We start from the raw sequence: 144179 nt of genomic DNA, 5'->3' as shown, positions 1-144179 counted from the left end.
GAGTGCTCAGCCTTCTCTTTGGTGTTTTTGATCATGGATGCTGTGCATTCAAGCTATCACAGTGATCATGCTACTGCTACCGCTGCTAAGTCACTTCAGTCGTGTCCGACTCTGTGCGACCCCATCCCTGGGATTCTCCAGGCAAGAACACTGGAGTGGGTTGCCATTTCCTTATCCAACGCATGAAAGTGAAAAGTGAAAGTGAAGTTGCTCAGTCATGTCTGACTCTTCGCGACCCCATGGACTGCAGCCCACCAGGCTCCTCCATCCATGGGATTTTCCAGGCAAGAGCACTGGAGTGGGGTGCCATTGCCTTCTCCACAGTGATCATGAGAGAGGAGCAAAAGATACGCACCTATGAGTTCTGTATTCCCACAGGAGACTGTAATAAATGGTAATGACATCACAGTTCTCACTCACCTTAGCTGGTGTTTTGGAAAATGCTGATGCTCTGCCCAGAGAGCTTGGATGTGTATTAGGGGGGTGAGGGTGGGGGCAGGAAGTAGTCACATTTTGTGTTTTTGTTTCCAAAACTCAGCCTGTGCAATTTTTTTTCGGAAGACTGCCCTCAGGTTACCAGAGCTTTCTTTGCCTGCCTTGTACAGGGATCAGGAAGCACCTGGGAATTTATATCTCCCTCACCTCAAGTCAAAACAACAACACCAAGGCATAACAACATTTCCGAAAACCCTTGCAAGATCAGAATGAAGCCATTTTTTTAATTTCTCAGAAATTTACCTGAGAGGGTACCTTGCTTAGATTTTCCATGTCATAACCCTCCCCAGCCCTGCTTTCCCTACTCTCTTCCAATTTCTCATGAATCATTTTCTTAATGAATCTCTCACCTGTCAATCTCAGTCCGCTTCTGGCAATCTCAACCCACGTCCTAGCCTGGCACCATGGGATTAAGCCGCCCTCATAAAAAGAGCAAAGCCATTTTGGTGAAGCTTAGAGGAGTAGAAGGGTCTTCCCTGGTAGCTCAGCTGATAAAGAATCTGCCTGCAATGTAGGAGACCTTGATTTGATTCCTGGGGTCAGGAATATTCCCTGGAGGAGGTCGTGGCAACCCACTCCAGTATTCCTGCCTGGGGAATCCCCATGGACAGAGAAACTTGGTGGGGCTACAGTCCATGGGGTCACAAAGCGTTGGACACAACTGAGCGACTAAGCACAGTACAGCGCAGAGGAGTAGATGGGGCTTCAGTTGTTAAAGAAAAACAAGGGTCCTGGGAGCCTTTAGTACCATGTATCTTATTCTTCACCACCCTTTCTCTTGCACGTTTTTTGTTCCTCTTCAATTGTGCTGTGACTTTAAACACTCCTTAGAATTTCCTTGTGGGAAAACCACCATTAATTTCACTCCTTGCTCTCCTTCCATTGAAACATATTTGCTCATACTTCTTAGGTCTCAGGATTTTGAACACTGCCTTCTAATTTAATACAGTAAGTTCAGCAAAATTTAGTCATAATTGTTATATGTTACTTACTTCTTATGGTAACCCACTCCAGTCCTCTTGCCTGGAGAATTCCATAGACAGAGAAGCCTGAGGGGCTACAGTCCACGGGGTCGCAAAGAGTCAGACATGACTGAGTGAATGCTTACTTCTTATATTTATATACAAAATTACCTCTAGCATATATATATTCAAAGCAGAGCATTAAGATAAAAACACAAAAACAACTCAGTTCTTATCCTAAAGAAAGGTAAAATCTTCTTAGTGTAAGTCCACAGTTAAACTAGAGCTTTTCAAGTGTCATAAGAGATATATGTACAAAGTGCTATAAGTGTTCAAAGAGGAAAGGAAAGAATCTCTGGCAGGCATTGTTTTGCATGTCATTTCATTCAGAATATTAAGTTAAATAATATGAAGTACAGGCTTGTACTTTCTACAGACAAGTCAGTGAGCTCAAATAAGTTAAGATATTATGAAAAAAACATGAACAAACTCTTTGGCCAACCTAATACTTGACTGAGGCACATCACAGGTGAATGCAAAAGCCAGGATTGAAAGTACTCTTTTTTTTTTTTGCATCCAAAACCTGTTCTCTTTCATCTACATTACTTCAAATAAGGGCAGCAAAGAATGCTTAAAATTTAAAACGTATTTAGGAATCTAGATAAGATACCATTTTTATCAAAGATTGAGGTATTTGCCTTACCTATATTATTCATTCTTGCACTAATCCTACAGAGTAGATATCATGTCAACCACTGACAAATTAAAAAAAAAAAAAAATCGGTCCTTGGCTAAGAGGAGACTCTGCCTTGGGCCCGCCGGCGTAATAAACTGCACTCCACTATCTGCATTGTCCTTCTGAGTGAGTCTGTTTCCCAGAAAGCGTGGCTATAACATTTGGTGCATTGGCCGGGAAACTCCTCACTTTGAGGAGACAGGTCTCATTTGAGGCCACCCCGAGGCTTTGTGGCTTGAATCTCCTAGAGGGGGGAAGGCGCCTCGCCCCTCTGGAAGGATTCTGCTTCTCAACGCCCGGACCTTTCACGTCAGCAGGTAGTGGACGGCAGCAGGGGAACTGAGTGCTCAGGTGAGGAGGAGCCCACCCAGCAGGGTGGAAGAGGGGGCCTGATCACCCCCCTGGGAGGGACTAGAAGGAGCGGGGACCCACAGGAGCCTGGAATAGGCAGGCGGCGATTGCTTGGTACACAGGTCGACGAGCGTGCTAGGGTTTAGGAAGGAAATTTGTGAAGGACATTTAGGAGGTGTGTCCACGCCGTCTTGGGGAAAATTATTACCAAGCGATTGCCAGGGGATTTTTAGGATAGGAAACTGGTCCTTGTATGCTCGTATTCGGCCCTCCCCCAGGAGGTGTCCCATCTGCTGTGAAATTCTTGACCCCTCCCTAATTGTTAGGCTAGAAAGAGGGGGAAACAGAAGTGAGTATGAATTGGCTTTTCCGGAGATGGCCTGGGACATGAGATATTTAACCCATCTGTGTTTTCATCCGCACCTGATCAAGCCCACCAAGGCAGAATGGACTTTAAGGGAGAAACAGTCTCGGACCATGTGATGTTATGGTTCAGCTGCGCTGACCAGCAGGTGAAGACACGCTGATCCCCCTTCTCCCTCTGGGATATGGCAGGTAAGGCTCTTCTCACCCCAATTAGGAAGGAGGCAGAATGGCAATTTAAGTGTCACTGAGTGGAAATATCAGAAGTACATAGGGTACTGAGAACTTCGTAGACAGAACGAAAAGAAAAAGTAGAAGAAGGTCTGAGAAGGTAAGCAAGATGGGGGAAAGTGAATCTAAGGCAATTGTATCGGAGTGCATGATTAAAAATTTAAAGAAGGGATTAGGAGGAGACTATGGCGTGAAGATGAAGCCTAACTGACTCCACATACTCTGTGAGGTCGAATGGCCCCCTACGGGAGCAGGATGGCCACCAGAGAACACCGTGAACTTAAAAATAGTGGAAGCTATCTATACAGTAGTCACAGGAGAGCCAGGACACCTGGATCAATATCCATCTATTGACTCATGGCTAGGGTTAGCTTGAGACCCTCCTACTTGGACAAGGTTCTGTATCCAGAAGGGAAAGGGAAAAATATCAAGGGCACAAAAATTGACTGATGATAAAAAAGGAAATTCTACAGGATTTGGACGGGGATGACCTGACCCCTCCCCCATGCTGGATAATGACACGCCTGCCTCCCAGTGCTTCACCAGGACCGGAGGCCGCCTTAATGCCCGATCCAGGGCCAGGTGAAGTTTCTGCAACAGCCGCTACTCCTCCGCCAGCTTTCCCGGAGTTCATAGAGCCGCAGTTTGGGCAGGCTCCGATCCTGGTGACAGAAGCCTCTGGCCAACACTTCCAGGATCCCGCTCCAACCGAACCGCCCAAGCTATACCCGCCTCTCCCGGTGAGTACTGACAAGAGGGGGAGGGAGATGTTGGAATTAAGCAGAGACCGCGCTCTGCCAGAGAGCTGGAGGGAATGAAAGAGAACAGACAAGAGACTTACAGTGCAAGCTGCTGCTCTGGGAAAGTCTAACTCGGGCCCTCCGGAAAACCTCATCTGCCCCAGGGACAGGACAGTCCTTCAGCCGGTTCCAAGGGAGGCCCTGGGCCTGTTACAGCCAAACCAGTGTGCCCGGTGCCGAGCTTTTGGCCACTGGAAGAATGAATGCCCTAAGGCAAGGAAGGAAGAGGAAGCTCCCGCAGTTGTGGGGCTTGCTGACTTGGAAATTAACTAGGGCTGCTGGGGCTCAGAGATATCAGGTCCCTGAGAGCCCACGGTGACCTTAAAAGTGGGGGACCAAAACATTGACTTCATGATGGATACAGGAGCAGAACTGTCGGTAGTAACAAAACCTGTGGCTCCTCTGTCCACAAGACTACCGCTGTAACTGGGGTATCAGGAGAAGAGATGATTAAATCGTTTTGCCAGCCCAGAAAATGTCAGATGGGGGGGGTGGGCACCAAGTGACATTCCTGAGTGCCCAGTACCCCTGTTGGGAGGAGACTTGCTCTCCAAACTAGGAGCACAGGTGACTTTCTCCCCTGAGAGGAGGCCCACCTTCTGGACGGACTCTATGACTTATTTGCCCTCTCTCTCAATACCACCCCAAGATGAGTGGAGGTTGCATGAGCCTCTGAAGGCAGAACCGGGTGGGCCAGAAGAGCATGAGGGAGCTAACTCAATTATTCCCTGAGGTCTGGGTGGAAGACAACCCCCCCTGCCCCCCAGGCTGGCTGAACATCACGCCCCAGTGATAATGGAACTCAAACCAGGCACCATCCTGGTTAGAGGGTGCCAGTACCCGCTATGGATGGAGGCCTGAACCGGCATATTGCCCCACATCAATAGATTGAAACAAGCAGGCATTCTAGTAGAGTGCCAGTCGGCTTGGAATACGCCAATCCTGCCAGTCAACAGGGAAGGAGGACAGGACTGTAGGCCTGTACAAGATCTCAGGCTAGTCAACCAGGCTACTGTGACTTTACACCCTACTGTTCCAAACCCCTATACCTTACTTAGCCTCCTCCCACAGAGGACTAAAGTTTACACTTGCCTAGATCTCAAGGATGTCTTCTTCTGCATACGCCTCGCCCCAGCGTCACAGCCCATCTTTGCCTTTGAATGGGAAGATCCAGTGGGGAGCACCAAACAACAGCTCATCTGGACTCCCCCACAAGGGTTAAAAAACTTCCCAGCCATCTTTGGGGAAGCCTTGGCTTCTGATCTGGACTCATTCCATCCGGAAGAGTATGGATGTCAGCTCCTACAATAGGGGGATGACCTGCTGCTGGCTGCCTGAGACCAAGGAAAAATGCTGGAAAGGGACAAATGCACTGCTCCAGCTGTTAATGGAAGCAGGTTACCGGGTGTCGAAGAAGAAGGCACAGATCTACAAAGAGGAGGCCCAGAGTTCTGAGATGGTGGAATGAACCAACCGGACACTTAAAGAGACTCTCCAAGTGGATCAGAGAGACTGACTGCTCCTGAGTGGACTTGCTCCCAATGGCTCTGCTCAGACTCAGGATGACCCCACAGTCCCAAGGCTATTCTCCACACGAAATTGTGTATGGGAGGCCTTCTCCCATAAGAAAACAGGTGTCAACAAATTTGCCTCAGGTAAGGGGGGATAGGATTTCACAGCAGACGGAACTGGGTAAGGTAATAAATCGGGTAACTAAGTTTGTACAAGAAAGGGTGCCGTTCCCCCTTGGGGAACAGATTCATGAGTTTACACTTGGTGACCAAGTATGGGTCAAAGATTGGGAACATGATTTGCTAGCCCTTTGGTGAAAGGGCCCTTATGTTATTCTAACTACCCCTACTGCAGTTAAAGTTGCAGGTATTGTCCCTTGATCCATCACACCAGAGCAAAGAAGACATACTACGCTGACCCGGAGGACGCCGAGTGGACCACCCAGAGGGACCCCACCGACCCACGGGAAACCAAGATCATTCTGAGGAGGAAGAAGAAAACTAGGTCCCAGACGAGCCCTCTACAGGATGGAGCTGGGTAAACGACTCCTGCTGCTCGGCCTCACCAATGCAATTCTGAACTTGGGTATGTGGGGCTATGCCCCTGTCAGTAATAGATAGACTCCCCTGGTGGGTATCGTCACTCCGTTATGGGGACTTTAACAACAGAAAGGAACTTTCCTCTCTCTCACCAACCATAACCTTTCTTTGCCCTCTGGTGTTAGAAGAAGCCATCAATGGGCCAGGGACATAGGGTTACATTTAACATGAACACCAGCCTTACGGAGATAACAAAGGCTTATACCTCATATATGAGAATTAAAGAGGAAAAGGGCTCCCTTACAAAAGGGGGACAGACCTCCCAGTGCCTTGAGCAATACTACCAGGTCTGGGATGAATATTTCTGGATGACTCCTGAGAAAGGACAGTTGATTGCCCCTGCTACTATTTTCTGGGAACAAAAAGAACAGAAAGTTGGATTTGGAGACCATCCCCTAGACCCAAAAGAATTGTTATTTGTCCCCTGAACAAAGTAAACAAATCTTGGAAGTTACCTATCACCCCAATCAGTCTCCTCAGTGGCCCGGTTCCGACTGGAAATATAATCCTGGAATCCGCTGGGTAGCCCCCAATGGGACCCAGTGGCTCTGTGGGCTTAACTTATGGCCATGGTTACCAGTTGGCTGGGTGCGGCGTTGCACATTAGGATTTGCTTTTGCCCATGGCAGAATTAAGCCTAGCCTACAGCAGCCTCCAGTAAACCTGCCTTATCTGCATGCAAGATGGACACGATCTGTGTTCCAATGGTATGACTATCTTGCTGCCTTGTTTATACCCTCTGTAGGGACAACGGATATCATGGTTAAGGTAGAGGCCTTAACTAATTTCATCAAACAGTCCCTCTTAGACAGTACTAAAGCCATTCAAGCTTTGAACGAAGAACAGATTCAGATGAGGAAGGCAGTAATTCAAAATAGGATGGCATTAGACATACTCACAGCAGCCCAAGGAGGGACTTTGGCGAATGGTGTGTACATCCCTGACCTGTCTGAAGATGTATCTGCTGCCTTGGAGGATATGCAAAATCAAGTGAAAGCCATGTCTAATGAACTGTTGTTATAGTAATCTTGATCATACTGCTTTGTGGACCCTGCTTCCTACAATGCCTTGTGAATTTTGTAACCCAGAGGTTGATAGCATTCTCTCATGTGGGTGGCAGGAGGGCTAAGGTACAATATATCTCAATAAATGATGCTCATTATGGAAACTAAGAGCATCAAGAGGGGGTAATGAAGAAGGAATTCATAGGGCCTGGACTCCATCTCAGGCCTGTCCGTGCTGATCGTGCTCGGCCACCTCTCCAGTGGACTCTGAACTCTGTGCTTAGCGCCTGTGGGAATGACAATGGAAGGATAAGACCCCCCTCTGGGCAGGGGAATCTTGAAGAAGAGAAAACAGACACTAATCACCCCTGCCTCCGGACACTATCTATCAGAATGTAAGCACAGGCTTATCAGTTATTAACTATTTGGAATGTAACTGCGGGCTTATTGATTATTGACTGTTTGAACACATAACACGTGAATGATGGGGTTATTGTAGTTGTATTTACCCTTCCTTTGTTTATGTAAGTCTCAAGGAAATTGGGGTAGTGGGTTTGGACACATGGGGTATAAAAGATTTTCACAAATGCTGGTCGGGGTCCTTGGCTAAGAGGAGACTCTGCCTTGGGCCCGCCAGTGTAATAAACTGCACTCCACTAAAAAAAAAAAAAAATCAAATGAGGTAAAACTTGCTCAAGTTCACACAATGACAAGTGGGTTTGATCCCAGGTCTTTTACTCCAAAAGCCTGATGTTTTACACAATCTTCTTCTGGCTAGAAATTGAGAGGAAAATTCACCACACCATGTGGAGAGTAGGGAGAAAAATAGAGCATGGGAACCCCGAGTGTGTATGGGGAAAAGGAGTGGACAGCTTGGATGGGGCATCATCTGATGGATGAAGAGCAGGAGGATGATTGTAGACTGGCTGATGCTCTGCTTGGGTCTATGGCGGTTTGATATCAACTCATGGGCAATGGAGTGTTGCTGAAGGTTTTCAACTAAGACCATAACATGGTCAGAGCTGAGTTTTAATATGTCAATTTCTTATATTTTTGTGGTAACATATTACATGTAAATATACATACACACACACACATACATTATATATTAACCACAAAATAAGTAATATTTACTCTTTTAGACAATGTATTTTATATGAGATAGATTTGGGGTCTGGTTAATTTCCTTTTGCATCATTTAATTAACATTATATAAGATATTGCTTATTTTATCTTCACCTAGGACATACTTTTCATAACCTTCAGATACAGTATTTACTAATGTCATCACTGTTTATAAATAACAAAATGCCAACCGTGTCAACAGCTGTCCATTCCCAGAGGGCCTAAGCCTGACCACAAGGATGAATTGCCCATCAACCAAATACAAAACAAGGTGTGAAAATTTAATCTAATTCAAGAAGATAACCATGACCACAAAGCTTGAGGATAAGAATTCTTGGGTAGTGATAACATTTGACGGTAGGTAAAAGATTAGATCATGAACAAGGGCATTTATTTACCTTAAGGCAAAAATTGAGATAATCCTAGGTTCCCTGGTGGCTCAGATGGTAAAGCTCCTGTCTGTAATGCAGGAGACCTGGGTTCTATCCCTGGGTTGGGAAGATCCCTGGGAGAAGGAAATGGCATCCGACTCCAGTAGTCTTGCCTGGAAAATCCCATGGATGGAGGAGCCTGGTGGGCTACAGTCCACGGGGTTGCAAAGAGTCAGACACAACTGAGCGACTCCACTTCACTTTTCACTTTGGGAGACCAACACTTTCAGGAACCAGGCAATGGTGTCGGATGTCCCAAGATACTGGCTGGGATCAAGGGCAACTTCAGGCTCTGTCTACCTTGGATGTGCATGTGAGGTAGTTAGGAAGGGTGAGGGGAAGCTGCAGAGACATAAGAAAATATTGAGCAGTAGAAAATGACTAGGGAAGTCAGAAAGGAACACTCCCCCCATCACAAAAGGAGAAAGGATAAGACGTTTATTACGTAGTGCTCTAAAAAAACTTAGGATGTTGTTTATAAAACACTAAGAAATTGCTCCATGTCCATACAGGACATTTCTAGACCCAGGGATCACATGAGAGCATATTTACTCTTTTGCCAGGAAGGACTGACACTGCGAGTGACCATGATATGTGTAAGAGACACTGGGACAAAGCAAGGATCTAAATCAATTCATTTATTCATTCTATAAAGATGCATTGAACACCTACTAGATGCTGGAAATTGTTCTAGGTACTGGGGAAAAAGGAATGCAAAATTAACAAACCAATGATGAAAAACAAATGTTCCTCCCTCTTGAAGCTTACCTTTTGCTGAGGAAGACAGACAACAAATACACAGAACTAGTAAACACATAACATGTCAGCTGTAAGTGCTTTGAAATGCAATTACAAAATTCCAGTGACAGGTATAATCCTGAGCCCAAATGCACATGTAAGGAAGGAAGGACAGAAGAGAGTATATGATTCCTGACTCTTCGGCACCAAGGTTGAATGCAAAGAAAGGTCTTTAAAGGTTCCAGAATAACCCACATCGTCACCAAGTCACTTGCAGAGCAGGAAGTGAATTATTTACTTCTCAGCATGCCGCCTCTTTGTCATCTCTGAAGCAGTAAATGTACCGATGCAAGAATGTGAGAATGAATCCAACTCCCTCTCCTCAGGAGCAGCCCAGCACAGTTGCTTTGTCACTTTAAAGAAGAGCATTGTTTTGATTTTTGAGTGAAACCAGCATTTATGGTATTAAACATGTAGATGGTTAAAGTTTTTTAAATTATCAATTACAGAGCCCAGGATTCTGAATTTAATGGACTGTTACTCTAGGTTCATTAAAGTAGGACTAATTTTCACTCTGTTATAATCTGTGCCTCTAATTTCAAAATAATGGAAACTCCTGGAAATTGCTATCAAACTTTGAAAGCATTATCTGCTATTGAAATATGTACTTCCAAAGAAGACTCTCTGCCTGTTGAACCAGCCAGCTTCATGGTATTATCGTTAACCCTCACACGTTGATTAAATACTAATGTGACCCCAAGGCAATTTCAACTGAAGTGTTTTTTTTTTTTTTCTTTCTATAGGCCTCATGCCTCCAAAGCTATTAAGCTACTCTATTCTTCTGCTAATTATCTGAAATGTTATTAATCTGAAGCCTAAAACTCATAGAACTTCTTCAAAGCTACTCTACAATGACAATGGGGTTGAAGTTAAAAATATAATTAAGAGATTGAAGAAAGAGATTCCAGTGGTTAACTTCCAAACTTTTAGACCTTAACACATATGCTATTATCTTCTTTTGTCTGATTTTTTCCTTCCCCACCACAGATCGTTTTTAAATGGTAAATTTGCAGTCTTTTGAATTTTGCAAAAAGATTGGGAAATAGTCACTGTTGAAAAACAAATGAATTACTTTCAGATGCTAGCTGATATTTTTAATACTTTGATTTGAAAACCTATGTAATCTATAACCTATTTTATTACCTTCCCAGTGGAACCCTCACCCCCCACTCCTCTTGCACTCCTCAAGTTAACAGTGCCCTCTGGAGAGATGAAATTCTAGTAGCTCTGATATAGAATTGTTACTCTTCTATATAGGTCTTGAGCCCTAAGGAATGCAAAGATAAAACAAGCATGTATTGTGTCTACTTGTAAGGGGCTTCTCTGGTGGCACAGAAGGTTAGCCCAGAAAGAGACATAAAGAACTGTTAAACCAGATATTCCTGTAATTTGTGTGTGTGTGTGTGTGTATGTGTGTGTGTGTGTGTGTGTGTGTGTGTGTGTGTGCGCGCGCGCGCACCCGTGCGCATGCTTTGTCTCCTGGTCATGTCCCACTGTTTGTGACCCCATGGTCTCCTCTGTCCATGGGATTTTCCTGGCAAGAATACTGGAGTGGATTGCCATTTCCTCCTCTAGGGAACTTTTCCAATCCAGGGATCAAACCCACACCTCCTGCATCTCCTGCATTGCTGGCCTGTAAGCTGTAGGATAGGCATATCCTTTAAAGACTAATAGTGATTTTAATTGTCAACAACACACATTTTTATCATAACAAATGGTCTGTAATAAATGAAACCAAGTTTTATACATCTAGTGTGGTTTGCTTCTTGTGTGTATGAAACCTTTAAATATTTTGACAGCTATTTAAATCAGTATTTCCAGAAAATAAAATGAATTATGTTACATTTGAAGGATGTTTCACTTCTATCATCCTGACCTCATTATACATTGAGAAAGTGGCCATTAAGTTTTAGTCATTCCTTAATCAACTAGTCAGGACAGTGGTCTTGACCTAAATAAGAAAAAAAAAAAAGTCAAATCAGATTGAATCTGTTATGTCAAAGATATTTTTAAAACAGCAGGATTGGGTTTATTCTAGATTGAAATAGACCAAATCTTACTTTCAAATTGTTCATTAAACTTTTGCCTCTTTGTTTTTCATTTAAAAAGATGTTTGTTTCCTCAGAGATAGACGTGATTTCAGCACACTGACAGGGCATCCATTTGTCAACCATTCTTATATTCAGAGCTTTATTCAGCAAGTGTTAATTGATCAGTAAAGACAAAGAGAAAGTATTGTCATTATAAGGGTGAAACAGAAGAATGGGTTTAACCTTTACAAACTTATTTTTCTCATTCATAACATTGAGAAAATAAGAGTACTTATTCTTAGCAGTGCTATCAGTACTGAACAAAATAATGCTAACAAAATGTATTTAGTACAGTGCAACCTCTCAACAGTCCTCCTGTGCCTTCTGTTCTGATTATAGTTATTCTTTTCTTTTTTCTGAATGGGTCATTCCTTTTGTTTGTGATTTGTTTTGCTTTTCTATCTGCACTGCCTAGAAAGCTCTTCTTTCCTATGGTGAACTCTTTTTAACAATGAAGTTCTAAGTTGCCTGTAATTCTATTATGAAATCTTTATTGTCTCTGCCTCCTCTCCCCACCCTTTTGACAGATAGAACTTACCTTCCATACTTTTATACTTCTTGTGTACATCATGGAGCTTTCTGTCCTAGCAAACACATTTTTTTTTTTTCAAATTTATGATGGTGTGAAGAGTAATGCACATGTAGTAAAAACCATACCAAGAATTTTGAATTTTTATCTTTTTCTGGGCTGGTGATACTGCTTGTAATACTGCGAAGCAGGAGTGAGCCATCACTCCCAATCAGCCACTCTACAGTGACTGTAAATAACCGAAACATTTGCAACCATATGGTTTTCACTTTTAGAATCATATTGAGATACCTTGGAATGCACAGTATTTGGACGTGTTTAGGCCACCTCGTCAATGGTATTTTATTAGACATTCCAACAAACTAATTTATAAATATACATTAATATATATCTTAAATATATATGCACACATATATGTATAATATGTATTTTAACTTGTGTTAACTTACATACTTAATTTTATATAGTCAGATAGTTTCATAATGTTTGCAACTAAAATCAGTGGTCATCTGCCTCCCCCTGGATTCCTACTCCACAGAGGCTATCAATTTCACCTCTTTAAGCTGTTTCCTCTTACACTATCTTCTTATTCCTAAATAGCACGCTTATAATATGAATATGCTATGTTATTTTTGCATTTTAATGTTTAGATATTATTATTAAATCCCACCAGGGAAGATGGAGATTTGCTTTTTTTATGTCCCTCCCTCTCTCTTCTAGAATGTATAGTTCATGATTTTGGTTAAATAAATATGTAGCGTTATATTGGAAAAGACCCTGGTGCTGGGAGGGATTGGGGGCAGGAGGAGAAGGGGATGACAGAGGATAAGATGGCTGGATGGTATCACCAACTCAATGGACATGAGTTTGAGTAAACGCCGGGAGTTGGTGACAGACAGGGAAGCCTGGCGTGCTGCGGTTCATGGGGTCACAAAGAGTCTGGCACGACTGAGCGACTGAACTGAACTGAACTGAACTGAACATAATTATGACCACAGAAATGTTACTCTCAGCTCAGTTGCAGATAACTAGAATACCAAGTAGCAAGTCCTTTGATACTTCTATCCATGAGAATCAGCAAGGTTCTGTTCAGCTGAAAGGGACCCTTCCTGCCTTGCTTGAAGTCTGCAATGTATTCCGGTGAGACAGTTAGTTTACTATCAAACAAAATAATTTTTCTCCATTTGTCACTCCCTGTATATTATGGCTTCCAATCTATAATATTAGTCATGTTTTAATATGTTTCAGAAGATCAGTTACAAAGTTAAAGCTACAGGAACTACCCTGGGGGTCCAGTGGCTGTGACCATGCTCCCAATGCAGGGGCCTGGCTCTGACCCCCGGTCAAGGAACTAGATCCCATGTGCCCCAGCTGAGACCTACATGCCACAACTAAGACCCAAAGCAGCAAGTACATAAATTAAAAAGAGAGAGGGAAATGTTAAAATTACAGAAAGAAGATTACAAGTCAAATGTATTAAAAGATTTTGCTAGATTGTATGAACGTGAATCTGGAAAACAGTTGTGGGAATGTATTTTTATGATGTTAAAGCAGAAAAGGAAACAATTTCAAAAATATTGTTGTGAGTCAAGATAGCCCCAGGCTCACGACCTATCTTGATCCTATGATAAAGTCTATGGGAACATCTCTTCACCATGACTTTCAGAAATATTCTGATGCAAGTAGAAATAGAACCTTTGGTAAGTGTTGTAATGACTAATTCCCATAGTCCAAGGGGCAATGAAAGATATCATTAATGGAATGGATATTTATTTTCAGTATCAATGCTGGAAGCAATCAAGAAGTTCCTCTAATTTATAGGATGAAGATATATATATTCTATTCAGCACCAGAATGAGCTAAACTAGATAAACCATTGGTAGTTATTTATTGATCATGGAGTCCTTAACAATGCATTTAGTGGCTACTTAGAAAGATCCTACTTGAATCAGGGACTGGAAATATTTTATGTGCACTAACCAAAGTTATAATTTGAGCCATCACAATAACCATATCCTGGTACCCAATTCTCAAAGCTGTATCAAATCACAGAATTCAAGACCTCAAACTCTGATAATATCATAAAAATATACTTTAAACTTTCTTAACTTTTTCTTACAGCTATTTTTCAGGCTTATTGTGTGCTGAGTAAAGTAAAATATCCATACTGCTTGAGGGTGATTGAATATTGATTCTTTTTTAAAATTTTTTTAATGAGGTTGATATACAATGTTGTGTTTCTGCTTTGTAACAAAGTGAATCAGTTAAACGTGTGTGTGTGTGTGTGTGTGTGTGTGTGTGTGTGTGTGTGTGTGTGCTTAGTCACTCAATCATGTCTGACTCTTTGCGACCCCATGAAATATGGCCCACCAGGGTCTTCTGTCCATGGGTTTGCCAGGCAAGAATACTGGAGTGGATAGTCATTCCATTCTCCAGGGGATCTTCCCATCCCAGGGACTGAACCTGAGTCTCCTGCATTGCAGGTGGATTCTTTACATCTGAGCCACCAGGGAAGCCCAGTTATATATATATCTGCTCTTTTTTAGGTTCCTTTCCTATGTAGGTCATTACAGACCTGTTGAGTAGCATTCCCTGTGCTAATTAGTAGATCTTTATTAGCTCTCTGTTTTAAATATAGCAGTGTGTATCTGTCATATCACTTCCCCACCTCACTCACCTATTTGGTTTGTGCACAGACAGATGTGTCCTGGATAATGACAGCATTTATTGTGAATGTAAACAAAAGATGACCAAAGTAATGTCTGTTCTTCCTGTTGCCCCTTTGCTGTAGGAAATCAGCAAAGGGCTTTGTCTCTGTTACATTTGTTTCTGTTGCTGCTGCCACTGCTCCATCAATTCATTCTTGTCTGACTCTTTGTTACCCTTGGATTGTAGCCAACCAGGTTCCTCTGTCCATGGGATTTCCCAGGCATGAATACTAAAGTGGCTTAGCATTTCCTTCTCAGGGGATCTTCACAACCCAGGGATCACACGTGAGTCTCCTGCATCTCCTGCATTGGCAGGGGGATTCTTTACCACTTGAACCACTGGGGAAGCCCATCATTTCTACTTCTACAACGTAAAGAACAACAGAGGCAATTTGCATTCAGTCAACAAAGATATTGACATTATTTTATCTTTATTCTTATGCTTTAGAGTTGAATAATTATTGAAATCTGTGCCATAATTCAATATAACAGAGCCTTGATAATTTCAGAATTTCAAAGTAAATGAGATTGGGCTACTCAAGTGACAGTCAAACTATGGTCCATTAGCCAAATTCAGTCCACAATCTGTTTTTATAAGTCCTGTGGGCTAAATACGGTTATTACACTTATAAAAGTTTACAAATACACACATACACATGTACACCCTCTAATATATGACAGGAACTAAATATGGCCCACAAACCCTGAGATATTTATGTTCTGGTGCTTTGGAGAAAAAATTTGCTGCAGAAAACTTTTCTACTCTGAGACAAAACAAAAATCTTATCAACCCATGATCTACATCAATAAAATCCTATTAATAGAATCTAGTAAGCAGGAAGTGAGAATAGTGTGTGGTAACTTTTTTATTGAAGTGTAGTTGACTTACAATGTCAAGTTAATTCCTGCTGTACATCAAATTGATTCAGTTATACACACACATACATATATATACATTATTTTTAATATTCTTTTCCATTATGGTTTATATAGGATATTAAATGTTATTTCCTGTCCTCTGCAGTAGGACTTTATTGTTTGTCCACTCTATATATAATAGCTTACATCTGCTAATGCCAACTTCCCACTCCACTGCTCCCCCATCGCCCTCCCCATTAGCTAGCAAAAATCTCTTGTCTGTATCCATGTCTATTTCTGTTACGTAGATAGGTTCATTTGTGTCATATTTTAGATTCCACATAAAAGTGATATCATGGCTTTCTCTTTCTGACTTACTTAGTATGATAATCTCTAGTTGCATGCATGTTGCTGCAAATGACATTGTTTTGTTTTTTTATGACTGAGTAGTATTTCATTGTGTATATGTACCACATCTTCTTTATTCATTCATCTGTCAGTAGCCATTTAGATTGCTTCCAGGTCATGGACATTGTGAATAGTGCTTCTGTGAACATAGGGATGCAAGTATATTTTTGAATTAGAGTTTTGTCTGGATATATACCCAGGAGTGGGATTGCTAGATCATATGGTAGCTCTATTTTCAGTTTTCTGGGGAAGCTGCATACTCTTCCCATAGTGCTCCACCAACTTACATTCCCACCAATGGTGTAAGAGGGTTGACTTTTCTCCATGCCCTCTCCAATATTTGTTACTTTTAGATTTTTTAGTGATGGCATTCCAACTGATGAGAAGTAGTTATCTCATTCGCATTTCTTGAATAATTAGTGATGTTGAGCATCTTTTCATGTGCCTATGGCCATCTTTATGTCTTCTTTGGAGAAATCTCTATTTAGGTATTCCGCCCATTTTTCAGTTGGGTTATTTGATATTTTGTTGTTAAGTTGTATGAGCTAATTGTACATTTTGGAAATTAAGCCTTTGTTGGTCATTATATCATTTGTAAATATTTCCTTCCACTCTGTTGATTGTCTTGTAGTTTTGTTTTTGGTTTCCTTCAATTGTACAAAAGCCTGTGAGTTTGATTAGTTTCCCTTTGTTTAATTTTGTGTTTATTTCTATTGCCTTGAGAGACCGACCTAAGAAAACACTGGTACAATTTATGTCAGAGAATGTTTTGCCTATAATCTCTTTTAAGAGTTCTTTGGTGTCATGTCCTATGTTTAAGTCTTTAAGTCATTTAGAATTTATTTTTGTATATGGTAAGAATTGTCTAACTTCACTGATCTGAGTGTGGCTGACCAACTTTCCCAACACCACTTGCTGAAGAGACTGTCTTTTTCCCATTGTATATTGTTGCCTCCTTTGTTGAAGATTAATTGACCATAGGTGTGGGAGTTTATTTCTGGGCTCTCTATTCTCTTCCATTGATCCATATGTCTGCTTTCATGCCAATACCATGCTGTTTTGTGGATAGTTATAATACAAATGTATGCCATGAGGTATAAGATAAATCTCATGAACGACTGAGTCTGCCAAATCTGTGTCATTTCAGTGCTTCTGGTGTTTTCAGATACTTCGAAAATCCATTGTTAAGTACAATAGACTCACTAGAAATAAAGCACAGTGCTTTATGGAACATTCTTTGGGCTTGGGAATAAAAACGTTTAGGTCTAATCCATTTGTTAAATGAACTCACTGACTACCAGCTTTGACTAAGGCCCAAAGAAAGAGAAGTCTCTCCATTCTCCAAGCACAGTGCTACCTACCAGCTCTGTACTTGCTCCTATAAACCAAAGGTTACTCACGTTTTGGGGGAAGACTGAAATGCTCTATAGAACTAGTGACAGGCCCCAATAACAGCAGGGCTCAGTAAAATACAACCTGCAGGGCATCTGCCTGATTTTATTGTCTTATTGGAACACAGCCACGCACATTCACATCCTCATTGTTTTGGACTACCTTTATGTGTTCTACAGTGGCCAAATCAAGCTGTTGTGACTGACACCAAATGGGCCATATGCCCGAAGTCTCTACTAACAAACCCTTTAAGAAAAAAAAAAAAAAAAGCAGCTAACCCCCAAGTAAGTGGTTAATAGAGGCTTTCCTTAACATTTGGAGAAATTTACCTGTCAGGTGCTGCTCTCCTTTCAAGAAACAGCCTTTGGTTTACTCTTGGTCCCTCACAGAAACTAAGTGACTGAATCAAGCGACCACATGACCTAAACTGCCAATGATCCTGGGTGCATGTTAAATCATTTCTGCCATGTCTAACTCTTTGCAATCCTATGAACTGTGGCTGGACATGCTCCTCAGTTCATGGGATTCTCCAGGCCAGAATATTGGCGTGCTGCCAAGCCCTACCACAGGGTATCTTCCCAACCCAGGGACTGAACACGTGTCTCTTACATCTCCTGAACTGGCATGCAGATTCTTTACCACTGAGCCACCAGGGAAGCCATGCAAATGATCACTTGGATGTTATTGGAAATACTGGCCTTAATTCAAAAATGACCCACTATCGTCAAGTAGAAGTGATATGAAAAGGACCTGTTTTTAGCAGGAAACTATGTGTGTTTGTGCTCCATTATTCAGTCAGATCCAACTCCTTCTTCTCTGTACATGGGATTCTCCAGAAAAGAATATTGGAGTGGGTTGCCACGCCCTCCTCCAGGAGATCTTCCAGATCCAGAGATCAAACATGCATCTCTGGAGTCTCCTGCATTGGCAGGCAGATTCTTTACCACTAGCACCACCTGGGAAGCCTGTAGGGAACTCAGGCAAAGCAAGGTTCATGAGCATGTGGCTTACACGCAGCATACCTGCTCTTGTCACCCCAGTGCCAATCCCCACCTCTGTTCTCCTGGGAGTTTCCCTATGACGGATGGACTGAGGAGGAAACTAGCAAGACTGGATAACAGATGATATGCTGGGAGGAGACTACTGTAGCATTACAGTTCCACTCTTATGTGACCCTAAACTAAAAATGGAGGAAGAAAGCTTTCAAAGGGAGAGAATGTCAGAAAGTATGTTCTGTGGTTCATTTGTTCCTAGAAGAAGCATCTCTCTTCACAGAAAGGATATTTCTGGTGAAAATGCCTGGAAGGAGATACAATTTTATTCATGAGTAGTGACTAATCATTTGGTAGGTTTTCAGGGACTTGAACTATACAGGAGGACTGAAGTCAAAGAGTTCTGGGAAAGAGTCACTTGGACAGATCTTTCAAAATGGAACTAGAACATGATGTTTCCGTTTCATGAAAGAAATTAACACAAATCTAAGATGCAAAGGAGGCTTTCAATCAACAAATGAAAAAGGAAAGTAACTGTCATGTGGCTATCAGTTTTTTTTCCTAAGTCACACTATTACATGCTCAATTAGCTCATGAATGAAGTACCCATTTTTACAGGAATGGAGAAAGTGCATGGATTCCTCAGTAGATTTTCCTCACTAAGTCTTCACTGAATACATCACTACTATTCAATATGCCAAAGCAGGGATTAACTCTGAGCCCAATTCATGGCCATATTCTGGAGGACCTATCTATAACTGGGTACCATACATATGTTTACTATATATGCATCTTTAATATTATAAATATATATAATATGTAATTATATTTACATATGGCTTCCCTGGTGGCTCAGATGGTAAAGAATCTGCCTGCAATGTGGGAGACCTGGGCTTGATTCCTGGATTGGGAAGATTCCCTGGAGGAGGGCATGGCAACCCAACCCAATATTCTTGCCTGGAGAATCCCCAGGTACAGAACTGTTAGAAATGGTTAGATGTGTTAGAAATTTCCATCTGGAGTGGAAATGCTGGCAATTATATGAATGAACTTTAATTAGTTTAGATTAAACTTGTTCCTTCTGTATGTATAAATTTGATTCTGTTGTTTTACTCTTGGTGTAGCAGGAAAAGTTACTTGTGCCAAGAGTCCAGAATTGTGAATGCTCTAATATTTTGTCCTTACAAACTGACAAGTTGGCTGGTCAGTTTAGTGAGTGAGATGACTAGGTAAGAGAAAAGAACTTTATTATTCGCAGAATAGCAAGTGGAATGAGTTTAACTCTCCATTCAAACTGATGGATTTGCCCAACTAGATAGTTGCTGCATGTGTATGAGTTTGCATCACAGTTATTATAAACTGAATGCTTGTGTCCCCTAAATTCATGAGTTGAAGCCCTAACCCTCCATGTGGCTATATTTGGACATGGGGCCTCTAAGAAAGTAACTGAAGTTAAATGATGTCTTAGGAGTGGGGCCCTGGTCTAACAGGATTAGTGTCCTTAAAGGAAAGACACCAGAGAACACTCTCTTTCTCAGTGACAGAAAGGCTGTATGTATGCACAGCAAGGGTGACCACCTACACGCTGCGCGAAGAGGACTTAGAATGAAATCTGCTTTGCCAGTACCTTGATCTTGATATTCCCAGGCTCCAGAACTATAAGAAAATAAATTTCTGTTTCTTAAGCCACCCAGTCTGTGTTATTTTGTTAAGATAGTCTGAACAGGCTAGACAACAGCCAAGAAACCTGAATCTTAAAAACACACAATTTTTTTTTTTTTATTGGACTATAAGCAAATCTATCTGAAATCCGCCCCACCTAGAGATGCTATTGTTATTACACCAGGCAGCACATAAACCTGCCCTCTCTTGGGGTACTGCTGACATCGTCCAACCATTTTTGCCTCACAAAAATGCTGGAAGAAACAGTCCAGAACAAAATCTCCTAGTGCCTACCCTAGCAGATGTACAAAAACGTCTCCAAGCGAATTATCTCTTAAATCTAGTGAACATAAAAAAATCATATATTACATTGGAGAATATGGCTACATTCTGGTCTAGTCAGGCTTTTCATGCCTTACTAATACCTAAAGGTTAAGAATTGATTTTGATATTGTGTGCACGACTGATATATATATTACTAAGAAAAATGGAGCTGCCACCATTCCAGCTTGTGTTGAAATGGTAAAGAGGATGCTTGAAAACCAAGGAGAAGGATTCAGCAAAATTCATCCTAATTCTGCTGCACGTAGTGATAAAAAATAATATAATATCTATGGATAAGATCACTATGAACTCAATGATAAAAACATGAGTAAAGTAAGCAAACACAAAACAAAATTTACTCTCAGGTAAAAGTCCTGAGGAGTCGATACACTGGTTAGGGGTGAAGGGAAGAGGAACCTGGTCAGAAAAGGAGAACTTTATAAATACAAATTATAGATCTGTGACAAGTTGCATAGAGTTAAAGTATCCACTCATATTTTTGTTCCCTTTTGTGTAATATTTTCCTTTATTTTTAACCCACAATCCCTCTACTTAAGTAAAACATGTAAACAGTAGTTAAATTTAAAATGCAACTTTATATTTATTTTATAATTAACAAATAGGTTCTATACTTTACCTGAAGATCATCCAAAGACCTGCATTTAAACCTAGAGAAAGTAATTGATGTTTCTTATTTGGTTTCCCTTTCGCAAGAAGATATACTTACTTTTATTCAATGAGAATTGCATTATGTTAAAAGGAACACATTATTTGTGTTGTTTAGGGAAATGTATGCATATGAAGAGTATGTTTTGGTTTTAAGTAGAAAGTGTGGAATGAAAGTGAAAATCTGTCATGTTTGTAGTCTGTGTTTGCACTCAACATGTTTGGAAATCACTTCCTAAGTTGGGAGTACTTCATATTTAACTTCCACGTCCCCAAAACATATGGCACAGCTCATTACTTAGCCTTCCTTATGCTACCATGGAGACACATGACCTTGATTTCAACCGAAGCTCACATATACAGCTATATGAGACTGTTACTTAAGGAAGAAGACACAGGTATACATAGAGTCTGTCTTTTGGCCAGCATCATTGTGGAGGTATCCAGCTCTTTAGGAGTTCCAGTGTTGGAGCTGTGACATTTCTGTAGGATGTGATGTTAGTAGTACATAAAGCATCAGTGCGATTCTCGCTAAACTAATCTCCGTGTGTATATACTTCAGCTGTGTGTTTTCTGAGCTCAGTTTTCTTGCCCACCTAAAGGTTCTGAGAGCTAAATAATGGGCTGTAATACCTTCCCATTTATTGAGTCTAACCCAAGTGGATTTTGTTAGTAAGATTCTTGGCTGATATTCCTGAGTATGTTGCTAATCAGCACTCATACTGTTAATGGGTCTGGGTATAAAATTCTACTTTAGAAATTATTTGTCATGAAAATCTTGATTTTGATTAAAAGCATTTTATCACATGTAGGGTTGATTGAGTGGTAGACATATAACCACCTTCATCATTCTCTTCATCATCCAAGCTTTATCATTTCTCTCTGGATTATGGTAAAATTCTCCCCACTTTTATTCTTGACCTTAAATCTATTCTCAACAAAGAGCCATAAGTTTCTCTACTGGACTGAAAGTCAGAGTCATCACCTTTGCACAAGACCCTGCGTGGTCTGGGTCCTGGATCCAGTTTCTCCTATTAGCTGGATCTCTTCTATCCTGCTGCAGCTACATTGGTTCCTTGTGCATTCCAGGCTCATTCTGACTTCAGTTTTCATATGTCCCCTTTGTCTGCATAATTTTTATACCAAAGAGCTGCGTGGTTAGCTCCCTATTTTCTCCCAAACATTGTTCAGATGTCCTTCTTTCAGTGTCTTCCCTGACAACCCTAATTAAAATTATAACATTTTACTATTCCCCATAGCCCAGGACCCCACCAGGCACAGGATTCTCTGTCTCCTTGGTGTTCTGAGATTTAGTTTCCAATTGTGTGTATGGGTTCCATCTACTTGGAGATAGCATTTGACCCTATAAGTTGAGAGTTCATTCCTATAAGACATCACCCCATGCCCCCCACTTCAGGTGCCAATCACAAGCCCAGGTATAGCCTCTGCTTCTGACCAGATGGTTATAAACCAGAGGTTACCAAGACCTCTTCCTTAGTACAACTAATTTGCTAGAGTGGCTCACAGAACTCTGAGAAATATCCTAGGTATGAGATTACTGGTATATTATAACAGAAGGTGAGTTAGGAACAATCAGATGGTTGAAGTGCATGTGGGAAAGTGATGGGGAAAGATGTGGAGCTTCTGCCCTCTCTCCACCCTCCCACCCTTCCTCCCAGGGCCTCCATATGTTCATCAACTCAACAGCTCTTTGAACCTGTCCTTTAGGATTTTTATGGAGGCTTCATTAGTCTTCCCTTGTGGCAGCACCTGCAATGCAGGAGCCTGCAGGAGACATGGGTTTGATCCCTGTGTCGGGAAGATCCCCTGGAGGAAGGCATAGCAACCCACTCCAGCATTCTTGCCTGGAAAATCCTGTGGACAGAGAAGCCTGGTGGGCTACAGTCCCTAGGGTCGCAAAGAGTCGGACACGACTTGAAGCAATTTAGCACACATGTACGTAGGCTTCATGACATAGACATAATTGATTAAATCATTGGTCACTGGCAATTGATTCAACTTCCAGCCCCACTCTCCTCCCCAGAGGTCCGGGGCTGGGACTGATGGTTGCAATCCTCTAATGATAAGGTTAGTTCTCCTGTTAACCGGCCCCCAAATAAGTGCTTTCCAGAAGTCATCTTATTAACATAACTTATAAGTTTCCAAGGGCTTTGGGAAGCTATAAATTAGGAACCCTGGATGAAGGCCAAATATATATTTCTTATAAAGCTAACCCTTAAACAGCACAGGTGTGAACTGCAGGGGTCTGTTTACATGTAGATTTTTTTCAATACATATAGTACTATACGAATGAACTTTGGCTGAATTTGCAAATGTGGAATCAAGAATATAGAAGGTCAACTATGGGACGTGAGCATCTTTGGATCTTGAGCATCTTTGGTATATACAGAGGCGGAACCAATGTCACAATACTTTATCCCTAGCTTTCTCTTGGTAGCACTAGTTAGCATATAAATTATGGTAGTATAGCATAGTAAAAACAGCACAAACTCTGGCATCAGACTATCTGGATTCAAATGCCAGTCTACCACTTTAAAGTTGTGAAATCTTGGACAAATTAATTTTCTCTGTGCTTCAACTACTAGATCTGTAAATATGGATTATAATAGCCCCTACCTCATAAAATTGATATGAGGAATAAACAAGTTAGTGTATGTCTGTAAAGTGCTTAAAAGAGTGTGAATAGACATAGTAAATGCTACCTAAGTATCTGCTAATATTAGCCATTATTGTCAAACACTGCTTATTTTTTTCTCTCATTACTGGAATATGTTTTATGGCAGCAGGGATTTTTGAATATACATTATGCACACATATACATTATCCACCTATCTATTTATCTATCCACCTTCTTTCTCAGTATAGATATTTGTTGCTGCATTCCCAACAGTGCTGTGCATATAGAAGGAATTCAATAAATGAGTGTCAAATGGACTTTGCTGTATTTTATAGTGGTTGCCAGGCCATGTGGGATGGTTACCCAATATCCAATCTTTTCAGTCTTTTCCAATAGCCTTCAAAATCTGCAAAGAGGAATCCTCCAAACTGCTGGGTGTTATCAGCCTGAATGTTTTCAGGCTGCAAACTGTAGTTTCACCTTTCAATATGTGAATTTTAGTTATCTGTTTATGCTTCAGTGGCCAGCATTCCCAGGTTCAAAGAAACTTTAGTTGAACTTTTCAGACATTAAATCTCCAGCTACCAAGGAAAAGGAGGTATAGTTACCCAACTGAGGGGAGCTGAGAGAGGTTTTAGGTACCTAATAGCTTGCTAAATCAGATTCTTAACCAATGCACTTGCTTTCTGCCCCTTGCTCACCTCTAGACAATTGTAAAGGTTATCACTGTTTCCCAATCCTGGGCTATTCAGTGTCCAGAAGGAACAATAGGCATGCTCTGAGGCTCCTGTGCCCACCCTCCTTGAAAATCCCTGAGGGTCAACCTTGTGCATTCTTCTAAGTCAGCCATCACTCATCAATCTACATTCCAGCACTCAAAGTTTTATTGTCTTCTTTCCAGCATTCATTTCTCTCAATTTCTCTTTGTTCTTATGGATCTATGTCTATAAAAACATCTTGATGGTTCTTTCAGTGAGATTTTAGGAAAGAACAGATGCTAATATGTGAGTTCATATCACTGTTTAATAAGCCTCTGATCTTTCCATTACAGTAAGCGCTTGACTCTGTGTGCTAATGGAAGTGAGAGGAATGATAAGAAAAAAAATTTAATTTCATGAAAAATGATTATGAGCTAATTAGTATATCAGGGCTTTCTAGACAGAGAAAAACCAGTGTGCAGAATGTGAGCATTTCATAATTTGTTTAAGAAAAGCCATTGCATTTTGGAGCACATATCATTTGTTTGATTAAGATCGAGTTATCCTACATTGGCAAAGTTCTTGACAGAGTTTATATATCAGAATATATATAGATATTTTTAACGAGATTTTTTAAGAGATTATTTTGAGATTTTCAAGTCATGGAAACCAAAGTTCTACTTTAAAGTCTTATTTTAGAATATCAAGGGTCAGTCTAACATATATACTTTTAAAAGCATCACAAGCTTATCTAATGTACAAAATTACCAAGAACTGTTCAACTAAATTAGTGTTTAGTAACATCAGTTGAAAATCATCTTTATGATAGTCCCCTGGATGACAGGGCTTCCCTGGTGGCTCAGATGGTAAAAAATCCATCTGCAATGCAGGAGACCTGGTTTGATCCCTGGGTTGGGAAGATCCCCTGGAGAAAGGAATGGCTACCCACTCCAGTATTCTGGCCTGGAGAATTCCATGGACTACTCCATGGGGTCACAAAGAGTTAGAAACGACTGAACGACTTTCACTTTCCTAAAAGACAAAATGAGTCATTTACATATCACTTATTCATTTAATGGATATTTTAAAACAATCTTAGTATGTTCCCAGTTGTCGAGGAACTCATTCCCTAGTGAAGGATTATCCTTTGGTATAAAATGGTTGGGACCACACCGTCTGTGACAAAGTAAAAGGACACACATATTTCCTTGCAGGTCTGTGATGTGTTCTTTTATCCTGATGTCCAAAATAATAGTAAAACAACAACAAAGAATGAAGTAGAGCAAAGATCTCACTGCAGCCCTGACTTCTATAAGAGATCTTTCCCTTAAACTCAAGCAAGGCACACAATGTAGAGAACAAAATGATACCTTACCTTTTGGGGATAGTTAAATTTGCACAACACGCAGCAATGACCAATAGGCACGTTCTTCCAGTCTAAAATTGCCATCTTGGATCAAGGACAGGCAGAGCAGGAAGTTTTTTTTAAAAGGGAAGGGCAGTAGCTACAGAGGGAATCTTCCTTTCACCTCCATCTTTCCCTGAAGCAGGACATCTATTATAACTCCCAGTCACCATATCTCTATTCATGAATTTGCTTCTCACACTTCATGAGTTTGAATCAGCAGATAGACATCTGTGCCCTTAATTTAAAACCACAAGTACCAAAAAAATAGCAAAGCTTAATATAGTCCTATTAAGAGTTAGTTAATCTACTCCATAATATTACTGCTTCAGCATCTGTTTTGTGTGGCTAATGACTTGAACTGACAGTGGCCTCCCCTAGATATACCTGCCCTAAAAACAACCCACAGAGTCATAACTAAATGAAGATTCCTGGTATGATTCCCCCAACACCCCTTGTGATAGTCTCCCCTGCCTTCTAACTCCTTTCCCTGTGTGCCCCTTAGACGAATCCCTTGGAGATTACCAAAACTCCACTCTTTCTGGTTTGCACTGACCAGTCTGGTCTTAGACATGCCACATGTGGGCCTTAATAAAGGCATGCGCCTAAGTTCCTGTGGCTCACTCCCCTGTACCCTACCCTGACCTTCCCACATGACCCCTCAAGAAATGCTATGTACCTCCTCCAGAACATGTGACAAATTCACTGTTCTGTTTCAGTTCCCATGTGACCTTTTGTTGAACTTCATCATCTGCCACTTTGGGGGTTCCACCTAAAAAATGTTAATTTAACAAAGTCACAGCAAGTCCTCAAGGTAAAAGCGAATATAATTTAAATGGGTAATTTGGGTGATAACTTTTTTCCAGAGAAAGAAAACAACAGATCCTAATACTCTGGGAAAGATTGGTTCAGCATATCTCATTTGTGGCTTTTGTGAAAAGTGAGCATGCACAATCCCAGATGAGGCACAGCGTTAACCAGTGCCAGGTCCATCAATCAAATCAGAGGAACAAGTAGAAATATGCAGAGCTGGTTCCTTGCAGCCTGTCAGCATGTCACTGTGACTGGAGTGACCCAAAACAATAAGCCTTTCCAGTTTTAACCATATCTGGTCAGAGCTTGAATTCTTCAGCCAAAATCTGCAGCCAGACTTACTTGAAAAGAATTCTGCTGCTGTTGCATATAGGACCAGATAAAGACAGTTCAAGCATTTAAGTTGCCTTTCTGATGATGCAGTAAGGTTGTCTATATTAATTGAACGGTTGTGAAATCCACATTTTGACTTACTCTATGCATACTAAGATGGATCCAAGCCCTCAACTAGCTCTTGAAAATGTATTTACTTGAGTAAAACCCCCCGTATTTAATTAAGATAAATAGGAAAAAAAGCAGTGAGCCTTGTGTGCCTTAGCTCAATAGAACACAATGATCAGTAAAATTTAGATAGTGCTTGTTATGAGTCAGCCTTCTTCTCAAATAGATCAGTTTTGTGAATTGACTTTGGAAGTAAAGAATCTGAGTATTGATTTATCAATAACTGCCAATGTGTACTCTCTGGAAAGTCTCTGTTTTCCCAATTCGGGGAAAAAAAAGGATTTGCAAGACCCTTATTGATAATTCCCCGACTTCTCTTTCCAGCTTCATCCATACATATGCCATTAACCACTGACCTCCATCTAGATTTTAAATATTTTTATGTCCTTACACATTCTGCTTTCTCTGTCTCTTACTTTTTCTCTTTGTTGGAACACACTTTGTCCTTCTCTTCCAAGGGATAAGTTTAGCTCATTTCTAATTCCATTCATGAATTTCATTTCCTAAGGAAATCTTTAGCTCCTAAATGCATGGCATATCCATATGAAATATTTGTGCATACATGAATGACCTCTTCGGTTCAGTTCAGTTGCTCAGTTGTGTCCGGCTCTTTGAGACCCCATGGACTGCTGCACTCCAGGCCTCCCTGTCCATTGCCAACTCCCAGAGTTTGCTCAAACTCATGTCCATTGAGTCGGTGATGCCATCCAACCATCTCATCCTGTCATCCCCTTCTCCTCCTACCCCCAATCCCTCCCAGCATCAGGATCTCTTCCAGTGAGTCAGTTCTTCACATCAGGTGGCCAAACTATTGGAGTTTCAGCTTCAGCATCAGTCCTTCCAATGACCTGTAAATAATGAAAAATTGGCTCTCACTTACCAATATTTAAATTGATTTTGTTCTATCCTTTTACAGAGCCTAGAATAGTAAGAATACTGTTGGTTTGTTCTTGTTCCCAGTTGTATTTTGACTGTCTCTAGTGTTTATTTTCTGAGTATACTTGTCATTGCTTTTAACTAGATATGTTTCCAAAATCTTCCAGTGGACTCCATTGTTTATCACTATTACATTTCTTGATAAATATACAATATATGATGTTTCTTGTAGCTTAGTCTCACAGTCTTTGAAATACTCTAATCAAGTGATGCCTCCACAATATTTCAAACATTTATTACTATTTTCAGCATTCTACTCTGACCACAGATTTCCATATATCTCATGCAGTAATTTCATACATACCTTTTTGTTGTTGTTGTTCAGTCACTAAGTTGTATCCAACTATCTGTGATCCCTAGCATGCCAGACTCCTCAGTCCTCCACTATCTCCCAGAGTTTGCTCAAATTCATATCCATTTAAGAGACTTTATATTTTTGGGCTCCAAAATCACTGCAGATGGTGACTGCAGCCATGAAATTAAAAGATGCTTGCTCCTTGCAAGAAAAGCTATGACCAACCTAGACAGCATATTTAAAAGCAGAAACATTACCTTGCCAACAAAGGTCCGTCTAATCAAAGCTATGGTTTTTCCAGTAGTCATGTATGAATGTGACAGTTGATCTGTAAAGAAAGCTGAGCGCCAAAGAATTGATGCTTTTGAACTGTGGTGTTGGAGAAGACTCTTGAGGATCCCTTGGACTGCAAGGAGATGCAACCAGTCCATCCTAAAGGAAATCGCTCCTGAATATTCATTGGAAGGACCGATGCTGAAGCTGGAACTCCAATAATTTGGGCACCTGATATGAAGAACCAACTCATTGGAAAAGACCCTGATGCTGGGAAAGAATGCAGGCAGGAGGAGAAGGGGACAAGAGAGGATGAGATGGTTGAATGGCATCACCAACACGGTGGACATGAGTTTGAACATAGGTTCCAGGACTTGGTGATGGACAGGGAAGCCTGATGTGCTGCACACAAGAGTTGGACATGACTGAGCAACTGAACTGAGTCAGTGATGCTATCATACCATCTCATCCTCTGCCACCTCCTTCTCCTTTTGCCTTCAGTCTTTCCCAGTATCAGGGTCTTTTCCAGTAAGTTGACATTTCACATCAGATAGCCAAAGTATTGGAGCTTCAGCTTTGACATCAGTCCTTCTAATGAATATTCAGGACTGATTTTCTTTAGGATGGACTGATTGGATCTCCTTGCCATCCAAGGGACTCTCAAGAGTCTTCTCCAGCACCACAGTTTGAAAACATCAATTCTTTGGTGCCCAACCTTCTTTTATGGTCCAACTCTCACATGTGTACATGACTACTAGAAAAAACAGAACTTTTAATATATGGACCTTTGTCAGCAAAGTTATGTCTCTGCTTTTTAATATATTGTCTAGGTTTACCATAGCTTTCCTTCCAAGGAGTAAGTGTCTGTTAATTTCATGACTGCAGTCACTGTCTGCAGTGGTTTTGGAGCCTAAGAAAATAAAACCTGTCATTACTTCCACTTTTCACCCTTCTATTTGCCATCAAGTAATGGGACCAGATGCCATGATCTTAGTTTTTTAAATGTTGAGTTTCAAGCCAGCTTTTCACTCTCCTCTTTCACCTTCATCAAGAGGCTCTTTCATATATACTTGTGACAGCTAGTTTTACGTGTCAACTTGACTAGTCAAGGGGATGCTCAGATACCTGGTTGAACATTATTTCTGAATGTATCTGTGAAAACATTTCTGGAGGAGATTATAATTTGAAACGGTAGACTGAATAAGCAGTTGACTGCCCCCAATGTTATCAGGCATCATATAATCCATTGAAGATTTTGTGTGTATGTGTACATGTGTGTGTGTGCTCAGTCATGTCCAACTCTTTATGACCCCATGGACTGAAGCCTGTACCAGGTGCCTCTGTTCATGTGATTCTCCAGGTAAGAATGCTGGAGTGGATTTCCACTTCCTCCTCCAGGGGATCTTTCTGAGCCAGGGATTTAACCTGTGTCTCCTGCCTGTGCTTCCTGCATTGGCAGAAGGATTTTTATTCTTTACCACTTGAGCTGACTGGGAAGCCCTCGTTGAAGATTGGCATAGAACAAAATGGTGAAGAAAAGTTGAATTCACTCTCTGCCTGACTGTTGAACTGAAATACCCATTTTCTCCTGCCCTTAGTGCTCCTGGTCCTCAGGCCTTCCGACTCGGACTGGAATCTACACCACTCTCTCTGGTTCTCAGGCCTTCAAACTCATTGGCTTTCCTGGATCTCCAGCTTGCAGATAGGAGAGCATGAGACATTCAGCCTCCATCACCATGTGAGTTAATACTATATATATGTATACACACACACACACCTATGTATCCCCTATTGATTGTGTCTCTCTAGAAAACACTGATTATTACATATATGATGCCATGGCTACAAAAAGTAATTATAATAATGATGAAAATTTCTCTTTGTTGGTTCTGTGAATCATGCATGCTATTAAGTGCTTTACAGACAGTGTCTCCATCGGTACTAGCCCTGTAGGTTAAACAGAGGATCTATGGGAAAGTGGAGTATATCCATCTCATTCACTTTTATGTACCCAGTGAAGAGTATAGTACCTGGCTCATGTATTTTATTACTTTAGATATTTATTTAACAAATAATTAATAGTTATTAAGCCCATTTGCAGATGAAGAAACAGGCACACATATTTTATATAATTTGCTTAAAGGTGGTTACTAAGTGAGAAATCTGTGATTCAAAGCAAAGTATATCTGATTCCATATTGCATGCTTAAATATTACTTTAATTTACTTTTCCCTCATCTTTTCGTCTGTTTTCTAAGTCAGTAAGCCCACTTTAACCTATATCTCCTTCTCTGTTTAAACATGACGTTACTACTTTAATTATTCTCTCTGAAATCTTTAATTTCTCCTTGTCTAATTAATGTTTATAGGATAAATGAAGAAATGAACAAAGACCTATGTGTCATTCTAAGAATGCAGAGTAGTCTGATTCTATAAAACAAATAAGACATAAACCACTGCTAGTCAATAATTAATCAATTATTATGTTTAATGCTTTAAACACATCAAGGCAGAGCAGTATGCAAAGCATGGTGATGAAATTTGAAGATCAGAAGAGACAAAGTGAAAAGATACCACAGTGTGAACTACTTGCAGGCTTAAGAAGAGTGTGCAAATAATATTATAAATAATATTAAAGATTCTCATTATATAGCAAGAAAATTCAAGAGTTTTGACCATGCTTTTGCTGCAGAGGATGCAGTGTTTATTGGACACACTAATAAAATTTTAAATGGCCAACCTACTCACACATTTAGCATTTCATGCCAACATAAGGCATAAGGATTGTATTTATAGTGAGATTACCTTAAATATTTGACTTCATGACAGTGTCAAAGGCAGGAAATCACCCACATCATTAAACTTTGCACCTGATGGTTAGTTTTATGTTCCCATATCTAATCAAATACTGATGTAGAGATTTTGTAGATATGATTAAATTACCAGTTGACTTTAATGAAGGAAGAATATCCTAGATAAACTCCGTGGGCCTAATTCAATCAGTTGACAAACTGTGAGACTAAAACTAGGCTTTCCTTAAGATATTTTACCAGTGAGTAACAGCTTCCACTCCCTTGTGCTCAGGAGTTCCAACCTCCCCTTCTTGGAGGCCTTCCTTAAATTTCAGAATTGCTTTGCCAGCCCTGACAATCTCTTAAGTCTATTCCTTGCAATAAATCTCTTAATATAAACATCCTACTGCTTCTGTGTGCTTGGTAGAACTCTGATTGATACAATGCCGTATGCTTTTGTATTAAAAATGATGAAGCTGTGTGCGTGTGTGTGTTTGTGTATTCTTATTCATACATAATGCTCATCATCCAAAAAATCATTATCAAAGCTTTCCTGTTTTGTAAAGTTCAGGGCTAGGCTATGAACTGGAGTAAATATAAATTTAGTCTTCTTATCTTTATAATACAAGCAAGTTGAGAGTTTGTCAATATTCTAGTATAGTCTTTTGAACATTTATCAGTCAGAATTGGCAGTTTTGACAGGCCAACTACTAGCGGAATACCAAATGCAGAAGCAGTAAGCCATCATTTTTAGACAGGTTATTACTTTGAAATGATTACTATTTAAGATAACCTCCTCCATATATTTAATTCACACTTTCTACCATTTCAGCTGTGAAGTGCTTTGATGTAAGCTGTATCTGTATGCAGTATATGTAATATTAATGCTTTTAGTAAGTATGCCTTTGTAGTCAAGGGGTTTTTGATTATTCTTAATACAGTAAGGTATGAGATACTCTGCAGTCTGTTTATGTTTATGTTATATTAATACTTTAACACTGCCAATGGAAATTTTTACAGAATTTGATTACTTAGGCATAAAATTTGTTTCTTAAATTATTCCTTCAGAATCCATTTCAAGGGTCATTTTAAGTCAAAATTCAAACAATATCAAGCTTTTTCAATAATCATGGGGTATAGCTTTTCTGTCTAAGAGTAGAAAAAGCTTACAACAAACTTTATTGAAAAGACGGCTGTAGAAAAAATAGGCACAGGAACTGCAGACACATATATACACATACATAGAATGGAACTATTTCTACATCATTACATATGCATAGGCTTGATTCACCCTTGTTACAAGTTTGTATTCTTAAGCAAAAGATGAGAATAAACTCATCAGCTAGTGAAAAAGTACATTTGCATGATACGAAATCCTATAACTCATTATAGTTTTTCTAATCAACTCATCTGAATAAGATATGATGATGATGATGATGAAAATGAAGATATAAGAGAGCAATAACTATTTTTGCATAGTAAGGCTAGTCTATAAGGGTATAGTCCAATTAGCTGGAACAGAAACATTTACCCCATATGATTTATTTATCTCCACAGCTGCATGATGTCGATGAGAATCAGAAATGCCAATTTTATTGTTTGTTCACAATTTTAAGGATGCTTCTAATGATTGGAACTAGAATCTTATTTTCCTCCCAAGCAAGCTAAGATAGTACTCAAGAATAAAGTGAAAAATAATAGACAGTTTATCAGTATAATTCAGAACTATATTAATTTATGAATAACTAGTTACTAAATTATATTAGCTTTTATAAAGGAAGAAAGAAAAAGTTATAGCATGAAAACATATTCAAAACAGTAACAGATGTTCCTAATAAAAAGCAATATGAATTACTATACTAAGTAAAGAAAAAAATTAAATATGTAGTAGTATACAAAAATTTTTAAAAGATATCTTTATTTAAATTGATATCAATCACCATCCTTTAAAGCCAGAAATCCAAGCAAGATGCTAACTATTTGAAGTAGAAGATTATAATGATCATCTACATCACAATAATTATTCAGATTCTAAGTCTATACTATATCTTACTACATTTTAAACTAAATTTAATAAAAAAGGAAAAAACTAAGTTGAATGAACAGACGGAAGCAGTTAGGTTTTTCTTTTTCTTTTTTAAAAGCATCATTACATTTGGATAATTATCTCCTGCCCTTCAAACAAAAGGATGCGACTGAATTCAATGACCATGTGGGTAGATGAGTGAGGGGATGACAGGATGGGTGAGAGGGAAAAAAAGAACTCCTAAATGCAGAGATAGGGGATTAATACAGTGTTATATTCAGAAGAGCAATGAGGATATTACTCCACTAATAAATCTTTGCTCTATGTTAGTAATAATCATCAGAAAATTAATTCATGGGGGAAGAACTTAGAAGATGCTTCAGGGGAGCATCCTGGATCCACTTGAAGAGCACATAACCAAATTCTAGGCACGGGCAGGGTTGGGAACATTTCCTGAGATAGGGTGAAGAGCACAGATACCTCTATCAGTGGAATAGCACTTCACAATAGAAAATGTTAGGTGTACTGGGGAGTTTAGTTTCATCCCAAACATACAGTTTATTTGTAAAAGTGAGTGGTGCTTTATGAGAAAATATTATGTTAAATCAAAAGGGCTGGGGTATAATTCTTATTAAAACACATATTTGTTGTGTGCACTTAGGCAAGAAAAACCCCAAATCCACAGGCAGTCTTGTCCAGTAACAAGTAGTAAGCAGCAGCTACAAAATTCTAATCCCACAAATTCATCATCCAGTGACCCTGCTAAGAGCAGTATAAAGCTTACTAGCAGAAAAATAAAGACATTTTAAAAAGATGAAATTAGACTCCTCAGCCTGGGGCTTCCCCAGTAGCTCAGCGGTAAAAAAAAAATCTTCCTGCAATGCAGGAGATGCTGGTTTGATCCCTGGGAAGATCCCCTGGAGAAGGAAACTGCTACCCACTCCAGTGTTCTTGCCTAGAAAATTCCATGAACAGAGGAGCCTAGTGGGCTACAGTCCATAGGGTCACAAAGAGTCAAAGCAGAGACTTTAGTATTTCTGTTGAAGTTGATACAGATAATTCTAGCTATTTTGGTATGAAATTTTTATAGCATTGACATCTTTATAATATTGAGTTTTCCCCTATATATATTGTGACATATCTGTCTATTTTTTTCTACTTTAAAATTTTGATTTGTATTGTGTTTTGTGAAAATTTTGAACATATTTTAAGATTTATTATTTTTAGCTATTGTATATTTCTTTTAATTAAGTATTTATGTTGAGATGATTATTAACTCACCTGCAGTTGTATGGAATAATACAAGAACCTCACAATACCTTTATTGAATTATCCCTAGTGAGAACATGTAACAAACTATAGTATGATATCATAACAAAATCCATCTAGTCAAAGCTATGGTTTTTCCAGTAGTCATATGTGGATGTGTGAATTGGACTATGAAGAAAGCTGAGTGCTGAAGAAATGATGCTTTTGAACTGTGGTGTTGGAGAAGACTCTTGAGAGTCCCTTGGACTGCAAGGAGAATCAACCAGTCCATCCTAAAGGAGATCAGTCCTGGGTGTTCATGGGAAGGACTGATGCTGAAGCTGAAACTCCAATACTTTGGCCACCTGATGCAAAGAACTGACTCATTGGAAAAGACCCTGATGCTGGAAAAGATTAAAGGCAGGAGGAGAAGGGGATGACAGAGGATGAGATGGTTGGATGGCATCACTGACTCGATGGACAGGAGTTTGAGCAAGCTCCAGGAGTTGGTAATGGACAGGGAAGCCTGGTGTGCTGCAGTCCATGGGGTCGCAAAGAGTAGACACAAATGAGCAACTGAACTGATACTGATCATAACCAGGATTCTGACATTGAAAAAGTCAAGATAAGAATAATACATCACCCTAAGAATTCCTATGTCACTTTCATCGCCACATCCAACTCACATAACACACACTCTACTCTCTGTCAACTACTAATATATTCTGTATTCTTAATAATTTTGTCATTTCAAGAATATTGTATAAACAGAATCGTGGAATAGATACAACTTCATCATAGTATGTTATCTTTTTTATAACTTGCTGCATTTGCTAACACTCTGAGTAGGATATTATTTCCGTTCGAGAGAAGTACAGGTTATTTATCTTTTTTTATTAGTCCTTACTTGGTTTTGAAATTAAAGTTTTACTATTCTCAAAGAATACTTTTCAAGTGCTTTCTAATTTTCTCTACTCTAAATACATTTGCATACATTGAGCTTATGTTTATTAAATACTTAATAGAATTACTTTATAAAACCATTTTGGGAACACTAAATTTAGATGTACTTTCTTAATGGTTATGAATCTTTTGGGTTTTCTTTTCTTTTAGAGTCAATTCTGATATATTACATATTTCTACAGGTATAATTCTCCAAATAATTTTCAAAATTTATTGGCTCCAAAATATCCATAAATTTCTCTTATTAACAATAAAACTTTGTATTTTTATATAACAAACATACAGAAAGTATATAAAGCATGAATATAGTTTAATGATTTCTCAACAGGCAAACACTTGGATATTCAAAACCCACATGAAAATAAATACCATTTCTAGTGCCTGCGAACCCAGTATATATATTTAGCTTAACAATGATAAGCCCTCCTTCCTAATAGTACTCCAAGTTTTGTGATAATCATTTTCTCTTATGCTCTTAATTAACTAATTGAAAATTCTGATCCTTAACACTTTCAAGCATTATAGTTTACAGACGCCTATTTTTGAGCTTTATATAAATGAGTTCACACAGTATTGTTTGTCTCTGACTTCTTTTGTTCAAGATTACTTTTGAAAGATTCAATTATATTGCAAAAATTGATTGGTATTCAGTTATATATAAGATTTCATTTTATGAATTTGGAAAATTTATTTATCTGTTCAAATTTGATCACAGTTTGTTTTTTTTTTTTTCCTAAGTGAATGACTGTGTCAAGAAAGAATTGTTAACTCCTAATTTTGCCACATCAGTAAGTTCAGTTCAGTTGTTTAGTTGTGTCTGGCTCTTTACGACCCCATGGTCTACAGCATGCCATGCCTCTTTGTCCATCACCAACTCCTGGAGTTTACTCAAATTCATATCTGTCGGTGACGCCATCCAACAATTTCATCCTCTGTTGTCCCCTTCTCCTGCCTACAATCTTTCCCAGCATCAGGGTCTTTTCCAATGAGTCAGTTCTTCACATCAGGTGGCCAAACTATTGGAGTTTCAGCTTCAACATCAGTCCTTCCAATTAATATTCAGGACTGATTTCCTTTAGGATGGACTGGTTGGATATCCTTGCAGTCCAAGGGACTCTCAAGAGTCTTCTCCAACACCACAGTTCAAAAGCATCAATTCTTCAGCACTCAGCTTTTTTTATAGTCCAACTCCCACATCCATACATAACTACTGGAAAAACCATACCTTTGACTAGACAAACCTTTGTTGGCAAAGTAATGTCTCTGCTTTGTAATATGCTGTCTAGGTTGGTCATAAATTTTCTTCCAAGGAGCAAGCATCTTTTAATTTCATGGCTGAAGTCACCATCTGCAGTGATTTTGGAGCCTAAGAAAATAAAGTCTGTCACTCTTTCCATTGCTTCCCCATCTATTTGTCATGAAGTGATGGAACCAGATGCCATGATCTTAGTTTTAAGAATGTTGAGCTTTAAGCCAGCTTTTTCACTCTCCTCTTTCATTTTCATCAAGAGGCTCTTTAGTTCTTCTTTGCTTTCTGCCATAAGGGTGGTATCATCGGCATCTCTGAGCTTATTGATATTTCTCTCCTGGCAATCTTGGTTCCAGCTTGTGCTTCATCCATCTCAGTGTGTCTCATGATGTATTCTGCATATAAGTTAAATAAGCAGGGTGACAATATACAGCCTTGATGTACTCCTTTTCTGGTTTGGAACCAGTCTATTGTTCCATGTCCAGTTCTAACTGTTGCTTCCTGACCTGCATACAGATTTCTCAGGAGGAAGTTCAGGTGGTCTGGTATTCCCATCTCTTTCAGAATTTTCCAGTTTATTGTGATCCACACAGTCAAAGGCTTTGGCATAGTCAAGAAAGTAGAAATAGATATTTTCCTGGAACTCACTTGCTTTTTCAGTGATCCAACAGATGTTGGCAACTTGATCTCTGGTTCCTCTCTCTTTTCTAAATCCAGCTTGAACATCTAGAATCTCAGAGTTCGCATACTATTGAAGACTGGTTTAGAGGATTTTGAGCATTACTTTGCTAGCATGTGAGATGAGTGCAATTGTGTGGTAGTTTGAGCATTCTTTGGCATTGCCTTTCTTTTGGATTGGAATGAAAACCGACCTTTTCCAGTCCTGTGGCCACTGCTGAGTTTTCCAAGTTTGTTGGAATATTGAGTGCAACACTTTCATAGCATCATCTCTTTAGAATTTGAAATAGCTCAACTGGAATTCCATCACCTCCACTAGCGTTTCTCATAATGATGTTTCCTAAGGCCCACTTGTCTTCACATTCCAGGATGTCTGGCTCTAGGTGAATGATCACACCATGATGATTATCTGGGTTGTGAAGATCTTTTTTGTGTAGTACTTCTGTGCATTCTTGTCACCTCTTCTTAATATCTTCTTCTTCTGTTAGGCCCATACCATTTCTGTCCTTTATTGTGCCCATCTTTGCATGAAATATTCCCCTGGTATCTGTAATTTTCTTGAAGAGATCTCTAGTCTTTCCCATTCTGTTGTTTTCCTCTATTTCTTTACACTAATGGCTGAGGAAATCTTTCTTATCTTTCCTTGCTATTCTTTGGAACTCTGCATTCAAATGGGTATCTCTTTCCTTTTCTCCTTTGCCTTTCACTTCTCTTCTTTTCACAGCCTCCTCAGACAATCATTTTGCCTTTTTGCATTTCTTTTTCTTGGGGATGGTCTTGCTCCCTGTCTCCTGTACAGTGTCATGAACCTCTGTCCATAGTTCTTCAGGCACCCTGTCTTTCAGAGCTAATCCCTTGAATCTATTTCTCACTCCCACTGTATAGTCATAAAGAATTTAATTTAGGTCAGGCCTGAATAGTCTAATGGTTTTCCCTACTTTCTTCAATTTAGGTCTGAATTTGGCAATAAGGAGTTCATGATCAGAGCCACAGTCTGCTCCCAGTCTTATTTTTGCTCACTGTATAGAGCTTCTCCATCTGTGGCTGCAAAGAATGTAATCAATCTGATTTCAGTGTCGACCATCTGGTCATGTCCATGTGTAGAGTCTTCTCTTATGTTGTTGGAAGAGGGTGTTTGCTATGACCAGTGCGTTCTCTTGGCAAGACTCTATTAGCCTTTGTCCTGCTTCATTCTGTACTCCAAGGCCAAATTTGCCTGTTACTCCAGGTGTTTCTTGACTTCCTACTTTTGCATTCCAGTCCCCTATAATGAAAAGGACATCTTTTTGGGGTGTTAGTTCTAGAAGGTCTTGTAGGTCTTCATAGATTCGTTCAACTTCAGCTTCTTCAGCATTCTGGTTGGGGCATAGGCTTGGATTATCATGGTATTGAATGGTTTGCCTTGGAAATGAACAGAGATCATCCTGTCGTTTTTGAAATTGCATCCAAGTACTGCATTTCAGACTCTTTTGTTGACTTCAATGGCTACTCCATTTCTTCTAAGGGATTCCTGCCCACAGTAGTAGATATAATGATCATCTGAGTTAAATTCACCCATTCCAGTCCATTTTAGCTCACTGATTCCTGAAATGTCGATGTTCACTCTTGCCATCTCCTGTTTAAGCACTTTCAAATTGCCTCGATTCATGGACCAAACATTCCAGGTTCCTATGCAATATTGCTCTTTACAGCATCGGACTTTACTTCCATCACCAGTCGCATCCACAACTGGGTGTTTTTGTTGCTTTGGCTCCGTCTCTTCCTTCTTTCTCGAGTTATTTCTCCACTGATCTCCAGTAGCATACTGGGCACCTACCAACCTGGTGAGTTCATCTTCAGTGTCCTGTCTTTTTGCCTTTTCATACTGTTCATGAGGTTCTCAAGGCAAGAACACTGAAGTGGTTTGCCATTTCCTTCTCTTCTGGAGAATTTTTTCACTTACTAGTGGTTTAACTGCTCGCTTAAATTTTCTCTAAGTTGCTCCATAAAATATGGAAAGCAACACCTATTTCAAAGTTCATATTGATTAAATAAGGTACTCATAATGTAAAATAATCTTCCTTTTCATTATTATAATATACTGTCCTCCTTTATATACTCATTGATGAAGTATATAATCTTCCTAGAGTATTTTCTCCTCATAATTTAACTTTTAAAATGCATATGTTAATACAAGGTTTGATGCATAAAGCAATCTGTAATAAAATATAATCCCCACTTATTTCCATTGAAATATCATTTTTCAAATGACTGCAAAACTAACCACATTTTTACATTTTCAGTACTTTTCAATGTTGGTAGAATATGAAAATTAAGTGCTTTAAAATATTTTTCTCCTTTGGAGTCTCCAGATATACAAATTTTCAAATCTTTTCTGTCTTTGAAATCTATTTTTCTACAAATGATTTAACATATCCAACTCTGAACAGTTTTCCTGTCTTTGGGAATTCCTATCTGCCTCAAGTCTGCATCACTCCACATCTTCTCTGTCATACAAAACAAACATGTAACCAGTAAAAATTCTGTATACTCTATGTCAATGCAATTTCAAGACTAGTTTTCCAGATCTAGAGTGACCACATAGCTCATTTTGCTTTGGATAATCCCCATTTATATCTGTTGTCCAGGAGTTATTACTAATAGTCTATCTACTATAGAATCTCCCAGTTAGAATGATAAAATTATAAGGTTGCCGTCCCCATTTCTCCTTCCTACCAATTTGCTGGTGGCAAACTTACTGTTTCACTAAGGTGAAATTGCTCCTTTATTATATGTTCTTTACATAGATTTAAGTAGTTCCCTCTTGCTGTATGAAACAAGTCTGAAGTAATAGCTTTTAATTATATATTCCAGCACATTAAGAAATAGTTAAGTTCTTCAAATATTTTACAAGATAGGTCAGCAGGTTTTATTAGTTTCCATTATCCAGGTTAAAAAATGAGTGACAGATTAACTGAGTGACTGTTGCCCTAGTTCAAGACAGAAAATAGAAATACTAAAATCTCCATTTCTGATTTTTGACTCATTTGCTCTTTCTACTAAAGATCAAGCAGCAAATATAACATTTGTATATAATTGACTCAATGAGTAGGCATTATGCAGATTTACAGCAAAAGCTACTCTTAAAGAGCAAAGAAAAAAGAGTTCTCACCTAGTTGCATAAATCATATTTGGTAAAATGAGCAGAGATATCAGTACTTTTTTCATTTCTAGAGTTTTTTTATATGGTAACGTTAGAAGATTGACAAAGATTTAACCACATGAGCTACTCTAAAAGAGGATTGCATTTTCCCATGATAAGGGTAACAAACATACTTTATGATGCAATATAATATTTGACTAAACAAAGGTAGTTTTTCAACCAAATTAATTCATCAAAAATACCTATTTACTTACATGTTGCCTCCTGCACAGTAGTACCAGTCTCAGCTATGGCCAGGTTCTGCCTTCCTATATCCCAAGGCATATTTCTTTAATTTCCGTGCAACTTACTTTGTTACTATTATGATCTGTCTGAAAATGTTCACCTTCTCATCTCCTCATGTTTCCTTTCCTCTTATCTTTCATTCCTTACAATTGGTTTTTCACCAGACAAAGAAGGTAGAAGATTTCTCTTCCACACTTAGCTGGTGATAGGTAGGTTCTACTCTTATGAACTAATTGGATTATATGACTCTTGAAAGTTACTCCTGCACACTTTATTGGGGGTGGGCACCTATTATAAGAAAGATGAAAAATACAGAAGTAAAGGGAAGAATTGACAGATAAGATGTAGAATGCATAGTTAAACTTAGTTGTTGATAAATAACAAAATTTTTTCTAGTGTAAATTCTGAATATTGCATGGGACATACTTATGTAAAAAATAATTTTTTGTTTATCTTGACTTCAAATTTAATCTAGGGCTCTGGAATTTTTTCTTTTTTGTTAAATCTGGCAACCCCCAAAATGAGGAAGGTGATTAGAGGGCTCATGTCATTACCCTGATTTCTGGAAAAGAATACAAACATAAAAGTTAGAATAGTGGAGATAGCCAATTATCCTTTTTGTACCTTTTCTTCTTTCTGCTGTTTACTTGTTTCTCTTCCTCCTTTTCCTTCCGCTTTCCATCTCTTATAAGGAGCACTAATAGAGATGCTCCTTAATAGCATAATAATAGTGATACTAGTAGCGGTGGCAGTAATAGTACTGGCAGTACTAGCAATACTAATAATATTACTCTTTGTATAATGCTTTCACATGCATCATCTTACTTGATCTTTAGTGACTTAAGTATTTTTCCATGTAGATACTAAAAATGGGGAAGAAGGAAAAAAATCACAGAGATCCATTTAATATATTTCTCTGCTTAGACATATTCTTACTGTGAAAGTAGTACCTTTCTAAGTAGGGCAGGTAAAATGAAGTTGAGACATAATCCAGATTAATTCAAAGCCCAAAGCTTCTGACTAATGAGTAAAGTTGTACTGGGGCTTCACTTTTAGGTGAGTTGCTATATTGACTTTATTCATTGAATGAAAGGATTTTAATTAAATGTATTCACCTTGGCAAAATCTAGAGGAAATTAAGCAGACTATTCAGACAAGTCTGTATTAATGAACTGAAGGAGAAAAGTGAGACAAAAGTTATAATGTTACACTACTTTTTCACTTGTTGGTCTTTTAATTTTAGTGATACAGGTTATAGTATATGTTGACTAGATATAACCATGTAATCAACTCTATACTGTCCTTTAGTAAGAGTGGGGTGCTGTGTTCAGTCGTGTCTAACTCTCTGCGACCCCATTGACCAAAGTCCACCAGGCTCCTCTGTCCATGGGATTTTCCAGCAAGAATACTGGAGTGGGTTGCCATTTCCTTCTCTGGGGATCTTCCCAACCCAGGGATTGAATACGTATCTCCTGCATTGCAGGCAGATTCTTTACAGCTGAGCCATTGGGGAAGCCCACTAGAGTAGTAGTTTTAAACATTTGGTCTTAAGTAATATTTCTAGAACATAAAAGTGATTGAGAACCATCATGTGAAATATCTTGTTGGATATTGTGCCGTTGTGATTTTTAAAAATGTAATCTAGCATTTTGTTTTTGTAGTAATTTGTATTGTGTAGTAATCTATCATCCTATAGTTAATTTTTATGCAAAATTTATGTTTAGCATTGTAATAGATGTCTAACAAAAATTTCATTTTTATCTTCCAATATACCTAGAAGGAAGATGTCACCCTTAATTTATGAAGGAAGGTTGATCTTATAGTGTATTAGTAAGTGGCTGAAAGTCACTTAGCTGTATAGTTGCAAAGCTAGTATTTGGACATACTTGTTTTTTACCATTGAGTATAATGAACATACTATAAGTTCTCCACCTTTAAAGGGTACAATTAACTTTTGACAAATGTACATACCCATTGGAAAAAATCACTGCAATCAAGATAATGTACATAGTCATCACCCCTAAGCATTTCTTTTTGCCCCTTTTAATCTATCCCTCCATCCTTTCTAGTCACTCTTCTTGTCCCCAGGAAATTACTGATTTGTTTCATGTTACTAGAGATTAATTTGCATTTGCTAGAATTTCATAAAAATGGAATCATACAAAATATGCAATATCTTTTCTGGCTTCTTTCACTCAGAAGAATTATTTTAAGATATATCCATTATATTTTAAGACATAATTGTCCTTATCAATCATTTTTGCTTCATATTGCTAAGCTGTATTGCACCATATTGATATACCACAAATGTTTACCCAGAATCAGTTACTACGTACTTGTATTATTTCCAGTTTGATGGCTATTACAAATAAACTAAGAACATTTGAGTATGTCTTTTAATGATCACTGTTTTCAGTTTTCTTGGATGAGTACGTAAGAGTGAAATATCTAGACCATAGATTAGTGTTGTCACTCAATTGTGTCTGACTCTCCAGCCCCATGGACTGTAGCCCACCAGGCTCCTCTGTCCATGGGATTCTCCAAGCAAGAATACTGGAGTGAGTTGCCATGCCCTCCTCCAGGGGATCTTTCCAACCCAGTAATGGAACTCACATCTCTAACATCTGCGTTGGCAGGCAGATTCTTTACCACTAGCATCACCTGGGAATGAATTGTATAGTTACTATTTTATTTTATTTATTTCTTCATTCATGAGCTACAGCTCTTTTTAGAGCTATATTAGTGGTTTCTTTAGGATTTATGGTACACATTTTTAACATATCACAATATGTCTTCACCTTATACCATACTGTTTCATGTATAGTAAAAGAAACACAACAGTGTATTTCTTCTCAGACTTTGTGCTGTTATTTTTCTACATTTTATTTCTATCTGTACTATAAACTCCAAAGTATATTGCTATTACTTTTTGCTTTAAACAATTGACTCTCTTTTTAAATACTTTTAAAAACAAGAAAAATTCTTTATATTTGCCATTTCCGGTTCTGTTTTTCCCATTGTGTAAGCCCAGGTTTCCATCTGCAATCGTTTCCTTTTTACCTGAAGAATTTCTCTTAAAGTCCAGGTCTACTGATTGATATTCAATTATTTCATTTATGTGTATTTCAAAAAAGTCTTTATTTTTGATAGGTGTTTTTTGGGGGCAAAGATATCAAGATTGTAAATTCTTTTGCTTAAAATTTAAAAACCTTGTCATCTATATTCTAGCTTGTGTTGTTTTTGACAAAAAAAAAAATCTACTTTCACCTTTATCCTTGTTCATTTGTATGCAATATTTCTCATTTATCTTGGAGTTTAATATTTTCTCTTTATCTCTGGAGGTAAATAATTGTATTTTGATGTGCTCTGGTGTATTCTTTGTGCTAGGGTTCATTTTAACTTTTTGAATCTTTGAACTAATAGTTGTTATCAAGTTCAGGAAAAAATGTCAGTTATTACTTCTTGAAGTAATTTTTTTTATTTCTCCTTCAGGCACTTCAGTCTAATCTATATTTAACTCTTGAATTTGTCTCATAGTTCAGGAAAGTGCTGTTCTTTTTTATATCTCTGTTTTATTTTGAGTAAACTCTATTGCTGTAGCTCCAAGTTCACAACACATGTTTCTGCAGAGTTTAATTTACTACTTATTATATACAGGGCACTTTCATTTAAATATTATATTTGCATTTTTAGAAGTTAAATTTGACTCTTTTTTATACCTTCCATTTCTCTGATTTATGGGATTCCCAGGTGGTGCTAGTGGTAAAGAAAGTGAAGTGAAAGTTGGTCAGTCGTGTCTGACTCTATACAGTCCATGGAATTCTCCAGGTCAGATTACTAGAATGTGTAGCCTTTCTCTTCTCCAAGGGATCTTCCCAACCCAGGGATCGATCCCAGGTCTTCTGTATTGCAGGAGGATTCTTTACCAGCTAGGCCATAAGGGGAGCCCAAGAATACTTGGAGTAGGTATCCTATCTCTTCTCCAGCAGATCTTCCCAACCCGGGAATCAAACTGGGGTCTCCTGCAATGCAGGGGGATTCCTTACCAACTGAGCTATCAGGGAAGCCCCAGTGATAAAGAACCCACCTGCTAATGCAGGAGACGTAAGAGATGGGAATTTGAGCCCTGAGACGGGAAGATTCCCTGGAGAAGGAAATGGCAACCCACTCCAGTATTTTTGCCTGAAGAATCCCGTGGACAGAGGAGCCTGGCAGTCTACAGTCCATAGGGTCACAGAATTGGACACAACTGAAATGACTTGGCACAGCACACATTTCTCTACTTTATACGGTGAATTTTTTTCTCTACCTTCTCAAACACACAGAAGATAGACATATTCACTATTTTAATATATTTTTGTATTAATCATCTTAACCATTTCTGATTCAGCTTAGATGAATATTTCTCCTTATTATGGATAGCATTTTCCTATTTCTTTGCATGCTTGGTAATACTTGTTTGACTGAACAACCTTGTGAATGTTAGATATGAGAACTTTTTGTATTATTAAAAATATTGTTAAACAGTGTCCTAGGAAAGAGTTAAGTTACTTGAAATCTGCTCCTTTCAGATTTTGCCTATAAGCTTTGTTATGTAGAGTCAAAGCAATATTTAGACCTTTGTTGGTATACTAAATGATGCTTCATAAATTATGAAGCTTTCTATTCTGTTTGGAATAGGCAATATCTCCTGTACTTTTGATGTCCCATGTACTTTTCATTTAATTCTTTCTTTTCCTGAGTGTTTTCCTTATATGTATGATTGGTCTATACTCAACTGAATACCTCAGGTGGATCCTCTGAAGATCTCTGGGTTTCTCTTCCTCTATTACAGTTCTCTCTTTGCAGTTACTCTCTGCTGCAAATTCTATTCACTTTAATTTCCTCGGAAACTTAACATTGTCCTTTGATTGGGTATTCCAAGGACCACAGCCTGGAAAATTCCTCTGGTATAAGACATAGGTCTCATCGCATTTGTTTCTCATATTTTAGATTACTCTCCTTTGTTGTATGATGTAAATATTCTGAGAGCCTTTATATATATATACACATACACATAGAATTGCCTTGATTTTTAGTTTCTTCATGCAAAGATGTAAATGAGTCCCTATTACTCCATGTTGTATAGAAGTTAAATTCTTTGAGAGGCCAACTTTAGTCTTCATATTAGAGTAAATTGAGCAATTTATTTGAGAAGATGTAGCATCGTTGTGGGGCTTCCCAGGGCTAGTGGTAAAGAATCCACCTGCAATGCAGGAGACCAGTGTTCCATCCCGGGGTCCATAAGATCTGGAGAAGGGAATGGTTACCCACTCCAGCATTCTTGCCTGAAGAATCCCATGAAGAGAGGAGCCTGGTGGGCTACAGTCCATAGTGTCCCAAAGAGTCGCACAAATCTGAAGTTACTTAGCACACATAGCATTGTTGTGTGAAAAGGAAGCAATTTAAGATAAAGCATATACTTATTGTAGGCATATGTTTTGTGTTTTAACTTTAGTAAAATACCTTGTAATTTATTTTTATATTTAAGAGAGTTTTCTGGATTCTAACTTGTCTTCCTCAACAAAGAATAAATCGAGATAAATCTTTTCCTATGTTGACCCTGTATTTTATATTTATAGTGACTCTGTGCCATGGCAAATGATGACTTCCTTTATAATTTTCCAAATTTTTATCAGTGCTATTATAGCTCAAATAGCACCTTAGTGAAAGGAAAATGTGTTCACCATGTTTATGAAAATATTTTAGAAAGTGTAGTTTAGAAAGTTTTAGAAAGAATGTTTATAAAATATTATTTTTATACTAGCTATTATAATTTATGACATACTTTGAGTCTGAGACTTCAGTTTCAACAGTAAGCAGATACTTAATAAGTGATTAATTATACTAAAATCTCCTGTGTCTTTTAAATAGGTGAGAGGAAAAATTGAAACAATCATTTGCATAATTCAAGTTAAAAACAAGCAAAGACAATAAAACTATTATTTGAAATCCTTTCAAATACAACAAGGGTGCAAATTGTTAATGCAATGCCCCACACAAATTGATTCAGAAATAAACTGTGGTTTCAAATATCTTGGATATTGTCCACATCTACTTTACTTGCATCTCCACACATTCATAGGGGTTAAGAGAATTAAGACAATTATTCTTTTCTGGATAGTTCAGAAAAGAATTATAAGCCATGTTAACAATTCTTCATCAAGAGTTACACATGGAACTTATCAAGTAAAAAGCCCACTGCAGACTAAAGTGGGATTACAGAGTAATTACTGTAGTTTTCATAATTAGGAAAGTGATTTTTTTTTTTTATTACTTAAGCTTCTCTTTATAGGGAAACTAATGCACTTAGAGCTAACAGAGGGAAACTTCTTTATTGAGCTTGACTTAGGTATTGTATATAATCAAAATATCATTTTAGGTTATTTTGATTACTATATTTTCATGTGTGTTTTTTTTTTCTGAATAGTTGTTTTAATTAGCAATACCATGATTGTGATGGACACAGAGATACGCTGCCTAGAGCGGACCTCTGGGTCTAGTGGACTCGCCTGCAGAGTGTGTTCAGCAAAGAGTCTACAGCTATCAGTCCTTGCTGGGGTTGCCTCCTCTGTAGAAAACTGTCTGCCACAAGGTCAAGAAAATCTCCATCAATAACTGATCACTGCACAGGTATTCAGGGTGTGATATGGGACTCTTCTTATGGGTGATTTCAATCCAAGAGCTCTCTATGCGATTAGCTGAGGTCAACCTCTGGCCTGCATTCTGGATTTACATACTCCTTCCCACACTACAGCTATTAGCCTCAAAAGTACTCCTTAATTAGCACTTCCCACTCACTTCTATGTTGAAGTATAGTTGCTAATGAAAGTATTTTTGGTTGCAGTCCAAATGTGCCGCGTTTGCTCAGTCACTTCAGTTGTGTCTGCCTCTTTGTAGCCCACCGGGCTCCTCTGTCCATTAGATTCTCCAGGCAAGAATACTGGAGTAGGTTGCCAGGCCCTCCTTCAGGGGCTCTTCCTGACCCAGGGATCAAACCCACATCTCTTATGTCTTCTGCATTGGCAGGCGGGTTCTTTACTGCTAGGTAGTCAAACAGGAGGCCATTAAGATGGAGCCTTAATACTAACTGAAGCATGCCCTACACAGTTCTCAGTGAAAAAACCATCACTGGTAATTGTGAAATAATTTGATGGTAATTATGAAACAATTTAAAAAACTTTTACTGATGGTGAATTGGCATCAAATCCTGACGGTTAATTACACTGTGAGTGTGATATATCTGGTTTGAAAAGTATGAAGGAAATAGTAATTATAAAGATAATGGAATTTTATGGCTGGAGCTAAACTCCATTGATGTATGCTGGCTTAAGAAAAGTAAAACAAAGATAACAAAAAGCTAAGCATTTAGCAGGCAGCTGAAAGCTAGGTATGAAATCTCCAGGACCTTCTTGGTAGCCTAACCTCTGGGGGAGGAACAGAGTAAGCTACTACCAGTGCCAGATCCGGACTATGTTACAGTTCAGAATATACTATGACAGAGTTGGGAGAGAAAATGTTTAATATTGTCTGTTCTTTGTAAGTACAAATTTTCATATGTGTGCCACATCAGCAAAAATTTTATTGGTTAAGGTCTTGCCAGAATCCCACTTGAAGCAACATACAGTAGATTGAATCTTATACCTCACACCATGATGAAAGATATGCATCTTCGGGTTCCAGAGTTAATATATGCCACACCTGGAAATACTGCAGTCATCAGTAAGACGACCAGCTTTGAATAGGCCTTAGAGAAGAAACTGGTTAGAGAATGTGTTCAGCTGTTGCTTAGCAACCTCTTCAGGAACTCCTGGGTAAAATCTGATCAACTGAGACCTGGGCTGGAGGACCTCCCTTACTCTGGTTTATTGAACCCCCTCCTTTCCCTGCTTCCAAGATCTATAAATAATACACCTTGTGACTCTGCTTCCTTTGTGTGGATGTATTGAAACTGCACCTTCATTTAAAACAACCCCATGGGTTTATTTTCCTAAAGTGGGAGTTCAGATGCTGAGGGAGCTACCTGTGGACTCCATGGGAGTGCCTTCTGCCCCCTCATTCATTCCACAGCTCATTATCTGAAGATTCTTAATTCAATATACCAGTTCTAGCTTTTCAGAACAGTTAGCTTACTATTTGGATTCAAGCAAAAAAGTGGACACTAGCTGCCCTATGACTTCACACATGGGCGGCCTTAAAATTAAGTTGTGAAGAAAAATCCTCTCCAACAGTAGCAACCAATATCCATTTGGTAGGCAAGAGATAGGCAGTGAGGAATGCCTGATCAGAAGTTGGGTAGGAAACAAATTGGAAGAATAGAGACAAGAAGGTCTCAGGTAGAGAAACATAGAAGGACATATGGAAATGGGAGAAGAGTGTGGAAGTCTTTGTACCAAATCTTAATGCCAGCCTACCAGAAGTAATTTTTCATAGAAGAGCCACTAAAACAGATGAACAACTCAATCATTTGAAGTCACCCAGCCTCTGTCATTGGTCACCCTATTGCTGCATAAATGGACACATGAACAGAGGGGTCACAGTGCCAGAGATGGAGATTTTGCATGGACCTGTAGCCATGGAGTCTTACTTACCAAGGCTGATGTAGCTACCATGGACTGCAAAGGTCCACCAATAAAGACCAGTGAAGGGCCCTGTAAAGAAATGGAGCTGGGTAGCACAAGTCATGGATTAGAGTGGATGCAGAAATACTTCATCTGGTTTATCTTTCAAGAAAGGATTTGTCACCCTGAATGCATGGGGTCCTATTAATAGCTTCAGGAATTATTTCAGTTGCAGGAAACAACTTTCTTCATTATCCCACAACTATAGACAACAAATCCTCTTATCTCTTCACATGCTGAGGGACCAGATCTGATAGATGTGGTTATATTTCTACCTAATATGGGGCAATTCTAGTAGTCGATTTTAGCTCCAGAGTTCCCCAAGATCATGGACAAAATTACTGTTGGGTTTGCATTATAGGTTCTACATGTAGTCCTTCTTTCTTCCCATTCTTTTCACAAATGTTGACCCCAAAGGCACTCCTTAGTAAACCTTGCAAACTAAACTCCATCTAAGAATCTGCTTTCAGGATACCAATATGCTACCATGATATAATGGAAAGGTCAAATAATCTGAAGACCTACAGAGCTGCGTTTGCAATTTACCAGCTCCATATGGTGAACAAGTTATTTAACCCTTGTAGACCCTGGTTTCCCCATATAACCCTCTCTACCATACAATTTTTTCTTGAAACAAAACAGGAGCTTCATTCTCTGCACTGTGGGCTTCCCTGGTGGCCCAGCGCGTAAGAATCCTCCTGTAATTTGGGAGACTCAGGTTTGATCCCTGGATTGGGAAGATCCCCTGGAGAAGGGAATGACAACCCACTCTAGTATTCTTGCCTGGGAAATCCCATGAACAGAGGAGCCTGGCAGGGTTCTGTAGTATAGCAGGAATTATCTGGGTTATATCAAATTTTGGATTAAATCTCAAGTATTGCACTTATGTTCAAATATATATGTATATATATAGAATATATATATATAATATGCAAACATTTAAACAAGGTTGTATATATACAATCTTGTTTAAATACACTTTAGATATGTTTGTACATACACAATATGTGAGCATTTGACTGTTTATACTTCTCAGGAGATACACTGTTGTAATATTTTTAAAGCTTTCATCTAAACTGACTATGCCTTGAGCCTTCTTTCTTCATGACTGTGTGGTAAAAATCCAGTTCAGAGGAAATTTTTCTCTATTGTGTCAGTAAATTGATTTACACATAAGCTAAAATAGAAAAAAAAAACAACAATGACTAGATGTATTTACAATTCAAATACTGTCATCCAAATGCATATTAAAATAAATGACTTTGGGGCAGTGTTAATGAACCAAAAGTAATTCAGTTCCACAAGTTGAAAGGCTGGAATATTCATATCAGTTATTGATGAGCTCTACATTTTGCTAAGTTGTTTCATTACCAGTAACCAGACAAAGGCTAATATCATCTTTTAGCTAGACTGAATTGGCTTTCATTATCTTCAAAGTACCTAGATATGCAGATAACTTTCAGTTTCAGTTCAATTCAATTCAATCGCTCAGCCACATCTGACTGTTTGCGACCTTGTGGAATGTAGCTCGCCAGGCCTCGCTGTCCATCACCAACTCCTGGAGCTTACTCAAACTCATGTCCATTGAGTCAGTGATACCATCAACCGTCTCATCCTCTGTTGTCCCCTTCTCCTCCTGCCTTCAATCTTTCCCAGCATCAGGGTCTTTTCCAATGAGTGAGTTCTTCTCATCAGGTGGCCAAAGTACTGGAGTTTCAGTTTCAGCATCAGTCCTTCCAATGAATATTCAGGACTGATTATCTTATGATTGCCTGGTTGCATCTCCTTGCAGTCCAAGGGACTCTCCAGAGTCTTCTCTAACACTACAGTTCAAAAGCATCAATTCTTCAGTGCTCAGCTTTCTTTATAGTTCAGCTCTCACATCCACACATGACTATAGGAAAAACCATAGCTTTGACTAGATGGACCTTTCTTGGCAAAGCAATGTCTCTGCTTTTTTTTTTTTTTCATTTTATTTATTTTATTTTTTTCATTTATTTTTATTAGTTGGAGGCTAATTACTTTACAATATTGTAGTGGTTTTTGCCATACATTGACATGAATCAGCCATGGATTTACATGTATTCCCCATCCCGATCCCCCCGCCCACCTCCCTCCCCACCCCATCCTTCTGGGTCTTCCCAGTGCACCAGTCCCAAGCACTTGTCTCATGCATCCAACCTGGGCTGGTGGTCTGTTTCACCCTTGATAATATACGTTTCAATGCTGTTCTCTCAAAACATCCCACCCTCGCCTTCTCCCACAGAGCCCAAAAGTCTGTTCTGCACATCTGTGTCTCTTTTTCTGTTTTGAATATAGGGTTATCGTTACCATCTTTCTAAATTCCATATATATGCGTTAGTATACTGTATTGGTCTTTGTCCTTCTGGCTTACTTCACTCTGTATAATGGGCTTCAGTTTCATCCATCTCATTAGAACTGATTCAAATGAATTCTTTTTAATGGCTGAGTAATATTCCACAGTGTATATGTACCACAGTCTCTGCTTTTTAATAGGCTGTCTAAGTTGGTCATAACTTTCCTTCTAAGGAGCAAGCGTCTTTTGATTTCGTGGCTGCAGTCACCATCTTCAGTGATTTTGAAGCCCCCCAAAATAGAGTCTTTACTGTTTCCATTATTTCCCCATATATTTGCCATGAAGTGATGGGACCAGATGCCATGATCTTAGTTTTCTGAATGTTGAGCTTTAAGCCAACTTAAAGAAGAGGAGAGAAAAGTGAACTTTCAGTTTACTTTCCAGGTATTTAATTTCTATCTTCCAGACAAAGTTGCAAACTTATTGAAGACAAAGGCAGAATTTTATATTTTCTTGATTTTAATGCTGTACACTATAAAATTATATTTTTCAAAAATCTTTACTTGGATTTTACTTATAACTGGTCACAATTAGTTGAGATGTCAGTCTTCAACTTGTAAAACATGCCCCAATGTGGTTAATCAGATTTTAGTTTATAGAAGCAATAAATAAATTCCTGGGGGCTTCCCAGGTGGTACAGTTTGTAAAGAACCTGCCTGCTAATGCCAGTGCAGGAGACTTAAGAGACACGGGTTTGATCCCTGGGTCAGGAAGATCTACTGGAGGAGGAAATGGCAACCCACTCCAGTATTCTTGCCTGGGAAATCCCGTGGACAGAGGAGCATGGCAGGCTACAATCCATAGGATCGCAGAGTTGGACACAACTGAAATGACTTAGCACACATCAAGTTAAAAAATTCCCAGTTGAGAATAGTAAAATCAATTGACCCTCTCCAGAGTAAACCTGTAATTCAAAAAATAGGCTGGTGTGATTACTCAATTATAAAACTGAGATTCCAAATATACACTTAGAAATGAATATGAAAATTAGATTCTCAGGCAGTATAATGAACAAAATACAGTGTATCAACACCCTCCTGCAACAATAGGAGAGACATAAAATCTCCCAAATATTGAAAAAAAAAAAAAAGTGTGAAGTTCTGATTTAAAAACCCCAGATAGAGAGGATGTTTGCAAAATTTCTGGTTTATAGACCACTGAGCAAAAACTAAGTAATCCTCAAGAGCAAAAATAAATAGAATGTGTCCCAAAATAAATTATAGTAATACTTGAATGTATTTGTTTAAAAAAAAAGAATGTTAGCCTTTGAGTTACATTTTAGTTAAAAAATTCAATTCTGATTTTTCTTAGAAAATGTATTCAAGTGAAAATAGTAACCATTTATTAAATGAAACACAACAGTGCAAAAGAAAATTCATCTTTTAAAATAAAAGTGATTCTGAGTGCATTACTGACAAATATTATTTTAAAAGTTCTAGTTTCAAAACTGGGATTTTTAACCATTCCATTATTACTGTTAGCATTGTGTATCTTTTGGTTGATTAGAATCTATCTTCAGATATAGTCCATTCACATTTTGATTATTAAAGCACAAGTTTCTGTCTATATAAGTTCTCATTTTCATTTTGTCTCCTAAATGACCCATATTGAATACATTTGGCCGTTAAAACACTGCTGTAGTCCCATCACTGTACGTATCATATTCAGTATGTTACAAGGAATAAACAAATCAATGAAATGAAGGCAATATGGCCACTGCCTAGAAGGTAATGTTAGCATCTTGGCATAAAGAGTTTATCTCCACATTTTAAAAAATACATTTTCACCTATTATAGACAACAATGTCTGAAAGTGGAAAAATTTGAAAAGAACAATTTGAAAAGAATTTTTATTGCATTGGAAGATATATGTCATCTCAGGAACTATAAGAGGGCTGGTAGAGGAGAAAAGGAAGGTACATTCTTTTGTAAAATGAAGGCACAAATGCAATGATATAAGACACACACATCACAGTATTCAGCAGGTAAAGACACGGTGACTTTAAAAGGCTGGCTATATAACAAAGAGCAGTTAAGTTATTAATATGAGATTTTATCTTCACATTTAACACAAGTGTGATCTTATGAAATATTCACTGAAGATTAAATGGAAATAGTGTTGGATCATACAACCACTGTGAAAAGAAGAGAAGCAAAAAGCAAAGGAGAAAAGGAAAGATGTATCCATTTGAATGCAGAGTTCCAAAGAATAGCAAGGAGAAATAAGACATCTTTCCTCAGTGATCAGTGCAAAGAAATAGAGGAAAACAATAGAATGGGAAAGACTTAAGATCTCTTCAAGAAAATTAGAGATACCAAGGGAACATTTCATGCAAAGATGGGCTCAATAAAGGAGAGAAATGGTAGGGACCTAACAGAAGCAGAAGATATTAAGAAGAGGTGGCAAGAATACACAGAAAAACTGTACAAAAAAAGATCTTCATGACCCAGATAACCACAATGGTGTGATCACTCACCTAGAGCCAGACATCCTAAATGTGAAGTCAAGTGGGTCTTAGGAAGCATCACTACAAACAAAGCTAGTGGAGGTGATGGAATTCCAGTTGAGTTATTTCAAATCCTAAAAGATGATGCTGTGAAAGTGCTGCTTCAAATTGTCAGTCAATTTGGAAAACTCAGCCGTGGACACTGGGAAGAAAAAAGTCAGTTTTCATTCCAATCCCAAAGAAAAGCAATCCCCAAGAATGCTCAAACTAGCACACAATTGCACTCATCTCACACAATAGCAAAGTAATGCTCAAAATTCTCCAAGCCAGGCTTCAGCAATACATGAGCCGTGAACTTCCAGATGTTCAAGGTGGATTTAGAAAAAGCAGAGGAACCAGAGATCAAATTGCCAACACTTGCTGGATCATCGAAAAAGCAAGAGAGTTCCAGAAAAACATCTATTTCTGCTTTATTGACTATGCCAAATCCTTTGACTGTGTGGATCACAATAAACTGTGGAAAATTCTGAAAGAGATGGGAATACCAGACCACCTGACCTGCCTCTTGAGAAATCTGTATGCAGCTCAGGAAGCAACAGTTAGAACTGGACTTGGAACAACAGGCCGGTTCCAAATAGGAAAAGGAGTATGTCAAGGCTGTATATTGTCACCCTGCTTATTTAACTTACATGCAGAGTACATCATGAGAAACGCTGGCTGAATGAAGCACAAGCTGGAATCAAGATTGCCGGGAGAGATATCAGTAAGCTCAGATATGCCAATGATACCACCATTATGGCAGAAAGCAAAAAGGAACTAAAAAGCTTCTTGGTGAAAGTGATAGTGGAGAGTGAAAAAGTTTTGGCTTAAAGCTCAACATTCAGAAAACTAAGACCATGGCATCCGGTCCCATCATTTCATGGCAAATAGACGGGGAAACAGTGGAAACAGTGTCAGACTTTATTTTTTTGGGCTCCAAACTCACTGCAGATGGTGACTTCAGCCATGAAATTAAAAGACACTTACTCCTTGGAAGTAAAGTTATGGCCAATCTAGACAGCATATTGAAAAGCAGATACATTACTTTGCCAACAAAGGTCCATCTAGTCAAGGCTATGGTTTTTCCAGTAGTCATGTATGGATGTGAGAGTTGGACTATAAAGAAAGCTGAGCACTGAAGAATTGATGTTTTTGAACTGTGGTGTTGGAGAAGACTCTTGAGAGTCCCTGGACTGCAAGGAGATCCAACCAGTCCATCCTAAAGGAGATCAGTCCTGAATGTTCATTGGAAGGACTGAGTTGAAGCTGAAACTCTAAATCTTTGACCACCTGATGTGAAGAACTGACTCATTAAAAAAGACCTTGATGTTGGAGATTGTAGGCAGTAGGAGAAGGGGACGACAGAGGATGAAATGGCTGGATGGCATCATCTAATTGATTGACTTGAGTTTGAGTAAGCTCCAGGAGTTGGTGATGGACAGGGAGGCCTGGCGTGCTGTGGTCTATGGGATTGCGAAGAGTCGGACATGACTTAGCAACTGAACTGACTGATAAAACCACTAAGAAGAGAGATCCTTCTGGCTGATGGCACATACATCTCTTTGGGAAGTAGCTCCCTAAGTCAGCTTTTAAAATGAGATGGGATGCTCTAACTTAAGTGGTCTAAGGAAGTTAGATATTTTGACTTTTTAAAAAATTTACACTTAAGGAAACAGATGCAGTATGTTCATGTATATGTATGGAATCTAGACAGATGATATTGAGGAACTATTTGCAGGGAAGGAATGGAGATGCAGAGGTGGAGAATGGATTTGTGGACACAGTGAGGGAGGGAATGGGTGGGATGAATGGAGAAAGTAGCATCAACATATTACACTCTCGGGTGTAAGATTGATAGCTAGTGTAGCACAGGGAGCCCAGACTGGTGCTCTGATGACTTGGAGGGATGGGATGGGAGAAGGGGAGGGAAACTAGGGAGGGAGGAGATGTATAATTATAATGTGTGTATAATTTGGCTAATTTATATTGTTGTAGGGCAAAAATTAACACAACATTATAAAATTTTAAAACTTTTAAATATAAAAAATATTTTTAAAAATGAATAAGCACTAAATATATAGCTTCCAAACAATAAAGGAAAAACATTCACTAATTAAAAGGACTGGAATAAAAGAAAGTTAAAGGAAGCAGAGGAAAAAATCAGAATAAATAAAAAATAGAATATAAGATAGGGAAAGAATTCAAATAAATATATAAAGTCACCTAAGTTGCCAGTTAAAAGACAGATATTCTAATACTGACTCTTATATGGTATAATTTATACCAGCTTATAATTTTACAAAAATAAAAAAATGTAAAACCATAAAAATGTTGAAAATAAATATTATTGATAGGATAAATACATTAGGACAGATATGATCTAAAGTTCACTGATGGTGACATCTTATAAAATATACATTAGGGGGAAATAGTAATGGCACAGGAAAAGAATCCTTAAATTCACCAGGATTGTATAAAACTCTATAACCTGGTTGACCATAATAACCTATTCTCAAATATATAAGGGAAATAACTAAGTGTTACATTTATAGATGGACAAATCAAGCATAATAAAATTCCTCTAACATTCTTCTTCCACTAATTGCCAGTAAAGTTAACAAATAAGGACACAGAATCATAAGGTTTTGAAAGTTCTGATAAACTTGATTGACAGATTGGTTTAAAAGACTATGTCTATATAATAACTAATTCTAGCAATTATAGAGTTAATATCTTTCTCAAGCATACAAGGAAGTTTTATGATAAAGTAGAACAATGTCTAGTTCTTAAAGTAAGTCTAAAAAGCATTCCAAAAGTCAGTCATATATGCCAGGAGTTTTATTCCACTCAAGGAGACAGTGGAGGACAGAGAAGTCTGGCATGCTACAGTCCATGAGATCCCAAAGAGCTGGACGTGACTTAGCAACTGAGCAACAAGTATTTTTAAATGAAATAAGAAAGAGATAACTGAAATTGCAAATCTGTATAAAGATAGGGTTAACTTGTGGTTGGTCTCTGATATGGAATTATGTTACTCCTAGGAACTCCAGAAGTCTGCTACTGACTCTTGTCCAAAGCAGGGATAAAATGTACTAGCTCATGATTTTAAATTTGTTGTATAAAGTCAAAAACTCCCTTAAAGTCACTGTGTACTAATCTGTCTATGTTATTTACTGAAAATATATAAACGGATCACTCGAACCTGGTTTAAACAGCTTCCTAGTTTGGTTTTATGACCAATGGGGCACAAAAGACCTTCTACAAATTTGTACCTTGACTTCCTTGAGAAAAAGGTATCTTTTCATGTATCTTGTTGGTTAACCATTTTAAGATAAAGCATCCCGGGCAACAGAGAAATGACCCTGGGAGTTGTGTCTGGAATTTGTTGCACCTCTGTGTTTACCTGCTATACTGAGTGTGTTCAGTGAAGTCTCATGGGCTCATCAATGATCCATTCCATTCTTCTTACAGCGGTTGGTACTATGAGCACAATGATATAAAGCAGGCTTTGGGGACTCTACCAACTCAAGTCCCACGGATGAGATTAAATAAAGGGAAAAAGATCAGGATTATTCAGAGGAAAAAAAAAAAAAAAGGAAACAAAAATAAAAGGGAGAAAGAAAACCTTCAGGCAATTAAACTAGGTGGAAGTGTTCAGATGATTCATTAAAGCTTGCCAGAAAAAGAAGATGATAAATGGAGTATCTGTTAACATTTTGTGTGCTTAGTCACTCAGTCATGTCTGACTCTTTGTGACCCCATGGACTGCAGCCTGCCAGGCTCCTCTGTCCATGAGGATTCTCCAGGCAAGAATACTGGAGTGGGTTCCCATGCCCTCCTCCAGAGGATCTTCCCAAACTAGGGATCAAACCCAGGTCTCCTGCATTGTGGGCAGATTCTTTGCCATCTGAGCCACCAGGGAAAGCCAAGAATACTGGAGTGGGTAGCCTATCCTTTCTCCAGGGGATCTTCCCAACCCAGGAATCGAATTGAGGTCTCCTGCGTTGCAGGCAGATTCTTTACCAGCTGCCAGGATGCTCTGCCTTCCACTAATAAAAACCGGTTGTAGGGCACCATAGCATCTTTCTTAAGGCTGACACCATGTTGATTAAGAGGAGAAACTGGTTGATGTGTTGCTGCAGAATTGGCAGCTCCAGATCTGGAGTCCCCAAAGAAAGGATGGCCGCAGGTCCGCACCAATCGTCTGTGTTACCCACAGGCAAACACTGGGCCAGCAGGACTTCCTGCTGATCCAGTGGTTAAGTAGGGCTTCTACTACAGAGGGCCCAGGGTTTGATCCCTGGTGGGGGAACTAAGATCCCACATGCCACAAGGAGTGCGTGTGTGCTCAGTCATGTAGGACTCTCCGCGACCCTATGGACTGTATGTAGCCCACCTGGCTCCTCTGTCCATGGGATTCTTCAGGCAGGAATACTGGAGTGGGTTGCCATTGCATTTTTAATGGGTCACTATAAGTCAATAGGGCCTTCCCAAGTGGTCCTAGTGGTAGAGAACCCATCTGCCAGTGCAGGAGACATTAAGAAGCAAAGGTTCCATCCCTGAGTGGGGAAGATTCCCTGAAGGAGGGCACAGCAACCCACTCCAGTATTTATAATTTATTAAACTTTAAATGCAGACAAAAGCAGATCTTCTTAAGTCCCATTAGAATCTTGTTTACAGGAATGGGTTTATAGGAAAATACCAGTGTATTTGACCTTTATAGAAAAATATATCATATTTAAAATAAAATCATGAATAATTGTCTAGAAAATATATAGGGAGTAATCATTTGCAGGAAGTAAGCTAACTTAGGAATAAGAAAGTTTTTATTTCTACAATGAAATTTTAATTACTCATGAATTTTGTAACAGTATTTCAACAAACTTTTAGTTTATTTGGTTAGATTAATGTTAATTTACTTTATTTCCATTATTTCCATACTCAAACAGAAACTTAAACATCTTTTTAAGAATATGAAATGTAACTGTAGTCACAAGATAGTTTAGTGGGAACATAGTATCATACAGATTTTTTTTTAATCATTGATTTATATAAGTATCAACAGTTTGGGGTCAACTAAAAATGTAATATATTTAGAAAAACAAATCAATACAGCAGTATTGAAAATAAAAAGAAACTTGCACATTAGAGCAGTTAAATCATTAACAAAATAATGCTACTAAAATATAGCTAGGCTACACAATTTGCAGATTTACTAATTTTTAAAGAACAGAGACTGCCCATCTTGTAAAAATGTTTTTTTTTTAGGTATAAAAATATGAGGTAGGCCATGCAAATTATTTTTTATGGCTTTCATTGACTGCACAAAGAGGAAGCAAAAAGAAAAGAGACAAAGAGCAATGTTACATTTGAATGTATAGACTGAGATACTAAATAAAATTTTAAAACTGAATGCATCTTCATCAAGTTAATATATTACTAAGTTTACTGAAGGAGAACAACAATATTCTAGCATTAGAAAATACTATCAATATAAGTTCTCTTTTTTGTCAGATTGTTGATGAAAAATATTATCTCAAGAAGTACATCAGACTTTTGATAGAATTAATAGTTAATTCATCTTTTAAATTCTCATCAAACTACACATGCAAAGAAATTCCTTTAATTTGATGAATTTTATATACTAAAACTTCACTTTAAACATCCCAGAGATGAGTCACACTTTTAAAAAATTTAAATAAAAGACTAAACAGAAATAAAGATGACCTCTATATCCCAATTATTTCACAGTGAATTGAAAATTCTTGTGGCTAGCCAATTAAATAAGACAGAAAAACAGAAATAGAGGCAAAAATATTTTAAAGGAAAACAAACTCATACTTATTTGCTGACTCTGGTTGTCTATACGATAAACTAAGACAATCTGTAAATCATTAGAAGCAATAAGAACATGCAGCAAATTGTATTCAGATCACAATCTGCAATAACTAAAAATACATATCAATAATTAAAAATACCCCATTTACAATATCAGCATAAACTAATATATTAAGGTGGGAAATTGCTGCTATATATATATGTATATGTGTATATATATATATATATAAGTTATTTATGAAATAAAAGAGTATGAATTATTGAAAAGCATAAAAGAAGCTCTGAATAAGTAAAAGTGCATAATAAGTTCATGAGTGAAAAACTTTATATCTTAAGTTAATTCTGTCCCAAATATATCAATCAGTGCAACATAAATAAAATGAAAATCTCAAAAGAAATTTTTCTTCTAGATCTTAAACAAACTGATCCTATATTTAATGAGGATACAACAAAAATATATAAAATATTTCTAGGGCAAAATTAAAAATAATAACAGAAGCCTTCTTACCAAATGTCACAACTTATGATAACTGTGATTCATTTTTGTGTCATATCCTTTTGCCTTTTCATACTGTTCATGGAATTCTCAAAGCAAGAATGCTGAAGTGGTTTGCCATTCTCTTCTCCAGAGTTTTGTCAGAACTCTCCATCATAACCCGTCCATCTTGGGTGGCCCTACATGGCATGATTCATAGTGATTCAAGATCAGAAATGGACAATATTCAGGATGGAGAATTTAGGCCCAGAAAAACATGTTCTCTTGGTGGAGGGACATTACAAATCATCAGGCTAAAGTAGAACTATAAGTAAGTGATGTTACAATAATAGTCTTTGCATAAAGGAAAAAAAAAGATGGTTCTTATTTTACAACCAGTTAATCCTAAAGGAGATCAGCCCTGAAATTCATGGGAAGGATTGATGCTAAAGCTAAAGCTCCAATACTTCGGCCACCTGATGCGGAAAGCAGACTCATTAGAAAAGACTCTGATGCTGGAAAAGATTGAAGGCAGGAGGAGAAGGGGTAACAGAGGATGAGATGGTTGGATGGCATCACTGACTCAATGGACATGGGTTTAGGCAAGCTCTGGGAGATGGTAAAGGATAGGGAGGCCTGGCGTGCTGCAGTCCTTGGGGTCGCAAAGCGTCGGACACGGCTGAGAGACTGAACAACAAATCTTACATTATATGAAGTATTTCCAGATGGATGAAACAACTCAATAAGAACACTGAAATTTTAACATATCACAAGAAAGTTGTAGGAGAACGTGTCTGATATAGTGAATTAATTTTTAAATCGAATACATAAGCACATCTTATAAAATAAAGGTTGATGAATGTGACTCTATCAAAACTATGAACTACTACATGAATAACATTGCCAGAAACCAAGTTAAAAGATAAGCTAGAATTGACTAGAAAACAATATATGCTACTTTGTAACAGATAAATAATTATTATCCAATAGCATCTCTTAATTCACTAATAAAGAACACATCCTAGTAGGAAAAATTATAAGATGCAATAATAAGCAATTCACTGAAAAGGAACCTGAGTCCAATATAACAGACTTATACAAAACATTTTCAACAATAGGAGAAGTACAAGCTTAAAAAGAAAATAAAATTTCTTAGTCATATCGGCAAAAAATTTTTAAGTTTGATAACATCATATACTAAAAAGGGTCTTGGGGAAACTGTCATAGGTACATAAGGGCATATGTGTGTGAATGCTCAGATGCCTCAGTCTGTGTACAACTCTTTGTGACCTCATGGACTGTAGCCTGCCAGATTTCTCTGTCCATGGGATTTTCATGGCAAGAATACTGGAGTGGTTTGCCATGCCCTCCTCCAGGAGATCTTCCTGACCCAGGGATCGAATCTGCATCTCCTGCATTGCTGGTGGATTTCTCACCACTGAGCCACCAGGGAAGCCTATATGGGAGTATAAAATGTTACAATAATTTAAGAGAAAAATTGGTAAAAATTGATTAGGATGAATTCCTTTTAAACCAATCATTCTAGACTACCTATTTAAAAAAAAATTGGCGCACAGGTACACAAAAATATACATATGATAATTTCTATTTTAACTCCTTTTGTAACAAGAGATAATTGCAGACAATTTTGTATATCCATCAAAAGACTAACAGATAAATGAAAAGTGTTATTAAAAGTACAGTGAAATACTATATATAGAAGAAAAGGAATTAACTATATTAGCATATACTGATATGTTGTTGTCATTCAGTTGCTGTCATCTCTGACTCTTTGTGACTCCTTGGACTGCAGCATGCGGCACGCTAGGTTCCCTTGTCCTCCACTGTCTCCCAGAGTTTGCTCAAGTTCATGTCATTGAGTTGGTGATGCTATCTAACCATCTCATTTTCGTATTGATATAATAGAGAGCAAAACAACTATGAAAAAAAATTGCACTAGTATGATCAATAATTAAATAAAACTCTATATAAAGTACTATTACATGTTGCTCTCTCGCATACAATCAAAAGACTGGAAATGTAAGCAATGTGTATTAATCATTGCTTTAGTACAGGGAAGGGACAAAGGGGTAGAATTTGGGATGAGGGACAAAGGTGGCTTTAGCTTTATTTATGATTTTATTTCATTAAAATAGACCTAGAACAAATATGATAAAGTGTGGCAAATAGACAGAAGCACAAAGAAGAAATATAAATCATTCTACCACCAAGAGAGCATTAACCACCAAGAGAGCTGAAATTTAGTGAACATTACTTCAGAGTTTTATTGTTGCTGTTGTTTCTGCTTTCTTAATGAGGAAAAATGGTAAAAATCATCTTAAAACTCCTGAGATTATAGTTTGGAAGAGTTTATAAGGAAAGCACGGGTTTACACTGAAAAATATTTAAAGTATACTTTATTATTGTGGTTCTCAATTTCTTTTTCTATCAAAACCACCAGATCACTTACCTTTTCATATGCAACTTGTTTCCATGGGCCAACAAGGTTTTATAGACTAGAGTATAATGATGAATGGTATACTGAGTGATACCATTTCATTTTTTCTCTATCACTGATCCAAAATACTGGTGTTTTCACAACATAGCTGAGATGAGACTTTCATATTTTTAGAATTTATTTTTGTAAGAATTGTAAAGCAAAATCAATTTTTTTAGCTTCTTTGTTTTGAGTATTTGTTTAATTCAGTTTAAGTCTCAGTGTTTTAACGATGAATTGGTATCTTTCACCTTGGTTGAAAAGTCTAACACACCTAAGTATTGACTACTTCAACCATGTGGTAGTGAATGAGACCTAATTGCAACCTGCTGGCAGAAAGTAGATTGAATGATTGATTTTTTGATAAAAGAATAAACCATTTTAAACATTTGAATCTACAAATCCACAGTTATGAAAAAGCAGCAGGCATTATCTGGCACCAAGCAGAGATTATCAAAGATGAGTGAAGAAAGTTTGTTCTGTTTTCACACTCAGAAATGTGCTTCGCTATTACAGCTTATAAAAAGAAAGGGAAATCAATTGGCTTTGATAGAACATAAAATGTTTAACCTACAGCATTAAAAAAAAAAAAAAAGCTTTCAGGCTGAGGTCATGTGAGTGTATTATACCCTTTCCTTTGACTATTTTCTAGGTATAAGTTATAAACAATGAACCTGTTGATGAAGCAAATACTTTTATATATGATCCTAATGTTTCTTCGAAATTAGAGAATCATCTGAAAATGAAGGCACTTCTGCTTCCTGTGATCCTTTTGACATATATTTTATCATCTTGATTTTGGGGTTTTCTGAAACACACAGCCTATTCTTGCTTTTTGGAAGTCAACCAGAATGATTTTTGCCTCTACTCAGGCATTTTGATCTTCAGGGAGCTTTCATTAAGTAGTCCTAATTTCACAACTGGTAAAAGTTACTTCTTCAGTCATTTAAGATTAGATACCATTTTACTAGGCTTCCCTGGTAGCTCCGATGGTAAAGAATCCACCAGTAATGCAGGAGACGCCAGTTCGATTCCTGGGTTGGGAAGATCCCCTAGAGAAGGGATAGGTTACCCACTCCAGTATTCTTGGGCTTCCCTGGTGGCTCAGATGGTAAAGAATCTGCCTCCAATGTGAGTAGACCCAGGTTTGATCCCTGGGTTAGGAAGATTCCCTGGAGAAGGGTATGGTAACCCACTCCAGTTTTCTTTTTTTTCTTTTAATTAATTTATTTTAATTGGAGGCTAATTACTTTACAATATTGTAGTGGTTTTTCCATACACTGACATGAATCAGCCATAGGTGTACATGTGTTCCCCATCCTGAACCACCTCCCTCCCCATCCCATCCCTCTGGGTCATCCCAGTGCACCAACCCTGAGCACCCTGTCTCATGCATCAAACCTGGACTGATGATCTATTTCACATATGATGATATACATGTTTCAATGCTATTCTCTCAAATCATCTCACCCTCACCTTCTCCCACAGAGCCCAAAAGTCTGTTCTTTACATCTGTGTCTCTTTTGCTGTCTCGCATATAGGGTCATCATTACCATCTTTCTAAATCCCATATATATGCATTAATATACTGTATTGGTGTTTTTCTTTCTGACTTACTTTATTCTGTACAATAAGCTCTGGTTTCACCCACCTCATTAGAACTGATTCAAACGCATTCTTTTTAATAGCTGAGTAATATTTCATTGTGTATATATACCACAGCTTTCTTATCCATTCATCTGCCGATGGACATCTAGGTTGCTTCCATGTCCTGGCTATTGTAAACAGTGCTGCAATGAACATTGGGGTACATGTGTCTCTTTCAATTCTGGTTTCTTCAGTGTGTGTGTCCAGCAGTGTGATTGCTGGGTTGTATGGCAGTCCTATTTCTTGCCTAGAGAATCCACATGGACGGGGGAGCCTAGAGGGCTACAGTCCATGGAGTTGCAAAGAATCAGACAAGACTGAGTGACTAAGCACACAGCACAGTGCCATTTTATTAGATATCCCCATGTCTATGCAGCTGCAAGTAAAAATGTGAAGCAAAATATAAGTATCAACATAAGTAGGTGAAAATCAAGCACTTAACCATTTTACATCACTGCATTTAGGGTCTATATTATAGACTTAGGAAATAAAATCTGTAGAAAGTAATTGACAAAAGTTGCATTAGCATTTATCCAGGGAACTTATTAGGAGTATATTTATTTTTGAAAAATAAAAATTAATCATATGTAGAAACTGCATTAATTCATCATTTAGCAAATATTTGAGAACCTATGATATCATCACATTTGTTGTACTTTGCCAAATCAAAAAGTATAAAGGAAGGCTTCCTGGTGGCTCAGTGGTAGAGAATCTGCCTGCCAGTGCAGGGGATACAGGTTCAATCCCTGGTTCAGGAGCATCCCACGTGCCTCAGGGCAGCTAAGCCAGTGCACCACAGCTCCTAAGCCTGCATTCTAGAGCCCATGAGCTGCAACTACTGAAGCCCAAGTGCCAAGAGCCTGTACTCCACAACAAGAGAAACCACCGTAATGAGAAGGCCACGCACTGCAACTAGTGCCCGCGCACTGCAACTCTCGGCAGCTAGAAGAGAAAGGCTACAGGCAGCAACAAAGACCCTGTGAAGCCATAAATAAATAAATCTTTTTTAAAAGTATAAAAGATGTGTTTGTTGACCTTGAAGTCTAGGAAAGTGAAAGTGAAAGCGAAGTGGCTCAGTCATTTCCGACTCTTTGTGACCCCACAGACCTCTGCTCATGGGATTTTCCAGGCAAGAAAACTGGAGTGGGTTGCCATTTCCTTCTCCAGGGGACCTTCCCAACCCAGGGATCGAACCTGGGTCTCCTACCTTGTGGGCAGACTCTTGACTGTCTGAGTCACCAGGGAAGTCCTTTGAAGTCAAAGGTTTTTTGTTTGTTTGTTTTTAACTATTACCTGCTACAGAGACAATGAGAAGGAATAAAGTATAATGAAAAATAAAAAGTAAATGGTATGGCACAAGTAAGTACAATATGAATTTAGTTAGGGACAAATTATTGGAGAAGAATCATGGAGAATTGCATCTTAAACTTGATTTTGTAGTAAAAGTAAGATTTGTAGTAGCCAAGAGGAGGTGCTCAGAAAAACCTATATGTGGAAGTGTGTCTGTGTATGTGTGTGTGTGCCCGTGCATGCGCACGTGTGTATGTGCTGGGGATGTTAATGAAGAATCCTAAATGTTTGCTTTTGCGGTTAAGTTAGACTATGTGTAGAGATGGAGGGGTGATTGGGACACAGGAGGGAGAGAAGTAGAGAAAGTAATATTTAAGTACATAAAAAGTGTTATTGTAAAGCAATAAAGAGAAAGAATTTTTTAGCAACTGGCAAACTAAAGACTTTCAATTAAAGAAAAAAATTAATACTAACCAGTCCATCCTAAAGGAGATCAGACCTGGGTGTTCATTGGTAGGACTGATTTTGAAGCTGCAACTCCAATACTTTGGCCACCTGATGTGAAGAGCTGACTCATTTGAAAAGACCCTGATGCTGGGAAAGATTGAGGGAAGGAGGAGAAGGGGACAGACCACAGAGGATGAGATGGTTGGATGGCATCACCGACTCCATGGACATGGGTTTGGGTGGACTCTGAGAGTTGGTGATGGACATGGAGGCCTGGCATGCTGCGATTCAAGGGGTCACAAAGAGTCGGACACGACTGAGCGACTGAACTGAACTGAACTGACCAAGCTAAAAAAAAAAACATGAGTATAGAATTAGAAGGTCATCGGTTGCAACCTCTAATCTTGGTTCTTTAAGAAAGTTGAACAAATTTATTTCCCACTAATTGGGATTGGCCAGTTATAATGGCAATGTCTTAAACAGTGGATTCTAGGAAAAATAAATCTCATTTAAGGAATATCTTATGCTGTAATACAGATACAAGGAAATTTTATATATAACAGGACAACAGCCAAGTTCAAATAAACTCAGACATTCTAATTTCTTGTTTCATTCAGTTGATCAGCCTGACCTTCCTGAAAATATTCAAGAATAATCTTTGAAAATAATCTGTCAGGGCTGTAAACTAGTAACCAGTTAAGAACATTAAACTCAGTGTTTCCCTATTTTGCTAAATTTCTTTTACCTTCTTTTATGTGATTATTCAAAGTTTGTGTTATTTTGGGGTCATTCAGCCCTGCAGGCAACAATTCAGCTCAATTATTTTGCTTTCTGCTGTTGAAATTACCTCTTTCCAGCATTGATGCTTTTTTGAGATGTGAAACACCCAGATGCTGCAATGATGAACATCATTTAAATACCTGAATAAACAAATTTATCCGAGGGCTATCAATTTTTCTTTTTGAAGCTCTCTGAAACATTTCTTAATGTATCAACCTTTGTTAACAACTTCATCATGTTTCTAATTAACTGCTGTGTCCCCTTCTAGGCTAAAAAGTATGCTAACTAAATATTTCCATGGTTAGAGAAGGAAGTAGAGGGAATTCTTTTTCAATTTCCTTTTCTACAGACTAAGAGAAAAAGTCTGAAATAAGCTCACATGCTCCATTCTTCTCATGTTTGGCAGTGTACTCTTCATCAATCTGCAGAAATTACTCTTTGGTACCCAGCTCAATGCCTAGCATATAGCAGCCCTTCAACAACTTTGTTTCTTAGATCTATGAATCTTCTTATATAGTCCTCTCGAGAAACTAGCCACCCTCTTCTTCACGCCTTGGGTCCTCGTCTTAAGCATGTTTCTCCTTTCTGGTACGTTTCATACTGTAACATCCCCTCTATATTCAAGCTCCTTGTTCCAGACATGATAATGTGCCTGAGTCACCTTGCTGTGGCTTCTGCCTCCTTCATTACCCTCCCTCTCTGTGAGGAGTCCTCCAACTGGGAGCACACCATTCACATACAAACCAAACAATCCAGAGGTCACACCACCAAGCATTAACCCCATCAGATTCTCTTACACTCTGGATTATTATCTACCTGCCCCAATCACTCAGGGACAAATTTCAGACAAGAGACAGCCCCTATGTCCCAGAGCCCACTGAAATTATTCAAACTTAGCCAGTCCTAAGTCTTCTTATCTGCCCTTGTCTATTCCTTCTCACAAAACCACATCAAGGTTCTTGTTGACATTTCTCCCTCTCTTTATGTCTTGTGATGGGTCCATTTGATCTTCATCAAAGGAGTGTTTCCTCTACTTAGGAACCATGAGTAACAAACTATCTTTTCAGTGATAACCATCCCCTGATCTGTTGGCCTTTCTATACCTCAAAATTTCCATTAACACACTCTAGTTTAAAAAAGTCCCAGCATTTACTTTTTATTTATTTATTTATCTACTTTCTGCTCCATATCTGCTCAGTTTCACTGAAACCTTCGCATAGTAGGGTATGTTTCTGTCTGTGCCTTAGCTCTTGACCAAATCTCCAAATTTACCCTGGGTTCAGGGATTAGACATATCAGTGAGTTGGCCCACCCTATCTTGATCTTTTCACCATTAAATGTGATATCCTAGTGCCTTCTGAATATATCTTTTGGATGGTCTAGAGGCAACTCAAGGTCAGCATATACTTAGAGTTATTAAAAATCTCACTTGAACCTCTCCTCTGTCAGTAACTCATATCTCAGCTCTTAGACTAGGGTAGCAAGAACTATCTGAATATGTTCCTTCCACCAATCTGCCATTATCCTAGTTCTAGTCCTATCATATTTTGTTTGGACTATGGCTATGAACTTCTCATTTGTTGTTTTGCCCTTACCATCACGTTATTTTTCACATTGACTTCTATGTTTCTGAAATTTGAATGCAAACATGACCTTCAAGATAAAGCCCACAGTCTGTCACTTGACCTTTAATGTCCTTGATGGTCTAATTATTGCCTAATTCTCAGCTTCACCTGCCATATCTCCCTGTCTTCATTTTCTTCCACTAATAATGCTGAATTGCTTGTAATTTCCTACCAAGGTGATGGAGTTTTATGCTTCATGCCTCTGTGATTGTCTTCCATCTGCCAACCACCTTCTCCAAAGGGTTGCCTTAGCTGAATCCAGCTCGTTCTTTAAGACTTAATTCAAATATCATCTCTTCCAGAAAGAGCTCCCGTGAAACCCCCTGATCTAGTACTGTGCTTTAATAATAACTAGTGCCTTGAAATGCTGTGTGCAGTTTACACACAATCTTGAATATATTTCTTAAAGATTCTCAGCTGTATTGTACATATACTACTGAAGAATATATCTTAACTTTCTAACGCCTATCATAAGGCCTGGAATCATGTAATCAATATTGTTTCAAGTGAATAATTATCATCCAGCTGAATATGCCTAGTAGAGTACCAGTAGACTCTACCTCAATTCTCTGGTGTCTTGGTACAAAGATTAATCAACATGGGGAGATTTAGTAAAAATATCTCTAATAAAAGACTCATCCTGAATGGTCTATCAGATTCATATTAATAAAAGCAGAAGCTAGTTAAATGTGCAATGAGAATTAGGGTTCAAACAATTGGGAAGGCAATTTATTGATTAAAAAAATACTTGCAATAGAAAATAGTTTCCAAGTTCCCTTTTACATTTATGATCATCATATAAGTTTTACTTACTTCTGTGCCATTCTAAAAGTAAGTCCCTGTTCTTGATCCATCTTTTGCCTTTAGGGTAGCATTTGTTTGTCTTAATGACTGGCTTGTGGACTAATGAATGGTATTTGGCAGTTACTGCATTTAGAATGAAACTTAAGTCTCACATTTATCTCTTCCAGGCTGGCTCCTGCTCACTGATGGACCCCACATTTTACTCTGAGTCAGTAACCATCAGGTTCTGAGCCTTCCTCCAGATTCACAGGCATCAATATCAAGAAATAGCAGTTTATTTGTAAATTATCTTTTATCTATAAATTATCATTGATTATTTTATTATATTAGATTAGATATATTTAATATGTTACTTTTATAAAGTTGTGTATAAATTTACATATATATTTTATTATAACATTATGTATACCAGTAAATATTTAATGAGAAAATATATAAATTTTTTTTTCACTGCTTTTCTTTGTTCCATAAAATAAGAAGGAAGTACATCAACTGAGATTAGGCAGAGTAAGAGGTTATGAAGATTTAGAAAGTGCACTAGTAAGGAAAATAGACAGAGTTGTGAAGCATAGCTGAGGACCCAGTATATATTTATATATATGTGTGTGTGTGTGTGTGTGTCTGTGTGTGTGTGTGTGTGTTTAGAGAGAGAGAGAAATATATACACACACATGCACACGTCCATATATTTAGTATTATAAATCAATTTTCAAGCAAAGATAAATTTTATATAATTTAAAATTCATGGAGAGTAATTTTAAAGATGAGTGACTTTTGGAACCTCTTTTTTTAATAAAAAGAATAGACATTTTGAAAGTAGGTAATGACTGTTCTTTTTTAGATGTACTATTTTGTCTCTTACTAAAATAAATTTACAGACTATAGTTCCTGAAACACCCTCTAAAACAGTTAAATTTACAGATAGTGTTCTGGCACAGTGTTTCTTTGTAATGATTGGCTGCACATGGCCAATTGCTTCTCAGTGGCATCCTAGAGTTCCTTAAAACCCTCAGGTGGATACCATCTGGTCCTGGTGATTAATCTACATTTGCTTTATGAACTTTGTGAAAGCACCCTGACTGTGGACCTCTATTTGATCTTGTGTGTCCAATGTGCTCATTTCCTAGAACAAATCTGATTTGGCAATCTCCCTAATAGTAATATCTTCCTAACTAAAGTATACGGCAAAGATTTGCTTCTGTCTCATGAAAGTGTTAGCTGTTCAGTCGTGTCCAACTTTATGTGACCCCAAAGGCTGTAGTCTGCCAAGCTCCTCTCTCCATGGGATTCTCCAGGCAAGAATCCTGGAGTGGGTAGCCATCCCCTTCTCTAGGAGATCTTCCCTACAGGGATCGAACCTGGGTCTCCTGCATTGCAGGCAGATTCTTTACCATCTGAGCCACCAGGGAAGCCCTCTGTCTCTCATACCTCACATTTTTATCCTGTAGTATATTATTTGCCCCAGAATTGCCCAAAGATCCCAGTGATGATACACCAGCTGGATTTCTCCACTAGATAACAATGAAAAATTTTTTATTGGCTTTGAGTCTTTCATGAAATATCCTTTGCCGAGCCTTCTTATAGTTTACATCAATGAACTTCTCTTTTTTTCTCATTCTCTCTGTGCACTCCTAGCACATATTTGCCAAGCAGTCTATTTTTTTGCAAATACTTGGTATTTTTGATAACTGGCACACATTTTTGGTGTTCATAAAAATTTATATATCACTATTAACCACACACTTTGTACATATTGATTCTGAAAAAGACCTCCTACTTTCTTTTACATGTTACTTGTTACATGTTTCTTGTTACATGTGAACATCTTTTTTTCCTCTTTAATCAGGTGTTGAATTGAGTTTTTGTAAAAACTATTGCTTAAAAGATTAGAGACTATTATTATTAATAAGAAATCTTATTCTTTTCTGTAAGTACATGACATTCCTGATCTTATCAAGTGTTTGCTTCACTGTACACTCTGTTGAAACAATGAGATAGAAACAGTTTGGGCTTCCTTGTATAAGGAAGTACCCTGCTAAGTCACTTCAGTTGTGTCCACCTCTTTGTGACCCTATGGACTGTAGCCTGCCAGGCTCCTCTGTCCATAGGATTCTCCAGGCATGAATACTGGAGTAGATTGCTATGCCCTCCTCCAGGGGATCTTTTTGACCCAGGGATCAAACCCATGTCTCTGAAATCTCCTGCATTGTCAGGAGGGTTCTTTACCACTAGCGCCACCTAGGAAGCTCATAAATGAAAGTTGCTCAATCCTGTCTGAATCTTTGCTGCCCCATGGACTATACAGTCCAAGGAATTCTCCAGGCCAGAATACTGGAGTGGGTAGCCTTTCCCTTCCCCAGGGGATCTTCCCAACTCAGGGATAGAATTCAGGTTTCCTGCATTGCAGACAGATTCTTTACCAGCAGAGCTACAGGGGAAGCCCACAGGACTAACTAAAAAGAAGCTTCTATACAGAGAGAGTCCCATATCATTTTTTAAATTCCACTGATTACTGAATGTCTAGAAAGACTAAATTCAGATTAAATATTTCTATTAATTTAAAGCATATAGGACTAATTCAATAAATTATCTTTCTCTGAAGATCTCAAAACATTTAACAGCTTTATCAATTGAAATCTCATAGTCTGAGCTGTGAGCTGGGGAAGAGTAGTGAGAGAGGTGGGACTGATCAGTATCACTTACCCCATGATTGTTCATTTCTGCTGCTGTCCGTATTCTGTTTGCAGATAGGCATGCCAATATTTTCCACATGACACCACTAAGTATTTTAATATAGCAACAACCCACTAAAATTCTTCACCTGTGCAAAACCCAAAAGTCATTTTACTTAGAGCCATAGCCAGTCAGACATTTACAAATATCACAAAAAATAAAACTATGATAATTGAGCAATTTTAATTCAGTATTCATCAGTGTAGGAATTATTGCTTGCCGTGAATCAACAACCAAATCTAATAAGTAAATGAAATTGGGAGCCATTAATGAACACAAAGGAAGTGTTAGCTGTGGAGGGAATAGTGAAAACTATGATTTGCCATAGTATTCATGTCAGCCAGGTAAATAACTGCTTATAATATTCTCCCTAAGGGATCAATTAAAACTGAATCTCAGAAGATGAAATGTATTTTCAGCAATGGAGACGGACTCTTTTTGTCACTGCTCCTATTTGGTTTGCATATCAGTTCAGTTCAGTTGCTCAGTTGTGTCTGACTCTTTGTGATCCCATGGACTGCAGCACGCCAGGCATCCTTGTCCATCACCAACTCCTGGAACTCACTCAAACTCATGTCCATTGAGTCAGTGATGCCATCCAACCATCTCATCTTCTGTTGTCCTCTTCTCCTCCCGCCTTCAATCTTTCCTAGCATCAGGGTCTTTTCCAATGAGTCAGTTCTTTTCATCAGGTGGCCAAAGTATTGGAGTTTTAGCTTCAGCATCAGTCCTCCCAATGAATATTCAGGACTGATTTCCTTTAGCATGGACTGGTTGGATCTCCTAGCAGTCCAAGGGACTCTCAAAAGTCTTCTCCAAAACCACAGTTCAAAAGCATCAATTCTTCAGTGCTCAGCTTTCTTTATAGTCTAACTCTCATATCCATACACGACTTCTGGAAAAAACAGCCTTGACTAGACAAAACTTTGTTGGCAAAATAATGTGTCTGCTTTTAGTATGCTGTCTAGGTTGGTGTTAGCTTTTCTTCCAAGGAGCAAGTGCCTTTTAATTTCATGGCTGCAGTCACCATCTGCAGTAATTTTGGGGGCCCCCAAAATAAAGTCTGTCACTGTTTCCCCATCTATTTGCCATGAAGTGATGGGACCAGATGCCATGATCTTAGTTTTCTGAGCTTGAGTTTTAAGCCAACTTTTTCATTCTCCTCTTTCACTTTCATCAAGAGGCTCTTTAGTTCTTCTTCAATTTCTGCCATAAGGGTGGTGTCATCCGCATATCTGAGGTTATTGATATTTCTCCCAGCAATCTTGATTCCAGCTTATGCTTCATCCAGCCCAGCATTCCACATGATGTACTCTTCATATAAGTTAAATAAGCAAGTGACAATACACAGCCTTTTTGCCTATGTTCATCAATATATTTGCATATATTCTTTATTAATTAGCATAATCATATTTTTTCAATGTAGTGTAATTAAGTAAAACATATTATTCCAAATAAAGAAAAAAATACCAGTTACATGCATATACACACATGCATGTCTACACACAATACACATGTATATTTTACATGACTTTAATAGAACTACAGGTGAATTTTAACATTGGATTTGTTGCTCACAGCTTTACATAAATTATATCAATCCTTGAATTTTAGAACTTTTGGAAGGTAGTTAAGATAATTTACCTGAGACTGATGCTACTAATTCAGTTACTAAATTGCATTTGCTTGTTGAGGATTATGCTTGAAAGCAATAAAGATTGATTTGGTGTAATGACACTTGGCCATCTAGGAAAATAGTCATGGACCTCGTTTCTTTCTGCAGACTTGATAACCAACTCTGCATCAATTCTATTCCTCCTTGTCTTCTGCTTTTATGTTTTGAAGTTTACACTCTTGTTTCTGTTCAGTCACTATTTACTATGGCCTACTGCAACCCCAAATTCACCTCTTCTTCCTGATTAAAATTTTTACTCTCACCTTCCTCCTCTCATCTTTCTCATCCATGGAGAAGTTCTCACCTACACCTCTTTGGGGATTGTGGCTTCTCTGATCTGTTCCCAGTGTTGTTTTAACACCTCTTTTTGAAAATAGAAATTCTTTCTTAATGACTTCTGCATTCATATAGAAAATCTGTTATAACCCATATATATAATAGTTATACATAAATTGACTTTGTTGCCAGAAAGCACCATTTTTATGCCTAGTTCTTAGCAGTTATTGACTTTGTTATCTACCTTATTTTACACACCTAGAATATATTTTCTCAGATTGAGACTTTTGGCACTTGAGATTTTCCTCGCTACCTTTAGTGTTCTATAAATAGTTGCTTTAATAGTGCTACAAATAGCACATGAGACATTTCTTCCTGGACACTTCTTTAGACTCAGCTTCTGTCAAAGAGGATGTATTAGTCATCTGCATGTATGCCCAAACAACCAGCACTGTGCTTTGATCTTGATGCACACCCAGTAAACTTAAAAAATTCAACTGAATAAGGAGCTATTGAGAATTATAGAAGGATTTTCTGTTTCCAATAATAAATGCATATGTCTTTCACCCTTCCCTCCCCATGGCCGTTGAAGTGATAGGAATAATGTTTTGAACAATTAATGTATGACAGCCCTGGAAAATAGGAGAATCCCTTTAGCTGATTGGAAATGTGGGGGATTTCTATTTTCAAAGAGTGGTTTTAAAACAATACTGGGAACAGATAAAAGAAGCCACAATCCCAAAGCAGGTGTAGGTGAGAACTTCTCCATAGATAAATGTCCTTCCTCCTTAGTTAACCTGGAGAAACTCTAATCTCAGAGACATCTGATATGAAGAGTAGTAGTGGGTTATGGTACAATCAACAAGTGAAGAGCAAATATAGAGCAAGCATATATATATTATTGCTCTTTACTTTTTAAATTTTTTGATTGATATATGATTGCAGTTGTAATACATATATGTGTTTAATGTACAGAAGAAATTTTAAAAAAAACACGTTTTAAATATTAAAGAAATAATAATTAATTTAAATTAAATTTTTAAAAAAGAAAACAATAAATTTCCATTCTGGATTTGAATTGAAAGAAAAGAACAAGAACTTCCCTTCTTCAGTCAGGGCTTCCCTAGGAGCTCAGTTGGTAAAGAATCTTCCTGAAATGCAGGGGATCAGGGTTTGATCCTTGGGTCAGGAAGACGCCCTGGAGGAGGAAATGGCCACCCACTCCAGTACTCTTGCCTGGAGAATCCCATGGATAGAGGAGCCTCTTAGGCTACAATCCTTGGGATCAAAAAGAGTTGGATACAACTGTGCAACTAACTTTCAATCTTTAATGTGTAGATTTTATTTTCATTGCTATTTTTTTCATAGTGAATATGTATTCGACAGACACAGTTTCCTTTTCTGACTTCCCTGCTAATATGATCCAACGATCAACTGTGTTGGTCTCAATCAATAGAATCTCTATGAATCCCCAATTTTCAATCATCTCTGAAGCTAGCAGTCATGGTTTAGACCTGGCTAGCAGAGTACATTGGGAAGCTTGCTGGTAAAATCTGACAAATGGGACAGATGTTCCAGTACAGCCCTGCTTGCCCTTCATCCTGCCCTGAAAGTGGATATGATGGCTGGAGCTAAAGCAGCAATTTACATACAAGAGGAAATAAACATGAGTGAAAAAGAATACAACTGTCTGTGACATTATTGTGCAGCTGAATGGCTGACTGGGGCTTCTCGGATGGCTCAGACAGTAAAGAATCCACCTGCGATGCAGGAGACCTGGGTTCAATCCCTGGGTTGGGAAGACCCCTTAGAGGAAGGCATGGCAACCCAGTCCAGTATTCTTGCCTGGAGAATACCCATAGACAGAGGAGCCTGGTGGGCTACAGTCCATGGGGTCACAAAGAGTTGGACACAACTTAGCGACTAAGTATACATGGTTTGTTGTGCAACACTTACCTCAAGACTATTGGTTAGGTGACAAAACGCAATCCCCACTTGTTTAAATGAATGTTTTTCTAGTTATCTGCTAGCTGTATTTTAAATTAAAAACTTATGAAAAAGGTTAATGTTTCTAATTCCTCAGTTTTAAAAGTTTAATTGAATATAAATTATAAAAGTGCCTACAGAGATAAGCATTATAATATGAATATGAAATAACATAAAATAAACTAAACTTACAAACCAAGAGCATTGATAATTTTCATGTTAAATTCCTATGAGCTTTTTATTATTAAAAAATCTCAAAATTAACATTAATAACAAGATTGTGTCAGATTCCTATCAAGCCCATTCAAATGAAGTTATTTCACAGCCCTCCACTGAGTCACTAAAATATTCTCAAATTTAAAAGAATGTCAGATTTTTATGCAGTTAGCCCTAGAAGGAGAGTCTGTGATATGGATATCCTGGACTTGTGAAACTGACAGAAATGCCTAACTAACTTGGCACTGTTCTAATGAAAACATACCCTGTTTTGGTGACTCGGGGGTCTATCTGTTCCTGTTTCTGACAAATGCTGGCACTACCAAAAACTAAAGGCTGTCAGTCCTCTTAGAGGGGTAATTTTATAAGGGGCTAATTTTTCCACACTGCCTAATGAAATTTTGCTAGCAAATAAATGCCTGAAACATATGGAGAAAATGATCATTAGATCCAAAGGAACTGTTATCTTTAGAACTGTCAAAGTTGAAATTTTAAAGGGATAAAACTTAATATTTATATATGCATATATATTTAAATAAATTGCTTTTGTCTAGCCAGACACACGTGTTAAGGCTAAAGAGAGGATCTGTGATAATATCTACAACTGTTTGATAATTCATTAACTGACATCATGTTTATATTTTTCACTTGCTTTTTTTGTTTACATCTTGCTTGCTCCCTCCTGGTCACCCGCATTTATAATTGGTATCATTTAATAGTAGGACTGTATTATACAGACCTAAATGAAGATCTTTCTTTGTGTCTATAAAATAGTTCAGCCTCACAATTATTATCTTTAGAGTATAATTATTTTATGTACACACTCTATCTCTCCAAATTGATTGTAGGCACTCAAAAGAGAGACTGTATGTTGATTTTATTTTAAAATAAGAACATGGAATTGTTCTGCCAGAAAGAATTCAATATATTTATTATTAGTGCTGATAATTATGGTGTTTAACGATAGAGTAAAAATAGTATGCCTGCATTTTAAAGGTACCTATGAATTGCATACAGGATTCACTTTTTGGCTGAGGGTTTGCTTCAATCAATATATTCTGTGTTATCACAGAATGGGAAATATCAGGTAGAAACTGGCTCATGCCAGAGTGCCTAAGTAAGTAAATTAACACTTATATACTCTCACCGAAGCATGCCTAAGTAAAAAATAGCCTAAGTGGAAAGAGAATTGGTGGTGTTGTTTTTAACAATTATCACAAGAGAGTCTGTGATTGGCAGAAAGAATGTTGTTGTTGTATCACTAAATTGTGTCTAACTCTGTGGGGTCCACAGACTGTAGTTCACCAGGCTCCTCAGTCCATAGGATTTTCCAGGCAAAAATGCTGGAGTGGTTACCATTTCTTCTCCAGGGAATCTTCCCGACCCAGGGATCGAACCCAAGTCTCCTGCATTGGTAGGCACATTCTTTACTGAAGACAGACTGTAGAGCTAAATAAATAGACAAGTAGATAGATAAGTAGATAGATAAACTGGCCTTGAAGGCTACAGTTTGGTTTTTTTTTTTTCAAAGGCCAGAATGTATACAACATACAAACAGTTGCATGTTATATACATTCTTATCTATTGAACAAGACTTTCCAATCCCACCTGAGTTGTTTTTTTTTTTTTTCCATTTATTTTTATTAGTTGGAGGCTAATTATTTTACAATATTGTAGTGGTTTTTGCCATACATTGATATGAATCAGCCATGGATTTACATGTATTCCCCATTCTGATCCCCCCTCCCACCTCCCTCTCCACCCGATTCCTCTGGGTCTTCCCAGTGCACCAGCCCTGAGCACTTGTCTCATGCATCCCACCTGGGCTGGTGATCTGTTTCACCCTTGATAATATACATGTTTCGATGCTGTTCTCTTGAAACATCCCACCCTCGCCTTCTCCCACAGAGTCAAAAGTCTGTTCTGTACATCTGTGTCTTTTTCTGTTTTGCATATAGGGTTATCGTTACCATCTTTCTAAATTCCATATATATGTGTTAGTATACTGTATGGTCTTTATCTTTCTGGCTTACTTCACTCTGTATAATGGGCTCCAGTTTCATCCATCTCATTAGAACTGATTCAAATGAATTCCTTTTAATGGCTGAGTAATATTCCATGGTGTATATGTACCACAGCTTCCTTATCCATTCGTCTGCTGATGGGCATCTAGGTTGCTTCCATGTCCTGGCTATTATAAACAGTGCTGCGATGAACATTGGGGTGCACGTGTCTCTTTCAGATCTGGTTTCCTCGGTGTGTATGCCCAGAAGTGGGATTGCTGGATCATATGGCAGTTCTATTTCCAGTTTTTTAAGAACCACCTGAGTTTAATGTGAGAGAAATCCCAAGTGCCCATAGGTATAGACTTCAGCCCAGCCTTTCACACTTAGACTGGCACTTCCATCTGCTGGTTCCTTTCTTTATTTACTATTTCGTCTTGGACAGCTGATTTTATCCCTTGGATCAGTCTTCTTGTTTATAAAGGAGGGCTATAAAAGCAATGTAATTAAACGAGATCGTGTACACAGGAAGCAGCACAGTGCCTTACGTTTTGTCTCTCGAGATGCAGGAAGAGAGACTAATTATTTTCCCACATTTATTTAATGAAATGCTCAATGACATTTCCTGTTAGATTTTTAGATCAGATTTGGTCTTAGAATCAACATGATATCAAGAGTTAATGTCAGAGTGGGGAACAGTATTTATATGAATTAAAATTCAATGAAATTTCAGCAAAGGCTCAACAATATAGTCATAATTCTTTTCTTCTCTATCACACAGATCATAAGGCTACCCCTTGGTTAATGTTTTACCTTACCTATAATCTCTAGACTCAAGAATGCAAAGACATTTTGGTGACAAACCATTTATTTACAAGCAAATAATTATTTCCTTTTATTCATAGTGAACTCATCCTACTTTTGCTTACTCAGAGTAAGCAAAATCAAATTTTATACCATGTGAGCTTTCTTAAAATATTAAAAATAAGATCTTTTGAGACTTAAAATGAATTCTTCCAGTAGGACTATTCTGATTTAATCATAAATATAGTGGTTAAAAAAAAAAAAAAACTAAGATCATGGCATCCAGTCCCATCACTTCATGGCAGATAGATGGGGAAACAGTGGAAACAATGTCAGACTTTATTTTTCTGGGCTCCAAAATCACTGCAGATGGTGACTGCAGCCATGAAATTAAAAGACACTTACTCCTTGGAAGGAAAATTATGACCAACCGAGACAACATATTAAAAAGCAGAGACATTACTTTGTCAACAAAGGTCCGTCTAGTCAAGGCTATGGTTTTTTCCAGTGGTCATGTATGGATGTGAGAGTTGGACTATAAAGAAAGCTGAGTGCTGAAGAATTGATGCTTTTGAACTGTGGTATTGGAGAAGACTCTTGAGAGTCCCTTGGACTGCAAGGAGATTCAACCAGTCCATCCTAAAGGAGATCAGTCCTGGGTGTTCATTGGAAGGACTGATGTTGAAGCTGAAACTCCAATACTTTGGCCACCTGATGCGAAGAGCTGACTCATTGGAAAAGACCCTGATGCTGTGAAAAATTGAGGGCAGGAGGAGAAGGGGACAACAGAGGATGAGATGGCTGGATGGCATCACTGACTCAATGGTAATGAGTTTGAGTAAACTCCAGGAGTTGGTGATGGACAGGGAGGTCTGGTGTGCTGTGATTCATGGGGTCGCAAAGAGTTGGACACAACTGAGTGACTGAACCGAGAAAAAAAAAAAATATATATATATATATAGTCAAGATTTTAGAATTACCTACTATATTCTACTCAGAATATGGAAATTTGACTTTTCTTTTTTGAGACTAGGCAAGTATATTTAATTATGTGATTGTGCCTTGCCCCTGTAAATAATGAGTAGGAAAATTCACTTAACCTGGTAAAATGTGAAAACATTGATTGTTTTCTAACAAACCCTGTACCCAGTAATCATACTCAGTATCTGCTAAGCTACATTTCATTTTTTTTTCTTTAATGGGAGGTGAGAAATTCATTCCTAGTTCAAATTTCTGTAGCAGACAAACATGGATTTGGTTTACAGCCTCAAATTTTATCTCTTCTTCAAAACCATCCAAATAAATTTTCAGGGAAATAAAGCCAACATTGTTGGCATTGTTGGCCAAAGTGATGTCAAGAAAACCTGACAAGAATATTAGAAAAATAGAAGTCATAATAAAAACAGTGAATTAAAAAAAAAACCTCCTGAAAACATTATGTAGTGAAAGAAGGAGCACAGTAGCCAGAAGCAAGAACACGGGGGAGAAAATAACACTGTAATCCCTTTGCTAATTCTTGCAGATCTGAACTCTCTGTGGAAACTGAGATATGAAGCTCATTGGCCTTAGGCGTATATATAAAACATCAAAAGTGAAAAAGGTTACACCAAGTTTCAAGAAAGCTTGATCTTTATGTTAAAAAAAAAAAAGTGAGAAAACCTAATCTTTTGCTAGCTCAGTGTAAGATGAGAGTTTTTCCAGGCAAATCATGAATGTTAAGAAAATACTTTCCAGTTTGATGCATGAGACAAGTGCTCAGGGCTGGTACACTAAGATGACCCAGAGAGATAGAATGGGGAGGGGGGAGAGAGGGTGGTTCAGGATGGGGAACACATGTAAATCCATGGCTGATTCATATCAATGTATGGCAAAACCACTACAATATTGTAAAGTAATTAGCCTCCAACTAATATAAATAAATTTTAAAAAAAAAAGAAAAGAAAGAAAATACTTTCCAAAACACACATAGCATTCTTTAAAGTCTCAGTCAGTTCAGTTGCTCAGTCGTGTCTGACTCTTTGCGACCCCGTGGACTGCAGCACACCAGACCTCCCTGTCCATCACCAACTCCCGGAGCTTAGTCAAACTCATGTCCATTGAATCGGTGATGCAACCATCTCATCCTCTGTCGTCCCCTTCTCCCACCTTTAATCTTTCCCAGCATCAGGGTCCTTTCCAATGAGTCGGTTCTTCACGTCAGGTGGCTAAAGTATTGGAGTTTCAGCTTCAACATCAGTCCTTCAAATGAATATTCAGGACTGATTTCCTTTAGGGTTGACTGGTTGGATCTCCTTGCAGTCCAAGGGACTCCCAAGAGTCTTCTCCAGCACCACATTTCAAAGCCATCAATTCTTCGGTGCTCAGCTTTCTTTATAGTCCAACTCTCACATCCATACATGACTACTGGAAAAACCATAGCCTTGACTAGATGGATCTTTGATGGTAAAGTATATATAACAAAACAATATTATTTAGAATATCAAGGAACACATAAAGCTACACTACTAAAATGGCATAGTTTTAATGATGACATATAACAGTTTTTTATACAATAACATACAATGGCAACATAAAAACTTTTAAAGACTATAAAAGACTATTTTATATTTATAGACTATTAAAATCATAATAATAACCATCTTCCCATAGATCTTAATGATAATTTTATACACAATATTATACTTCTGGACTGGGATGGTCATTGGTAAGACACTAAATGATGAAATTTCTACTGAAATTAATTCATCATTGTCTTTCAAGTGAAGAAAAGCGAAGTCATTTAGAAGATAAAAAGATGCATCACAGAGAGAGAATCATCATGAGTATTTGTTTTTGTTTTGAATTTTTATTTATATCATGTTAAAAAACAAATAGCAGCAGTCTTTTTGTTGTTGTTCCATTATTGTGTCTGATTCTTTGCAGTCCCACAGACTGCAGCATGCCAAGCCTCCCTGTCCATCACCAACTCCCGGAGTTTACTCAAACTCATGTCCATTGGGTTGGTGATGCCATCCAACCATCTCTATCCTCTGTCGTCCCCTTCTCATCCTGCCTTCAATCCTTTCCAGCATCAGGGTCTTTTGAAGGACTGAAGTTTAATCACCTACTACTTTAAATGAAGTATCACCTTAGATTTTATGGCAATACTTCTCAAATTGAATGCATGTAAGGATCACCTGACTTACTAGATAAAAAGTTAAATTTTTAGGTAATGCCCCTGAGATATTGATCATACAGATCATCTAGAGACCTAGAATCTACAACTTTAACAAGTTCTCCAGGAGTTTGGGATACAGTTGCATATTGGCTATATGTTTAAGAAATAGTTTCCTAGAGACTCAAGTAAAAGCCCACTTCCCATATTTTTCCTCCCTGGTAGTAGAGAGAATTCTTACACCCTTTTGAAATATGGAGAAAAGACTACTACATTGTTGACTTAAAGAAAGTCATGGTGGGGGACTGTCCAGCCACTAAAATCTACTCTCTTCTTGGCCCATAGTAATGATAGATGTGACATGATTGCCCAGTGGGCCACGTTTCAGATAGGTGAGCATATGATGAAGCTCTCACCAGTAGAAAATGATTAAAAGTTGTATGTCACATTTCTATTCTGTGCATTTAAGAATAGTATCATGCTGGGACTTCCCTGTGTGGCCCAGTGTTTAAGAATCTGCCTTGCAAAGGACAGCATGGGTTTGACCCCTGGTGTGGGAACTAAGATCCCACATGCCATGGGGCAACTAAGCCTTCATGCTGCAACTACTGAGCCCATGTGCTCTAGAGCCCATACTCCACAATTAGAGAAGCCTGTGCATTGCAACCGGAGAAGGAAATGGCAACCTACTCCAGTATTCTTGCCTAGAGAATCCTGTGGACAGAGGAGACTTGTGGGCTGCTGTCCATAGGGCCACACAGAGTCAGACACAACTGAAGCAACTTAGCATGCAAGCATGCACTGGAGAAGGAAATGGCAACCCACTCCAGTGTTCTTGCCTGGAGAATCCCAGGGAAAGAGGAGCCTGGTGGGCTGCCATCTAAATGGGGTTGCACGAAGTCAGACATGACTGAAGCAGCTTAGTAGCAGCAGCGGCAGTACATTGCAACAAAATATCCCACATGCCGCAACAGAGACCTCAGGTGCAGCAACTAAGACCCGACACAACCAGGTAAATAATAAATATATAAGTAAACATTTCTCCCCTCCTTCATGGGACTTGCATGCTGATGATCAGAGAGAATTTAAAAGCCATGTTGCAAAGTAGGTAGAGCTGCCTCTCCCCAAATGACTCTCACTTGTTGATGTAGATCACCATTCCTGAACTAAGTGGGAGGGAAATCAACTCTGTGTTTTAAAACCTCTGAAATAATGTTGAATCACTAATTAGTGATATTAACTACTATACAAAGTATAAAGAAAAATCTTATCTTTATAATACTTTTATTATAATTAGTATTGTTGTCGCTGTTGTTCACTCAGTCATGTGCGATTCTTTGCAACCCCATGAGCTGCAGCACGCCAGGCTTCCCTATCCTTGAACTGTTTCCCAGAGTTTGCTCAGACTCATGTCCATTGAGTCGGTGATGCCAACCAACCATCTCATCCTGTCACCCTCTTCTCTTCCTGCCTTCTGTCTTTCCAGCATCAGGGTCTTTTCCAGTGAGTCAATTCTTCGCATCATGAGGCCAAAGTATTGGAGCCTCAGCTTTAGCATCAGTCCTTCCAGGGAATATTCAGGACCAATTTCCTTTAGGATTGACTGGTTTGATCTCCTTGCAGTCCAAGGGACTCTAAGGAGTCTTCTCCAACACCACAGCTCAGAAGCATCAATTCTCCAGTGCTCAGCCTTCTTTATGGTCCAACTCTCAAATCCATTACATGACTACTGGAAAAATCATAGCTTTGACTAGATGGACCTTTGTCAGTGAAGTGATGTCTGCTTTTTAAATAGGTTTATCATAGCTTTCCCTCTAAGGACCAAGCACCTCTTAATTTCCTGGCTGCAGTTACTGTCCTCAGTGACTCTGAAGCCCAACAAAATAAAATCTGTCACTGTTTCCACTTTTTCCCCATCTACTTGAATTCTAACTCTAGGCCAAGCACTAAGCTATTGCTGTAAACATCACCTCATTTCATCATTCAAACAACCTCATAATGTGACACATTTTACCAGTAAGGCAGCTGAAGGCATAAAAAGGTCACAGAACTGATTTCAGGCTATTCATCCAGCAAATGTTAAGTTGGAAACTGCTAGAGTCAGGGTTCCAACCCAGATGTATATATAGACATTTTTGCTCTAAACTCTATAAATGCAGGGGAAAAAATATTTGCATTAATTTCCACAGAAAACTTAGTAATTTATTGTATCCATAGACCTAATGATGACATTTGCCAGCATCATATTTAAACTGATAATCTTATAATCCCTAAAAGAATGTCTCTTTCAATGACAAGCAGATTAATATTTCAGGGACCAAAAAGGGACTTTAACAACAAAACAATGTGAAATAAAGATCTGAGATAAGATATCCCCAAGAGAACTGGTCAACCATAGAATTAAATTAGGGAAGGCATGGGGGTCAGACTTCTTAGACCCTGACAAAATAGACTATCAAGATCCCACAACAAGATCAAGCCATAGTAGGAAAATTAGTGTCTTCTGCTTAGGGCAAGGAAATAAACCAGGATCTGGTCTCAGTAAAACAGCAAACAATTTTTTTTAAATTCCCTCTTGTTTCTTAATTATATCCTTTTTATGATTCCATTTGTACTTGGCTATAATTTGTTCTTAGGAATGAATGCTGAAAATTATGACAAGAAAATAATTATCCACTCCTTATTAGGCAAGGCTGATAAAACACAAGAAAACGAGTGCCCAGTCCTGTTGTTTCCAGCCGAGTCCCACAGGGGGAACCTGACAAGCCTATTGTAGCTTGAAGACATTATGCTGCAGACTACAAGAATTAAGGGCAGCAAAAAATTGCTAATTTTTCCTTATAGGATCAACTTTTATAAACGCTTACCTGAACTTGAAATTCTGGCGTCCTGGGTATATACTGAGCAATTTCCTTCACCTCTTTCTTCAAGTGATAGAACAAATTGGAGTAAAAAAAAAAAAAAGTTTCAATAGTCTTACAGGTCAATGAATTGATGGCCCTTCAAACAAATGCATTTAAAATACCTATTAATTATTACTTTAGAAGAGCAGTTGAGTAGTGGAGGAAGGACTTCAGGGAGAAATACTTTTAGCTCACATACTGTTTAACACAGAAGTTCTATACTTCACAGGACTCTTGCCTCAGAAGGCATTTCATGGGACATTCTGGACAAAAATAAGGATACTTTTGACTATCACGACTGAAGGGCATTGCTGGAATTGGTTGAAGGAGCCATGAATGAGAGACATTTTGCAATGTAAAGGGTAGTTTTTCTACACAGTAAGGAGCTACCTCTGTCCCACAGATTTAATGCTTTACTGGATCTTTATGGGTCAAGTACATACTTATGACTTTCTGAACTTATTTTTGCATGATTGTAGAAGGCATTAAACTCTATAGTCATATAGCTGGAAATTTAGGGAAATTTTTAGCACTGTTCTCTTTAGAACATTACTAAGAATTGTTATCATTTAGAAAAATTAAATTACCAATGGTGGTGCTTGATTCACCATTTAAGGATATCTATCAATGGAAATGTGTGGATGTTGAATTCAGGATAATATATAAATTTATAAGGATAATTATATACACACATATATATATACATGTGTGTTTAATTAGTTCTTATTTCAAAATGCCAAATAAAGGGAAAATGTTAGCAATATTTAGTTGAAATTTGAAGTTGAGTTTTATAGCTTTTTCCACTAATCTACTGTCATGAAGTACTCTGCCAATTTTTCTTCTTTTTTTAATTAAACTATGGAATGATCAAAATTAAGTGTACACTTTCCAAAATAAATGCCATTGTATTTGGCTAGATTATATTTTCAAGATTTGAAGTAGTGTCTGAGAGGTATAATGCTGTCCCTGTAATGCTTATAAATATTCCAATCAGAATAATAAAGCACTCATTTCTTAAAAAAAGGAAATTGATGACAAAAATATCAAAAGCTAAAAAATATTGGAGAAATACACTTATCCACTTCAGAAGGTCATTAGTTCAAGAATGACCTTCTTGATTAGTTCAATCAAATTATTTTCTTCTATCAAATTAAACAGTGAAGATGATTGAAGAAGAATCTATAAGTTAGTGAAAGTTTAAAAAAAAAAATCCATCTCTGTAATGAACAACAGATAAGCATCTTTTCTTTAGAGGTGAATGAAAGTACCCTGCTTAAAAATAAAGTTCTACTGCTTGGAGATGCAAGGTTTATCACTAATTAAAAAGCCAAAGAGGAAATGTGAGTTTCAGAATTGCTGACTTGGCAGCTATGGAAATTCGGTCTCAGGTCTGCCTCAGGGGGTGACATTCACTGATGCCAGCTGGCTCCTCTGCCCTCTTGACCCACCATTGTATTCACAGTGAGGCCGCGCTTTCTGTGGGCTGTTCCAGTGAGTACAGTGGTGATACCAGCACAAGTCGGTTCTAACAGGGCACTAGGTCCCTCTAACAGGTGACTTTAACTTGAGGATCTCCCATCTGCCTCTTCCAATTTTTTCTTAAAACTGCTCTGTTGTCCAAGGTTCTTTATTTCCAATCCTCCTTCTTTTCCTCTCTCCTTTCACAGGTGTCAGACCTGTGCTGCAATCTGAAGACACTCCTGATCTTCTTCCGTTTCCTTCCCTTTGTCCTCAAATAAATTTTTAAATGTCTAACCCTGCCTTGGTGTCTGCCTCTTGAAGAGCCTGAGATGACACCTTAAAAATGAGTACTTTATACTTGTTGACCATTTTTATAACCTTTATATGTCAGTTTACATAAAAATTTTCCTCTCTCCGACATCATTGCTTATGAAAAAGATGGAGTCCTGGGTATAGTAAGTCAGTAACATGGATTTAAAGTCTCATTTTAAAAGTTGAATCAAAAAAAGAAAAAAAAACAAACAAACAAAAAAAAGAAAAGTTGAATCAAGTATTTTAGCATGTATTTCAGTATTCATGAATTATACTTAACCACCGAGAATTTAAGTTAAAAGATTTCATAAACCAAAGAATGTTGCTATTAGTGATAGTCATATATTTAATGTGACCCACTGAATGATAAATTTCACAAACTTATTGAAAAGACAATAAGGAAGAAATGAACAACTGACCTTAAAGTTATTCTAAAAGGATTTTGTTCACTAATTGATTCTGTTGTAGAATTCCTTTAATCAAGTAAAAATTGAATAGCAAAGTAAAAATATTATGAAATGATGTGACATATCTTTAATATGCATTTGAAAAGATAAATGAGGTCCTTCTTATGCAATAAAGTAAAGGAATATTAGTAAATTAATTATCAATCATATACTAGTTTAAAAATTCTCGCTTGCCAAGAACTTTCAGTTTCTGTCTTTGTAGCCGTTAAGTATGGATAAGCTCAAGCACACAGAAATGAAACTACACTGCTCTCATTTCTGTTCTATTTAAAAAGATATAATGCTCAAATTTAAAAATCTGTATGAACATGCAATCCTAGATTGGATGATTAATCCATTTGAAATGGATATGAAACATGCTAGCCAGTAATTCAGGAAGAATTAATTAAAAGATGATTTTGAAGCCAGCACATGATTTAGTACATCTAATTATGATAAGTTTTGGACCCAATTAAAACTTACATAACTTACTTCTGGAAAGAAACTAAATTTATTATTAGAGCATTTCCAACTATGTATTTCAATTAAAACAGGTGTCTGAATGGAGTAATACAGTTACTAGAAGGCAACAAAGCCAATTAAAAATAAATAACAGAAATTTCAGTATTTTCTTAAACAGTGAAAGAACAAATGTCTTTTATGTAGCAGAGACCCATGAAATGCAGAGATCTCATTGAACGTTTTTAGTAAAGGTGATTTAGCATATATTTAATATTTTCTTACTAACTTAAAAATTATATATTAACATTGTTTGTTAGAGACATCTTTGTCTTTTGGTCTACAAGGACATAGTCTCAAAACGTCTACCCTCTATATCTATAGCATTTTGTAGTATTGTCTTTTTCTTTCAAACATCCAACATTTATTCTAAGTCTATATGACTGCTAAGGTCTTCTTAGGTTACAGAAACTAATATTTGTCTCTACAGGGAACTTTTACATTAAAAATTACTTTTTCTTCCTTTGAGTAATAGATCCACCTGCATTTTAGGTGGTCACATGGTCACATTCCCTCTCTCTTCTGTAGCTAGGTTTGTCCATGTGACTAAGTTTGGTCAATAGCCTAAGAAAGAGTTAAGGGCTATAGTTTTGAGTCATTTCCTTAGCAATAGAGCCCCATGTCCTAGGTGTCCTTGCCCCACTTGCTGGTGACACTGCTGCTACCACCTTGAAATGGACATGTTGGCATTGGCCAAGCCATCTAATCTTCCCTGGACTGCTTACGTCTAGACTGCATCATAGGTTAAATCTATTATACATAAAGTTTCACATTTGAATCCCTTTGTGAGTCTATTTCTTAACAATACAAACTGTGTATTTGTCAGGTTTGTTTTCTGTGATACTTGTGATTGCTCCAGTCTCTGTCATAAAACAGAAAAGTGTTTTGCCATAACTTACATCTAAATGAAAAAAATGAAATGAAGTCGCTCAGTCGTGTCCAACTCTTTGCGAACCCATGGACACCAGGCTCCTCCATCCATGGGATTTTCTAGGCGAGAGTATTGGAGTGAGTTGCCATTTCCTTCTCCAGGGAATCTTCCTGACCCAGGGATCGAACCCAGGTCTCCCACATTGTAGACAGACGCTTTACCATCTGAGCCACCAGGGAACTTACATCTAAGGACCAGTTTATTTGTGAGAATATTTTCTTCTTCATTGCCTCCAACCTCCACAGTCTGTAATTTGTCTTGGCATATTATTTCAATGCCCATTAATATCATTTCCTTGTTTCTTTCATCAAATACAAAACAAAAGAAAGCCATAACCTGGTTTATTTTTACTTTTCCTAACACCAATTTTTTTTCTGTATTTTTCTATACTTATATAGATGGTCTCTGAGCTTTTTTTTTTTTTAACTTTTCTTAAAGCAATAGTTAATAATTATAACTGAGTTCTAGTATCAGGCTATTTCATTATATCTTTATATTTCATCATGTCTGAATAATCCGTATTATCAATTATTTTTTATTTGCCTTTATATTTTAGATAGGAAACATATATAAATTTTTTTAAATTCAGTGTTTATTTATGTTATCCATGGACTTTATTCCAGGATAGTAAATTGAGAGTGTCTTATAACTAGAATTTTATAATAGTATGAGTACTATTATAAAACATGAGAATAGAGTTCAAAAGTCTTAAAATCATTGCTGTGGCATGAGATTTCCCACCACTAGCCCAAGTGGCTTATCCAAGACTCTCTTGCAAGTACATATATCACATTTCTCAGGAAAAACTATGGTAAATACAGTCTATCTGGCCAGCAGATTGGTGTCTGATGGATTGGAATTCATCACTGGGTTTCACCTATGCCTTCAGTCATTCAGTTCTTAAGTAGCCACATCAATAAGAAATGTTTCAAGAAAGACTACCTTGGGAGAAACTAGGTTTCACTTAAGGCAAAGTAGTAGAAGCAGTATCATGACATGGATGACGTGAAGGAATGTGTTCTAGAGAAAAAGACATACCATGGGGCATAGCAGTGTTAGGGGAAGCACACTGACTGAAACCACCCACCCTGGCCAGGCACCCTAGCAACCATTTGCATGAGTTGTTTTACGACAGGAGGTCCTGGGAAGGAACATGGAACTAATAAGCCATCACCAGCTGGAAGAGTTTGGGAAAGGTCAAAAAGAGACATCATGTGTCCGACCACCTCCCAGAATCCTTCTCGCTGGCATCCATCTTGGCTGAGTGATGCGCACACCACCAGGAAGGACTCTGAGTCAGAATCATTGGCTAAAGACAACCCAGAAACTAATCCCATCAACATCAAACCCGAGACTGTGAGCCACGTGGTGGAGCAGTCCTTCTGGGTTCCCTTACCCTACTGCTCTCTGCCCAGGCTTCCCTTCCCAATAAAATCTCTTGCTTTGTCAGCACATGTATCTCCTTGGACAGTTCATTTCTGAGTGTTAGACAAAAGCCCACTTTCGGGCTCTGGAAGGGGTCACCCTTCCTGCAATAGCAGGACAGAAAGATACAGCATGGAATCCGGAGTCTCATAAATAGTTACAAGGATTAAAAGCTGGAAAAACAAAGGAAGAGAGGAAATTTTTCAGCTGGAGAATAGAAACATAGGAGGGATTTTCATTTAATTATCCATTAACATGGGTTTCCCTGATGGCTCAGCAGTAAAGAATCTGCCTACAATGCAGGAGACACAGGAAATGTGGGTTCCATCCCTGGGTCAAGAAGATCCCCTGGAGGAGGACATGGCAACCCACTCCAGTATTCTTACCTGGAGAATTCCATAGACAGATGACCGTGGCGGGCTACTGTCCATGGGGTCACAAAGAGTTGGATATGATTGAGTGGCTAAGCATGCATGCATCCATGAACACATTTGACTTCCATGTCTTCCACTGTTTGAAGTAAGTATTAGAGGGAGATTATGAAGCAAAAATGCATCATGATCTTAATGCATATTGTAGTATAGTGGTTAGAAATAGGAACTGGGTTGACTTTGAGATGATGAGTAGCTATGACTTAGTAAGAGACTGTTATCTGATACACAATAGCTTAGGCATTTTCTATATATTATCTCATTTACTGTCAACATTCACTGAATCATAAACTTTAAATTGTAGACTTTATTGTATGCAAATTATACCTCAATACACCTGATCATCAAGCAAAACAAAACAAAAGAAAAACAAAACCAAAACCCTCCATGTATACTGGCTTAGATAGAATTCTATTATCTGAATCAACTAGAGTTACTCATTTTTCAGTGTGATTAATTCTTCTGTTGAGAAAAACACATGAGTTTATTTATTTGGGGAAGGAATGACAGCAGGATGAACCTTAATCTAGTTGCAAAGTATGGTGAAAACAAGAAATTATTTTGAACATTTGGAAGGAAGGATAGGTACTAAAAAGGGTATGATATAGGTTAATTCTCTACACTTTTTAGTTTACCTAAACCTATCTCTGAATGGGCCATTCTGAATCAGGAACACTAATTTTGATTCTATTCCCTCTAGGCTTTATTTGCATATTTTTTTTAATCTTATACCACATTTAAGTAAATCAGACTAATTACTATATACAAACACACATGAGAAGCAATATTTGGACAGTGATGATCATCTTAAAATGTGACTGTATGAGGTGATTGGAATTTCATTAAAATTAAAAATAGAAGTCCCTGAGGAAGAAAACTTACATGTATATATGAATAAAGTTAATTATTTAATATTATATTAACTGAGCATCTCTTTATTGTAGCAGGAAAGTGATACAATAGTATTTTTGGACCTTTGAATAGTCTTTCAGTAGAATAAAAAGAGATAGTATTTGGTGCACAGACAGTTTAAAAAGTGTTTGTACATTGTTTAGGCATTAAAGAACTATCATTAAAATATTATTATCACTACCTGAAAGATATTACTACAAACATAAATAATTTCTCTCAATATACAAGATTAAAAGGTCTTATTTTAAGCAAAGTGATACTTAGAAAATATCAGGAATGTACATTTAAATGGAGTGATGGAGTATTAAGTAAACATTTACTGGATTCATTTTATGTTTCAAGCACTTACATTACTGGATATTTTACTTCTGTTTTTCATGGGGCAAAAGGGTAATCAGAAGTTCCTAATGTACTTCAGATAAATTATTTTGATCATTATATACAAAATAAGCATTCATTTTAGAACCTTCAAAGTTTGAGTGAAAAGAAAAGTGTCCTTTAAGGAAAACAGTGCCTTAAGGATTTGGCACTAAAGGATGGAGTCGGGGAGAAGATTTTGCTACCCCCAAATATGCCTCTTCAGCACAAGGACTATCCTGAGCTGGTTATTTTTAAAGAATTGCAAATGCAGGAGAAAATATGAAAACCAGTATCCTTTTTTACGAGAAATTTACATTTATGAGGGAAATCTCCATTGTAAGTGTGTCTCCCTTGCTGTTCCAGAAAGAGGAGGATGACTAATGCTCTAGACATGTATCAATGGAGAATGCAGGAGTTTAAATCTGCATAACAACCATAGCCTTGCTTAGCGTGCTTTGTTTGATAACCCCCCATCACTGGCTTCTCCCATCCACAACATCTTTGTTTTTTGGTTGGAGATAATATTTACTGTGATGGTTTGGGTCATTTCCAGGAGTTATGCAGTTTTCCCGGATATCTCCTATGTACAGGGCAGGTATACACGTTATTAAACTTCTGTTTGTTTTTCTCCTATTAATCTGCTTTTTATTACAGGATTGTCTCAACCAAGAACTTAGAAACATAGAGGAAAAATTATTTTTCCTCTTCTACAACTACAGCTGTCTGTTGCTTTATACAGAATTGGTGTAATAGTGTTAGAGTTCACTTCTAATTTAGTTTATTCTATTCACATCATCCTTTCCTTGTCCAGAATTTTAAATTATATTCACAAGTTAATTATAGTCATTATATAATTTTCCTACTATTTTACTTAAATTAATTAGATAAAATTAAGCAAGTGCTTACTAGGTACCAAAAGCTCTTGTAAGTAAATACACTCATGAATAAGACAGAAACTTAACCTGTCCTCATAAACTGTATTTACATATTTTTATTTGGCTTGATTTTTCCTGTTTATTACTTTAATACCTTATCTATATTCTCTTCTGTATTGTAAATACATGAAAACATGGATCAATCCACTTTACTGACTACTTATAGTAGTCAATAAACCTATCTCTGAATGGGCCATTCTGAATCAGGAACACTAATTTTGATTCTATTCCCTCTAGGCTTTATTTGCATATTTTTTTAAAATCTTATACCACATATAAGTAAATCAGACAAATATAGTAGTCAACAGCATACATAGCACATAGCTCAGGCTTCCCAGGTGGTGCTAGTGGCAAAAAACCCACCTGCCAATGCAAGACACAGGAGACATGGGTTTGATCCCTGGGTTGGGAAGATCCCCTGGAGGAGGAAATGGCAACCCACTCCAGTATTCTTGCCGGGGAAATCCCATGGACAGAGGAACCTGGTGGGCTACAGTCCATGGGGTTGCAAAGAGTCAGACATAACTGAGTGACTGAACACTCAGTGTTTGTCACATAATAATTGTTCATCAAACACTTTTAAATAAATGAGTGAACAAATAAATTTTTCAAAAAATTAACAATATTGTTAAAAATTAATAAATAACTTAAAAATTCAAAAGGAAACCAACCCATTTTTTTGCTTGTTTTTTTCATTCAGAGATAAAGCAAAAACATAATACATGCTACCTAAACTCAATGATCATAGAGGTTAGATAGACCTGGTATAGACAGACATAAAAGGAAATAATTGTTCCAAAACATCATAAGTCTCTGAAGAAGAGGATTTAAGGTGATGGCTACCTAATTCCTAATAAAAGAATACCAGACACACAAGGGAGGAAAGACAATTTCCTCTCTTCATTTCTTGTTCATTCCTTCCTTTCTTCTTTCTTTCTTCCTTCCTTCATTTTCAGAGGCTCAAGAATGATCTCCAAGCAGTCACTAACTTAACTTCCTTTTCCCTCTATCATAATTTTTTTTTCTATTTTAATTTAGGATCATGCAGGGCTTATTCCCGCACTCTGACTGGTATATGGTACTAACTTTTCAAAAAGTTTGTGAATTTTGAATGAATGTCAGTATGAGAAATGCTCCAGATTATGAACAGCAAGTTGTTCAACAGAGCTATTAGCTCTCATCTTAGTCATATGCTCTTTAATTAAGCAAGGACCAAATACCTGTAGGTGTCTGCAGTGATATATTTAGGTACTGTTTATTGGATGTGTGGGATGGCGCTGAGCTCCATAAATAGTCAAAGTCACCTATTACAAAACCCCAAATACTCTTCCTGCCTTAGTGATAGGAGTAGAATGTTAGGGAAAATAGGAGGGAGGAAATAATATTAAAAAATGTGGCTGTCTCAAAATACTGATATTATTTGGTCAAACAGGCTATAGTACATATAGGTGATAGCTATTTTTAGAACACAAAAGAGCAATTGTAATAATATACCATAAAATCAAGAATCAGACACGTATTATTTTTTGTCTTCCCAATGATAACTGTTCTACAGATAGAAATAATAAAATATATAATCACAGGGAACATGATTTCATCCCGTGTTTATGTGTCCTGTGGCCTTAGAGGACTTATATAATCCCCTTGAGCCTCAATTTCTGCCTACTCTCCATCTTTCACAGTGTTCTTTAGGTTATACAAATTGCTAGCAGTAAGCAAAGTTGTTTCTGGCACATGGAAGTATTCTAAAAATATAAAAAGTCATAAAACTCAAGTAAGTTTAAAATTTTGCATGTTCCATATATAAATATATATATATTTATATAAATATATATAAATTTATACCAGCTAGGAAAACAACAAAATAAAATATATGACATGTCCCAATATTAGAGTATCTTATCAGAAACATTTTAAATAAAAGCTAAAATATTAAAACATTGAACTTCATCTGATCCCAGAAAGACAGAGATGGCTAAAAAATACCTCACTCTTTTGCATTTCAGAAAATGCTTCCCACAAACTCCTTATGCCAAAAGACTTCCTAATAAGACTCACTGTCCACCATTTCTCTTGACTCCCATCAAACTTGCAGTTGACTCCCTTATTTACCTGTGAAGAGGCAAAATACAAACCTTTCCCATTTCGCCTGAATCTGAAAAACTAGATGTAGAACTTCCAACTCCTAGATTCTGTCTCTTGAGTGATTAACTGACATTACAACTGTTCATCCTTCTGAAACCGGCTAGACACAGGATAAACATTTTCTGTTCAACTAACTGACTGAGACATCTTCTGATTGCGCAATAAGCCCACCCATTGTGTCTAGTCCTCCCTATAGAAGTCTAAGGCAAAACCACATAGTTGAGACACTGCTTTCTGGCCTCCCTAATGCAATAGCCTGAATGAAGTCAATTCCCTTTCATGCTTGACCCCCCTCCCCAAAAAGAGATTCATTTATATATTAATCAAATATTTATCCAGTACCTATTCTATGCTATGCAGAGGTTGAAGTTCTGAGATTTTAATAGTAAAACTGAATTTTATCCTTGTCTCAAGAAGCTTGTATTCTGGTGTAAGGTGAATGAAAATAAGAAGAAAATTAGTGTACACATATTTGTAGTTCAGAGAGTGATAAGTATTGTGGAACAGTACAAAACAAGAATGCTACACAAGGGTATTAAGACAGAGAGGAGTCAGATGAGATGGCCTGAATGCCTGAAGAGGCTGACATCCTGTGGATATCTGGGGAAATTACATTCCAGGCCAAAGGAAAGGCAAATGACAAAGGAGGCCAGTGTGATTGGCACTGAAGACTTCAGAAAGAGAAGTGGGAAATAAGATATAAGAATTGGGGGCCTAGATCTACTAGGATCTTGATGTAAAGGGGAAGACACGGTGGGTTTGAACAGAGAAATGAAAAATTTCACTTAAATGTGAAGACTTGTTCCTACTTTCTAAAAACTATTATGAATAAGAAGAGGAGCTCAGATTCCTTTGTGATGATCAACATGGGGAGAAATGGGAAAGTGAAGCAAATGATTGTGCCTTCCTTTGATTTTTGAGGTGAAGTTGATGAGTCCTGGTCAGATCCCAGATTTATTTCCAAGGTAGAGCCCAGAGATTTCACAGAAAGAGAAAAATAGGTGGGTTTGTGATAACTTGGGAGAGAAGGGCATGGCAACCCACTCCAGTATTCTTGCCTGGAAAATTCCATGGACAGAGGAGCCTGGTGGGCTACAGTCCATGGAGTCACAAAGAGTTGGACACAACTGAACATCTAACAGACACACACACACATGATAACTTGGTGGCTCAGACAGTAAAGAGTCTGCCTGCAATGTGGGAGACCCGGGTTTAATCCCTGAGTGGGGAAGATCCCCTGGAGAAGGAAATGGCAACCCATTCCAGTATTCTTGCCTGGAAAATCCCATGGATGGAGGAGCCTGGCAGGCTACAGTCCATGGGGTTGCAAAGAGTCAGACATGACTAAGCAACTTCACCTCACTTCACTTCATGATAACTTTCAGTCACACTTTTCTCCCATTTTCTGGTTTTAGCATTTATAGAAATGGAAGTAACACAGAAGACAATATTAGGTGTGCAGGGGGCAAAAATCAAGATTTCTTTGGGGGATGTGTTCAGTTTTGAGATATGTATTTGACACTGTAGGGGTTCAGGATAGGCCTCCCCAATTTGTACCACATTTGCAAGAGAATTATTTTAAGCTAAAGGCACTCTGAGGCTTCACAGGTGATTCAATCCATATACATACATACACAAACATATACTCTTTGGAATTTTCCAATAGATACAGAAAAAGAAATGATAATGATGGAGAGAAGGAACTATTTAAGGAGAAAATTCTTTAAATTAATGCAATGTGGATATCTGGTGCATAAGTGGAGGTGCTATCATTAGAATGTGATAGTCAGCCCATCTATTGTAACATGAGGAAAGACAAAATAGATATGTACAGATAAGTTGGTAGACATGTAAATAGAAATATCTGGAGATTTTCCAACTTCTCTATTTAAAAGAAAGCGTGGTTAGTAACTGAGAGTGAGGAAGGACAAAAGGTTGAGGAGGCTGAAGGAAAGAGGAGCAGATGAGAAAGGGTTGAGTGACAGAGTGAATCTACCCAGGAAACAGAGAGGATTGCCTGGCAGGACCAAAGTCCCTTTGAGGTTTGTAATCATGAATTTAAAGTAAGTCCAGTCAGCACTTTTATGGCTTTTCTCAATCCACTTTTAGTTTTTCAGGTGCAGGCAAGGAATATGTGCAGAGTTGCATTTAACCATGTTAAAATTTTGCTAGAAGGAAGATTGTTAATGCCATGATTTAAATATATTTTTAGAATTTTAGAATTGGAAGAAACTTTAAGAGTTTTTTTATTACCTTTGGGAGAAAATACATTTCAGAACACAGTTTTTGAAGCTGGGTGAACTTGTTTCCAAATGCCAGATACATCTATTATTAGACTTAGCAAATTACTTTTTAAAAAAACACTGTAAATTGGAAACAATAACATGTTTCTTTCAGAGTAGTTTAAAGATTAAAATAGGACAAAGAAGAAAAATATAAAGAAAGTACCTATTACAGGATCAGGCACATAACTGGTGTTCAAGACACGCTAGTTTTCTTCTACCTTTGTGGACACTGAAAAATCATAAGCTGGGGATGTTTAGAAACATTTTTAGAGTATCAAAAATATTTACAGCATTTTTCTCTGCTTCTGCTGACTGTTTTAAAAATTTTAATGGCCTAGGCAAAGGAGAAACTTGAGTATGAAAACTACAGTTAGCTGCCTCTTCTTAATCACACAAAATTTGCCTTTCCTTAAGGGTAAACAGTGCGATTAATGTCTCTATAGTGATTTGTACCTTTGAATTTCACTCACTGCATTCTTCTTGACCAATATTTGATAGAAAGCAAAAAGCTTTCTCTGTAGACAGAGAAAATGTCAACTATGAAGTTTTTCAGGAAAAGAGTAAAACTCTTCAACACCTGAGTTAAGTTTAGAATAAATGTTTTAGCATAGGATTTTGGCATATTTAACCACCCTCCCCCCACTCCAGTATTCTTGCCTGGAGAATTCTATGGACAGAGGAAACTGGAGGTCTACAGTCCATGGGGTCACAAAGAGTCAGACACGATTGTGCAACTAACACTATTGGTGATGGTCATTTTCCGTAGAAAAGACCAGTGCATACTCAGGTCTGCTGATACTTCCATGGGTCTGATATTCAAACCTCAGCTGGAGGACCTAAAATTGCTCTACTTCGATATTCTGGATTATAAACGTGACAATCACCCACCTTGTTTGTTCTTTTCTGATGTCTGGCAAGGCAGCCTTTTCTTCTGAGACCACCTCTTCTTAAGGCATCACTAGTCACCCTTACTCACTCCTTTTCCTGCATCATCTACTTACTTCCTCGGTAGAGGCTACTGTTACATTTTACAAGCACAGATACCAAAGGAAAGTTAACTTGTCCCTGTCCTCTTGAAGCTAAATTCTAGCAGCAGAGATCATGATGAAATAACTAATTACAAAATTAATCTTTAAACAATCATAGCGGTAAGTGCTATGACAAGGTCAGAAACACTGGGAACATATCACTATAAGCCTGACTAATCTGGCAAGTCTGGAAAATCAGGGAGAGCTTTCTTAAGGAAATGTTATTTAAACTAAATTGCAGTGAGCTGACATTAACTGTGATGATGGGGAAGGAGAAGGAAGGTCATTTCAGGAAAAAAAAAAAAAATTCTTCTGACAACATTGCAGAAAGGACTGAGATAAACACAAAGGGACTGGAATGCCAAGGAGGAAGTGTGGTGTGAGATGAGGATAGAAGGCAGAATCCCCATCACGCAGCACATTCAGGCTGCCCTGGAACTTTTATTCATCTTGAGAGCAAGGGAAATCTGGGGAGAGTGAAGGGACGTGGCTGGTGAAAGCCTGGAGACCTGCTAGGAGGAACTGCAGTATTCAAAGGCATGAGAGATGATGGCAGCATGGTGGCAGATGGGAAGGAAAAAGTAACAGGTATAAGAGAAATTTGGTAGTAGAAATCAGCTGGATATCATGGCTGAATTAGCTATCGGAGTGAAAGTAATGAATGAATGCCAGTCAACTGGATGGGATGCTCCAGTAACACAGCTTCAGTACCCCCAGAAAAGCTATGTTTGTTTACCCCACAGGGATATAATGTGAACATTTTAAATGATTATATTTTATAGAGTTTAAAAATATTCCTATTTTAGGATCTGTCTCAGGGATTTGAAATATCTCCTTCCATGGTACAACTCTGCCACCTAGGATTGGAAAACTGAGGGCAGGTCTAGATTGACAGTGTGAGAAAGTTATTGGGAGGACCAAGCTATTAAGTGGCAGAAGGGTCAAAGATCAAAGCCAGGGGTTTAATTATTTGATAGGATGGCTTCAGGTATGGAGCAATTGATTTAGAACTCTGTGTTACTGATACTTTGGATAATGGATATTGCTTATCATCACTATAATAACATGATAATTACTATATTGAGTGTCCACTTTCTACAGAGTATACATATAACCTGATTTTGTCAATCTGTATGCTAGATCTCTGGGTTAATACTCTGTGTGATCAAGTGGCCCTTCCAAAGTTAGAAGGGTGGTAAGTGGTGAAGGTAAGGTATGACTGAAGTATGTGTCGCTCCTCAGCCTGGCTCTAAGTCGCTGTAGAGCGTATCCAGGCACGAAGGGAAAATTCCTGACAGAGGTGCCTCCATTCCCTCCACTGCTGTCCTTTGTGACTTAGAACCGAAGTCTCAATCGTGACCCAAGTCTAGCTAAACACCAGGGTGATGTTTTCAAAAATCCTCTTCCTTCCCTTTTGATTAAAGTTTCACATTCTGATGTGTCTCAGAGAAAATGAGTTGAATCCATTTTCATCTAGTTTCAAAAGCTCTATATGGTGAGGAATGGGTGGTAATGGAAGATGGATTTGAAATAATTATGGTTGAAAAAGCTGGGTACATTTTGGGTAGGAAGATAGGACCTGTAGAAAGTATCAGGTGTCATATAGAAAAGTACCTGACACTAGTTTAACACTTTCAAAAGTACTAAATGAAAGCGCAAGTTATAGTTTGTTTTACAGTTTCTCTCTAAAAATAAATCTATTGTTCACTGTCAAAGAAAAATCTTTAGTTTCTTTTCAGATATGGGACACTGAGATTCTTTCTCTATATTGTATTAGTGTTCAGATATCCATATCTTCCCTACACCTTTTTATTATTTTTTGATGTAATAACTACAGTCCAATTCTTCCTTTGGGTTCAAGTCTGTTGAACCACTTTTGCACACAAAACCACCCGTAGGCTGTCTGGGCATAAGGTGATTGGTGCAAAAAGACAACTGCTTCTCCTGCCCTTCACTGAACTCTCTTGAGTTGTACATAGCACTGCAGGTAATGACTTCCATCTGCATGTCACCATCTTCACCTACAGAGAAATAGCATTCAAATGTTCTAAGTCAAAAACCACCTTTAGAGAAACTGTAAAAATGTGTAACTAAAAAAATAATTAAGATGTTTATTTTTGGAGCCCAGCAGCACTGTACATAAACTGTCATCGTACCTCATTCTCCACTAAATGAAGCTCTTCAGAAGAGCTAATAAAGAAACCCATCCAACTAAATAGCTCATCATCAAAACCCAAAATAAAGGTTCTTAATATAATTTTCTCCAACCTACCTTATTTAGTGTGTGATTGGGTCAGAGATCTTTATGATGTGGAAGCTAAATCCACTTAGAATTTTCATATACCCCATTAGAATCAAAATTTCAGAGTTGGAAGGGCAAAAGCTGATAAAATGGTTAAAATTAAGGCATTCTTTCAACCTGGGTAAATCAACAGTAGCAGGCTCTGTTTACTCCTGGGGAATAAAGACGTGTAGATATCTTTATAGAGTCACCTTGAGGTACTCATAACTTGACTTAACATGCAGAAAAAAAAAAGATTTATATGTATATACATTTTAAAAGTATAATATTATACATATAATATACATATAAATAGTATATATATATATAAATAGTATATATATATATGGGCTTCAGGGGCTTCCCTGATAGCTCAGTTGGTAAGGAATCTGCCTGTAATGCAGGAGACCCCGGTTTGATTCCTGGGTTGGGAAGATCCCCTGGAGAAGGGATAGGCTACCCACTCCAGTATTCTGGCCTGAAGAATTCCATGAACTGTATAGTACATGGGGTCTCAAAGATTTGAACATGACTGAGTGACTTTCAGTCATAAATACACATATATATGTATATATATATATTTTAAATGTATAATATTATATATACAATATATAATATACATATAAACATAAATATATATTATATATACATATATATATATGACCACACAAAGATGATTGGCATTAGGAAGAAAAACATTAGGCCAAAACATTGGGAAGGACCTATTTGCAAATAAGCTGTGGTAAGTTGTGTCTCCAAATGGCACAAGTGGTAAAGAATCCTCCTGGCAATGCAGGTTAGACATAAGAGATGTGGGTTCAATCCCTGGGTTAGGAATATCTCCTGGAGGAGGACCTGGGCAACCCACTCCAGTATTCTTGCATGGAAAATCCCATGGACAGAGGAGCCTGGCAGGTCGCAGTCCATAGGTTCGCACAGATTCAGACATGCCTGAAGCGGTTTAGCAAGCACGCATAAACTAGGTTTCTAATTTTCCTAAACACTGTTCAGGAGGCAATTTATTTAGATTACAGAAGATATTTGAATCAGATAGAAGAGCGAGAACAACCTGGTATTTGGTACAGTGTAGGTGACTTTTTCACCATAGCATCTGAAGTGTTTTCACATAGATTTCTTCATGCATCTGTTTGGCATTCTAATGAAGAAGATGAATTGTCCTTGTTTTACAGATGCAGAAACCAAAGCACACAGAAATGTTATGACTTCCCTCACATCAAAAATTCTTTTACAGAGTCTCAGAACTAAAATCCAAGTATCTAAGTTTCTGGTTTAATACTTTCAGTTGTTAGATTTCACTGTTTCCTGACCTTAGGCCTCACTCAATACCTGAATGTATTATTAGTGTTCTGTGAAGTCTTCCCTGAAGATCTCTGAGAACAGCCCACACTGTTATTTTGCTTTGGGTACAATCCTACTTAGAAGGTGAAGGAATAGTATTTTTCTGCTTTTTAAGAGCTGAATCTTTCTATCTCAATTAGGTCAACAAAGAGTGTGTAATTCGCCAATATGGGGAAGCAGTTCAAATCACCCACAGTGGACTTGAACTTTGAATTCTGGAATAACTGTTTCACTCTGGCCTAGTTCAGTTTTATTTTCTCAAATGGCCACAAGCCCCCATGTATAAAATTGGGTTTATATGGTACCAGGATAAAAGGTCTATAGCAAACATAAAGCAAACTCTCTTTAACCTAACTGCTCAAGCACCAAATAACTTTTAAAGCTGCAGCTATTTTGCATGTATTACATTGTACAGGGAATGAAACACCAACTGACCCAGACAATCATATTACTGAAAATAATAGATTTTCAGCATCTCAGGACCAAAGGATCTTAGAAGTCATCTGTATCAATGCTACTGCCATTACTGGCCCTATAATATAATCATCTGGGAGAATTAAAAATAAATATTTCCACAGCCTCATTCCACTCAAACTGAATTTAGTCTAAAGTAGAGAGATCATATTAATACTTTTGGTTAAAATTCTCAGGTGATTTAATATTTAGGCCAGTTTGAAAGGCACATATTTATAGGAACTGACAAATTGAGAGGAAAAAAATAAACAATCATTTTCTAGGGGAAAACTCAGTATTCTTTGGGCTGGAAAAGTACGAAAAGACACAATCTGTCATTCCTGAAAGAAGAGACCTCAGAAATCTCAGACCATCAGAGTCTGGAGATTATATCCTCAAACCCAGAATTCTAGCAAATAAAAACTGAAAATTTAACTTAAAATAAGTGTGGTTACCATTCAGTGAGAAGATAGTTTCATTTTGAACAAAATTATAGACCAATGCAAGATTATATAAAACAAATTTATTAAAGCATCAAAAAAGACTTGCAGGTTTTGAACATCATCATACAGTCTTGGATGCTAAACAAAAAAGTCCTATTTCAATAGAAATTGGTATTTAACTTAAAATAGATAAATATGGTTACATAAAGAAAATATTTGTAGGTAAGTGAATATACATATATATGGTATATATTTCCCTCTGTCATCTGTGAGATCATAGACACAGTGATATCCCAGTTTCAAAGAGCTCAACTAACATAAAAATTTTGTAGTGCCAGAAAGTACTAAAAGCAAACAAATTCAAAATAAAACAAAGGTGGAAATATGTCAAAGGAGTACGAAAGCCATCTGAAAGAGCTCTCTATGGCCAAAGCTGGGATGATTTCAGCAACAAAATAAGTAAAATCATGTTGAATTATAACCCAAATACAGAATAGATATGCATGAATCCATTAGTTATAAATAAATGATGGATCAAGTAAATTAAAAGGAGAAAAAGAGACAAATCTCCAATGCAAAGGCATTCTAAATAATTGATGTTAGTGCTCTGATTTTAAGGAAATAGGGCATAACCTCACTCCTTAAATGTAAGCTATTAACAATTACTTTCTTCAGAGATTACAATACAAATTTGTTGTTGTTGTTTAGTCGCTAAGTCATGTCCTACTCTGAGCCTCCATGGACTGTAGCCTGCCAGCCTCCTCTGTTCATGGGATTCCCAGGCAAGAATACTGGAGTGGGTTGCCATTTCTTTCTCCAGGGGATCTTCCCAACCCAGGGGTCAAACCCATATCAGATAGGGAGAAAATAGGTAAGTTTATAGTGGGTAAAATTGACAACACTACCTAAAGTTGGGTGATGTTTAAGATCAGCAATAAGTCATATCAATAGTATGTACCCTTGATATGATGTAAGGAAGATGGCACTTTGCCTCTGTGGTTTTCCTCCATAAAATATATCACACCAGTCTAACTATGAGAAAATACCAGGCAAATCTCAGTTGAAGGATATTTTACAAAATATCTGACCAGCACTCTGCAAAATTCTCAAGGTCACCAAAAATGAAAAAAGTCTGAGAAACTGTTACAACCAAGAGGGTCATGACAAATTAATATAATCAGGTATCTTGAATAGGATCCTAGAAGCAAAAAAGGTCTTTAGATAATAACTAAAGAAATCTGAATAAAGTACAAATGTTAACTAATAATAATGTAATAATTCATTGTTCATTAATGGTGACAAATATATCACAAATGTAGTATGTTCATAATAAGAGAAACTGAGAGTGTGGGTCAAGTGGGAACTCTTTCACAGTTTTCACAATAATTCTGCAAATTTAATACTGTTCTAAGATTAAATGCATATTAAAAAATAAAGTTCCCTTCCCTTAGGAAACGATGGATTACCAACCTGTTCTTTGTTCTTGAACACAGCTACACATGATTCCTGTTTATCATAAAAAGTGAAGTTGCCTAGATATCATCAATAATTCCAAAAGACAATCTTTGAGAAATTTTTCTATGTTAAATCTAGAGCCAGTTATTACAAATATTATCTATGCTATAATAGTTTCACATTACTGGGGATCAGTTTCATATTCTATGGAGAATAGTTCAAGTTTCCAAGATAGAAAATCTCCACACATTGTTCTCCCCCTAGTAATGAAGCCTATATTTTTTCATGGTCACTAGCCTTGCCAAGCTATTTTTCTCTTGGATATTCTCATGGATTTTTTTTTTTCAACAGTGGCTGCTGTTCAAACTTACATAATAGAATTGTCACACTTTATAAACTGTGTTGAATATTCTGATCCCTTTCATTTGAAGAGGTCCTCTATTTCATGCCCAACTAGCTCTGAGGTCCTTCTGAGATAATCAAGTAGTCATTGGCACCTTGCATGTAATAGCCACTGCTGCGTGAAGAGTCCATAAATTCAATTCTCTGTGCAAAAGCCCATGGAAAACAGAGCCTTCCAGCTTAAATCACTGGCAAGCTACTCTGTTAGATTTCTGAGGCTGACCCTGATAAACAAAATTTGGGAGGAAATCTTCTATTATTGATTGTACAGTATCAGGTGGCTTCGATGTAAATTTTAACAGCTGTTTTCTCCATAGAGTAATGTTGTACACTGGTTTTTTGGGCTACTTCTTTATGATATTGATGCTATTTTAGTGATTTGGCTTCTTCAGTGATTTGTGATCACAGCTCCTCCAGCCCTAGAAAGACCATTGTCCTGAGTCGGTGGGATAATATGATCTACTCCGAGAATTCAGTCTGCACTATTATTCCTGCTACACATCAGATAGCGAGTTGCTGCTGCACATCCTAAACTAGTTACAAGAATTCCATCTAACTAGTATTGATTGCCATGTATTTATAGCTGACCTGAGGCAGCTTCCAACACAGGTGACACTCTGTATCTTGCTCTAATTGAAGTCTTCCTATACCCTCCTGAAAATAAGTATTACAGACTCGACTTTGCCATTATCTATAAATCTCACCCTAAAGTCTGTGTGGGGTGTTCATCCAAAATGCTTCAGTTGGAAATATCTTTTAAAATACATATTTCCACTTTATCAGAGCTATACATCCTCCCCATATAATCTTTTCCCATAATAAAACTGCAGGAGAAAAAAATATTTTATTTCTCTTTTTTTCTGTTTTATAACAGAGAAAGAATACATGGCCTCATTAAGCTAGACTAGGCAAACAAAAAAACAACAAAACTCCTTCAAATTGAGGGGTAAACAAAAATAACCATAGCTAATACCTATAAATGTGTATTATATCTAATACAAACATATGTAGTAAGTAAATTCCTGAGCCACAGAGAAATCACATTATTTTTTACTTTTTATTTTTAACAAACTTCTTACAGTTAGTGATGAGGATGCATTTTAAATTAAAAGATAAATAGAAGAAATAGCAAAAAAAAAAGTACTTATATATTAATTCATTCCTTCTCATTAAACATTGATGATTTTACTTATAGAAGTAGAATTTCTATTCAGCATTATACATATTTTACATTCCTTTATCAGCCACAAAATTAATCCTCATCCTCATCAGTAGCAAAAATAGGGTAAATAAAAAGCAACTCACATTTGCACTTAATTGAGAATCCATTTTTGTAGATTATTGATTTCTGTTCTATTAAATAACAGTACATCTAAACTACACAAAACATAGAAGTACTCTCAAATCTAAATTTTCAAGAAATTCTACTGATTATGTGCTAATTATGATAGTTTTGCTAACACTAATAAGTTAAAATGTTTAGATTTTTCAATGATTTAAACAGTGACCAGTTCATAGTTCATCCGAATATAGAACAATTCTTTTGTGTCTTTCAACATCTGTTTAGCAATAGTGCAAAAACATGTAATTTTTAATTTAAGTTATTCCTCAAGTATGCCTTTTATCTGTAAGGTATGTATATCTTATTATAAAATAAAAATAACACAGATATTGATATTATACAACATAATTTAAACATCAGGCTTAGCCCATATTTGCTGTGAATCCCAGTACAAGTTATGGATCTTGCCAAATTCAATTTTCTATTTGTGATGTAAAGGCAAAAAGAAATATCCTTTAAATAAAGCCCTTGTTTAAAGTATAAAATAGGAAAATAAATGTTTGGCGTCTAGGAAAAATAATACATTCAGTTCAGTTCTGTCACTCAGTTGTGTCTGACTCTTTGCGACCCCATGGACAGCAGCAGGCCAGGCCTCCCTGTCCATCACCAACTCTTGGAGTTTACTCAAACCCATGTCCTTTGAGTCGGTGATGCCATCCAACCATCTCATCCTCTGTTGTCCCCTTCTCCCACCTTCAATCTTCCCAGCATCAGGGTCTTTTCAAATGAGTTGGTTCTTCACATGAGGTGGCCAAAGTATTGGAGTTTCAGCTTCAGCATCAGTCCTTCCAATGAATATTGAGGACTGATTTACTTTAGGATGGACTAGTTGGATCTCCTTGCAGTCCAAGGGACTCTCTCAAGAGTCTTCTCAAACACCACAGTTCAAAAGCGTCAATTCTTCGGCGCTCAGTTTTCTTTATAGTCCAACTCTCACATCCATACATGACTAGAGGAAAAACCATAGCTTTGACTAGATGGACCTTTGTTGACAAAGTAATGTCTCTGCTTTTTAATATGCTATCTAGGTTGGCCATAACTTTTCTCAGAAGGAGTAAGTTTCTTTTAATTTCATGGCTGCAGTCATCATCTGCAGTGATTTTGGAGCCCAAAAAAATAAAGTCTGTCACTGTTTCCCCATCTATTTGCCATGAAGTGATGGGACCGGATGCCATGATCTTAGTTTTCTGAATGTTGAGCTTTAAGCCAACTTTTTCACTCTCCACTTTCACTTTCATCAAGAGGCTCTAGTTCTTCTTCGCTTTCTTCCATAAGCGTGGTGTCATCTGCGTATCTGAGGTTATTGATATTTCTCCCAGCAATCTTGATTCTAGCTTGTGCTTCATCCAGCCCGGCATTCTTCATGATGTACTCTACATTTAAGTTAAATAAGCAGGGTGACAATATACAGTCCCCATGGACCTCATGGACTGTGGCCTACCAGGCTCCTCCAGCCATGGAATTTTCCAGAGTACTGGAGTGGGTCCCCTTCTCTAGGGGACCTTTCTGACCCAGGGATCAAACTCAGGTCTCCCTCGTTACAGACAGACACTTTACCATCTGAGCCACCTGCGAAGCAGCAATATATATTAGATACTAAATATTTCTCTTCATTACCTTGTACTGGAAAGGGCCTTGATTAGACTTTCATTCCTTCCTTCATTCGACAAATACATGTAGATCACCCTAGCCCTTTACCTTAGCACTCTCAAAACAAGATACTTAAGTATAATTCTAACAAAATATATTTAAGATCTATATGAAGAAAACTAAAATTCTGATGAAAGATATCAAGTAAGAACAAGATAAATGGAGAGATTTTCCATGTTCATGGATAGAAGCTTCAATAGGGGCATGATGTCAGTTCTTCCTAAGTTGAGTAATAGATTCAGTGCAATCACAATAAAAATCCAAGCACATTATTTTGTGGATATTGACAAGTTAATTCTCTTACATGGGGAGACAAAAGACCCAGTGTAGGCAACTCATACTGAGGAAGAGAAACAAAGTCATTGTACTGGAATTACCCAATTCAAGCCATATCATAAACCAACAGTAATAAAACATTGTGATACTGGTGAAAGAATAAGTAACAGACAACTGGAATCAAATAGGGAACCTCAAAATATAGTCAATTGAATGTTGACAAAGCAGCAGAGACAATATAATTGAAGTATATATTTATACAATAAGCATATAAATAGAATTAATATAGAAATTATTTGTTAATAATATAGTTCATTAATTGAAGTGGTAACTACAAATGTAAATAAATTAAGCACAATGAAAAAAGTGACACATAAACTAGGTATGAAAGAAGATTTAGCAGTATGTAACCCCCAAAGAGAACTATTTAAAGAAAAGATAGAAAAATATTTGAAAAGAAAAGCTGAAAAAATGTAAATATTAATCAAATAAAATCACTAAAGTAGCAATGTCAATATTAGGGAAAATAGAATAAAAGGTGAAGGAATCATAAGTTATTACAGAAATAATATACACTGAGAAAAATATCAAGAGGATATGTCACACTTGCAAATATATACATTTAGGGTATAGGTTATATATTAAAACAATAATTTACAGGATTATCTGGGAGAAGGAGAAAAATCAACTACTGTAATTAGACATTTCAATTTACTATTTAAGAAGTGAACACATCAAAAATTAAAACTAAGCAAATTATTGGAAAGGTGAAAAAATAACAGTTCATAAGTTTAAATTTATATATGTATGTGTATCTATGAATATATGTATATGTACATACAGACACATGTATATAACTACTACTTTCACAAAAAAATCATAGAGTGCATAAACATTTTGAGCCTACATGGAACATGCACAAAAATAAACTATGTAGAAAAATTAAGTTTGAAAGGCCAGAAATGAGTAAAAAGGCCAATAAAAACAGTTCATCAACAACACTGATCTTTGGAAAGATGCATAATCTAGGCAAGAGAATTAAAAAAAAAGACTGATTACCAAAAAGCAGTAAATAAATAAAAATCATAGGGAGGAGGGACAGAAATTATAACTGAAACAGAGACAAGAGTTCCAAAATACTATTACAAACATCTCTATGTCAAGACATTTTTGAACTATAGGATAATAATACATTTTGGAAAAAATAGACTTGCCTTGTACCAATAGAAGAAATACATCACATTTTCCATAATAATGAAAAATTTAAGCTCTGACACAACAAGCATTATTCTTTAAAGTAACATCAATTTTAAAATGAGACTTCTGAATTTGTTCATATGTTCTTGTTAAATTAGGAATATATTTGGATTGTTATAAGACAACTAATGGAAATTTCAATGTCCTTATTAACAAAAATAAGACTTGATCCACATAACTCATTTTATCATGTGTTTCCTGAAGACAAGAACTATGATTTGTACATCTCTATGTCCCGAAGGTCTAGATTAGCACTACCTGGCATAGAGTAGGTGATCAATAAATGCTTACTGAGTGAGTGGACATGATGAAGTTCACAGATGGGTGGATACCATTTATAAACAACACAGTATGATTAGGAAAAATGTCTATCATCTCTCAAAGATATTGATTAAAATGAGATGTTAATAATTCTATAAAATGAAGGCTTCTTATGTTGAAATGAACAAATAGGTTCTTTTCTGTTTACAGGAAACTTCTAAGTTTGTCTTGTCATTTTAGGGTGTCTATATTCAGCCAAGATATACTGTTCAGGCATATATATACTCAACCCTCCTCTGGCTTCTTTTCTAATAAAGGTACTGACTGGTTATTAGATATTCTGGGTATTATAATTATTATGTAAAGTTAATATTGGGTTGGAAAAAAGTTTGAGTTTTTGAATGAACTTTTTTGGTCAACTCGTAAATATCACTCTTATTCTCTTTCCAGGTTCATAATTGAGAAAGAAGAAAAGAGACTGAAAGGGAAGTAGAGAGGCAGGGATATAAAGAAAAAGGCTGAGAGAAAGAAGGGGTAATGGGAGTCAGATGGAGAGGGAGAGAAAGGGAGGCAGGAAAAGAAAGAATGTGGGGAAAGAGAGAGCAGACAGAGAGAAACAGGGAAAGATAGGGCACATCTCCTCAAAATTTGAAGATCACGGTACCATTTTTATTACTGTTACATCTGATTGGAGATGAAGCTCTGAACCTCTGGTCAAATAGCTTACCACTTGAATTATACAGATTTACCCAGCAGAGTATGGCATGTGAACATATCCTGTCCTTCTGACTCCCACAACATGGGAGCAGGCCAGGACACACCATCTCTGCAAGTAATTATTTTCAAAAGGAAGGAGGAAAGAGCTAAACTAAATATATACAGACGTTTTGTCCAAAGAAACTACAGAAAGATGTGAGAAGTAAGGAAAGTAGGCAGAGATGGTACCCAAGGCCAATGGAAGTCATTCCAGAAAGCAATGAAGTAAAAGAGAAGGGAGGTTCACTCCATACCTACAAGTGAACATAGAATTTAGGGCACTTGAGTGTCTTATGGGCTTCCCAGGTGGTTCTAGTGGTAAAGAACCTGCTTGCCAATGCAGGAAACTTAAAAGATGTAGGTTCAATCCCTGGGACAGGAAGATCCCCTGGAGGAGGGCCTGATAAATACTAAATTTAGGATTCTTATCTTTTCTGTATATACAATGAGGCATTACTCTACATTTCTAGATTAAAACTATTCAACAAACAGGAATAAAGCTCAGAGGAAAAGATATTCTTACCTATCCAGATCCATTAAGTCCCAAAAGCCAATCCTCTGAAACAAAAAAGAAACTAGTCAGAGGAGCTGTGGATGGCTAGAGAGCAAAAGTATACTGTGTGAATCCTGCAGTTAAATTATGTGTGTCAGATTGTTCGCACTGCCAAAAGCATGTCTCTAGTTAATTAGGAACACACTTTGATCAGGTGGCTGGGTGAGCAGAGTTAGTAATTTCATGCAAAATATCTGGAGTTTAGCAGGGCTGGCTCAGGTTCAGATAGAAGACCCCACCTTTACCCCGGCAGCCATCTATAGTTCAGCCTCTTCTCTTAAAACAGAATAAATAATAAAATCTCACAGGGATATTTTTGCTATTTCAAAAATCTGATCACACAGCCTATCCTCAAATACTTACATAACATAAATAGGGTGGTTGTTATTTGTAGCAGCTTACACAAAATTTTTGAAATATGAAAAACTAGATGGTATGCCCAGCTCAGCTGTTGCTCTTCTGTGAAACTCACTCAGCTTCAGCCTCCTGAACTCTTAAATTGGATTAAATATATTTAGGATTCAAAGGAATCTAAAGATATTGAAGCTATTGATATTACTAAAATTACTCAGGAATAAAGCAATATACCATGGTATTTTTTTTAAGTCTGGGCTAGGAGCCAGTCTTAAGTTCATATCCTAATATCCTAATTCTCTCCCTTCCTACTACTGAATACATCACTTTAGGAAATTCACTTAATTTCCTTGTGTATCATGTATAAAATGCCTTTAGCTATATTATACAATTATAGGCTAAAATCATATTCACTAAAATCTAAGACATCAATTCTTTGGAATTTCCTTAAAATCATCATTATTTGCTGGTCTCAACTCATTTCTTTCTGTTGTTTACTACAATTTTTTATATTATTTCTAGAACTTTATAATCTCCAAAGAGTGCAAATTATAATGGGGACTCTCACTTTTAAAAAGAGCAAAGGCAAGAATTAGATAAGACTGGCTTTTCTTGGATGTGCACACCAGGATGTTTTTGAATAAAAATTTATTTATTTTAAGGGCCTAGAGTAGATTCTGACTATAAAAATATTGTGACCTTTCAGCCACAAAAATTGAGGAAAGCATGGAGGTCCTGGAAACTGGCTAAGGAGCTTCTTAAGTAATATTATATTTCAGATTCTGGATCTAGAGATACTGGGGTTCACGTATCTAGTAAGAATTGAATAAGATTAAGGCAGGCTTTCTTACTGCAACTATGGTTAAGCAGAGTTGTGTCTTAAGGGTCATCAGAGTGCATCCATGCATGACTACCACATTTCCATGGTCATGTAAGCATTCGCAAATGAAACCCAGATCCCAGAAGTAAGCCATCAAATTGTCTGATAACACAAACATTTATGAACCAAAATGTATTGATCACTAACTTTTACTTTTTGAAAGGTTTTACTTAAGGCCTATGTCTCTTTATTTTAAACCAAAATTAACTAGGTAGCTGACTCATTGGAAAAGACCTTGATGCTGGGAAAGAGGGCAAGAAAAGAAGGGGCAACACAGGGTGAGATGGTTGGATGGCATCACAACTCAACGGACATGACTTTGAGCAAACTTTGGGAGATAGTGGAGGACAAAGAAGCATGGTATGCCGCAGTCCATGGGGTTGCAAAGAGTCTGACATGACTGAGCGACTGAACAACAGCAAATGATTATCTTGAATCCAAGGATAGAAATAAGTTCACTAAAGTATAGAGGCAAAGGAACTGCAAAAATCAGGCATATTGATTAGGTGCCATAAAATAACCAAAAAGGAGGGGGAAAAAAGATTTTTGATAAATATACAGTAAAAAGTCTTAACAGTTGGAGGCCATTTTTGTAAAGCTAATCAGACAAGTATAGCTAAATAGCTTCCAAGTTCATTTTGTAATGAAAGTAGACCAGAATAATCACCAAATGTTAAATTTATGATTTGTATACTGTGCTCCAAAGTCCACAAAAATTGGTGTCAATTTAAAAACTTTAACTCAAAAACATTTAAATGTAGAACATACAAACAGTGACTTTTACAGGAAGAAGTTTCATTTATGTGAAATGCTTTATTTCCATATAATGCCAGAGAAGTAAGCCATTGTTTCACTCTAGAGCTAATTGAATATCAACTCTCTGATACTATAACATTAACCATTAGGATTTTAAATGCATTCAAGTCCATATGGCCTTAAGACAAGTAAACACTTGCCTTACATTCCTTATTTTGTCTTCCCCACTAGAGGGATGGAAATTTTTGTCTCTGTTTATTGGTAAATCCATAGCACATGCCACCACATACTGCTTGTATAGTAATTTTTATATTTGATTTATAATTCATAAGGAATAAAGGACTACTAAAAGCAGATTTTGGAGAAGATTCTTAAGAGTCCCTTGGACTGCAAGGAGAACCAACCAGTCCATCCTAAAGGAGATCAGTCCTGGGTGTTCATTGGAAGGACTGATGCTGAAGCTGAAACTCCAATACTTTGGCCACCTCATGTGAAGAGTTGACTCATTGGAAAAGACCCTGATGCTGGGAGGGATTGAGGCAGGAGGAGAAGGGGACAACAGAGGATGAGATGGCTGGATGGCATCACCGACTCGATGGGCATGAGTTTGAGTAAACTCCGGCAGTTGGTGATGGACAGGAAGGCCTGGCGATTCATGGGGTCGCAAAGAGTCGGACACAACTGAGAGACTGAACTGAACTGAAAAGTAGATTTTGTGATACCAATCTGCAAAATTGATATTAACCCACAGCACTTTTGTTATTTAAGCCTCCATTTTTAACTCCTGGGGGCAAACCTCTTCAATTAAAAATCCACTCCTAACAAAATTAATAAAATGTAAGTAAATAAAATGACAACTAATGTTAATAGAAAAAAAGAGTAATAGAACTAGCCTTAGTGTGATCTCTAGCATGTTAAATACAAACTGTTCTTTCTCTGCACATCCCTATCCCTGGTAGAGCTTTTTTAATTTATTTTGTGTCTGTCTTTGTTTTATTTTGCCTTTCTTCCCTTTAACATTTAAAAGACAACTACATTTTCCAAATGTACAGTTAAATAAAACAAAAAAGACATCTGCTTTAAAACCTATGAACTATATATATGTCTCTTTATGCAAAGCACATGTGCGTTTCTGGACTGCTTTCTAAGACACGTGAAATAAGGTGCAGGATAATTCCCAAAATTCAAAGCATAGCAGTACAGGTGTGCTAAGTTGCTTCCATCATGTCCAACTCTTTGCAACCCCATGAACCATAGCCCACCAAGATCCTCTGTCCATGGGGATTCTCCAGGCAAAAATACTGGAGTGGTTTGCCATGCCCTCCTCCAGAGGATCTTCACGACCCAGAGATAAAAACGTCTCTTATGTCTCCTGCACTAGCAGCTGTGTTCTTTACCACTAGTGCCACCTGGGATGCCCTACAAAACACTGTAGTAGCCAAAGAAATTAAAGTATTGTTAAAATAATAACTATCATTTATGGAATCCTTATTAAATGCCTAGCTGTGCATTTATATACCTATCTTATCTATCTCATCTCAGTTATTATGCACACACTCCTGTATTTATTTTCTATTTTTGCTGCGACAGTTCAGTTCAGCTCATTCATGTCCAACTCTTTGCAACCCCAGGGATTGCAGCACGCCAGGCTTCCCTGTCCATCACCAACTCCCATTTGCTCAAATTCATGCCCTTCAAGTTGGTGATGCCATCCAACCAACCATCTCATTCTCTGTCATCCCCTTCTCCTCCTGCCTTTAATCATTCCCAGCATCAGGGACTTTTCCAATGAGTCAGTTCTTCTCATCAGGTGGCCAAAGTACTGTAGCTTAAGCTTTAACATCAGTCCTTCCAATGAATATTCAGGACTGATTTCCTTTAGGATGGCCTGGTTGGATCTCCTTGCAGTCCAAGGGACTTTCAAGAGTCTTCTCCAACATCACAGTTCAAAAGCATCAGTTCTTTGGTGCTCACCTTTCTTTACGGTCCAACTCTCACATCCATACATGACCACTGGGAAAACCATAGCTTTGACCAGACAGACGTTTGTCAGCAATGTAATGTCTCTGCTTTTTAATATGCTGTCTAGGTTTGTCATAGCTTTTCTTTGAAGGAGCAAATGTCTTTTAATTTCATGACTGCAGTCACCATCTGCAGAGATTTTGGAGCCAAAGGAAAAAAAAAAAAAATCTGTCACTCTTTCCATTGTTTCCCCATCTATTTGCCATGAAGTGATGGGACTGGATGCCATGATCTTCGTTTTATGAATGTTGAGTTTTAAGCCAGTTTTTTCACTATAACAAATGGCCATAAAAAATTAATGGCTTAAACTAAACAGTCTATTATCTACAGTTCTATAGCAGTCTGACTCAGGCCTCCCTGGGTTTAAATTATGATATTGTCAGAGTTTATGTCCTTTGGGAAGCTCTAGGAGTGCACAAAAGTTGAAGTTAACTAAATGTAGGTACAAAGCACGTTTACTCATTCCAAAAAGGGCAGTTTGGGGCCAGTTATGCACAGTAATTTCATACGTGCAATGGAGATAATTCCTTCCTTACAGCAATTTTCTGACAAAGAAGCCATCATAAATGTAAAGCATCTGTCACAATGATTGACACATAATGATGAGCCACTCACCTCTTGAACTTCATTTATTATGAGCATCTTGACCAGTAAACTAAATTGCAGATTTGCTGTTTGTAAGGCATGCATCCTGGAATAAACCATTTTGCCTCTTTGATCCACAGTTGCTTTATCTATGAAGGAGGACTTTAAAAAAAAATCAATTTGCTCTGAGAATTAAATGAGATACCGAGGATGAAAGCACTTGTAAACCGTTAAGATAATTCATTATGTTATTCTGGGGCCACTAGCTTAAAGATCAGGAATTATTAAATCTGAATTATCAATTATCTGATAATCTGGTGACCAGTGTTCCACATCTCAGAACACCAAGGGCCATTGATGCATCTCACCTTCAATTCCAACATTGCAAAACTATTAAAGCTAAACCCTGGAAACATTTCTGAGCCAAAATTCAGAAGTTTTTCCCTAGGCTTCTAACACCAATTGTCCTCCTATGTAATACATTCTAACAAAAAAAAAAAAAAAATTCTAGGAACTGTTCTCCAAGTGCATGTCTGCAATTTCAAACAGACTCATGCTGCCATCTGCTCCTTCTGATAAGAGACTCATCTGTCTGCTGAGGAGGTAGGAAAAAGGCTCACTAAGAAAGAATAATGCTACTCTTCAGCCCCTACAGCATTGCTAGGTGGCTCATGGACATGCGCCAACTAATTAGGGGTCACACCAACATTTTTAGGATGTATTTGGATGGAATTTGAATTCATTGTGACTGTGTTCTAAACAGCACTACATACAGCTCCTGGTGTAATTTGGACAATGAGCCCAACATCTGCTACCTTTCAGCAACAAGGCATAACAAGAGAGAAGAGTGATTAAGGGAATTCACCTACCTCGGTGGTTTTCATGATTTTAAAAAGCTGAACTTAGAGATGCTTCTACATAGGAAAAGGAGTATGTACGTGTGCTTGTGTATGTATGATCTAATAACTATAATAATGCAGCTTTCTCAGGGTAATGAAAATTATAAAATTAAACTTGTTTTTATACTTAAGGGAAAATTAAACTTTAAAAAATAATTCAAGTAAACGCTCCAATTCAAAATAGCAGGACTTTAGTCAATAACATGGCACATTAAATTGTACAACTGACATAATTCCTATTATGTCCACACTGGGTTCATGGTTAGAAAACAAATTAAGATATTTAACCACATACATATGCTTGTATAAGTACAGAAAATTCCTGGAGGTACATGCAAAAAAAAAAAAAAATGCTAGTAACACATACCACATAACACAATTTTGGTTGGGTGGGAAGTTTAGAAAGGAACATCTTTAACTTTTCATCAATTATCTTCTGATTGTTTTGAAATCCTGAACCTATGTTACTTTATAAACACTCATCTAATTAAAAAAGGGAACTGGAAATTAAATCTAATTTGATCTAATCAGTCTAATTTTAAAGAGTAATTTTACACTTGGAATCAGGAAATCAAGTTAGTTTTTCTCTTCTACTCACAGTACTGCAATTAATATTGAAGGACTTCATCTAAATGATCTTTGTTTCTCATCAGTGAAGTTGGAACAGTATAATTAGATCTAGTCCACCTTTCAGAGCTATATTATATCTAAAATTAGATTTACTGTAATATATGTTATTATTAGTATTATTATGGTAACAAATTGTGGTCCAGTGTCTAACTATCAAGAGATGGAGGTAATTTTCTATATACTCAGAAATTCCCATTTACTTGAATAATTCAAATATTGTTACTAAGAAAACCAGCTCTTCATTTAAAATATAAAAATTATATTTTAAATGAATGCTATATGCTGACAACATTGCAGAATATTTATACCTTAAAATAGTTATTTCATAAGTTTTCAAGACAGAAAATGCTAGATGATTAATATTATTATTCAAAATCCCACATTTGACATTTCTTTCATTTAGCATTCCTTTTAACTCATTAGAAAAGACTAACCAAGACTGATGATAAAAATATACTTTAGGTCTTTGACTTTTACCTATGTTTTACTTTTTCTGCTTCCATAGGGTACATTAATTACAATTCTTGATTTATATTTTTGAAAGTGCTGCAAAACACCTTCCCAAATGAAAAGGAAAAATAATCTGTAAACTGGAGAGATAAGTGAAGGTTACAGTATCCCGATTTTTCTTTTTCTTCCTCCTTAAATTTTTGCTCCAGCTAATTCTGAGCCTTCATGGGAATTTGGGGATGATGGGGAGGAGTGAAAATCCATCCACATGAATGAATAGATAATACAAAGATTCAGCCAGTTCTGATGTTGGCTTCATGTCTTCAGTTACAGAGAAAAGATGAAAAGGAATATTTATTTGTTTCAAGGTAGAAAAAGACAAAGAATAAATGTAACTATCAGGGGAAATCTTCACAAAACTTGTAGGATCTATAGTCTTCTGGGGTTCTGTGAATGCTTATATCCTATTGCTCACATAACACTTGTGCTTCCACAGCAAGTAATAAGAGAGAGAGAGAGAGTGTGTGTGTGTGTGTGTGTGTGTGTGTATGTGTGTCTTTTAATCCCTAAGTACTCTGCTATTAGTAGGTGTGTTATGATGGTGAATGAATCACTGCATTTCTGTGATTATTAGTATGGCTATATGCATGCTATGGTTGGATTATTGTATGCCTCAGTAGAAAATGTCAAAATGGAATAATGGAAACAATAATGGAAAAAAATAATCCATGCGGGGAAAAGGGCTCCTCTTCTTTGCACAGGTTTTCAGCAACTTAGAGGAACATGCAACATTCTTCCCCAATAGGACATTTTTTTTCTTTTTCTTCCAGCCAATGACAAGCTAATAACAATACAACACCTCATATATTTCTAAAACCTCTTCCCCAAGGAGGCCACAGCATTTTGCAGATATTATCTCATAAATCTCCAGATTTCTGTGCGTGTTGGAGGAACTATGTATTATTAAAGTCACTTTACTTAGCTGAATCAGGGCACAGAGAGGGAATATGTACTCCAAGGAAAACAACTAGATGGCTATAGGGCGTAAACTTCATCCCATCAAGTCCATGTTTTTATTGTTACTTAGAGATTTGTTTTCATGTAATGCTGGTTGTTTTGTTCCTGAGATCCATGGATGAGCAGTGTCAGTATCCTCTGGGAACCTATTAGAAATTAGACTCTCGGGCCACATTTCAGACCCACTGAGCCATAACCTGCATTTACTTAGGTACCTAAATGACTTGTCTGTTCACTGAAGTGTGAGAAGTAAGAGACTTAAGAGACTGTGGCATTAAAAAGACCTAACAACTTTCATGCTTTTTAATGTTCTTCCTGCACATATGTAGATGGCCGATACTGGGTAGCTACTCACCAGCTTCATTTCTGTTTCCTTCTGAGAAAACACCCTCGGGTTGCATTTCCCACTTTCTCTTGCAGTTAGGAGTGATCACATAGCCGAGCTTTGGCCAATTCCATATGGGTGGACATGGTAAGCCCTTTTTTTTAGTCTTAGCCCACATGACCCAACGCTCTTTCTCTCTCTTGTTCTTATCTCATTTTAGAGAGTGATCAGGAATGTAGTGAATGCACTGAAATTAACAGAGGTTTTGTTTGTTTTTTTGTTTGTTTTTAATTTGTATCAGAGTATAGCTGGTTTACAGTGTTATGCTAGTTTCAAGTGTACAGCAAAATGAGTAAATTATATATATTAAATATATGTGTGTGTATATATATAGCTCCACTCTTTTTTTTTTTTTAGATTCTTCTCCCATATACATCATTACAGAGTAGTGAGTATAGAGTTCCCTGTGGTATACGTTAGATTTCTTATTAGTTATCTATTTTACATATGGGTCTTTCCAAGTGGCACTAGTGGTAATTCCATATATAGTAGTGTGTATATGTCAATCCCAACCTCCCAATTTATCCCTCACCACCTTCAGTTCAGTTCAGTTCAGTTCAGTCGCTCAGTTGTGTCCAACTCTTTGCGACCCCACAAATCGCAGCACACCAGGCCTCCCTGTCCATCACCAACTCCTGGAGTTTACTCAAACTCATGTCCATCAAGTCGGTGATGCCATCCAGCCATCTCATCCTCTGTCGTCCCCTTCTCCTCCTGCCCCCAATCCGTCCCAGCATCACGGTCTTTTCCAATGAGTCAGCTCTTCACATGAGGTGGCCAAAGTATTGGAGTTTCAGCTACAGCATCAGTCCTTCCAATGAACACCCAGGACTGATCTCCTTTAGGATGGACTGGTTGGTTCTCCTTGCAGTCCAAGGGACTCTCAAGAGTCTTCTCCAACACCACAGTTCAAAAGCATCGATTTTTTGGTGCTCAGCTTTCCTCACTGTCCAGCTCTCACATCCACACATAACCACTGGAAAAGCCACCTTATCCACTGGTAGCCGTAAGTTTGTTTTCTACATCTGTGACTCTACTTCTGTTTTATAAATAAGTTCATCTTTACTCTTTTTTAAGATTCCACATACAAGGAATATCATGATATCTGTCTTTCTGTGTCTGCGTTAAATTCTTTCAGTATGACAATCTCTAGATCCATCCATGTTGCGCAAATGGCATTAATTTTGTTCTTTTTATGGCTGAGTAATATTACATCGTATAGATGAACCACATCAGTGTCCATTTTTCTGTGGATGAGCATTTAAGTTGCTTCCCTATCCTGGCTATTGTAAATAGTGCTACAATGAACATTGAGGTGCATATCCTTTTCAAATTATGGTTTTTTCCAAGTATATGCCTACGAGTGGGATTGCTGGGTCCTATGCCAGTTCTATTTTCAGTGTTTTAAGGATTCTCCACAGTAGTAGATGTGTCAATTTGCGTTCCCACCAATAGGGTAGGGAGGTTCTCTTTTCTCCATATCCTCTCCAGCATTTATTGTTTGAAGCTTTTTGATGGTGGCCATTTTGACCAGTGTGAGGTGATATCTCATTAGACTTTTGATTGTTGGACTTTAGACTAATAATTAGTGATGTTGAGATCTTTTAATGTGCTTTTTGATCATCTCTATATCTTCTTCAGAGAAATGTCTGTTTAGATCTTCCACCCATTTTTTGGAATGAGTTGTTTGTTTTGATATTGAGCTGCACGAGCTGTTTGTATATTTTGGAGATTTATCTTTTGACAGTTGCTTGGTTTGCAAATATTTTCTCCCATTCTGAGGGTTCTCTTTTTGTTTTGTTTTTGGTTTCCTTTGCTGTGCAAAAGCTCACAGAGTTTTAAACCACTTGGATCCCCAAGTCCCCTGAATTGCATGAGGGAGTGCAAATGCTTTTGTGTTTAGCCATTGAGTTTCAAGGTTTACCTATCTGAGGTAACACTTTAAATATTTTTCAGATGTAATTATTAAGCTTTAAAAATAGTGTCTTGAATTGTGGTATAGTTAAAAGAATCTTAGGGTGAATAATATTGGGCTAGTTTTATCCCTTTAGCTGCATGAATGCCGCCTCAACTCCCTTGGACTCATTTTATGTCATTTCCCTCTCCTCATAACTTCTTTATTCATCTCTCCTTAAAATCTATTATTCATGGCTTCTTAGCTTCTAGAATTCTCTACATTGCTTAATTATTCTCATTTTCAAAGTCAAGGAAAATTTAGAGAGAAATTACTAGTTATGATCCCAATTTGGTAGATGCTAAGTGCCCCCAATCTACATTATTACTTATGCATGGCACCAGGGGAACTGTGGTGATTTATAAGCATATTAGCATCCCTTATTCATTTTTCTTTTTGAGAATATGTTTAATAATTTATTTATCTCTTCAGAATGTTTGTTTATTTAGTTTTTATTATAAGTGAGCCACTTGTGGAAAAATTAGACAGCCCCACTGGCAGAAAAATTACCTCTTCTGACTGACGGAGTTTTAATAAATGATTTATAATTGGCTCTCTGATTTCTTGTTATGACTGGTCTCCACAAACACACCACACTTTCAGATGTAGTTACAAACACAGTTTCTAGTTTGAATAGATCTCTGCATTTATGTGAAGAAAATGATCTAAAATGGAGCATCATTACATATATTTTTTAAAATATTTCTCTGTAGAATAAAACCATGCAATGGGCAGTATCTGATTATGTACTACACAGCTCAAGTCATTTGTCAGCCATTCAATAGTACTGACTTCGTTTTTTACAAATATGAAGACTTATTGCAAAGAAGGGAAATGGGACCTTATAAGAAAAAAAAAAAAGATTTTTCAAAGAAAAAGTTTTGAAGAGTAAAATCAATGCTAGTTTATCTTGTTTTACTTACAAAATATTCATAAACTGAAACATAAAAATTGGTATTGATTAGTAGCCATAATTAATGTAAATGATTTGCACGTGCTATTTAAACTAAATTAATTTAGGACTAATAAAAATAGGAAAATATTGAGGAAAAATATTTTTAATACTACATAGGTTGTTCAGTTCTTGTCTTTGAATTTTTAATAACATTTTAATGCTTGTGCTGAGATTTTAATTCTGTGATGCTTTGATTTTCTTCATTACAAAATCACTAATAATGATAACAATAGCAAACAGGGTATTTGTATCATTTCACCTGGAGATTACAGTAAATATTCTTATTCAGTTGATGTTAGCTGAATGAAAGTGTTAGTCACTCAGTCCTGTCTGACTCTTTCCAACCCTATGGACTGTAGCCCACCAGGCTCCTCTGTACATGGGATTAAATTCTCCAGGCATGAATACTAGAGTAGGTAGCCAGTTCCTCCTCCAGGGGATCTTCCTGACCCAGGGATCAAACTCGTATCTCCCACATTGCAGGCAGATTCTTTATCTTTTAAGCCATAGTCCATTATTACGTGGCAATTCTTAGCAAGCTTTGTTCCAGATCAGTGTATTGATTGCTGAAGGGGTAGGTCTGTCTTGTAAAACACAATAAAATTTTAATTGTGACCACCCATTTTAGACAATTATAAAAATATATTTGTTGAATATATTCTGCTCTGGGTTCCAGCATCTGAGTTATTTGGGGTTAAGTTTGGGGCTTTTTGTATTTTTCTATTATTTAGAAGTTTAAATCTATCTGAAAATAGAGCAGAAATGTATCTGGCTTTGTTTCAAAAAATCATTCTCAAAGAATAATAAGACCTATTACTTTGTAAAATGTACCAGTTGTTTATTTGCATCTTTTTCTTTCTTTTTTTTTTTTTTTCAATTATTTTTATTAGTTGGAGGCTAATTACTTCGCAACATTGCAGTGGGTTTTGTCATACATTGACATGAATCAGCCATGGAGTTACATGTATTCCCCATCCTGATCCCCCCTCCCACCTCCCCCCCACCCGATTCCCCTGGGTCCTCCCAGTGCACCTGGCCCGAGCACCTGTCTCATGCATCCCACCTGGGCCGGTGGTCTGTTTCACCATAGATAATATACATGCTATTCTCTCAAAACATCCCACCCTCGCCTTCTCCCACAGAGTCCAAAAGTCTGTTCTGTACATCTGTGTCTCTTTTTCTGTTTTGCATATAGGGTTATCATTACCATCTTTCTAAATTCCATATATTTGTGTTAGTATGCTGTAATGGTCTTTATCTTTCTGGCTTACTTCACTCTGTATAATGGGCTCCAGTTTCATCCATCTCATTAGAACTGATTCAAATGAATTCTTTTTAATGGCTGAGTAATATTCCATGGTGTATATTGCATCTTTTTCTTAATGTATCCTGCATCCTCTTGTACCTTGGAATCTGTAAACACATTGTACCATGGGGATTCTTTCCCTTTTTCCTTTTTGTGCACCTTTGCAAGTTTTGAAAAACCTCAGACAAGTGAAGCCATCCTCTTCAAAGACCCAGAAACTACTTCTTCAGAACCATTACTAGTTCTCCCTGGTGAGCCACGGTTACTTGTTCAGCTCTCTGTGATTTCAGGAGCTATGAGTTCCTGAAATGAGGGTCATGGTCGCAGCTTATTTGGCCCACACAAGGATTTTTCTCTACCATCCCCTACGCCCTGCTCTTCCCTCGACCCTCCTGCACTCATCATTCATTCCCAAAATTTTAACCTGTGGAAACTTTATAACTCTTCCACTAGAAAACTGATTATTTGTACAAGCATTAAATTCCAGTTCCAATTTTAGTAGGTCCACAGACTACTTAAAGTATTTTCATTGGCTTCTGGTTAAAATCCTCTGTTTTAAATGGCTAGACATGGTTATTTAATCAAGTCTTGATTTTCAGTTTCCTTTCTAAATTAGAATCAGCACTCGCACTGTCTTCCGTTCTTCAAAATATACACAAATTCAGTGAATGGGTAGAACTTGGAACATTCTACTCCAAGATAGAACAGGTTTGGGAATCATTTCCACTTCCAGACTCCCTGAAGTAGCTTCATTGTCTACTCAAAGCCTGTGTGGACCTGCATACTCAGTCGTGTCTGACTCTTTGCGACCCTTTGTACTATAGCCTGCCAGGCTCCTCTGTCCATCCGATTTTTCAGGCAAGGAAACTGGAGTGGGTTGCCATTTCCTCCTCCAGAGAATCTTCCCAACCCAGGAAATGAATCCAATCTCTGGTGGCTTCAGAATTGCAGGCGGGCTCTTTACCAACTGAGCCACTGCGGAAGCCCACCATTGCGCAAAGCTGACTGGATTTACCCCCTCTTCTGTTGGAACAGTTTTCTCTTCCTAGTATTAAGTTAACCAGAGTTATGGGAAGTGTTCTAAGATAGCTACCCTCTTCCTGTATTTTTTTCAATTCTCTGGTAAATTATAAGGGAGATGGAAACAGAAAATAAAAGAAAGAAAACAAACACTAAAAGAGCAATACATTCTTGCCTGTCTGTATTTGTCATTCAGCAATTTTGGAACAAAATCTTCTACTTGAGAGGAAACTTAAGAAACTTTAATTAGGATTTTGGAACTTAAATCCAAGACCGCCACAGTTAACGATGGTATTGCACTGAAGAGTTGACTTCGTCATTGTTGTCTCCCTTCAGCAAGACATTATAAGTAAATAACTCCTTTCATTCATTCATTCTTTTTTTTTTCTTTCATTCATTCTTAAAATGTGGAGACACATCAGGGAAAAAATGAAAGTAGAAAATACTATCCCTCTCTCCTCAGAGAAGTTGAGCAGGCATCTTTGTTTTTAATGTCTGGGATTTGACAGAGCTATATTCAAGGAAGGAAAATAAGTGTCTGTGAATTTCTGAGGGAGAACACTTTGTAGTGGGCAGTTGCCTGTGAATAAATCATTAAAGGGTGAAACAGATCTCTTTTGGAATTGAGAGTCAAAAAGAGGAGGACTAGGCTCCTGGAAGGAGACTTTTGGAAGAAGGATGAAAGAATTTTGAGTACAGATGCAGTCCTAACCCATTTTAAGGTGCCAGGCTTTGTTCTTGACCCACAGCACGCTGGAGGCAGGGGAATAAGGAAACATTCACTGTGAGGAATACCACTTCATCCATACTACAGGATCATTCCAGATTAATACCCACCAGGGAAGGAGGCTTATCAACATTTCCTCATTTATTGCTAGCACTTTGCCTTTATGAGCATTTTAGCATAATATTTTTTAATTCCAAAATATTTCAAGACCTAGAGGACTAATGGACATGCAATGATTCAGGGCAGAAACCTAAATATCTCAAATTTGTGGACAGAATTTAGTCAATTATTAAATCTTAATCCAGCAACTAAGAGAAATGTATACACTTATAATGTGTACTGGGCTTTCCTGGTGGCTCAGATGGTAAAAGAGTCTTCCAACAATGCAGGAGACCTGGATTCAGTCCCTGGGTCAGGAAGATCCCCTGGAGAAGGGAATACTAATCCACTCTAATATTTTGCTTGGAGAATCCCATGGATAGAGAAACCTGTCTGGCAACAGTGCATGGGGTCACAAAGAGTCAGACATGACTGAGCAACAGGCACAACATTACTGTACTGTGTTTAAGGCAACATTCTAGTGGTATTTGTACTATTATTTCTAACTCAGATAAATGTATTGAATAAGTTATCATTGTATTATGCATATTGTATGTGATAGACATGCACTATTCCTAATCTGACACCAATGCTGAGATAGACATTGTCCTCCTTATTCATCAACTGAAGAACTTGAGATCTCTAGGGTTAATTACCTCACCCAAAGTCAAGCAGCTATAAGGCCGCAGAGCTGTGATTTAAATCAAGACTCGTGTGAAATGTATATTTGCACAGAGATTAGATGCTTGTGTGTCATATTAACTTTTCACCTTCACCTAAAACATCAACTCAAGTTAAGATGAGGTCATCATTTTTGATGGCTCACACACTTTAATCATCATCAGATATTATTCTCAGCACTGAGCAATTTCAGTAACCTGCTTATTATCTGCCCACAGTTCTCTTGGTCACCCCAGAGACTGAGTACATAAATATAATACAGGTTTATTCCAAGTTTAAGAACCAGACATTTGCCTTCTCTACCCCTTGTTTTGGCTCTTTAAAGAGTATAAAGGTATCTACAGAACAATCTTACTGTGACTGGAATTGAGGCAATCTCCTTGAGCAGAATTATAATAGATGTCTTATGGTCATTTCTTGTGACATGAAAGGTCATTTTTTAGGATTCTCAATACTCTTCCATAGTGACTGTACCAATTCATAGTTCTACCACAGTGTACAAGGCTTCCCCTTTCTTGACATCTCTCCAACATTTGTTATTTCTTGTCTTGTCTGTTAGCCATTCAGACAGGTGTGAGGTGGTATCTCACTGTGAATTTGATTTACATTTTCCTGATAATCAATGATGTTGAACATCTTTCCGTGTGCCTGATACATTGATTTATAGGTCTATTTTTTGTACCAGTACCATATTGTTTGGATTATTATCAATTTGCAGTGTAGTTTGAAATCAGGGAGCTTGACCTCTCCACCTATGTTCTTTTTTCACGAGATTGTTTGAATATTCAGGATCTTTTGTGGTTCCATATACATTTTAGAATTATTTGTCCCAGTTCTGTGAAAAAAATAATATCATTGGAATTTTGAAAGGAATTGTATTGAATCTAGAGATTATTTTGGGTGCTTTGGACATTTTCAGTTCAGTTCAGTCATTCAGTCATATCCAACTCTTTGTGACCCATTGGATTGTGGCACAACAGGCTTTCCTGTCCACCACCAACTCCTGGAGCTTGCTCAAATTCATGTCAATCGAGTGAGTGATGCAATCCAACCATTTCATCCTATGTCATCCCCTTCTCTTCCTGACTTCAGTCTTTCCCAGCATCAGGGTCTTTTCCAGTGAGTCAGTTCTTCACATCAGGTGGTCAAAGTATTGGAGTTTGAGCTTCAGCATCAGTCCTTCCAATGAATATTCAGGACTGATTTCCTTTAGGATGGACTGGTTTGATCTCCTTGCGGTCCAAGGGACTCTCAAGAGTCTTCTCCAACATCACAGTTTAAAAGCAGCAATTCTTTGGTGCTCAGATTTTTTTATAGCCAACGCTCACATCCATACATGACTACTGGAAAAACCATAGCTTTGACTAGATGGATCTTTGTCGGCAAAATAATGTCTCTGCCAAGGAGCAAGCATCTTTTAATTTCATGGCTGCAGTCACCATGTGCAGTGATTTTGGAGCCCAAGAAAATAAAGTCTTTCACTGTTTCCATTGTTTCCCCATCTATTTCCCATGAAGTGAAGGGACCAGATGCCATGATCTTAGTTTTTTGAATGCTGAGTTTTAAGCCAGCTTTTTCACTCTCCTCTATCACTTTCATCAATAGGCTTTTTAATTCTTCTTCGCTTTCTGTGAAGGGTGGTGTCATCTACATATATGAGGTTATTGATATTTCTCCCAGCAATCTTGATTCCAGCTTGCACTTCATCCAGCCCGGCATTTCACATAATGTACTTTGCATATAAGTTAAACAAGCAGGATGACAATATACAGCCTTGACGTACTCTTTTCCTGACTTGGAACCAGTCTGTTGTTCCATGTCCAGTTCTAACTGTTGCTTCTTGACCTGCATACAGATTTTTCAGGAGGCAGGTAAGGTGGTCTGGTATTCCCATCTCTTGAAGACTTTTCCACAGTTTCTTGTGATCCACACAGTCAAAGGCTTTGGTGTAGTCAATAAGGTAAAAGTAGATATTTTTCTGGAACTCTCTTGCTTTTTTTATTCCTCTGCCCTTTCTAAATCCAGCTTGAACATCTGGATGTTAGTTCACATACTATTGAAACATAGGTTGGAGAATTTTGAGCATTACTTTACTAGTGTGTGAGATGAGTGCAATTGTGCAGTAGTTTGAACATTCTTTGGCATTGCCTTTCTTTGGAATAGAATGAAAACTGACCTTTTCCTGTCAGCCACACTAATGTTCTATGGCCACTGCTGTATTTTCCAAATTTGCTGGCATATCATGTCCTGTTCTTTGTGACCAATTTTCCTGGCCAGAATACTGGAGTGGATAAAGTGACTTTTTCCTTCTGCAGAGGCTCTTCCCAACCCAGGGATTGAACCCAGGTCTCCTGCATTGCAGGCGGATTCTTAACAACTGAGCCACAAGGGAAGCCCTTGGACATTTTAGCAATATGAATTCTGCCAATCCATGAACACATAATATCTTTCCATTTTGCATGTCTTCTTCAATTTCTTTCATCAGTGTCTTAAACAGTTCTCAGTGTAGAGGTCTTTCTTCCTCAGTTAAATTTATTCCTGGGTGTTTTGTTCTTTTTGATGCAGTTGTAAATGAAATTGTTTTCTTAATTTCTCTTTCTGATAGTTTGCTCTTAATGTATAGAAATGTCACAGGTTTCTGCATATTTATTTTGAACAATACTTTGCATTCTCTTACAACTTAATTATTTACTTTTTAGTTACTTATTTATTTATTTTCACACCCAGGCAGCAAAACTTCAATTTTTGGTCCTCTGAATCAGCAAATACAATCCCATTTTTTCACTACCTATTGCCAAGCTATTGAATGCTAGTACATAGATTAGAACTAAACTGATATATATATATATATGTATATATATATATATATATATATATATATATATATATAGCACCAGTAAAAATTGCAATGTGTTTAAATTACAATTTTAGCTGATCCATTCAATTATTTTACATATTCATATTATTCTTGCTTTTTCATTTCTTCTAAGTATTCCAGAAATTCACACTCTTCTAAAGTCATTTCAATCTCCATGAACTTTGCTTTTAGCAAACAACTTAAATTATAATCTCTCTAACACTCTTTCCTTTATAATTAACAAAATGTATTGTCACCATCCTTATTCCTGCTCCTACTTGAAAATGTAAGAGAATAATGCACTCTGCTTCATAATCACATGATTCATTCACTAATGCCTTTGACATCAAGACCTCCCATCTTTTCTCCTTTCCAGCGCTTTGTTCCATCAGTTCTATACCTCTCTAGCTATTCCTTTTGCAACCTGTAAACATATCCGAATCTCTATTTTATTTTCAAAAAACATCTCTTTTAACTATGTACCCTCTTTATACTCCTGAAAAATCTTTTTGCCTCCTCATACAAATGTCTAAAAGAAGTAAGCACCTTTCCTATTTTCACCCACCCTTTCATCTCACTTTTCCTCATCTCAATCCAGTAATTCAGCTTTTATCAACTACCATACTCCCAAAGCAGCACTTCTGAGATTACCAGAGATGTTCTGATTCCCTCTCCCTGTGAATATATAATGTATTTATCCTAACTCTACCAGACATTGCTAATTGCATTTGCTATTTTGTCAACACATTCTAAATATTCTTTATGTCTTTGGCTTCTGTGATTCTCTATTCTTCTGATTTTCCTTGTACTCCTCCAATAATTCCTATTCTATGTCTTTAAAAAATTGCCATCTTTATAAATTGCTTTTTCTTCCAAGGTTCTTTTTTATCACTTACTATCTTTTATTCCACTCATGCTTCCTCCTCTCCTCTTACAGTTTTAATGCCAACCTGTAGTGGCTACTGCTAAATCTATATATCCAGGTGGTATTTCCACTCTATCTTTTGATTTATATAATAAAATCAATTAACATAATTATTAAGGGAGAATGTTCTTCGGCCAGATTTTCTAAGTTTAAATTCTGTCTCCACTACTTAGTAGCTGTGTGATTCTAAGCAGATTATTGAACATCTCTGAGCCTCTGTTTCCTCATATACAAAATGGAGCGAGGCATAGTAGTACCTGTTTTGGTATTTAAATGCATTAATATAAATAAAATGTTTTGACTAAAACCTGGCACATTTGAAAATGTTATGTATGTAAGAGATAATCTGAGTAATAGCATTTTTAGATATGTGTACTAAAATGCCTCCTTCAAATTTCAAATGTTTAAAGCTCACCTCATCCTCTTTCCAGCCCAGTCAGCATCCATGCACTCACACAAACTAGAAAGTAGGAGTCATTCTTTTCTTTCTTGAGTTCACTCCCAGCTCTAATCAATTTCCAGATTTACTGTCTTTATCACATAAATGTTTCTTGGATTTGTGTTCCCTCCCCACTCTTTTTCTATCTGCCTCTTTTTGATTTATTTTGTGAACTTATCTTTATCTGGCCTCAAGCATTTCTCAAGAATTTCCTTAACCCTTCTTCTTTTCTAATTCTATCCTCTTCCTAGTCAATTCTAGTCCCAAACACAGCTTTAATCATTTTCTTATGCAGATAGCTTCCCAATTTCTCTTTCCAACCAATAATATTCTTCTGAGGACCAGATTTACATGTTCGCCAGCCCAGTTGACATAGTGATTTAGATGTCCGGAAGGTATCTCAAAATTCTATATTAAATCTGGTCCTTCCTATGGTCTCTTTGTCAATGCCTGGCACCAACATTCATCAATCCCCACATGATGGATGTTTGTTTACCATTTTTGACACCTCCTTTGCTACAACTTCCTAAAAATCTAATCTATTATCAAGCACTATAATTTTTCCTACTAAATATCTTCTGAATATGTCTATTTCTCTCCATCTCCATCCCTGCCACGGTATACCAAGCTAACATCACTCTGACAACTTCCTAAAGCATCCCCTTTTGTTCACTCTTTCACTTTTCCAATCCATTCCCTAGAGCAGGCTGCCTACAGCCAAGGTTACCAAGAGCCAGTGGTCTTAAAATCTAGTGATGACTCTCCAAAATCCAACTCTGGTCAGATTCCTTACTCTTTCAATGGCTTGATATTGAACTTAGAAAAAGAACAAAGCTATTAATATGATGAACAAAAACCATATTCTCTAGGAGTTACCTAACTCTTCAGCCTCATTTTGCCTCTGGTCACACTGAACACTTCTCTCCACCTTACTTTCTATACTACAGCCTTGTTGTTATTGTAGTTCAATTGCTAAGTTGTGTTCAACTCTTTGTCACCCCATGGACTGCAGCACACCAGGCTTCCCTGTCCTTTACTATCTCCTCGAGTTTTCTCAAATTCGTGTCTATGAACGATGCTATTTAACCATCTCATCCTCTGCCATGTCCTTCTCCTCCTGCCCTCAATCTTTCCCAGCATCAGAGTCTTTTCCAATGAGTTGGCTCTTCCCATCAGTTGGCCAAAGTGTTGGCGCGTCAGCTTCAGCATCAGTCCTTCCAATGAATATTCAGGGTTGATTTCCTTTCGGACTGACTGGTTCTATCTTGAAGTCCAAGGGACTCTCAAGAGTCTTCTCCAGTACCACAATTCGAAAGCAACAGTTCTTCAGCACTCAGCCTTCTTTATGGTACAACTTTCACATCTGTACATGTCTATTGGAAAAAATATGGCTTTCTCTGGTAGGTGTCAGATAACATCACCAACTCAATGGACATGAATTTTAGCAAACTCTGGGAGATAGTGGGGCTTCCCCAGTGGCTCAGATGGTAAAGAATCTGCCTACTATGCAGAAGACCCAGGTTTAATCCCTAGGTCAGGAAGATCGCCTGGAGAAGGGAATGGCTGCCTACTCCAGTAATCTTGCCTGGAGAATTCCATGGACAGAGAAGCCTGGCAGGTTACAGTCCATGAGGTTGAAAAGAGTTAGGCAACCAACAGTTCAGTTAACATTCCAGGAGATAGTAGAGGACAGAGGAGCGTGTTGCAGTCCACGAGGTCACAAAGAGTCAAATACAACTTCATGACTGAACAACAGCACAACCTTACCAACCCTCTTCACCCTACCCTAGTTGTACCACATCCCCTCCAACTGTAGATCTGCAGACACTTTGCTTTGGACACACCGTGGCTGGTACCACCTCTCTACAACTTACTCCTCTTACCTTCCACTGCAGTGACTGGTCAGCATATGCCTTGGTCAGCTTCCTACTGGTGTGTCTGACAAACCTAGCACTGGCCCTGTTCTTGGCCAGGTATCTCTGACTTCTTGTCCAGGGCCTTCTCTGATGTCAGTATTTGGTTACCCACAGAGAACATTCTGAGACACATTTCAGAAGGTCTCATAGAAGTTGTCCCCAGGGGAATCAATACCCTCCTCCAGGGGATCTTCCCAACTCAGGGATCGAACCCTCGTCTCCTGCATCTCCTGCATTGACTGGCAGGTTCTTTACCACTATCACCACCTGGGAAGCCCTCCTAGGCATATATACCTATGATGATAAAGTCTAATTTATAAATTAGCATAATAAGAAGTTAGCAACAATAACTAATCATAAAATAGCACAATTATAAAAATATACTGTGATAAAAGTTATGTGACTATCATCTCTATCCTTAATCAACTTCAACAGTAGGAGAAATGAGGCAATTTTTTCATCTGTGACAACTTCTCCAGTAATTATTATATTTTTCAATCCAAATCTATTCCTATTCCTGAATCTGTATAACTATCCCTTATTTGCAGGGTCTTCCTTGGTGGCTCAGATGGTAAAGAATCTGCCTGTAATGCAGGAGAACTGAGTTCAATCCCTAGGTCAGGAAGGTCCCTGGAGAGGGAATGGTTACCAACTCCCATATTTTTACCTAGAGAATTTGGCCTCCCCTGCTGAGGTCTGTATGACAATGTTTTCTGGCCATCAGGTGGAACACATTTTCTGTTCCAGTCTTCCACCCACAAATGCAATGCTCTTTCTAGTTCCCCTAAGCACTTACTTATCATGTGAAATGGCCCTAAATTTTGCATTTTGAGAATGTGGCAGCAAAGCTAGCACAAATTTCTTTTTCCTTCTTCCCAATTTCACAGATAGCATATTTGTTATTCCTTCAATTTTAGCAACCTCAACATAAGACTTTTTTTCTGATTAAGTGAAGAACTCTCACTCTTTCACTTAAAGGAAGCACTTTTTGGCTTCTCTTCGGCCTAGCACTACTCTTTGCCAGTATCATCACTGTTGAGCTTTGGATTCATTATTAAATAAGATGAGAGTGACTTGATCACAAGCACTACAATGCCACAAGAGTCAATCTGATGACCAGAGCAGCTGCTAAGGGGCTAACAGACAGAACACATCAGACAAAGGGAGGATTCATGCCTGAGCAGACAGAGCAGGACCATACAAGATTTCATCATACCACTCAGAACAGTGCACAATTTAAAACCTACAAACTGTTTTAATTCTGGAGTTTTTCATATCATATTTTTGGGCCATGGTTGACTGTAGGTACCTGAAACCATGGAAGGCAAAAGGGGAGACCAATGCACCTCATTCTCCCTTCCCTCTTTCCATATTCTTATTGGCATATTTCTCACCCTAGTGCTTCAGCTGATAGTTAACATTCGTTTGGGCCAGCATCAGCAAACATTTTCTATACAAGGTCATTTCGTGAATATTTTAAGTTTTCTCACCCATATATCAGTGGCACAAGTACTTAACTCTGCTGTTGCTTAAGTTTTTTAAAAAAGAAATGTGGATGTTTTCTAGTAAAACTAAATTTACAAAAACAGATGTGTAATAGGTTCCTAGGGCTGCCCTAACAAAGTGCCAAAAATTGAGTGTCTTCGAAGCTATAGAAATTTGTTGTCTCCTGTTTCCGGAGACCAGAAGTTTGAAATCAAGGTGTAAATAAGGCCGTGCTCACTCTGGCACCTCCAGGAGAAATAACTCCTTTGCTTCTTCTAGTTCCTCCATTTCCCAGAAATCCTCAGCATTCTTTGGCTTGTGGGTGCATCACTCTGGACACATGGCCTTTCTTACCTGAGTGTTTTCACTGCACCTTCCACTTTGCGAGTCTTTCTATGTCCAAATGTCTATTTTTTTTAATAAGGACACCAGTCATATTGGATTAGAGTGCACCCTAATTACTGAATTTTAACATGATTACTTCTATAAAGATCTTACTTTCAAATAAAGTCACATACTGGTATACTGGGGATTAAGACAATATAGCTTTTAAGCAGGACATAATTCAATCCATAACAAAGTTGAAGTCTAGATTTGATCTGAGAGCTATTGATTGTCAATTCCTGATCTATGTAATGCTTTGTTAAAATCCATCTGCTTCATTATCTTGAAAGCCTTGAGAATAGTGAATGTGTCTATTTTTCCTTAACTTTGTACTCCCAAGATTTAGGATATTGCTTGCTATAAAGAAAGCATTCAATAAATTTAGGTTAAAGAAAGATTAAAATGGCACAATTTAGTTTTAAGAAAACTCATGTTAGATTATTAGTTAAGGACCCTACATGTTTTCTTTTCCTAAATTCCACTTTTTCTAAAATTATGCCCTATACAACAGGTAAACTTGGTATCTTGAGTGGCAAATTGTCAAATTCTCTTAGCTACAAAAAAAAAAAAAGCGAGGGATTTTTATTTCTATGGATACATTCTGAAGTTCTCTATTTCATGACTATTGGCTGCCTGTCAGTCCCGTGATCCATTGTTCTCTGGCTGACATTTGATGATGTTATAGCATTATAAGACATTGTTTCTGAAATATACTGAACTGCTTTATTTTGGGGGCCCTTGGTATATGTTGCTTTCCAGGCTTGATATGTCTGGCCTGTTTTCTTTGTCTATCAGTTAACACAAAAGAGTCAACTCAGGCATTATCAATCCCAAGAAATTATCCCTAGTTTTCCAGTGATAGATTAAGTACTTGTCTGTATTGTGTCTGAAAGTGCATTCTACATACCTTTCATTGCACTTACCACAATAATTTTTAATTATTTGTTTCTAGAGGGTAATTACCAACGTGGGGAGGAGAATCCCATCACCATTTCAGAAAGAATAAAAATATGGATCTGAAAAACAAGACAAATAATTGTTCTCAACCATTTAAAAGGTTTTGATAATGAGTAAGGATTAGATTTACCCTTTATAGTTCAATAAGCTGGAAACATAACTGCTATACAGTATTAGATTATTCTTAAGCAAAACTTTCTTGTTGGGAAGGTTAGATGAAATTATACAGGTAAAGTAGTTAACACATGGTAACGACTCAAATATTCTCCAGTGTTTACTGTTGGTAGCAGTAGCAGCACAGCAGCAGTAAAAGTAAATTATCTTTAACTTAGAAATTTCATGATTTAAACAATGATAAAATGGAGTGAATTTATTTTAACATTCTAACACCATCTGAACGTTAGAAACAGACACTTTTTTAAAGCATGTCAGGTTTTAAAGAATTTTTTTTTTCCTTCCCTGGTACATATGCTTAGAATTTGCAGTTTCTATGACACCCGGATACACCAATCAGTACCTGAATACTTAGACTAGGAAGCTACATACTGCCATAAATCATGAAATTAGTGGAAAGAACTTTGTCATTTATCCACACATAATTGAAAGCAAGTATGATTCTATAGAAATTCACATTCCTGACATGATTTCATAAAGTCTTTACAAGAATTGGATTTCTTAGGCCTGAAACAGTAAATTTTTGACAGGAGAAGTTGATATATCAGAGTCTCTGGCACTAAGAATCTAGTGTAGAGAATAAAGGTTGAAAGCATTACCAGCAGATTTTGACACATACCCATTCCCTCTACTTACTGATGAGAACAATTATTCAGATACATACTAAAATTCAGGGGGAAAAAGTCCATGCCTTGGTAGGAAAACGGAATCAAGAACCGAATTTATTACACCCTGAATGATGTTAATTTATGATTCAGCTCAGTTAAATTTTTTGTTTTTAAAGTCCTGTTCGGACTTTTGAATATTTTTTATATATTTTTTTGACTGTGGAAAGAAAACCAACATGAATCAATTACCAACAGCACACCTGGCTCTAGACACTTGCTTCACATGCACAGCTTAACCAGAATTAAGAGGTAGGTGGTGGGATGAATTTTTAATACATGGGTGGAATTCATAACAGATGGCACTGCAGGACAAAATTCATTGGAGCCAATTTTCCGGCCCTGAATTCTTTCAAAAGAATTGTTTCTGGAGATAATCCTTCATAGTAAATTTTTACTGAGAAGGTTATTCCCTTTATCTTTAAATTATAATGGAAGCTCTTCAGAGCTCTGGAAAACATAGTCCATGTCACGTTACCCCCAAAATTCCACAAAAGACAAATAATCATATGCAAAAGTCCAATATGGTTACAGGTTTTTCACAGAAAGTAGAATCAGCCTAATCCAGGGAAGAGTAGTAATTAACAGATAAACGGTTCATTAAATGAATATGCAGTGTCATGATGTTAAAACTGGGCATTGATCACTGTTAGATACAGGTTTTCCCCTTGCCAGAAATTCTGACACCACATTTATCACTGGATCTATTTTTGGAACTTTAATGAGTACATCACTAAGACTTACCTCATTAACTTAGGTTCTAAGAAAACATTATTTACAGAGATAATAGTAGGTTAGAATAGTTACTACTCTCAAATTCCTGAAGGAAAAAAAAATACAGGAAGAGAAAAATTACATTTATTTCATAGCAGGAAAATCTGATCTTGTTTAACAGGTAAGCTTTTAAAATATTTGTGTTCCTAAAATTAGTCATCTTAATTATATATATATACATATATACATATATATGTATATATATATGTGTGTGTGTGTGTGTGTGTATATAAAGGACATGAGAAATTTTTATCTAATTTTTACAGTTCCTATGACTCACAATAGCACATCATTTAAAGTGATATTCAATACTTAGTATCTTTCTGCACTTTCAGTTAATAATTATTATATATTAGTAATCAGTATTATTTTCAAGAAGTATTTAAAAGCATTTTTTGTCCGACTTTGTTTAGCTACAGTAATAGAGGTTAAACTATAATTAGATGCATTTTTGTATGTATTTTGAAGTTTAAAATCATAAACTCAGTGTTTTAATAAATGAAATATAGCATAGAGAATGTGTGTGGCCCTTCCACCAATTCTATAAAAATGGTAGTGAAAATTAAAAATAATGGCGTAAACCCAGAATGACAAAGGGGAAAAGGTATTGGGAGATGGAATATGTCTTCAATAGTTTGGACATTGAAAAGCAGATGGGCAGAAAAGGCAACTGACTAGTAGGTCAGAGGAGCCCGGAAGAGGAAGACCAGTCCTAGGCAGGTTGATTCCCTACACGGAACCAGATGAACTCTGGGTAATGGAGGCAGGAGGGAATCTTTAGAGAGTAGGACAAAAGGAAACAAGATAATTGATTGCACGTCATTGTTAAGGAGCAATTGTACCCTTCTTGAGTCTCTTCCATCACAAAATTACTCCTTTTGCATCTGTCAAAAAATCAAATGTTTCTGTGAAAATGTCAGAGCTGGCAGTGGTGATAAGGGAGGCTGGCAAGAGGGCGGGGCTCTATGAGACACAAGGGGATCAAGTGAAAGTATGTGTATTAAATCCTGAGACCCCCAACCCCACTATCTTGCTCAGCACCAAAGCAGTTTTTTAATGTCTGATCACAAATGGGATGGGGAGTAGGGTGGAAGGAAGGTTCAAGATGGAAGGAATATATGTATACTTATGGCTAATTCACATTGTTGTTCAACAGAAACTAACATAAACATTGTAAAGCAATTATACTCCAATATAAACTAAACTAAAAAAAAAAAAAAAAAAAAATCCAGTCACAAAAATTAAGAGTTTTCTTTGAGGAAAATAACCAACCCAGGAGAGGAGGCATACAGATACTAACAGCTATGGGCCTGATACTGTCCCAGTGACCTTAGGGAATCTCAAATCAGCAAGATCTACTCAAATATTCACTTTCCCATCTGCTTTCAGTATGTTGCTATAAATATATAAATTAGACTCAAAGATCACCAAACAGTTGAGGAGTACCTCCAACATAAAACATAGAAACCTAAGAAAATAAACCAAATTGAAAGGACTTGGGAGAAAAAAAGACAATGGAAGACAAGGATTAAAAAAAAATTAATTTCATATCTACAGAGTGTTTTAAAAAAAATACATCCCTTAAGAGCAGAGTACTTTTTAAAAGAAATACTCAGAGAACAAGGAAGAGCTCTTAGAAATTAAATACTATATGGCAAACATATTTTCAGATTCATTAAAAAAGTTAAAACGTAATGTTGAATATTTTCCCAGAAAACAGAATTCAAAAATGGAAAACTTGTGAAAAATATAGGATTGATTCAGAGGTCTAATATTTGAACAAGGGGCTCTAGAGGCAGAATGTAGATGAGGGGAAATTATTAAAGGAATAAATATTTTTATAATATACTGTATCTGAAAATCATCATTTTCTAGAGAGTAGCAACCCACTTAGTATTTTGTACAATAAAATAAGACTCATTCCAAAGCATCATTAAATTTCTGAATTTTGTAGTAGAAATATGAGATGAAAAGCATATAAAAATGTAAAAACTTTCCTTAACAATAACAGAAGTTAGCAGGAGAAAGCTATCATCAAAATTCTGAGAAGTAATTTTTAACCTACATTTTTATTTGACCAAAGTATGAATTGGTTCTAAAGGACAGAAAACCATATTTTCAGATTTGATAATTCTTTAAAAATTTATATCCATTATCCTTTCTTGGGCTTCCCTGGTGGCTCAGACAGTGGTAAAGAATCTGCCTGCAATGTAGGAGATCCAGGTTCCATCCCTGTGTTGGGAAGATCCCCTGGGGAAGGGCAAGGCTACCCACTCCAGTATTCTTGTCTGGAGAATCCCATGAACAAAGAAGCCTGGTGACAGCCTGTGGTACATGGGGTGAATTCAGACATGACTGAGCAACTAACACTTCCATCCTTTCTTAAAATGCTACTGGGGGAGGGAGGGATGTGGTCTACTGAAATAAGGGAGAAAATAAAAAACAAAATGTACTGGGCATCAGGAGAAAAAGTCTCCAAAGTAGAAGACAGGCAAAAGGAACTACCAGGATGGTAAGGAGACATCCCAGGCTTCCCTCATAGCTCAGTTGGTAAAGAATCCGCCTGCAATGCAGGAGACCCCTGCATTCGAACCCCGGTTTGATTCCTGGGTCGGGAAGATCCACTGGAGAAGGGATAGGTTACCCACTCGAGTATTCTTGGGCTTCCCTTGTGGCTCAGCTGGTAAAGAATCTGCCCGCAATGTGGGAGACCTGGGTTCAATCCCTCAGTTGGGAAGAACACCTGGAGAAAGGAAAGGCTACCCACTCCAGTATTCTCGCCTGGAGAATTCCATGGGCTGCATAGACCATGGGATTGCAAAGAGTCAGACACAACTGAGCGACTTTCACTTTAAGGAGACATCCCAGGGTAATAAATGTGCAGCAGGCTTAAAGAATCCTGATCAAGACTGAAGCATAGCTAAAAATTCTGGTGAGAATATCTCTGTATATCGATTGAATGTTGTTGAGCAAAAGTCACTTCCAGACTTAATTATTTAATTTTTATTATTATTACTAACATATTTATAGGCCAGCTGAGCAGTGTCTGCATATCTGCACTGAGCCAGGCTGATCTTGGCTAGACTTGTTCACGATGTGAGCAGCTAGTGTTGATAGATTATCTGAGGGCAGACTGCACTATACTGGTCTTGTGGGACAACTCAGGTCTCCTTTATATTTATCTCATATCTTAACAGCAAAGTAGCAAGCAATAATCTCCTGAAAGGAAGCACATTTCAAGCTGTTCCTGGTACTAGGTTTGTTACTGTCTTAGAAGCCATGGCTCTAGGCAACCTATTATATGGCTAAGCCTAGAGTCATTAGAAGAGAGATATCAAAGGGCATGGAGGCAGGGAGATGTGGGGTAATTAACATAATCTCTCTTCCCTAATCTCTAAGAAAAATGTAAAATAATACCCTTTTGTATTTCCTGATATTTTGAGAGGAGTTTTAATATTTCTAGGTGAAAGTCTAGGAATAAGTTAATAATAGACACAGGAAAACCAGGTGTACAAACACATGAGACAATTATTAATTTTAGGAAAAACAGAACTACAGTAATGTCAAGACTTGAAAAAAATTGATAACTATTATAAGAATGTTTTTAAATCACAAGGAATGTGTGGTAGATGGACAGATATGAAAAAGGGATTTCTGAGTTTATTACAAGTCTTACAAAAACAGTCGAGTTTTTAAATTCTGTGCATATACTTTTTTAATCTGACATGTAAAACAAAAAGAAGCCAAAAGAACAATAATATGATATCTTTATAAAGGACACTTTACAAAGATATTAAGAGCTGAATGACTTTGAACTTCATTATCCCTATTATCCTTGAAAATAAACAAAAAAATTCAAATGAGTTAATCAATCTCTATCATTCCCTTTGATTTAAAAATTTCCAGATTCACAATTCCAATAATATTGGCTAAAGACTTATTCTTTAAAATCACATCCTTAAATTATTTTTTAAATAATAATTTAATGTCTCAGTTTAATGTTTTTATTCTTTATTCATCTGTTCTATATATGTTTTATCTATATCCATTTAACCACAAATACTGCTATCTTGAGATCATCATTACTTGTTTAATAGCAGGGCCACTGTCCTTATTCCCCAACTGCCTAAACCAAAATTACTGCATTTATTTCCGAGACTAAAAAAAAAAATTTTCAAAAAGGGCTAGAGAGTGATATAAGTACCTCAGGCAGAGAAGTAATTTAGAGCTCCTTCATACTGCTGTCTTTTAAGTATTGGCTCAACAACTATATAGTAAAATATTGCCAGTCAGAAATATGTTTGTCTGTTTTTTTAAGTTATTCTTAAGGGCATTACCTACTGCAGGAAAAAACTGAATGCATTTCAATAGTAAGGTGTTGCACATCGACGTAAACTTCAGTATCATTTCTGATTTATTCAGTGGCACTGTGTGCTTCTTATGAGTTGGTGCTCTAATCAGCTTCCTAGCTGGCACTCCTGGTTATTGTTTTGGTCTCAAGCGCTCTAACATATCCACAGAGCTCAACAAATGTCAATGTGGTTCTTTCTTACCCTTTTTTTTTTTTTATGTTCACAGTATACAAAGCTGCTTGGATGTTTCATCATTATCCTCGCTTTTCCTAGGGTGATGTTATACAACATGCTAAATGTAATCACAGACTATTTCCTCTCCTGAGTAGCCAAAGTGAAACCTTTCCAGCTTAATCGCCCACCCCTTCCTACTCGTTACCGTTCTCTTAGGAGAGACATTTAGTGTGTGCCTAAGTGTCAGAATATTTTTCAGGCAGAATCAGGGAGCAGACAGAAAGGATTGTAACAGGGATCTGAAGAAGGAGAAAAGTTCAGTGATGGTGGTTTAAGTCAATCTACACCCTTGTTGAAGGTCACTTGACTGTCTATGAGTGAGTTTATTTCTTAGATGTTTATTCTGTTTTATTGGTCTTTATATCAGTACCACACAGCTTTAATTGCTGCAGCTTTGTAATATATCTTGAAACTAGGAAGTTTGATGTCTCCAGTGTTATTCTTTTTTCTCAAAACCATTTTGGATATTCTGGATCATTTGTTGTTCTAGATGGATTTTATGAGTTTTTCTTCTGCTACTATAAAAGAATGCCATTTGGGATTTTGATATAAATAGCATTGAATCCATAGAATGCTTTGGGTAGTATGAACATTTTAACAATATTAGGTCTTCCAGTCCACAAATACAGGATATCCTTCCATTTATTTGTGTCTTCTTTAATTTCTCTCATCAGTGTATCATAGCTTTCAGTGTACCAGTGTTTCATCTCCTTGGTTAAGTTTATTCTTAAGTGATTTATTTTAGTTTAAATGACATTGTTTTATTCATTTCCCTTTTGGATCATTTGTTTTTAGTATCAAGAAACAAAACTGACATTTGTATATTAATTCTTTATCCTTCACCTTTATTGAATCTGTTTATTAATTCTACCATTTTTTGGTGCTGACTTTAGGTTTTTCTAATATAAGATCTTTATTTTGGGGAGCTCCAAAATCACTGCAGATGGTGATTACAGCCATGAAATTAAAAGACGCTTACTCCTTGGAAGGAAAGTTATGACCAACCTAGATAGCATATTAAAAGGCAGAGGCATTACTTTGCCAACAAAGATCCATCTAGTCAAGGCTGTGGTTTTTCCAGTGGTCATGTATGGATGTGAGAGTTGGACTGTGAAGAAAGCTGAGCGCCGAAGAATTGATGCTTTTGAACTGTGGTGTTGGAGAAGACTCTTGAGAGTCCCTTGGACTGCAAGGAGACCCAACCAGTCCATCCTAAAGGAGATCAGTCCTGGGTGTTCACTGGAAGGACTGATGCTGAAGCTGAAACTCCAGTACTTTGGCCACTTGATGCGAAGAGTTGACTCATTGGAAAAGGCCCTGATGCTGGGAGGGATTGGGGGCAGGAGGAGAAGGGGATGACAGAGGGTGAGATGGCTGGATGGCATCACTGACTCGATGGACATGAGTTTGAGGAAACTCCGGTAGTTGGTGATGGACAGGGAGGCCTGGCATGCTGTGATTTATGGGGCTGCAAAGAGTCGGACACGACTGAGCAACTGAACTGAACTGAATATAAGATCTTGTTATTTGTAAACAGAGATAATTTTAATTCTTTCTTTCCTTTTGGATGTCTTTCATTTCTTTATCTTGCCTAACTGCACTGGCTAGAACTTCTAGTATTGTGCTAAACAAAGGCAACTCTCACATGTTATAATGGCTGTTGTTGTGTTTTTCTTTTTTTAATATAACATGTGTTAGTGAGATTGTGGAGGAATTAGAACCCTTGCACATTGTTGGTGGGGATGTAAAATGGTAGATCTGCTATGGAAAACATAATGGATAGTCCTCAAAAAATTAAAATTAGAACTACCGCATGATCCAGCAACCTCACTTCTTGGTATATATCTAAAAAAACTGAAATTAAAATCTCAAAGAGATATTCTGTACTCCCATGTTCATTGCATCATTACTCACAACCAAGTTATGCCAAAAATAAAAAATAAAATGTTGAGAAAAAATTATATATGGTAGGTATGAGAGCTGCCTCCCCTAGAACAGTTGGAACAATGTCCTCTTCTATATTAATTATATCTATACTATATACCCTGAGGGCTTCCCTGGTGGCTCAGAGGGTTAAGCGTCTGCCTACAATGTGGGAAATACTGGTTCAATCCCCAGGTAAGGAATATCCCCTGGAGAAGGAAATGGCAAGCCACTCCAGTACTCTTGCTTGGAAAATTCCATGGATGGAGGAGCCTGGTAAGCTATAGTCCATGGGATATCAAAGAGTCAGACACGACTGAGAAACTTCACTTTATATACCCTATGAAGGCACATGATTAAACTAGGTTGGGATAGCCAAGTGGCCAATGGGATAGTGTATTGTTGTCCAACAGATGTCAGGACTGAGATTAAATGTCAAAGACAGGAGGATATCCAAATAATGATTTTAAATGACTATAGACTTAGGGGGCAAATATGAATTTGAATCCTGGTGTGGTCATTTACTAGCTGCTTTATCTTAAACACAGTGGTTCTGCATCTCGGTTTCTCCATGTGTAAGAGAAAAAGTTGCATATGGAAAATTGAGTACATTGCCAAGAGATAAAGCATTTGACAAAAAGAAAAGCAAGTGCACAAATTTCATGTACTTAACAAAAGATTTACATTTTGGATGTCATGTGCAAAATTACTGAGATTGAAAGGATAAATTAAATATACATTGATCCTGAAGAAACCAAAACACTAGGAGATAAGATTTGTGCATGTGTGTCTGTGTGTAAATATACAGAGAAATGTCACTAGTGTTAGCATGGAGAACACATGGAGAAACTTAGCGAGAGAGTACAACTAACATATAGGAAGAAATGGTCGCATTTCTGACAAATAAAACAGCTAAGAAACAGGATTTAAAGTGTCTCATAGATATTAACTCTGGGAGAGAGAAACAGCTCTTCTCAGACCAGTAAAATTACAGAAAGATAAGTAAATTCTTATAAATACATAAGAATATATATATTTAAATTT

This window comes from Cervus canadensis, chromosome 23 (assembly GCF_019320065.1).
Source record: "Cervus canadensis isolate Bull #8, Minnesota chromosome 23, ASM1932006v1, whole genome shotgun sequence".
NCBI classification, from domain to species: domain Eukaryota; kingdom Metazoa; phylum Chordata; class Mammalia; order Artiodactyla; family Cervidae; genus Cervus; species Cervus canadensis.
This window is presented reverse-complemented; position numbering follows the sequence as displayed.